This window comes from Ochotona princeps, chromosome 22 (assembly GCF_030435755.1).
Source record: "Ochotona princeps isolate mOchPri1 chromosome 22, mOchPri1.hap1, whole genome shotgun sequence".
Taxonomy (NCBI): domain Eukaryota; kingdom Metazoa; phylum Chordata; class Mammalia; order Lagomorpha; family Ochotonidae; genus Ochotona; species Ochotona princeps.
This window is the reverse complement of record NC_080853.1, coordinates 34,990,915-35,134,417: the sequence shown is the minus strand read 5'-3', so window position 1 is coordinate 35,134,417 and position 143,503 is coordinate 34,990,915. Positions and strand designations below refer to the sequence as shown.

At 49.5% G+C, this 143,503-nt stretch overlaps 2 protein-coding genes across 4 annotated transcripts; one reads left to right on the top strand and one right to left on the bottom strand.

Annotated features, from left to right (window-relative positions):
* Positions 1-68,849: 68,849 nt before the first annotated feature.
* On the bottom strand, positions 68,850-126,125 carry GPCPD1 (glycerophosphocholine phosphodiesterase 1). Of its 3 annotated transcripts, none has more exons than XM_058679292.1 (20): positions 125,958-126,125; positions 121,715-121,791; positions 118,040-118,136; positions 110,230-110,314; positions 104,273-104,348; positions 102,507-102,548; positions 97,948-98,071; positions 93,775-94,006; positions 91,747-91,909; positions 90,850-90,982; positions 88,898-88,952; positions 85,175-85,267; positions 82,694-82,771; positions 82,024-82,063; positions 79,956-80,017; positions 78,827-78,892; positions 75,678-75,814; positions 75,132-75,267; positions 74,482-74,642; positions 68,850-70,209 (listed from the first exon to the last, which is right to left on the bottom strand). In XM_058679292.1, the coding sequence occupies exons 2-20, from the start codon at positions 121,761-121,763 to the stop codon at positions 70,023-70,025; spliced, it is 2,016 nt and encodes a 671-aa protein (XP_058535275.1). In that variant the 5' UTR covers positions 121,764-121,791; positions 125,958-126,125; the 3' UTR covers positions 68,850-70,022. The 3 variants fall into 3 exon arrangements, with proteins under 3 accessions (XP_058535275.1, XP_058535276.1, XP_058535277.1); XM_058679293.1 differs by having other exon boundaries at positions 121,715-121,788; positions 125,959-126,125; XM_058679294.1 differs by lacking the exons at positions 104,273-104,348; positions 118,040-118,136; positions 121,715-121,791; positions 125,958-126,125.
* Positions 99,781-100,122, top strand: LOC131482950 (large ribosomal subunit protein bL34m-like). The gene has a single exon (XM_058679295.1). It carries the CDS (start codon positions 99,805-99,807, stop codon positions 100,066-100,068), a length of 264 nt encoding a protein of 87 aa, XP_058535278.1. The 5' UTR covers positions 99,781-99,804; the 3' UTR covers positions 100,069-100,122.
* Positions 126,126-143,503: the final 17,378 nt, after the last annotated feature.

Here is a 143,503-nt window from a genome sequence, read left to right as displayed (position 1 = left end):
GTTCCGAGCGCTGCCACACACTCAGGAGGTCAGAGACGGCGTAACTGCAGCCCTTTGGTGTGGCAGCCTGGTTTCCTCTGTGGCTTTCTGGGTGGTGAGTTTTCCTCCCTGGAGGACGTATCTGTAATGTGGAAGCTCCTAATACCAAAAGAAGTTATCTGTAACCACACCCTGAAGCTATCTGAGGAAAGAAACTTTGACAACCTGGGTTGAGAACCTGACCTGAGCTAGGCCCAGTGCAATGACTCAATGGTTAAATCCTCACCTTGCAAGCGCTGGGATATCATATGGGCGCCAGTTTGTATCCTCACTACTCTACTTCCCATCCAGCTCCCTGCTTGTGACCTGGGAAAGCAGTTGAGGACAACCCAAAGCCTTGGGACCCTGTACCTGCCTGGGAGACCCGGAAGCGGCTCCTGGCCCTTGGCTTCAGATCGGCTCAGTTCAGTTCACTCCAGCCATTTGGGGAGTGAACCAGTTGGTGGAAGATTGTTCTCTCAGTTAGGGAGAGATTATCATTATATTCTTAGAATTGCATCTATAAACCACATTGCACATGTTAAAAAAAAACTAACTAGAAATCTTTTAAACCCTAAAAACAAACAAAAAAACAGGCTATTCTTAGCATAGAATTCTGGAAATATGACCAGAGATTGAAAAGGTCATTTAAAAATTTCCACAGTGCAATTTCAATTTGTTAGAAAAAAAAAGGGGGGGGTGGATGGGAGGAGGGACAGAAGAAAAAAGAACCAAGTCCCCAAAGCCCCTGGCTTTTACTGTCAAATGCAGAAACCAAAACTGCATGGCGTTAGCCAGGTCTGCACTTCCACTGCAGTCCATGCTCAGCACAAAACAACAATTAAGTACAATTTTCAAGACAGACAAACATCAGCTTGTGCTATTATGTTTCCCTTGGCATTCGGGCTTTCAGGTAGACAGTTGGAAAAAGAAATCAAGTGCATCTTTCTGTCATAGATCTGTGAATCTCAATGAGACAGATATAGCTGTAGATAGAGATATATCCCAAGCATATTCAGACATCAGACAGATGCACCTGTTGCAGACACAGGTCAGAGTCCTGCCATAGTTCCCAGCAGTGGGAGGCCCCGAGGTGGCCCTGCCAGGATGTTTCTTACAGTGACCAGTGACTGCAGTGTCCACCAACATTACATTAGGTGCTAATTTCTTGACATTCTCTCCAGTGTTTGCTTTTTTTTCATAATAGTGGCCATTGCGATTGGGTCTGATTTGCTATTCACTGTGATTTTCATGTTGCATTTCCCTAATGATGCTTTGTGTGCTGGTTGGCCGCTGGAGTATTGTCTTTGGAGAAATGTCTTCAAGTGACTCTGTACTCTTTTGTTTGAAAGTCAGAGTTCCATAAAGAGAGGGAAAGACAGAGAACGAGACAGAGAGCAAGAGAGATCTTCCATCTGTTGGTTCGTTCTCCACATGGCTACAATGGCATGGGCTGGTACAGGCTGAAGTCAGGGGCTTCCTCCAGGTCTCCCAAATAGAGGGTAAGGACCTAAATACTGAGGTCATTCTCAGCTGCTTTTCCAAGACCAGTAGGAGGGAACAGGATTAGAAGTATAGCAGTTGAAACACAAACTGGCATCCCTACAGAATGTTGGCATCACAGGATGGCTTCATCCATTACCCTATCATTCTGGACCCTGTACTCTTTCTTTTTTCTTTGTAGCTATTTATTTATTTATTTGACTTCTTATTTACAAGGCATTGAGACTGAGGGTGCTGGGATAACTTTTACCTGCTGGTTCATTTCCCAAATGGCTGCAATATTCAGAGCTGGGCCAGGCCACAGCTATGAACTGGGAACTCCATCTGGGTCTCGTGCATTGGTGGCAGGAGCACCAGTCTTGGAGCGAGCACTTCTGCTTCCTGTGATGGGAAGCAGAGGAGCTGGGACTTGAACCAGCACTCCCCAAATGGTCGCAACAGTCGGAGCTGAGCTAGTTCAATACGGGGAACCAGGAGCTTCTTCCAGGTCTCTCATGGGTATACACAGGGACCCAAGGACCTGAGCCATCCTTCACTGCCTCCCCAGGTGCATTAGCAGGGAACTGAATGGAAAGTGGGGCAGCTGGGACTCATTCCAGAGCCTATGTGAGATGCTGGCACTGCAGCGGGGGAGCGCAATGCTGACACCTAGAGGCATCCTACACCTGCTGTGCCCACAACTCCTCTCCATCTGTTCCACTGCTGGCCTTGGGGGCTTGGGTCCTTCGGAAGCATTCAGGCCTTGAGCCTGGGCACTCCCCTGGGCCTCAGTTTCGCCACCTGTCCCAGGAAGTGGACTGTGGGAGCACAGAGCCCTGGGAAAGGGAGGACTGGGCTGGTGCAGAGCCTCCCCTGCCACAGGGAATGACAACCAAACCAAACCTGGGGAAGGGCTGGCAGGCTGTCATGGGTATGGGGGTATTCTGGTGATTGAAGCGGTTATTGCATTGTGGGGATGGGGACAGACATCATGTGTCTGTCGGAAGTCCCCCAAGCACACCCCTCAAGTTAGGGAACTTCCTTGTGTACATCATTTATCTCTGACCCGGGACCCTGGGAGGAGAAAGTCCACAGTTTTCTGACCGCAGCCCTGCTCACATACAACTCCCAGTGAAGCCCATACACAATCCCTTGCCCTGGGTGGGCTTATCCCATGACTGTGGACTCCTGGGCACCAACATCGTCAGGGCCCGGCTCAGAGTGAGCATGGCCAACACACACACTGACCCCCAGAGTGGTGCTTCCCCAGCAGGGCAGTGCAGACACCGGGGTCGGTCAGCAGGTCTCTGCCTGGGCTGGGGGCAGGGCAGCCTCTGGCCACTCACCAGGAGCCTAGGGACTCTGCTGCACATGGGCTCTGGGGGAACAAAATGAAAGCAAACACCTTCCAAACAATTTAATTAAGGATTCTTTCAATTTGAATATATTTGCTAATTAAATAAACACAATTTAGTTAAACATCAAGAGTATAAAAAGTCTTTGAAGCTCCATCAAGAGTGTGCAAGGGGGCACAGCCATGTCGCTCCGACTAAGTGCCCTGACATAACTCCCCATTCTGCCCACGGAGAGGCCAGTGGGAGACACCATTCAGTGTGGGGGACAGGAGCCCCCAGGCAAGGCTGCTGCAGCAAGCAGGCCTCCAAACTTAGACAAGGCAGGCTGTGGCCAGTTCTGAGGTGGCCACTGCAGGAGCTTACCCTATGCTCTACGTTGTCAGATGAATGAAGCTGCCCCAGGGAGTGGGCAGCAAGGCGGCCTCCAGCCAGAGAGGGCATGTGGGGCTGTGCTCCCATCATTGCACTGGCTCAGGGAGGCTCTAGCCCATCAATGTCAACATGCCTTGGACGTTGTTGAGCAGAGAAGTCTTCACTCCTGCCCTTGGGATTGGGCCTGCCTGCATGGGCCTTGGGCCCAGGGGCTCCAACAAAGGCAGGGAAGAGGCCTGGGAGCCCGCGTGGGTGCCCAGCTCTGGAGATGGGCAGTCTGCACGTTGGGCAGGCAGCCAGAGACTGGGCAGACCCCACCACTGGAGCAGCCTCCCTTTGCCCCACACGCTCCATGGGGTCTGGGCAGGACTGGTCACACATGGAGACCCCGAAGGCTGCGCTCTGCTGCTTCAAGGCCCAGGGACTCTGTGCGGTCTTCTTTGGCAGGGTTTTCTTCCTCTTCTTCATCTATTCCCCAGACCAGGTGGAAGGTGGCCTGTTCCACGGGGGCAGTCTCAGCGAGTGACACTGAGGGCTCAGGGTGCGGGCACAGTAACCCTGGGGCCTGAGCTGTCTCTGTGAGCTGCGGTGTGGTGGTGGCAGGAACCGGCTGCTCAGGGACATGGACAGGCTGCTGATCCAGGCTGTAGGACTGGCCAGGCATTGATGAAGGAAGCAGACAAGGTGTGCTGCTCCACAGACACCACGTGGCCTGCAGGGGGCAGTGTCTGCGCATGAAGCATGTTCCTGTCTCCTTTGGGTGCATCTGAGACACCCGAGGGAAGGCTGTGTGCAACCTGGGCCAGGGCGGAGTTGGAGACACCTGTGGCTTCTCCTAGACAGCACCACAGGGGCTCGTGGGCCCTGAGTGCCCTGCCTCTCCGTCTCAGTCCTGGGGGACCTGGTGGTCTTCCTATCACCTAAGCCCCATGTTTGTCCTGTGCCGCATCACAGGAATGGCTGAGCTCTGAGTATGGGTTCCTCCTAAATGGCGAGAATGAAATTGAATGCTCAGGTGATGCTGGGAGGAGGGAGTAGAACTGGCCAAGCACAGCCAGTGTGCTGGGGCCACCAACACTGCTCTGTGTCCTAGGGAGGCCAAACGGGGGATGCCAGAGGCCCCTGTGACCTGGCTACTAGTCAGTCATCCTGTGGCTGACCCCAGTTAGCCTTCCATTAGTGGAGCAACAGCATCCAACTGTACCTGGTGGTGGATGCAGAGGCCTTGGGGATCTCCAACTTTCTCCTGGAGAATTCTGGGCTTTGCCAGGCCTTTCTGGATGTGTGTTCATGGGAGCTGTCCCCTACCTAGAGTAAACGCTCTGAAATGCAAGCTCAGCCTGGGCCAACCCGTGTTTTCCTGGGCCTGCGTTGTGGCAGAAGGGTCCCACATGTGTCTGTGAGCTGGGGGAGGTCCACTCTACTTGAGGAAACTGGACAGAAGGGTGGAAGAGCCAGGCACTGTGGTGGGAGCTTCCTTGTGCAGTGGGTTCCTGGGTGGGAGGCAGACAGGGGAGAGGGGTTACTTACCACATCCAGGAAGCACTGGGTGAACCAGTGTGCAGTGCAAGGCTTGAGGCTCATGCCCTGCTCCTAGCAGAAGAGATGAGAGCCGGGAGCAGGCCTGGAGCGCCCCTTGGTCTGAGCCCCTTAGCAGAGCCCCAGGGTGCAGGCAACCCAGCAGCAGGGACTTCTGCACCTCACAGCCACACAGGTGCCTGAGACATTCACTCTCCCTGCTGAGTCTCACAACATCTATGCAAACTCTGGGAACCACCTGCTTGGGATGCAGACCTGCTGTGCGCACTGCTGCTGATCAGAGCACCCCAGGAAAGCCCGAGCAGGAGAGGGCCTCCCAGTCCACCAGGGCCTGCAGACCTCTTTGAGCCACTCCTTCCCTGTGAACAGAGCCCCCGGGAGAGGGAAGGAGGCACTTTACTCACCAGATGTTTTCAGAGAGTGGGCAGTATGCATTGCATGGCACTTGAAGGTAGAGGATTAGCCTGTTGAGACACAGAGCAGCTCCCAAATAGACTTTTCTTAACTTAACATTTCGTTAGCATCTCACCATAGCTGTAAATACCTCTTAACTGTATCATGTTCATGGCTTTATGTGCTTCCTCACTAGACCCTGGGGGGCATTTAAGGTTCTGTCTCAGAAGGCTGACACCAACTCCGGCAAGGATTCGGTGAGGTAAAGCCATGTGGTGCAGGATGGACTAACAGAAGCAATCCTCTAGACGAGCCTTGGAGGTTCCTCCATTATTTCCCTGAGATGGCTAATACTGGGTTAATATTGACAGGTGGACTCCGTTTTGGCCACTTTCTTTGTCAGTTTCTGGACAGCTGAGTACATAAAGTTTAGAAAGAACTGTCTTGTGCCAAGGCTTTCGGGTACAGAGAAGGCAAAAGCAGATCCGTGGTTAGCAACATGACAAGTTAGAGTCAAGTCAGGACCAGGCACGTGCTAGGTGCTGCTGACTACAGACTTTTCAGAAAAGGCCAGCTTCCCAGAGGAAGTCTTCCCTGGAGGAGAAACAGGGAGCAGACGAGGAAAGAACGAGGTGGCTGCTCCAGCAGCTGCCAGAAGAACCTGCAGCCACCTAAGAGGAGCAGGTAGGGATGCTGAGTCCTGTGGAAGCTAAGTGATAGCTTGGCAACCAGGGTGGCATGACTCTGGAATGGCAAAGTTGCAGAGGGACAGCAGACAGACAGATGGAGTGAAGCGTGCTCACTTCCCTTTCCTGCCTCTGTTCTCCAGAAGCTGTGGCCACCTGATGTCCCCGGGTGCAGAACGCAGCTCTGAACGGGTTCCTGCTGGTTCCTTTGGGGAGACTATGTCCTCCCTGCTTGGGTAGAGAGCAGTCACTCCCACCTGGGTCCGACCTGTCAACCTTTCCTGTGTGGAAGAACCGGACAGGATGGCAAGCATTCCAGATGAGAGCGTGAATGGTCCCTGGTGGTGACCCCGATCTGGGGAGTGCTCCCACACAGTGCTCTTTGGGGTCCCATCCAGGTACCATTTTACCGAGGCCAGCATCCTAGGCAGGCAAGGGCTGGAAGAGGATCCATTCACCTTTGAGTTGCAGCGCCCAGTCTCTAAGTCTAGGCACATAGAGACTGGCCTTGAGAGACCAATCAGCAGGACCCGGGCTGTGGGACCACTGGCTGCATGACCCCTCCCAGGGACCCCTTCTGGGCTCTTCTGCCTTTCTCCAAACATTAGGTTTAGACTGACCCTTCTGCCTCAAGCATTTTTGAGCCAGGCACCACCCCTCCGGGTATTTGTGGGGCTCAGACTATACTGGTAAGTCTCAATGTCTTTAAGCCCTCAGGGACACTGCTGTCTTCTTGGGAATCTGCCCTGGACTGGGAGAGGTGGGTGAGATAGCCCCTAAACACCAGCCATCAGAGACTTGGGCAGTTGGGGGTAGGCCATGGCCTTGCAGGTGGGGCTGTTGACCTGGGGGCCAGACCTGCTGTGCTTCTGGGAGTCGTCCTCTCCATGCTGGTTGCTATTGAGAGGGTCTCCTGTCCTGCATGGGGAACTAGTGCTTGGTGCTCCTTGAAGAAGTTCTGCTCCTTGCTCCAAGTCTCAGACTTGGCAATGCAGAGGTGGACTCCAGGTCCACGGGTTTCAGTCTTAGATTCCTGGACAGGGTGCCTGGTGGATGCTGAGCCTTGGCCCTCAGCATCAGGGGGTGAGGGACACATCCTCTGTGCTCCACACCTGTTTCCTACCTTAGGGGAGAGGAGCTCTGAGAAGTCAGACAATGAGGCAGTCATCCATTCTTTCAACACACAATTCTTTAAAAATCATTTCTTTGTTTTTATTTGATTTGGAAGGCAGAGACAGAAAATGGTCTCCCAGCTGTGGTTCACTGCCCCAAATGCAACCACAGCAAGAACTCGACCAGGCTGGAGCCAGAAGGTGGGGACTACCCTCAGGTCCCCCATGCAGGTGCCCGTATCCCAAGCCCTCTAACTTGCTATACTACACCTGGGCCAGGTTGATACGAGGCGCTTCCTCCAGGTCTCCCACATAGGGGGTATGGACCTAAACACCTGGGCCATCCTCAGCTGTTTTCCCAAACCATTAACAGGGAACAGGCTTGGAGTGTAGCAGCTGAGACACAAACTGACACCTCTAAAGAATGCTGACATCACAGACAGGACGGCTTTATACATTATGCTACCATTCTGGCCCCAGCATCGTTTCTTTCTTTTTCTTTCTTTCTTTCTTTCTTCCTTTCTTTCTTTCTTTCTTTCTTTCTTTCTTTCTTTCTTTCTTTCTTTCTTTCTTTCTTTCTTTCTTTCTTATTCTTTTTCTTCTTCTTTCTTTTTCTTTTCTTTCTTTCTTTCTTTACTTACTTACTTACTTACCTTCTTGCTTATAAGGCAGAGAAACTGAGGGTGCTGAAACATCTTTACCTATTGATTCATTTCCCAAATGGCTGCAATATTCAGAGCTGGGAACTCCATCTGGGTCTCGTGCAACGGTGGCAGGAGCACCAGTATTGGAGCGAGCACTTCTACTTCCTGTGATGAGAAGCAGAGGACCTGGGACTTGAACCAGCACTCCCCAAATGGCTGTGTCCTGTTCCTGTCCCTGTCCTTATGGTATGCCCTACCTGTACTGTGAGAGGGATGAGAAGCCCGGGGTGTCAGCAAGAGTCCAGCCCTGCCACAGGGCAGCCCCATGCAGGGAGGTTGGGGAAGCAGAAGCAACCCCCACTCCCACCCCTGCACAGCCCATGGCAGCCTCAGCTGTGTCCTATTTGCATGGGGAGCAGAGAGGTCAAGTTGAAGGGACCTTGGGTGAGGCATCTCCACAAAGCCTGTCCCCAGTCCATGGCAGTGCAGTGGGCAGGGTTGGGCTGGGTCACAGCATCCATTCTGTTGTGTAAGAGATGGGGCTACAGACAGAACTGACTCTGCCAGTGAACGTAAGGCAGATGTGGGTGACAGACTGAACCGGATCACACACTGGCTGGCAGCCACAGCAGTCAGATCTGGGGTCACCTCTGCTGGGGTTCTTTTGTGAACCGCCCCAACTGGACCACTGGATTCATAACTCCAACCACGGAGAAAATCAAAGCATCTGTGTTGTGGCTGTGGAGTGCATGTCCAAACTTGGCCTCCTCCATTGCTGAAGATGGTGCAGTGGATGGTGTGCCCCGATGCTCAGGGGAGACATGATAACCAGCTCACTGAGCTCTGCAGAGGATGTCTAGTACCATGGATAGTGGAACATATTGGACAGCTCTCCCAGTTAGGCTTTGACAGTGAGTGTCCGGGCACACTGAGACTCCCAGGTGGACTAATTTAGCCAATGGGCCTTGGAAGCATTTCCCTAACTTGGAGCAATGAAATCAAGAGCAGCTCAGAACCACTGAAGCCACTTAAGCTGTGCTCTCAGAGCATGCTCATTGGGGACTCTGGGATGACACTGGGTGGCCATCCCGTTCCTGAGTACTAATGTGGTTGGGATGCTGGGAGCAGCCCTCTCCCTTCCCTCCCCACTTTCCCCAGATAAAGCAAGAGAAAAGGAGATTGGAAACAGTTGTCTCATCCACTTTCCCCTATTTCTTGACCCTCTCATTCTAATCAGTGGTTCGCATGGGCATGCATGCTTCTCAAATCTGTAAATATCATCAAAAATTAATTTAAAAAGTAAAAATAAAAGTTATCTTAAAGACAAAGTAAGAAAGCATTCAAAATAAAAGCGGGGCAGAGATGGTATGATGCAATGAATGTATTATGAATAAGCATTTTTTAAAGATTTATTTATTTGATTACAAAGTCAGATATACAGAGAGGAGGAGAGACAGAGAGGAAGATCTTCCGTCCGATGATTCACTCCCCAAGTGAGCACAACGGCCAGTACTGCGCCGATCCGAAGCCAAGAACCAGGAACCTCTTCCGGGTCTCCCACGCGGGTGCAGGGTCCCAAGGCTTTGGGCCGTCCTCTACTGCTTTCCCAGGCCACAAGCAGGGAGCTGGATGGGAAGTGGAGCTGCCGGAATTAGAACCGGCACCTATATGGGATCCTGGTGCGTTCAAGACGAGGACTTAGGCCATTAGGCCATGCTGCCAGGCCCGTGAATAAGCATTTTTAAAAGGATTGATTAATTTGAAAGGCAATGTGCTGACAGAGTATAGAAGATGGAGAAAGGTCTTCCACTTTCCAAGTGGCCATATCAGCAAAGGCCAAGAGCCGGGCATTCTCCTCAGGTATCCTGTGAGGGTGGCAGAGGTCCAAGAACTTGGGCCATCTACTATTGCTGTCCCAAGAGCACTAGCAGGGAGTGCAATGGGAAAAGGAGCACAAGGGGCTTGAAGTGGTGCTCCAATGTGAAATACCAGTGCTGCAGACAGCAGTTTATCCATAGTGCCGCAGCTCCAGCTCCAATCATACATTCTCAATGCGTGGATTGTATAGGTAGTTGAATTTCAATGGAATCACTGCAATTTTTTCAAAAGAAGATGCATAAAATGCAACAAAGACACCCAATGTCTACCATCAGTGTATCCTCTCTTCTGCCTCTGGACCCCAGCTCTATACATTGGGGAAGCAGCAGGTGATCAGGTAACAGGTCATTGGTTGGTCAGCTGGACATGCTGCTCAGCCAATCAGAAGCAGCGGCAGTTGGGTCCAAGCTGACAGAATCCGTTAAACTGACAAAGCCCCCAGCACAGGGTCCCAGGTCTCAGCAGCATAGCAGAGATCCCAGAGCCTGACCAGCAGGTCCCTGATGGGACAGCACCATCTGCCCTTATGGGAAGAAGGGACACTAAAGTGGAGGGCGCAGGCAGGCAGCCTGTGTCCCTGGGCTGGGGACCCCAGAGTGTGAGCTGCAGCCTTGGAGCACATGGGATGGGCTGTGGGGTGGTGGTGAGGGCGGGCTGAGTTGAGGCAGGAGCAGGTGCTGGGCACAGGGGTGGGTAGGTGATGGCCCCGTAAGCTGGAGGTTGGGGATCTTGGCTGGGACCTTGACATTGCTGGGCCCAGATCCCTTCTGGTGGTGCAGGTGATGGTGCCTCAAGGGCCTTGTCCTGCCATCCCCCAGGATAATCCCTGGGCAGAGAGGGCCACCAGGGTGAGGGCACCTGTGGGGGACACCACACTGCCCTGGGGCAGACAACAGGGGCGGCCTGTGCAGGGGAGGACCCTGTGGTTCCTCAGCTGAATTCCCACGATGGCACGTACCAGCTTGGTTCCCCTGGCTACAAGGACAGCCCTACTCTGAGCAGTCCAGCTTTACCCTCCTAATGTGTGGGCAAGCCCTGATGCTCCAACAAGGAATCCTAGGCTCGGCCCTTCAGGCAGCGGCTCCCTGAGCCAAGTCTGTGGGTGAACAGGAGGGTTGGGGTGCTCAGCACAGACAGGCTGCCCTGCAGGAAGCACCTGCAGCCACAGCGAGCACTTGCCAAGGGCCTGCAAGGGACCCCAGCAGGGTTGCAAAGCAGGAAGAAGAAATGGACTTCTTGCAAGAAAGAGACTCCAACACAATACTGCCCCCTGCCCCTCACACTGAGCAAATGTGCACAACAGTTTCTGCATGGTACACCAAGTGTGCCTGGGTCTATCAGAGGTCTGCCTACCCGAAGCGGCTCTGGGATCAGCTATGCAAACAGGGCAGTGGGCTCTGCTGGAGGCTCCAGCTGCAGCTCAGCACACTGGGGGAGGTGCCCTCCCTCCCAGGGTGAAGATTACAGTGCAGGTTGACAGAAGCCTACTTGGGCACAGATGGGAAGTCCTCACAGACGCTGGTCCTCAGCAGGGGCACCTGGTGCCATTGTGCCCCCCAGCTGAAGCCAATCAGACAACAGGACCCTGAGGCCAGCAGACAGGAATGTGAGGGCAGTGGGGAGAGGTGCCCAGAGGCACAGCTGGGGACGGAAGAGACCGGGAGGAAGAGGGCGGGGATACCAGAGTGAACATGGGCCCCACAGCCATCCTAGTAAGATGTTGGAGGTATCCTGGAGCAGAGACGCTGCCAGCATGGAGCCCTGGGCAGAGGTCACAGGCAATCCCTGGTCCTGAGCGTGTGCTTCCCGCACCTAACACCCTGTTCCTCTTTCCCTCCACCATTCGAACTAAAGGAATGGCCTCACCCAAGCTCGGGGATAAGACCTCTTCCTGGGAAGCCACATCTGGTCAGGGGCGCTGGAGGGGCCAACACACCTTCCCACAGCTCTCATTACAGGCAGTGCAGGCACCAGGGCCAGCTGCACACCTGCCCCTGAGGGCTGACACACGATTGAATCCATACACAGCACAGCTGCAATGGGGTGAGAGGCCCCGAGGAGGTGACAGGGCTGGAGGACAGTGGGGGCAACTAGGGAGCCACCCAGCCCATGAGCCTTCTGTTCCTGAAAACACCTGCTGTGGCCATCCCAGGAGACCCGAGGATGGGCAGCTCCCAGCCTAGCCCCCTGGGCTCGGCCACGCAGGGCAGTCACCTGGAATAATGTTGCTGACTCCAGGCACCACAGCCACAATTCTTGTGCTTGCTGTGCTGTGCTGTGCTGACCTGCTGGCCTCATTTGAGGGTTTTGTTTCCTTAAGGCTTTATTTCTTGATTGATGACAGCATATTAAGCAGTCATTTTTTTCTTTTGGCCACAACAGGCAGGGCTGGACCAGGCTGAGCCACGAGTCTTGGCCTCCATCTTGGTCTTCTAGCTTAGCACCTGAGCCTGACAATGGGGCAGGAGCCTTGCCAAATGCACAGCCGGCCAGCCGCGGGGGCAAGGTGGAGCAGCTGGCCTCGAACCAGGGCTCTGATGAGGAGGCTGATTCTCACGTGGCTGTCAAGCCTGTGGCCACAGCACCCCTGTCGTCGTCACAGCATCGCCTTCTGTGTGACTCAGCCTCAGGAAGGCTCCTGGGGACCCTGTGGCCTGGCAGGCCTTGGTCAGTGCTGACCTCGGAGCCAGCTGGCCTGGGGGCTGACTCTGTCCCATGGTGTGCGTGCAGCAGAGCAGCCACCAACAGAAACCCACCAAGTGCTGCGCACCGCCCTGTGCCAGGTGCTGCTGCTGGGACCCCGGGCCTGCAGAGAAGGGAGATGAGGGAGGCTCGGGGCCATGGGGTGGCAGTGGGGGTATTGGGAAGAAGTCCCAGGGCCGGGAATTCCCAGGGAAGGCAGAGCACAAAGCCTCATGTCAAGGCCAGTTGGGCCACACATCTGTTGCGACTCAGGCAAGGTCGCTGGATTCCTGCTTGCCTTGGTGTCTTCTCTACGATGGGGAGTTGAGGAGACACCACTCCACTGTACTTCTTGTTTGCCTAGTGCCTGACAGGTGCACAGGCTGGGATGGGAAGCAAAACCCTTGCCAACCTCACACGCCTATCTTGAGGTCAGGGTGCTGCCACAAAGCTCCCTCCAGGGTCCCTTGGGAACTGCCCGCCATGCAGGCCCCATGGTGGTAACAGCCAAGGACTGACCACCTGCTGGAAGCCCTTGGACTCTCTCTGGGCTGGGTTTTCATTACAGACAGCAAAAATGGTGAGATGATTTGGGGAGACTCTTCCTCAGCCCTGGGGTTGGGTGGGCTTGGCCCATACAGAGGAAATGTTTAGGGGGTATTAATGGGGTGCTGATGGGGTGAGGGTCTCCTGGGAACATCCTTGCCCTTGGGTGGCCAAGCCCACAGCCCATGAATGAAATCCGAGTGTGTGTCCTGTCTGACCCAAAGTACAGGCCTTGCTGGCCTGGGCTCATCCTTCTGCCTCTGCCGGCAGATCCACTGATGTCAGCCCCACTCTAATTCCAGTTGTCTTTGGGCTGCATCTTTGTGCCTTCTCCTCTCCCCAAGTGGCTGTCCCTGTGCATCCCACCTACCTGGACTTCTGCTGCCTCTGTCCTCCTGTCCTTGGTTCTTGTTTACATGAGCCTTTCCAGGCTTGTCTCCCAGGAGACATTGCTAGAATATTCTGACACATTCTAGGGTTGGGGTGAAGCTTGCTTGAACTTGGCTCCATCCATTCTTGACGACATTGATGCTATCCCCAAAACTGAGAAAGAGAAATTGTGTCCCTGGCAGAGCCCTGTGACCTGCCATCTTGCGGACCAGCATCATCCAATCCAACTTGGGCCCATCTTCAAGTTTCTTTCAAGAGCTTAGATGTCTCCCAGGTTCATGGGGAAGCCTCAGCCTGCATTAGGTGCAGTGGGTCCCACCAGCCAAGCTCCCGAGGCCCCGCCGTCAGCTGACTTCTTTCCTCTGGCACAATGGCATGATCAGTCGCTTCCTTCTTGGTGCCCTCTATCACTGAGAAAGAGGGATACTCTCTGGCTCTCGGGGCGACTCAGGCACCAGCTCTGTCCCTGCCCATGGAGGACCTGTCTTGTCAGCATCAGACAGCCACTGCCACCTTGACCCACAGGCCTCTGCCTGCTCCAGGCACCCTCCATGTTAGGCTCAAGCCAGGTGGGAGACAGTCCATGTGGGCAGCAGTCCGGGCCTGGTATTGCCCCTCGGTGCTCAACCCTTTCTTTCTTGGCTCAGGGCTTGGTCACCTGGACTCTGCCATCTCTTGCTGACCACCCATTCTGAAGTGGCCACTGCAGGAGCTTACCCTATGCTCTACGTTGTCAGATGAATGAAGCTGCCCCAGGGAGTGGGCAGCAAGGCCGCCTCCAGCCAGAGAGGGCATGTGGAGCTGTGCTGCCATCATTGCACTGGCTCAGGGAGGCTCTAGTCCATCAATGTCCCCATATTCCAGGAATGTCCCCTGGACGTTGTTGAGCGGAGAAGGCTTCACTCCTGCCCTTGGGATTGGGCCTGCCTGCATGGGCCTTGGGCCCAGGGGCTCCAACAAAGGCAGGGAAGAGACCTGGGAGCCCACATGGGTGCCCAGCTCTGGAGATGGGAAGTCTGCACGTTGGCCAAATCCTACCACTGGAGCAGCCTCCCTTTGCCCCACACGCTCCATGGGGTCTGGGCAGGACTGGTCACACATGGAGACCCCGAAGGCTGCGCTGCTGCTTGAAGGCCCAAGGACTCTGTGCGGTCTTCTTTGGCTGAGTATCTGGGTCTTCCGTCCCGCGGAAGAAATCACCCAACACTGGAGAATGTCTCAGAGGCGCTTTATTAAAACCTTCCATTAAATTTGTTGCCCAGAAGCCCCCCCCTCCTCCCCATTCCCCTGGCACATATATCCAATCAGCTTACACACCCGAGGCATGTGGGAAAGGGCCAATCACAGGGCACTTTCTGAAACCTGTTTCAAGGCTCCAAGAGGAAGTAGGGTTCAGGGGCCATCTTAGGGCAGGGCATTGTCAGTTCCCCAACAACTCCCCCTTCTTGTTTTATTAAGCAAGGGACCGTGCCTGTCTTAGGTGTTCCAAATTCGGACTCCCCTTACCCGTCATGGGCTAACCACGTCGCTAGGAACGTGGCGCCTGTCTTAGGTTGGTGAAGCTGTATCGGATACTTACCCGTCTCTGGCAACCAGTCCAGCATGCCTAGCCAGACTTCTGGTGATTCTCTGTTGTGAAGGGCAAGCACAGCTTGCACTAGCAGCCGCTGTTGCTGCTGCTGACGCCATGCTCGAAGATGAAGCGTCCACAGACCCCAAAGAAAGAAGATAAGGCCCAGGCCTACTATACCGGCCCATTGGCGTGCAAAGGAAAGACCCTTTAGTATCCATTTGTCCATTGCTCTACCATGGCAATCTCTACTTTGGTGCTATTTATGGCTATAATTTGGGATCTTAGTTCCTGAGTCAAATTATCAAATCGTATGGACCAGCTTCCATTAGGGGATAGCACAGCGGATAACTCTCTGGGCAAATTCAATGTTCGGGATCCATTGGTGACAATAGAGGGACTAACACACAATCCAGGTAGACTAAGCACACAGGAGGTCCCCATATAATGAGGCAGTTGTTCTGCTGCCTCCTGCAAAAGATCCACCCTCTGATTAACAAGTAAAATGCCTGTTTTAAAATGTATGATGAATAAGAACCTGAAGATCACTTTCTTTCACCTGAATGGGCATGGGAATAAATTGTGGAATGCGTACCAGCACTGCAGTGCCGGAGCCATTCGAACACTGGGTAAAGGCACACTTAACTACAGAACAATTCAAAAGGGTAACATTAGCACTCATGGAAACAATAAACTTAAATGGAGCTTGTACACATACATAAATAGCATTATAGATAACATCACGACTGCAATTAACTAACATCTTCTTCCCATATTCTAGAACAATTACTACTATAATTACAATTTTTTATCACTACCTTATCAATAAATGCAAAAGCTGATATATCTGAACACCCACCCCTACTAGTGCAAAGTACCCAGGCATTCCAAGGCTGAGCAGGAACAGATTGAACAGGGTTACCATATGTATAGTTATATCCCACAAAGGTGGAATCTGAATAGGTAGGAAATAAATTGGTCACAGCAAGACCAGGTGCTACTCTTCAAGGAGTCACAGTACTTTGACAGCCAGTCCATTCTAGGGGCAAAATAGAGGAGCTATTGGTCACTGGGAGGGGGATTGGCCATGCTTTCACTATCGTCCATAGCTGGAGATTCTGGCTATCTCCTCTTGGTATCTGAATGAACATCAGGCTGGTCAGCATCCACCAGGTACACAGGTTCATCTTGCTCCGGCTTTCTTATCACTCACGTCAAATGTTTTGGCACCCACACCGGTCCATCAGAATACAGCTGACTTCTATCCGAGTCACGACACCAGATATCGGGGTCTCCCGTCCCATGGAAGAAATCACTGGAGAACGACTCAAAGGCGCTTTATTAAAACCTTCCATTAAATCTGTTGCCCAGAAGCCCCCCGCTCCTCCCCAAAGCCCCTGGCACATATATCCAATCAGCTTATATGCCCAAGGCATGTGGGAAAGGGCCAATCACAGGGCACTTTCTGAAACCTGTTTCAAGGCTCCAAGAGGAAGTAGGGTTCAGGGGCCATCTTAGGGCAGGGCATTGTCAGTGCCCCCAAAAACAGAGTTTTCATCCTTCATCTATTCCCCAGACCAGGTGGAAGGTGGCCATTTCCACGGGGTTAGTCTCAGCGAGTGACACTGAGGGCTCAGGGTGTGGGCACAGTCGCCCCGGGGCCTGAGCTGTCTCTGTGAGCTGCGGTGTGGTGTGGGCAGGAACCGGCTGCTCAGGGACATGGACAGGCTACTATTCAAGAGGGGAAAACTAGGTGGCACAGAGGAGGCAGAAGGCCCTGCAGCTGGTTGCCAGGCTTGGGGCCTCTCACTTCTGGCCCCCACCACCACAAGGGAGATTGGGGCTAGAGCCCTGAGTTGGGCTCACCTGGGGCAGGCAGGAGGCACTGTCGTTTGGCCAGCTCACGCTTGGAGGCCTGCAGCTGCTTGACAACGATGTTGTCATCCTGGGCCCAGGCGTGCTTGAGAGTCACCTGCAGGAACTCCCGGATGTGGTCCTGGGACATCTTCAGCAGGCGCTCTAGGCATGAGGGTGGGTGTCAGGCTGAGAGGGGCCGCAGGTGTGGCCCAGCAGCCATGGCTGCTCTGACCTCATCCCAACTCCAACAGGTGCTGGCTGCTGCCCTTTGCGGAGACCTCCGCAAGGGACCCGTGGCGTGCCAGATCTCCTCATCCCTTCTTAAAACCTGTTCACTGTGCCTCAGGATGGGACCTGGCTCCTCTAACCCCCGCAGCCTGGCTTCTTGAGGGCCTGAGCACTTTCATGCAGTTTTAAGGTCACATATGCCATGGTAGTGAGCACGTGTGCCCCTTCCAATATGAAGATGTCCCATATCCTCAATGCCAAGCGGAATGGCACCTCGGAAGAGCAGGTGTGAGAGGACCCCACCCACGCTGGCCCCTGGGGGCTTTGCAGGAGGAGTGAGTGCCTGGCCCAGCACAGCCACAGACCCAGGAGGCTGCCTCACAGGAAGGCGTGGGCTCCTATGTGAGAGACTCATCTCAATGAAAAGGAGAGTGGCAGGTGGGGCCGAGACTATGAGGCACATTGGAACCCATGGAGGAGCCCACAGGCCCAGAGAGGAGGGAGGAGGCCTGGAGACTGCTCTGTGCCCTAGGGAGGCCAAACGGGGGATGCCAGAGGCCTCTGTGACCTGGCTACTAGTCAGTCATCCTGTGGCTGACCCCAGTTAGCCTTCCATTAGTGGAGCAACAGCATCCAACTGGGCCAACCCGTGTTTTCCTGGGCCTGCGTTGTGGCAGAAGGGTCCCACATGTGTCTGTGAGCTGAGGGAGGTCCACTCTACTTGAGGAAACTGGACAGAAGGGTGGAAGAGCCAGGCACTGTGGTGGGAGCTTCCTTGTGCAGTGGGTTCCTGGGTGGGAGGCAGACAGGGGAGAGGGGTTACTTACCACATCCAGGAAGCACTGGGTGAACCAGTGTGCAGTGCAAGGCTTGAGGCTCATGCCCTGCTCCTAGCAGAAGAGATGAGAGCCGGGAGCAGGCCTGGAGCGCCCCTTGGTCTGAGCCCCTTAGCAGAGCCCCAGGGTGCAGGCAACCCAGCAGCAGGGACTTCTGCACCTCACAGCCACACAGGTACCTGAGACATTCACTCTCCCTGGTGAGTCTCACAACATCTATGCAAACTCTGGGAACCACCTGCTTGGGATGCAGACCTGCTGTGTGCACTGCTGCTGATCAGAGCACCCCAGGAAAGCCCGAGCAGGAGAGGGCCTCCCAGTCCACCAGGGCCTGCAGACCTCTTTGAGCCACCCCTTCCCTGTGAACAGAGCCCCCGGGAGAGGGAAGGAGGCACTTTACTCACCAGATGATTTGAGAGAGTGGGCAGTATGCATTGCACGGTATCGCCCAGATGTTCCTGGAGCTTTTCCAGCTGTGGTAATCCAGGTTTGTAGAGACCTGAGCAGGATCAGCCCCCACCCCTTGGATCAGAGCCCCTTCCCAGGAAGGCTGCAGAGCCACAGGCATGGGGCAGAGCTTTCTGGTCACTCCAGCAAGGGGGGAGGGGAGGGAGGTTGGGGAAGACAATAAAGGGGAGGTGGGTGGACAGATGACCAGCAAGCATAAGCTCAGGGTGTGGCTGCCTGAGGCACTGTGTGGGTTCCCCATGTAGGCTGCCCCTAGTGGCTGCTGGGAGCACTGCAGTCAGACCATGTGCAGCATGCCATTCCAACCTCCTGGAGTGAGGGGGCTGGGGAAGGAGCCTCCAGGGCATGCTGCCTTCTGCAGTGCCCTGGTGTGGCTCAGCGGGTGGGAGTCTGGGTAGATGCCAGGAAGTGGAGACAGTGGAGACATGAGTCACTTGGACACAGACAGGACTCACTGACCTGTAAGTTCCCACAAGGTGACAGCCTGGACAAAGCTGCAGGCCTTGATGCTGGAGAGAGGGGCATATGACTCAGTAGAGGAGACCTCTGCCAGCCCTGGCTCCTGCGGAAACTGCAAAGAGAGTGTGTCCTGCGCATGAGGACCCGGTGAGGGAAAAGAAGGCTCAGTCCCATGGCTTCATGGGCATGTGCGTGGGCTTGCATGGAGTGAGCCCACCACTGCTGTCCTCCTATGATACACCGAGCATTTTTCATCCTCCATAAGATGGACTAGAACCCAACATGCATCCTCTTCTCTGAGCCACATGAGTAACAGTGCTGCAATGTGACAGGCCCTGGCCATAGCCCACCTCCTGCAAGGAAACCCAGAACACCGCTGAGTGACCTCTCTGCTTAGGATGATCTCACGTAGGTTAGGTGCCCTCCCTGGGAGGGCTGGGTCACCTGCTGAGGGGAGTAGCAAGATAGAGAAGGGAGTCTGGCTTCAGTTGCCCCTTTAAGAGGTGGGGCATTCACCAGGTTTCCATGTTCCTGGAGAGAGAGCTGTAGGGCCTCAGCTAGGCAGTGTTGGGGAAGACCAGAGGCAAAGACACCTGTGCACCCCCGAGACCTCAGGAAGAGGCAGGCTCCACCTCATGGCCCCCCTTGGAGCTCTGTGCTCTCTATGTGCCCTGGTGGGCACCATGTCAGACAGGAGGAAGAACTAGGAGAGTGAGACCGACCTGGGTCACAACAGAGAATGAACAGTTCATGGTTGTGGACCAGACTGCCTGGAACCTCTCCTTGTTGCACCAATGGGGACGGCCCTGCTGGGGTCCCCTGAGGAGGCCAACAGCTGTGCTCCTCATACAGAGGTCTGAGTGGTTGGGAAGTTTATGGATCTGCGTGGAGTGGAATTCAGGCCAATGGCACCTGCCATGTTTGTGCTGGGTTCAACAGGTTCAGGAGGACCCAGACTTGACTGTGACGACCACAGCATAGTTGCACAGCTTGCCCATCCCCGTGGCACTCAGAGGAGCAAGGCTGGTACTCAGGGGAGCATCGTCCACCCTGTCTGCTCCTGGGATGCAGAGAGCAGCACAGGAGGAAGGCACTGCTTCTGTTGCCAGAGCTTGAAGTTGGGTTCAGGGAGGTCATGGGCCTGGCCTCCATACTTGCTCTCTCAGGTTGGATTGGAGAGCCCAAGAAACCAGCCTTGGCCCTCTGTGACAAGGGACACCCTGAATGGACAGCCTGGGAACAGGACATGGAGAATCTGATCCCCAAATACTCACCGGGTTGTACATGGCATAGGCCGTCAGAACCTCACACAAGCCTCGCTGCCTGGAAGAGAGAGGAGGCGGCGGTGCTTCCATCCCCGCTGAGGCTCTTGGTGCAGCCCTGCCTCCCAGACCTGACCGGCCTCACGGAGGGAAGCTCCAGTCCACTTCTCTGCCACATGGGGAAGGGCCAGGATTAATGCATTAAGCGTGTGTTCATATGTTGACGAGATGAATCATCTGTGCTTTCATGAAGCGTCCCACCTGAGCCTGTGTTTCTGGGGTGTGAGGGGCAGTCCATTGCTCTTGTTATTGGGTTTCAGGGTCATTTCTATATTCTGGAAGGAACACCATGATTAGCTGTGAGTGCAAATGTATTCTCCTTGCTCATGGTTATGTCCATGTCCCTCTCTTCACGGTGACTTTGGACTATGTCTATAATACAAGTAAAGCCCTAGAGATCCATTATTTAGAAAAATCACAAACTCCCTGTGCTTTAAGTCTGTACCCCATCTCTGCCAGGATGCTTGCTCTCACTCCTCTGCACTCTCTGAGGACCTGCAGCCTGGGGTCTCACTTCATTCCAAATCGTGCCTCAAACATCATGTGATTTGAAACGTCCAGCACACCGCAGAATCGATGATGGGATTGATGGGAGCGCAGCTTGGCCTGCTCTTGAAGCTCCTGCCGAGGGGACCACTATGATCAGCATCAGCCAGGGGCTCCAGCAGGCCCATGTGTAACCTACACCCCTGCCTTTGCCTGCCCTCAGTGCTTCCCAGCCATCAGCCCCATTAGCCTCTGATCCTCCTCACTGGGGTCTCAGCCATGTCCTCATCAAGCTGCAATCCTGCCCGCTTCAGGATGACCTGTCTCCATCCAGACCTTGGAAGCTGCTCCTGGCTGGCACTGGACCCAGCACCCAAGGACAGCCCCAGACTCAAGGCTTTGTGGAGGTGCAGTTGGCATCCACAATTGAGCCCTGTTTCCTGATGGCAGCCTGACAGGTTTAATGTCAGCATTTGTTGCCAGCCCTCTGAAGCCCTGGCTCCCACACCTCCCAGAAGCAGCTGAGACCTGAGTGTGACAAGTAGACCAGCTGCCTGAGTGGAGGGCACTGTTGGGTGGTGCAAGGCCAGGAAAATGTGGGCCCAGGTGAGGGCAGCCCAGGATAGCACAGAGCCTGTTCTGCATTGGGGAGCCATGTGTCTATTATGGGCCAATTCACTGCTCAGCACCTGCCCTGTGTCCAGTGCCCAGGGGTGCCCTGCAGCAAGACAAGCCGGGCCCTGGGCAGAAGCATGGATGTCCAGGCCGCGTTGAGCCTGGGAGATATGAAGGACTCCTCAAAGCTGGATGCAGTGGGATTCAGGCGGGATGAGGCAGCAGCCTCAGCCTCAAATGCAGGAACACCCACCCTGGGTGACCCATTCCTCTGCTAAGGTCTGAGTCGGAAGCTTGTTTGTGGGTTGAGCACGCAAAACACACTTCACATTTCCCTGGGTCCTGGGCCTTCTTTCCATCCGCATCCAGGATTTATATCCATACTTTGCCCTGCACCTGGCTGGGGATGCCCTCGAAAAATTGTCAGTGGAACTGCAGGAGAGAGGATGCTCATGCAGGAGCCCATGGCTGCTCAGAGAAAGGAGTGCAGGGAAGGTGTCAGGAGGGGGAGGCCTGGGCTCCGTGTCCTCAGAGGGAGGACCTGCCTAGGCCTGGTGACCAGCATGAGTGGAGGGGCGGGGCTGAGGGCACAGGCTTGCTGTGCACCACCTGCTGCCTGGGAGCTGGAGAAAGCATGTGGACCTGCATCCGGGACTTCCACCTCTGCTGACGTCCGATGCTTTATTAGGACAGTGAACTGTGCCTAAGGACAAGGAGTGCAGATGACCCATGACCCTCGGGGTAGGACAGTGGCCTCGGGCATCTGAGAGACCCGTGGTGACATATCCAGCAAAGGGCACACCACTCATTCCTGCTCTGCTCAATGGAGTCCCCAGGGATGCTCTTCCCACTCATTCCTGCTCACTGCCATGATGTTTGCTGTAGCTTTTCAGCAATTTGACCCACTGGGCCAGTCTCTTGCATTCTGCATGTCTGCTGGAAAAGGAGAGAGGCCAGCATGAGCTCAGGAACCAGCCTCTGAGCGTGGCCCTTAGATGCAGCTCAGGAGCCCAAGAGGCTGCTGACCTGGGTCCCAGAGCTGGTGTCGGGGGAGTGCCAGTGGCCTGGCCTCTGAACACAGCACACCCTATCCTCAAGGCAGAGACCCCTGAGCTGCCCTCAAGCCTGTCACAACCATGCAAACTGGCTGAGGTGGTCCACATTTGAGACCCAATCCATAGTCAGCTTTGGGACAGACAGGTGAGTTCACATCCCCTCATCATTTGCGTGCAAGACCTTGGGGCTCTCACTTCCCACCTCCTGAATCCCTGAGCTCTCTAGCTCTGTTTACCAGAGCAGGGACTCATGGCCAAGGGCTGGCTCTCAGCTTAGTGCCCAAGGCGCTGTCCTTGGGATGGGACTTCTCACTGCAAAGGAAGGGGAGGGACGGAGAGTTGAGAGGCCAGGTCCCAGAACAGGCCCTTCTATGTGCAAAGCAGCCAGGGAAGAACCAGCTGCCTCACCTCAGCCAGGGGATGGAGAAGAGGGGAGATGGCCACCGTGATGGCAGGTGTCAGGCAGGCCTTGGGTGCTGGGAGCACAGAGATGCCAGGGCCTGGCAGAGCCTCTCGCTGTCCATGGGGGTCCAGTGCTGTCCTGAGGCCCATGCTCTGGGTGTGGCCACCCCTCTGCAGCAGCTGTGAGGCAGCTGTCCTGAGAAGGGACTGAGAAGCGGCTACTCAGGGCTGAGGCGGCAGCATGTCCACCTGGGTCAGCCCTAGGAAGGCAGTCTGAAATTGCCCAAGTCTGAGTGGCCTGAGGCTCTCTGCTCAGAGCTGGCTGTGCCATCTGGGGTCAGGGCTCCTGGACCACCTCCACCTTCTCAGGGACTGCCTCCTCCCTCCTCTCCTGTGCACACCCCACCTGAAGTGCTTGCTCCCACCCCAGGCTTCCTCTTAAGCCAAGCTCTCAACCATCTCGTCCCCATTCAAATTGTTCTTTATGCCTGGATACTGTCAGATGCTGCAGCCAGAATCCCCTGCCACATCCCAGTCCTCAGATGGCCTGATAAGACACGCCCAGAAAGAGTCCAGGCTCCACCCCTCCTGGCCACTTGCACCCACCTCTCATGGTCTCTCTTTTCTCCTGCACAGCTTAAAGGCCAGCCTCACAGCCTAGCTTCTGCCTCCCAGCCCTGCTCTCCTCCCATCATAGACCCAGGGCCAGGGCCCTCAGCTGCAAACCGTCCATCCCTGGTCTCTCCATGGAGGTCCCAGGCAATTCTGAGACCTGAGACCTCCCCCCACTCTCCCTCAGGCCTAATTGCAGCAGAATGTTTGAAAGTCAGATCCCTGAACACAGGCACCTTCTGGATAAATGCTCCCCTTGTCAGCTTAGAGGCTGAATCTGTGGACACAGCTCTGGAACTCTGGTGACCAGGCCAAGTCCTCTGGGAACAGGACAGGATCCTCAGTGGGCCCTTGACCTCATGGGACAGTGTCCTGCACCTGCCCCATGTCCAGCTCCATCCTGGTCACGTCCTGAGTCACTCATTGTGTCACTCTGCTCTGGCCAAGTGCTGACCCCTGGGGTGGCAGCATGGGTTCAGGCCAGGATTGGGGGACTGGTGTGCTCCCTCATGGTGGGAGGGCATTCTTTTTCCTTTTTTAAGGATTTCTTTCTTTCTTTGAAAAATGCAGATGCAGAATGGATGAGAGAGAGAGAGAGATCTCTGATCCACTGGTTCATTCTCCAGATAGCCACAAGTGCTGGAGTTCTGCCAGGTCATAGCCAGGAAATGCATCTGGATGGCCCACTCAGGTTCAGGTCCCAAGCACTTGGGCTGTCTTCCTCTGCTTTCCTGGGCCCTCTGTAGTGAACTGAATCCAAATTGGAAGAGCCGGGACACACAGTGGGGCCTCTCTAGCATGCCAGCATTGGTGGTTGTGGCGCACCAGCTACACCACAGTGTCAGTTGTGGGAGTTTCTGAAAGCCATCCTTGCCCAGAGATGAGCTTGGATGTGAAACAACTCGCCATAGGAAGCCAAATCTGTCTGGCAGAAGTTCATTGTATAGTCATTATCTTCATCTCCAACATATGGTCCCTATAGCCAAGAGGGGATCCCAATCAGACCTCAGGGTGTTTAGAGCCCAGCATAGCAGAGCAGCCCCTCTCTCTTTAATGTCCCGGGAATCACAAAGTGTGTGGATCACAGGCACAGCCAATGATCAAGGGACCCCTCCTCCCCCGAGCACCTGGTCTTACCTGTTCATACAGAGAAAAAACTTGCGCACTCTCCTGATCCCTGTGGGTCCTCGGGGCAGCCCCTTTGAATCTGTAAGACACAAACACAAATAAGACCCAGCACAGGTGGGTCGATGGGAACTGAATGGCCCAGGAGTTCTGTGCCCACAGACAGCTTGGGGGCAGCCCGACAGCCAGGCAGCAGGCACCTGCTGGTGAAGACCCGGATATGGAACAGTGGGGTGGCGGTGCAAGGACAGCCACTGTGTGGCCTGCCAGCAGTGCATCCCAACCCAGGGCTTATTTTCCCTCTCTGGCCTCCACATCCCTGGGACTCTCAGAGCCAGACCTGCTGCCTCTGTCCCAGCTTCAAAAAAGCAGAAGAGCTTGTTCTGATCCCATACAGACACACACAGAGACACATATGTGCTACACAGCACAGTATAACAGTGATGCAATTGAATGTGCACCCTGCACACAGGGCCACTCCTGAGGGCTCAGTGGTGTCACCCCTGGATACAGGTGTGGGAGACCAGGTCCACCCACCTGCCAATGGCTCTTCCCACGCCATAGCACAGGCAGCGATCACATCCCACTCACCTCCATCGAAAATCCATTGCTTTTCCAAAAGTGTCTTCTGCATTCATTAGCAGCAACTCTTTGTTTGGCTAATTAGCAGAGGACTGGCTGCCAGTGGCCTCAGCCCCCCAAGAGGCACCTTCAGTGACTGTGACATCACAGACGCTGCCAGCCACTCACAGGTGGCATCCCATGTGGCAGGAGGTGAGGGTCTTGAGCCCCGCCTACCTCCAATACCGCCAGAAGAGGGCGCGTTTGAGCTAGTTTCCCAGTGAATGAATTGAAAGGCCATGGTCTAGCTTGTCATTCATGGTGGTATTATGGGTTTGTGGCCTTGGGCCACCAGGGTTCACTGAACCAGGAGACAAGGGCAGGGGCATCTGAAACTGGGAGGAGGAAGATGGTGGGTGTCACGAAGGAACTTTGCATTTAGGCAATGAGTTGGGTTTGTTAGTTTCTCTTGTAGGAGCAGAGAGTGTGGTCCAGGCAAAGTGAGCAAGAAGACCCCGGTGGGGAGTGAGCATGAAAGCACCTGGCTGCTGCCTGAGTCCCTGCTGAGGCACAGCAAGTCGCTGGGTCGGCAGCGGGAGCCCTTGGGCCATGTGTGGAGGGGAAAGTGGGTGGGGAGGAGGCATCTCTGTCCTTTCCATGGCTGCTCACTGCTCTCCACTGCCAGGGACACACGTAGGTCTTCACGGAGCTCCCGTTCTTGCTGGGAGTTCAGGACTCAAGCCTGACTCAGCTTCCCAGAGCTGCTGGAGTCCCCGTGTTCACAAAGGTGGCCTCAGCACAGCTGAGCTCCTTGTGTCAGTGTCCCTCCACTCATTTGACATAATCTGTGCCTCTTGGGCAGCTGAACTGCCACACAGCAGCTGACTTTGGGAACCTAGAGGCTGCTGACTCTCTCGATAGATGTGCTTCTTCAGCTCCAAATGGGGACCAGTGCCCCAGAAGCTTCTAAGCCCTTGAACCTGAGGCAACCAGCTGCTTCTAAGATATCCCTGGGGTCCAGAACTCTGGGTGAGCTGTGATGAACTGGTGGGCTGAGATGTGCTGTGAAACCTGTCGCTTCTGGGGCACTGCCCAGGCCCATGTCCTGAGTTTCCCTTTAGATGGTTCCCTGGCCTGGCCTGTGACTGCCCATGTCCTCCTGTTCTGTGCTAAGTGTCTATATGTGACAAACAGCCTCCAGGGGCAGGGAGCCCGAGTCGAGCAGCCTAACCCTGAGAGTGGAGGCACCGGAGCCAGTCAGGGATGGGGTGAGAGTATGGGTAGAATTCCATTGTCTCAGCTGCAGGGGAAACACAAGTGTGGCCAGGATTTGGGGAACGTATGCACTCAGTGAGGCCTCCATCCACCCCAGAGTGTCCTGGGACCTACAGAAGGGATGAAAAGTGCTTGTCAGGGATACCTGGAAGCACCCAAAGGAGACAGGAACATAATGCTTCATGCCAGACACCGCCCCCTGCAGGCCACGTGGTGTCTGTGGAGCAGCACACCTCGTATTTTTTGTTTTATCAATGCCTGGCCAGTCCTACAGCCTGGATCAGCAGCCTGTCCATGTCCCTGAGCAGCCGGTTCCTGCCACCACCACACCGCAGCTCACAGAGACAGCTCAGGCCCCGGGGTCACTGTGCCCACACCCTGAGCCCTCAGTGCCACTCGCTGAGACTGCCCCCGTGGAACAGGCCACCTTCCACCTGGTCTGGGGAATAGATGAAGAAGAGGAAGAAAACCCTGCCAAAGAAGACCGCACAGAGTCCCTGGGCCTTGAAGCAACAGCGCAGCCTTCAGGGTCTCCATGTGTGACCAGTCCTGCCCAGACCCCATGGAGCGTGTGGGGCAAAGGGAGGCTGCTCCAGTGGTGGGGTCTGCCCAGTCTCTGGCTGCCTGCCCAACGTGCAGACTGCCCATCTCCAGAGCTGGGCACCCATGCGGGCTCCCAGGCCTCTTCCCTGCCTTTGTTGGAGCCCCTGGGCCCAAGGCCCACGCAGGCAGGCCCAATCCCAAGGGCAGGAGTGAAGACTTCTCCGCTCAACAACGTCCAAGGCATGTTGACATTGATGGACTAGAGCCTCCCTGAGCCAGAGCAATGATGGGAGCACAGCCCCACATGCCCTCTCTGGCTGGAGGCCGCCTTGCTGCCCACTCCCTGGGGCAGCTTCATTCATCTGACAACGTAGAGCATAGGGTAAGCTCCTGCAGTGGCCACCTCAGAACTGGCCACAGCCTGCCTTGTCTAAGTTTGGAGGCCTGCTTGCTGCAGCAGCCTTGCCTGGGGGCTCCTGTCCCCCACACTGAATGGTGTCTCCCACTGGCCTCTCCGTGGGCAGAGTGGGGAGTTATGTCAGGGCACTTAGTTGGAGCGACACAGCTGTGCCCCCTTGCACACTCTTGATGGAGCTTCAAAGACTTTTTATACTCTTGATGTTTAATTAAATTGTGTTTATTTAATTAGCAAATGTATTCAAATTGAAAGAATCCTTAATTAAATTGTTTGGAAGGTGTTTGCTTTCATTTTGTTCCCCCAGAGCCCATGTGCAGCAGAGTCCCTAGGCTCCTGGTGAGTGGCCAGAGGCTGCCCGGCCCCCAGCCCAGGCAGAGACCTGCTGACCGACCCCGGTGTCTGCACTGCCCTGCTGGGGAAGCACCACTCTGGGGGTCAGTGTGTGTGTTGGCCATGCTCACTCTGAGCCGGGCCCTGACGATGTTGGTGCCCAGGAGTCCACAGTCATGGGATAAGCCCACCCAGGGCAAGGGCCTGCCAAGGTCCCTCAGCTCCCAGGCCTGCAAAGCATTCTGTTCATTGAGACAGCACAAGCAGGTAGGATTTGGGGGGCATTTCCTGATGCTTACAGACATTCAGCATTCCAATACATTAGTTCCAAGACAGCAGCTTCTTCATTACAGTAATCCTGTGCTCGGGGAGCTGGGGCATGGCATGTGTCAGAGGGAAGAATCTGAGGCGATCTGAGGGCAGGCCATGATTCAGATGAGAATATGGGGGTGCAGTGGGGGGCACCCCTGGGACATTGTGTCGAACATGAACCATGGATGATGATGTCACCAGGGTCACTCCATTACTTACTCTACTTGTGTAACATTTTAGATTCTCCTTAAGGACAAGGTCCCACCTATTAGACAACTAGGCTCTGCATGTGTCCTCCCTTTGGCGGGTGGTATGGGAGCAGTGGTCATTTCATCATTGCCACCAGACCAGGAAGTGAAATGGAACAGCCGGGATATGAACCAACAGCTATATGGGATCCCAGCCCATGCAAGGCAAGGACTTTAGCACTAGGCTAGAGCACCAGACCCAGGGACTAAAGTTTTGTGTCTTTTTTCCTCTAACCAATTGAAGGCCCATCCGCAAATATCCGCTCCCTTTTCTTCATCATAAGAACTTCTGGCCAGGGTGGCCTGCTGCTGGAACCTCGTTGGCTTCTGGAAGCTCCCAACAGCCTGTGGGACCAAACTACACCCCATCAAGGAAGGAAGAACGCGGGCTTGGCATCTCGGGCTCCTCCCCGGCCCTGTCAGGCCCTTCTGTTGTCTGCACCTCCCAGCATCTTTGCCCTGCATCCTTGCCCAGTCTGTACACAGAGGGATCCTCCTGTCAGCATGTTGCCTTTTTTCCCAGCTTAGTTAAAAAACGTGGATTGCGAAAGCAGAGGAATTTAATCACTCCTGAGTCCTGAACTGAAACCATACAAGAAGTAAGGAAGCCAGTACCCTTTAACATTCCACGCTGCAGGTGGATCTTAGACACGGGGAGGCTCAGCTGGGGTGCGATGGAGAAAGTCCCAAATCCTCAGCTCCCGGGAGGGCTGAGAGCCTGCTTGCAAGAGCTCAGAATGAGACTCCAGGGTCTGGATCTGGGTCGCAGCACGTTAAGCCTCTGTCTGCAGTGCCAGCAGTCCTTGAGGGCAGCAGTTAAGAGGCTTGGCTGTTCCGTTTCCTATTTAGCTCCCTACAAATGTTTCTGGAAAGGCAGCAGAGGATGCTCCCAAGTGTCTGGGGGAGATCCAGAGGAAGCTCCTGGCTTCACACCAGCTCTGGACTTTGTGGCCATTTGGAGAGTGAATCAGCCGAAGAAAGACCTCCCTGTCTCTCCTTGGCTCTCTGTAAATTTGCCTAACAAAAATAAATCTATAAAAAAAAGACTCCATCAGCAAGAACTTTATCAGGAGTATACTGCCACATTGCGAGTTAAACAACTTGCTGGATGAACTTGGACATTTAAAAAATAATTCTTGGAGAAATAACACGTGACAGTCCCTTCCTCAACTGGCCCCTCCCAGCATCTTTCCCACACCTTGCTCGGTTTGCACATTCTAGGCACTGTGTCTACTCACTTTCTGGTTTAGCATTTCAGCTTTCCTTCCAGTTGTCTTGGAAATGCATCTTGTGTGTACACCCCCGTGTGTGTGTGCCAGGGCAGGGGCCTGAACGCGCACAGCTGGAGTCAAGCAGCTGAGTGGATGTGCACGCCCCCTGGGACTCCAGGCTCTGATTTACCCTACGTGTGTGATCCGTGGGGCCGCCCAGCCGTGGGTTTGCGGACACTGATGGTGAAACGAGGGAGGACATTGCATCAATACAATGCACAGGACATGACTGCATGGCGCATTCAAAGGTTCTAGATTTCTTGCCAAGTGTTTGTGGGTCACTTGGTCACAAGGACTATAATCACAAGAGGATTGTATATAACACACACATACAGTGTATATATGCACATATATATGTGTGTATATATATATACATATATATATATGATTTATTTTTATTTGAAAGGCAGACTTCCAGAAAGAACACAGAGAAGGTCTTCAGAACTTCAGCTGACCTCTGGCCTGCCCAGGAGCAGGTGAGTCCTGAGGGCCCTGAGCAACACAGTCACTCCCCTCTGTCTGCCTTGCTGTCTGGTTGGTAAGGGTGTCCATCGCACATCCAAGAGCACTCCAGGTCCAATTCTGGATGAGCTGAAGATGGGTGCTGTGGAGCCTGCGTGAGAAATCACCAGGCCGAGGCGGAAGCTTCCAGAAAGGATGCCTCCTGGATTCGGCTGCGTCTCTAGTGGTTTTGGCACCCCTGGCTGTACTCTTTGCGCTTATCTTTATGGCTGGAATAATACTGTTTATGTGCGGCAAAGGCTCAATGTTCCATTCTAGTTCTATGAAGCTTTCTGGCAGGAGACTGGACAAGGATTGTAAGCAGTATGAGATAAAAACTATCAAGTCACTAGCTTTAATAAACCTACCTGGAACTATTTTTGAGAATCCCTGAAAAGAAGATTATAGTAGAAATCTATAGCTTAAAAAGCCATACAGGAAGAAGAACTAAGAAAAATAGACAAGTTAATATTAGACAAGTTAATATTAAAACCAATGTAAGGCACAAAACACAATGGGAGCTAACGGCTAAAACTGCAGCTGGTGCCAAACTGTGTCCACAAGAAATAGCAACTGCAGTCTGTCACCAGGCTATTAGAGAACAATCTTTTCTCGACAGACCCGCTTACCTCCCTGGAATAATTGTAGAAATGTAACCACATGAATAAACAAAGAAAATGTCCCTTTGCAATAATCTATTGTATATAAGCTGATGCCTTGCTTTTGCAAAATGCACTCAGATACAACTGCCTTGAGTTAGTTGTGGTGTCTGTCACTCACCGAATCCTTGCCCACCGTTCCCGGGGTCCAATTCCCGTCAGACTGATTGCTCCCGACCACGCCGGTCCATCGCAGGGTGCCCTCCAGCGGCAGTCCTTGGGTCCTGATGCTGTACCCCAGCTGGGTCTCTCTCATTCCCCTTATCCTGCCCATGGGGCATTTAGCCACTCCCAATGCCACCCTGTGGCAACCTCATGACATCAGGGAGGCTCCGCCCCCATCTGAAGCTAAGTAGGAGTCCCAGTTTTAGGGACTGGTATGGAAGATGGTTAAGGATGGCAGCTGCAGAAGGACCCTGTAGGATGCACCCCTCCAGCAAGAGGGAGGCAGCTCAAGTTATAAGACCACACCACAGCCATCCTGTGGCGTGCTCCCCTAATTCTGGTGTCACCCAAACAGGGAGAGGAACAACAAGACGAGGCCAGGAGGCTTCAGGGGCATGTTTTGCAGGAAAATGTAGGTTGGAAGGCAGGGGCCAGCTTAGGCCTGTGAACGGGCTTGCAGCCTCTTGCTTCCTTCAGCAGGACCTGCTGCTCCACATGGGGGAGCGTGGGTCCAGTCATTCTACACAACAGTTGGATCTTGTCACCTTAAATGTGGGTCTCTCCTTTGAGTTGCTGGAAATGCTCGTGCCGTTTGCACAGTGCAAAGAGCAGTTCTGTCTGCCACGATTTGATTCATCTCGTTAACGAAAGAAGCAGCTCGGTGCAGAATCAACTGAATGGGGAGGTGAGAATGAGTGTTTGTATGATCTGTGGAAACTTTGACACTGATCTATTGCCCTGAGACCCTTGGTGTTATCTCATATGGCACATAGTTTAAAAAAATCCACACACCTAGCCAGATTTCTACAAGGTAACCCTCAACGTGCTCATAATTGGTGCGTTCCGTAATTCACTGCAAACTGTACCCACAAATTTCCATTTCATGTGGGTGACATGACATTCAGCTTCATTTGGCAAATGGTTGGGAGGTGGGATGGCCCACAACATATTTTGTTGGAATGAAGTAGGGAGTTAGGTACACCGAGCAGTAGGAAATGAGTTTGAGTACCATTCTTGTCCTCCCACCCCACCCCTCCTTGCCCCGGGATCCTTGCTTGGCTTCTGTCCCGACATGAGTTTGTGGCACAAGATGCAAAGTCATGGAGCTAAGTACCAGGGAGGAGCTGGGAGAGGTTTCTAAAGGGGCAAAACAGGCTCAGCCGTCGCCTGGTGTGGAGCAGTCCCTGCCAGCGCGCCTGCCTTGCAGCGCCATCACCACCCTGCCCAGGCCCACTCCCGTGTCCACACGCTGCTGTGGCAGAGGCTGCAGCCTTCCTTCTGCCTGTGTTGTGTAGCTGCAGGAGTGGGGAGGGATCCTGCTCCAGCAGCCAGCTCAGAGCAGGCCTTGGCATTGGGCCCTGGCCATCTCCCAGCCCCACTAAGATCTCTTGCTGCTGAAAGGAAGTAGCATGGCTGCTACATGTTTCCTGCTTTTCTCTGATGGTCTGGGTCCAAGCCTGCCTTGAGTCACCACCCCAACAGAGGACCCAGACTGCCTCATGCCCTGTGAGACAATGGCCAAACATCGTCACCACCCCAACAGAGGACCCAGACTGCCTCATGCCCTGTGAGACAACGGCCAAACATCTCAAGGAATGTGTGAGGGAAAAGGTCTCAGAGCATACTCTCAGGGTCAATGCAGCAGGCTCCAGGCCTCACACATGGCTCTTGGCCATGCCCCCCCAGTGGCCTGCCTCTTGCTTTGTGGATCCACAGTGACCAGGCAGAATGGCTTGGCTTAGCTGTTTTATACCCATGGAGTCCTAAAGCAAACTGACATTGCCTCTGGGCTACATGGAAGGGGAAGTAACGGCTGCTGGCCATTGGGTTCAGGGTGGCCAATAGCTGGGATTATGGGCACAAACTTTCAGGGGCTGGTGTTTTGACACAGGGATTAAGCTGCTCTGTCGTGATTAATGGCATCCCATAGAAGCACTGGTTTGAGTTTTACCAGTTCCATTCCTTTGCTAATGTACAAGGAAAAGCACAGGAAGATGGCTCAAGTACTTGGGGGCCCCAGCAGTGCCCATGTCAGAGACCGCCCAGCCCTAGCCCCAGCCCCAGCTATTGTGTTCATTTGGGAATGGAATATCTCACACTCCCTCTCCCTCCTTTTCTCTGCATTTTAAACAAATGAGCAAATCATTTCTTAAACTGGCTTTTAAAAAGCACCATTAGAAACTTTATTATTCTTAGAATGTTTAAACTCTACACAAATTGTTGACTTGAACATTTTGAGTGATGATGCTAGTTACAGAATCTGATAATTCTTTACAAATACTTATTCAAGATAGCATGGTTTTCCTTAGCAAAAATCTGGGAATCCTCAAATGCTTATTGAGAGCGGGAAAACAAAGAAGATAACCCTTACAATAAAACACCTTACCTCAGAAAAAATTAGTAAGCCATCAAAACAGAGTCCAACCAGGAACGATTTCACAGCGCACTTTTGTGACCATTGCCTTTCGCTCCATCCTGTGACTTGCTTTGGCCACCGCAATTAAGGCACACAACATACTATGCAAAACTCACGTCCACATTGGTTCTTGCTGCCTTGAGCTTCTGAGATGTCTCCGGGAGGCACAATCCAGGCAGCTGATTGGGACTCAGCCTGCATCCTGGCTCCAAATCCAGCTCGGCCCCAACAGCTCCAATCCCACTCACTACGGTGTCTCAATCCCAAAATGGCTTGCTGTGGACACTGGGCAACAATGGCTCCATTTCTTTATGTAACATTCAAAGTCAGGGGAGGCTCACGGCTGGTGGACACACATCAAGGAATGGGGTAAAGCGATGAAAAAAAGCAGGTTTCCAGAAAGCACAAAGTCCAGGGTAGTGGTTATCCTAAATAGAAGGAACAGGTGTTTGGGGACACACACCGGCCCTCAAGAAGGCTGGCATGCTGGGATGAGACACCCTGTTCTTTGTTTCAGAGTATTCTTTAGAGCAGACCGATGTATTCCCAAATCCTCATCAATATTACACATGTCATTTTCTTTCAGATGGGTAGCAATAGCCACGCCCACATGCTTGGCATACAATAAAGGATATGAAGTCCCTGGGGCACAGCCCCCACAAAAGCTGAATCTAGATCAGCTGCCTTCCTGGAATCAGAGCCATTAGGAAACAGCTTGTGATCTACTCAGCAAGAGACAGGCAAAGGAAAAATAGAACCAAATGATGAGAACACATTAAAATTCTACCACTAGAAAGTCACTGAAAATCACTAAATGTTTATAATCACCTTTTACAAAACCTCTAGATTTCACCTGGTAAATGCAGGGGACATAGTGAGAGATGCAATTGACTAGGGAATAAATATCTGGAATCAAAAAAACTGCATAGAGCCAAGGGAGCCAAGGAAATTCTCCATCCACCCACATTGCTGCTGAGGGTGGACAAGGCGGGGACAATTAAAACCCATGCTTGGGGCCTTGCAGATCAAGTAACATGAAAACCAAGGTGAACGAACCCTGTTTAACAGAGCCCAGAAACCACCTGAGGACAGTCAACCCAAGCTCAGAGAGCCCAGCAGCAGAGTAGAGCACATGTTCAACAGCTCCAGGGCCTCAGAGAGTCGGCAAGCATCCGGTGTCTCTGCCTGGTTCTCACACAAGCAGCCCCGTCTCATCCCCCCTGCCTCCCGAGGTCCCAGCTCTCTGGGGGGAGGCACACGGAGTGCATACTTTCCCCAAATCCTGGCCACACCTGTGTTTCCCCTGCAGCTGAGACAATGGAATTCTACCCATACTCTCACCCCATCCCTGACTGGCTCCGGTGCCTCCACTCTCAGGGTTAGGCTGCTCGACTCGGGCTCCCTGCCCCTGGAGGCTGTTTGTCACATATAGACACTTAGCACAGAACAGGAGGACATGGGCAGTCACAGGCCAGGCCAGGGAACCATCTAAAGGGAAACTCAGGACATGGGCCTGGGCAGTGCCCCAGAAGCGACAGGTTCCACAGCTCATCTCAGCCCACCAGTTCATCACAGCTCACCCAGAGTTCTGGACCCCAGGGATATCTTAGAAGCAGCTGGTTGCCCAACCCCAGGTTTGGGGATTATCACACTAGAGGGACATCAGTCAATCCCCTGGTCCCCATTTGGAGCAGCAGAAGAACATCTATCGAAGGAAAGTCAGCAGGCAGGCAGGCACTGCACAGAGCAGGGCAGGTTCACGATGAGTTAGTGTGGGTGGGGCAAGGGCTGAGGGTGCAGCAGTGGCTTCCAGCAGGGCAGGAGAGCTGCTAGTTGGGTGGTCAGCAAGAGATGGCAGAGTCCAGGTCACCAAGCCCTGAGCCAAGAAAGAAAGGGTTGAGCACCGAGGGGCAGTACCAGGCCCGGGCTGCTGCCCACATGAGCTGTCTCCCACCTGGCTTATGCCTAACATGGAAGGTGCCTGGAGCAGGCAGAGGCCTGTGGGTCAAGGCGGCAGTGGCTGTCTGATGCTGACAAGACAGGTCCTCCATGGGCAGGGACAGAGCTGGTGCCTGAGTCACCCCGTGAGCCAGAGAGTACCCCTCTTTCTCAGTGATGGAGGGCACCAAGAAGGAAGCGACTGATCATGCCATTGTGCCAGAGGAAAGAAGTCAGCTGACGGCGGGGCCTCGGGAGCTTGGCTGGTGGGACCCACTGCACCTAATGCAGGCTGAGGCTTCCCCATGAACCTGGGAGACATCTAAGCTCTTGAAAGAAACTTGAAGATGGGCCCAAGTTGGATTGGATGATGCTGGTCCGCAAGATGGCAGGTCACAGGGCTCTGCCAGGGACACAATTTCTCTTTCTCAGTTTTGGGGATAGCATCAATGTCGTCAAGAATGGATGGAGCCAAGTTCAAGCAAGCTTCACCCCAACCCTAGAATGTGTCAGAATATTCTAGCCACGTCTCCTGGGAGACAAGCCTGGAAAGGCTCATGTAGAGAAGAACCAAGGACAGAAGGACAGAGGCAGCAGAAGTCCAGGTAGGTGGGATGCACAGGGACAGCCACTCGGGGAGAGGACAAGGCACAAAGATGCAGTCCCAAAGGACAACTGGAATTAGAGTGGGGCTGACATCAGTGGATCTGCCGGCAGAAGCAGAGGATGAGCCCAGGCCGGCAAGGCCTGTACCTTGGGTCAGACAGGACACACACTCGGATTTCATTCATGGGCTGTGGGCTTGGCCACCCAAGGGCAAGGATGTTCCCAGGAGACCCTCACCCCATCAGCACCCCATTAGTACCCCCTAAACATTTCCTCTGTATGGGCCAAGCCCACCCAACCCCAGGGCTGAGGAAGAGTCTCCCCAAATCATCTCACCATTTTTGCTGTCTGTAATGAAAACCCAGTCCAGAGAGAGTCCAAGGGCTTCCAGCAGGTGGTCAGTCCTTGGCTGTTACCACCATGGGACCTGCATGGCGGGCAGTTCCCAAGGAACCCTGGAGGGAGCTATGTGGCAGCACCCTGACCTCAAGATAGGCGTGTGAGGTTGGCAAGGGTTTTGCTTCCCATCCCAGCCTGTGCACCTGTCAGGCACTAGGCAAACAAGAAGTACAGTGGAGTGGTGTCTCCTCAACTCCCCATCGTAGAGTGGACACCAAGGCAAGCAGGAATCCAGCGACCTTGCCTGAGTCGCAAGAGCTGTGTGGCCCAACTGGCCTTGACATGAGGCTTTGTGCTCCACCTTCCCTGGGGATTCCCGGCCCTGGGACTTCTTCCCAATACCCCCACTGCCACCCCATGGCCCCGAGCCTCCCTCATCTCCCTTCTCTGCAGGCCCGGGGTCCCAGCAGCAGCACCTGGCACAGGGCGGTGCGCAGCACTTGGTGGGTTTCTGTTGGTGGCTGCTCTGCTGCATGCACACCATGGGACAGAGTCAGCCCCCAGGCCAGCTGGCTCCGAGGTCAGCACTGACCAAGGCCTGCCAGGCCACAGGGTCCCCAGGAGCCTTCCTGAGGCTGAGTCACACAGAAGGCGATGCTGTGACGACGACAGGGTTGCTGTGGCCACAGGCTTGACAGCCACGTGAGAATCAGCCTCCTCATCAGAGCCCTGGTTCGAGGCCAGCTGCTCCACCTTGCCCCCGCGGCTGGCTGGCTGTGCATTTGGCAAGGCTCCTGCCCCATTGTCAGGCTCAGGTGCTAAGCTAGAAGACCAAGATGGAGGCCAAGACTTGTGGCTCAGCCTGGTCCAGCCCTGCCTGTTGTGGCCAAAAGAAAAAAATGACTGCTTAATATGCTGTCATCAATCGAGCAATAAAGCCTTAAGGAAACAAAACCCTCAAATGAGGCCAGCAGGTCAGCACAGCACAGCAAGCACAAGGATTGTGGCTGTGGTGCCTGGAGACAGAGTCAGCAACATTATTCCAGGTGACTGCCCTGCGTGGCTGGGAGCTGCCCATCCTCGGGTCTCCTGGGATGGCCACAGCAGGTGTTTTCAGGAACAGAAGGCTCATGCGCTGGGTGGCTCCCTAGTTGCCCCCACTGTCCTCCAGCCCTGTCACCTCCTCGGGGCCTCTCACCCCATTGCAGCTGTGCTGTGTATGGATTCAATCGTGTGTCAGCCCTCAGGGGCAGGTGTGCAGCTGGCCCTGGTGCCTGCACTGCCTGTAATGAGAGCTGTGGGAAGGTGTGTTGGCCCCTCCAGCTCCCCTGACCAGATGTGGCTTCCCCGGGAAGAGGTCTCAACTCTGAACAAGAGGAAGAGGAGGAGGAAGAAACATCCAAGGAATTGCCCTTGACGCTGGTTCAGGGTGCGTCAGAGCCTTCATTCGTCCCCACGAGAAAATTGTGACACTGGAGTAAGTGATCCTATCTGACTGTCTCATCCATCCATCCATCCATCCGTGTGTTAATAAAGGTCAATGTTTGAGTGTGAACCTGAAAAAAAAAGCCCATTAATTCCTCCTGCTTTGCAACCCTGCTCAGGCCCCTTTGCAGGCCCTTGGCATTGCTCGCTCTGCCTGTGGCTGCTCCATGCAGGGCAGCTGGTCTGTTTGGGCGCCCAAGCCCTGCTCTTCACACACAGACTTGGCTCAGGGAGCCCCTGCTAGAAGGGCCGAGCCCAGGAACCTGTTGGAGCATCAGGGCTTGCCCACTCCTCACGGCCGCCTGTTACAGGGGTGAAATGGGGCTGCTCAGAGCAGGGCTGCCAGGTGAGCACCACTGGTGCAGGGCTCCTTGTGGGTTCAGCTAACGTCCAGAGGGTCCTCCCCTGCACAGGCCGTCTCTGTTGTCTTCCTGCAGAAATTAATGCTAGCATGTGCCCCGTGTGGTTCCAACTGTAGTACAGTACAGACTGGATCACCCATGTGTAGTAGTATTAACAGTGATAAGACGGATAATAACAATCTCAGTGAGTGGCTGAGGGCAGATTCAAAGCTTCCAGATGGTTTCCCTCTTGGAATGTCTCCTCCCTATGTGGCCCTGGCCACCACAACAGGAAAAAGTAAGAGGGCTGTGAAGTTCCAAGTCAACTTTCTTGTGATTGTCACACCAAGCAGTACCAGAGGGTCCATGAGGAGGGCCCAACATGAAGGGGCAGGTGTTTCAATTTGCCTAACAACCCCTAATCTCACACACATTCACATTCATTCACATGCACATATCTACACAACTGTAAATGCTGTGTGTGTGTGTGTGTGTGTGTGTGTGTGAACAGGTGATGGCCACTTGCTGTGGTCACACAGCAAAGTGGGGCAGAATTACAGTTCAGGTGGACCAGGTGGACCAGAGTCCTAAGTCCCATCCAGTTCCTGCCTTTGAGGGAGACCTCAAGGCTGATGGCTTCCATCTTGTGGGGAGGACTAGGGCAGTGGACCAGAACACAGGTTGACATGATAGCCCCTCCTCTCTGGAGCTGGAGACCACCTTCTGGTGGACAGGGAGGACAACATGGAAAGGTAGATTGAACCTGCCCTGTGTAGCATGCAAAGCCCTCCTCCATCTGATCTGACACTCCCTCCTCCCTGTGACATGACTGACTCATCTGCCTCTTTCTGTGGCACCTGTCATGCCCAGCTGGGGCTTCGTCCCTCAGCAGTATTCGGGAATTCCTGGCTGTCATTCCCACCTCTGGATGCCTCCCTTGCTATGTCCTTCTAAATGCACCCCATCACCCTCACTCCCAAGGTCTTCGCACAATGGGACACCTGCACAATGATACACCACTCAACTCTTTTGCGGGTTCCCATTCACCAACCAAGGACAGAGGACAGGCACCGTGAGGAAACCACTCACCACTCACCATGAGGACGGGCACTCACTCAGCACACGGCGGTGGAAGACAGGATCAAATGAACCCCCTCAGAAGAAAACTTGGCCTTCTCTTGTTCCCTGCCTGGGCTTCCCTGCTTTCTCTCCATTACTCAGAGCACTTCTCCAGGGCTACCTGGGCCATGCAGACTGTGAAGAAGGCTTTTTCCTCTGGGTGCTGTGGCATTCCTCGCCTCCTCCGCAAAGACAGCAAAAATTGAGAGCTCCGATCACTGCATGAGGCCCAAACCTCAGACTCACAGCACAAGACACGAGCAACAATGCAGGCTAAGCCCACCATGAGGCTGTTGTCCTGTGGCTGCTCCTCAAACCATGGGAGCTGACTGCCTTGTAGTAGGAGAACCCAATGCTTGCCAGTCTTGAGCTTTGGGCCAGCCTTGTGCCCCCAGTGTCACTCAGCTCTACCTGCTGTGCACTGAGCCCATGCAATTGCCTTCAATCCCAATGGATACTGCAGTACTGGGGCCATGAAGCCTCTAGGTTCCCAAAGTCAGCTGCTGTGTGGCAGTTCAGCTGCCCAAGAGGCACAGATTATGTCAAATGAGTGGAGGGACACTGACACAAGGAGCTCAGCTGTGCTGAGGCTACCTTTGAGAACACGGGGGACTCCAGCAGCTCTGGGAAGCTGAGTCAGGCTTGAGTCCTGAACTCCCAGCAAGAACGGGAGCTCCGTGAAGACCTACGTGTGTCCCTGGCAGTGGAGAGCAGTGGGCAGCCATGGAAAGGACAGAGATGCCTCCTCCCCACCCACTTTCCCCTCCACACATGGCCCAAGGGCTTCTGCTGCCGTCCCAGCGACTTGCTGTGCCTCAGCAGGGACTCAGGCAGCAGCCAGGTGCTTTCATGCTCACTCCCCACCGGGGTCTTCTTGCTCACTTTGCCTGGACCACACTTTCTGCTCCTACAAGAGAAACTAACAAACCCAACTCATTGCCTAAATGCAAAGTTCCTTCGTGACACCCACCATCTCCCTCCTCCCAGTTTCAGATGCCCCTGCCCTTGTCTCCTGGTTCAGTGAACCCTGGTGGCCCAAGGCCACAAACCCATAATACCACCATACGAATGACAAGCTGGACCTTGGCCTTTCAATTCAGTCACTGGGAAACTAGCTCAAACGCACCCTCTTCTGGTGGCATTTGAGGTAGGCGGGGCTCAAGACCCTCACCTCCTGCCACATGGGATGCCACCTGTGAGTGGCTGGCAGCGTCTGTGATGTCACAGTCACTGAAGGTGCCTCTTGGGGGGCTGAGGCCACTGGTAGCCAGTCCTCTGCTGACTTGCAAAACGAAGAGTTGCTGCTAGCGAACGCAGAAGACACTTTTGGAAAAGCAATGGATTTTCGATGGAGGTGAGTGGGATGTGATCTCTGCCTGTGCTGTGGCGAGGGACAGCCACTGGCAGGTGGGTGGACCTGGTCTCCCACACTTGTATCCAGGGGTGACACCACTGAGCCCTCAGGAGTGGCCCTGTGTGCAGGGTGCACATACAACTCATCACTGTTATACTGTGCTGCGTGGTAGGGGTGAGTGCATCTCTGTGTGTGCCTGTATGGGATCAGAACAAGCTCTTCTGCTTTTTTGAAGCTGGGACAGAGGCAGCAGGTCTGGCTCTGAGAGTCCCAGGGATGTGGGAGGCCAGAGAGGGAAAGTAAGCCCTGGGTTGGGATGCACTGCTGGCAGGCCACACAGTGGCTGTCCTTGCACTGCCACCCCACTGTTCCATATCCGGGTCTTCACCAGCAGGTGCCTGCTGCCTGGCTGTCGGGCTGCCCCCAAGCTGTCTGTGGGCACAGAACTCCTGGGCCATTCAGTTCCCATCGACCCACCTGTGCTGGGTCTTATTTGTGTTTGTGTTTTACAGATTCAGAGGGGCTGCCCTGAGGACCCACAAGGATCAGGAGAGTGCGCAAGTTTTTTCTCTGTATGAACAGGTAAGACCAGGTGCTCGGGGGAGGAGGGGTCCCTTGATCATTGGCTGTGCCTGTGATCCACACACTTTGTGATTCCTGGGACATTAAAGAGAGAGGGGCTGCTCTGCTATGCTGGGCTCTAAACACCCTGAGGTCTGATTGGGATCCCCTCTTGGCTATAGGGACCATATGTTGGAGATGAAGATAATGACTATACAATGAACTTCTGCCAGACAGATTTGGCTTCCTATGGCGAGTTGTTTCACATCCAAGCTCATCTCTGGGCAAGGATGGCTTTCAGAAACTCCCACAACTGACACTGTGGTGTAGCTGGTGCGCCACAACCGCCAATGCTGGCATGCTAGAGAGGCCCCACTGTGTGTCCCGGCTCTTCCAATTTGGATTCAGTTCACTACAGAGGGCCCAGGAAAGCAGAGGAAGACAGCCCAAGTGCTTGGGACCTGAACCTGAGTGGGCCATCCAGATGCATTTCCTGGCTATGACCTGGCAGAACTCCAGCACTTGTGGCTATCTGGAGAATGAACCAGTGGATCAGAGATCTCTCTCTCTCTCTCATCCATTCTGCATCTGCATTTTTCAAAGAAAGAAAAAAATCCTTAAAAAGAGAAAAAGAATGCCCTCCCACCATGAGGCAGCACACCAGTCCCCCAATCCTGGCCTGAACCCATGCTGCCACCCCAGGGGTCAGCACTTGGCCAGAGCAGAGTGACACAATGAGTGACTCAGGACGTGACCAGGATGGAGCTGGACATGGGGCAGGTGCAGGACACTGTCCCATGAGGTCAAGGGCCCACTGAGGATCCTGTCCTGTTCCCAGAGGACTTGGCCTGGTCACCAGCATTCCAGAGCTGTGTCCACAGATTCAGCCTCTAAGCTGACAAGGGGAGCATTGTCCAGAAGGTGCCTGTGTTCAGGGATCTGACTTTCAAACATTCTGCTGCAATTAGGCCTGAGGGAGAGTGGGGGGAGGTCTCAGGTCTCAGAAGTGCCTGGGACCTCCATGGAGAGACCAGGGATGGACGGTTTGCAGCTGAGGGCCCTGGCCCTGGGTCTATGATGGGAGGAGAGCAGGGCTGGGAGGCAGAAGCTAGGCTGTGAGGCTGGCCTTTAAGCTGTGCAGGAGAAAAGAGAGACCATGAGAGGTGGGTGCAAGTGGCCAGGAGGGGTGGAGCCTGGACTCTTTCTGGGCGTGTCTTATCAGGCCATCTGAGGACTGGGATGTGGCAGGGGATTCTGGCTGCAGCATCTGACAGTATCCAGGCATAAAGAACAATTTGAATGGGGACGAGATGGTTGAGAGCTTGGCTTAAGAGGAAGCCTGGGGTGGGAGCAAGCACTTCAGGTGGGGTGTGCACAGGAGAGGAGGGAGGAGGCAGTCCCTGGGAAGGTGGAGGTGGTCCCAGGGGCCCTGACCCCAGATGGCACAGCCAGCTCTGAGCAGAGTGCCTCAGGCCTCTCAGACTTGGGCAATTTCAGGCTGCCTTTCTAGGGCTGACCCAGGTGGACATGCTGCCGCCTCAGCCCTGAGTAGCCGCTTCTCAGACCCTTCTCAGGACAGCTGCCTCACAGCTGCTGCAGAGGGGTGGCCACACCCAGAGCATGGGCCTCAGGACAGCACTGGACCCCCATGGACAGCGAGAGGCTCTGCCAGGCCCTGGCATCTCTGTGCTCCCAGCACCCAAGGCCTGCCTGACACCTGCCATCACGGTGGCCATCTCCCCTCTTCTCCATCCCCTGGCTGAGGTGAGGCAGCTGGTTCTTCCCTGGCTGCTTTGCACATAGAAGGGCCTGTTCTGGGACCTGGCCTCTCAACTCTCCGTCCCTCCCCTTCCTTTGCAGTGAGAAGTCCCATCCCAAGGACAGCGCCTTGGGCACTAAGCTGAGAGCCAGCCCTTGGCCATGAGCCCCTGCTCTGGTAAACAGAGCTAGAGAGCTCAGGGATTCAGGAGGTGGGAAGTGAGAGCCCCAAGGTCTTGCACGCAAATGATGAGGGGATGTGAACTCACCTGTCTGTCCCAAAGCTGACTATGGATTGGGTCTCAAATGTGGACCACCTCAGCCAGTTTGCATGGTTGTGACAGGCTTGAGGGCAGCTCAGGGGTCTCTGCCTTGAGGATAGGGTGTGCTGTGTTCAGAGGCCAGGCCACTGGCACTCCCCTGACACCAGCTCTGGGGCCCAGGTCAGCAGCCTCTTGGGCTCCTGAGCTGCATCTAAGGGCCACACTCAGAGGCTGGTTCCTGAGCTCATGCTGGCCTCTCTCCTTTTCCAGCAGACATGCAAAATGCAAGAGACTGGCCCAGTGGGTCAAATTGCTGAAAAGCTACAGCAAACATCATGGCAGTGAGCAGGAATGAGTGGGAAGAGCATCCCTGGGGACTCCATTGAGCAGAGCAGGAATGAGTGGTGCCCTTTGCTGGATATGTCACCACGGGTCTGTCAGATGCCCGAGGCCACTGTCCTACCCCGACGGCCATGGGTCATCTGCACCCCTTGTCCTTAGGCACAGTTCACTGTCCTAATAAAGCATCAGACGTCAGCACAGGTGGAAGTCCCGGATGCAGGTCCACATGCTTTCTCCAGCTCCCAGGCAGCAGGTGGTGCACAGCAAGCATGTGCCCTCAGCCCCGCCCCTCCACTCATGCTGGTCACCAGGCCTAGGCAGGTCCTCCCTCTGAGGACACGGAGCCCAGGCCTCCCCCTCCTGACACCTTCCCTGCACTCCTTTCTCTGAGCAGCCATGGGCTCCTGCATGAGCATCCTCTCTCCTGCAGTTCCACTGACAACTTTTCAAGGGCATCCCCAGCCAGGTGCGGGGCAAAGTATGGATATGAATCCTGGATGCGGATGGAAAGAAGGCCCAGGACCCAGGGAAATGTGAAGTATGTTTTGCATGCTCAACCCACAAACAAGCTTCCGACTCAGGCCTTAGCAGAGGAATGGGTCACCCAGGGTGGGTGTTCCTGCATTTGAGGCCGAGGCTGCTGCCTCATCCCGCCTGAATCCCACTGCATCCAGCTTTGAGGAGTCCTTCATATCTCCCAGGCTCAACGCGGCCTGGACATCCATGCTTCTGCCCAGGGCCCGGCTTGTCTTGCTGCAGGGCACCCCTGGGCACTGGACACAGGGCAGGTGCTGAGCAGTGAATTGGCCCATAATAGACACATGGCTCCCCAATGCAGAACAGGCTCTGTGCTATCCTGGGCTGCCCTCACCTGGGCCCACATTTTCCTGGCCTTGCACCACCCAACAGTGCCCTCCACTCAGGCAGCTGGTCTACTTGTCACACTCAGGTCTCAGCTGCTTCTGGGAGGTGTGGGAGCCAGGGCTTCAGAGGGCTGGCAACAAATGCTGACATTAAACCTGTCAGGCTGCCATCAGGAAACAGGGCTCAACTGTGGATGCCAACTGCACCTCCACAAAGCCTTGAGTCTGGGGCTGTCCTTGGGTGCTGGGTCCAGTGCCAGTCAGGAGCAGCTTCCAAGGTCTGGATGGAGACAGGTCATCCTGAAGCGGGCAGGATTGCAGCTTGATGAGGACATGGCTGAGACCCCAGTGAGGAGGATCAGAGGCTGATGGGGCTGATGGCTGGGAAGCACTGAGGGCAGGCAAAGGCAGGGGTGTAGGTTACACATGGGCCTGCTGGAGCCCCTGGCTGATGCTGATCATAGTGGTCCCCTCGGCAGGAGCTTCAAGAGCAGGCCAAGCTGCGCTCCCATCAATCCCATCATCGATTCTGCGGTGTGCTGGACGTTTCAAATCACATGATGTTTGAGGCACGATTTGGAATGAAGTGAGACCCCAGGCTGCGGTCCTCAGAGAGTGCAGAGGACTGAGAGCAAGCATCCTGGCAGAGATGGGGTACAGACTTAAAGCACAGGGAGTTTGTGGTTTTTCTAAATAATGGATCTCTAGGGCTTTACTTGTATTATAGACATAGTCCAAAGTCACCGTGAAGAGAGGGACATGGACATAACCATGAGCAAGGAGAATACATTTGCCCTCACAGCTAATCATGGTGTTCCTTCCAGAATATAGAAATGACCCTGAAACCCAATAACAAGAGCAATGGACTGCCCCTCACACCCCAGAAACACAGGCTCAGGTGGGACGCTTCATGAAAGCACAGACGATTCATCTCGTCAACATATGAACACACGCTTAATGCATTAATCCTGGCCCTTCCCCACGTGGCAGAGAAGTGGACTGGAGCCTCCCTCCGTGAGGCCGGTCAGGTCTGGGAGGCAGGGCTGCACCAAGAGCCTCAGCGGGGATGGAAGCACCGCCGCCTCCTCTCTCTTCCAGGCAGCGAGGCTTGTGTGAGGTTCTGACGGCCTATGCCATGTACAACCCGGTGAGTATTTGGGGATCAGATTCTCCATGTCCTGTTCCCAGGCTGTCCATTCAGGGTGTCCCTTGTCACAGAGGGCCAAGGCTGATTTCTTGGGCTCTCCAAGCCAACCTGAGAGAGCAAGTATGGAGGCCAGGCCTGTGACCTCCCTGAACCCAACTTCAAGCTCTGGCAACAGAAGCAGTGCCTTCCTCCTGTGCTGCTCTCTGCATCCCAGGAGCAGACAGGGTGGACGATGCTCCCCTGAGTACCAGCCTTGCTCCTCTGAGTGCCACAGGGATGGGCAAGCTGTGCAACTATGCTGTGGTCGTCACAGTCAAGTCTGGGTCCTCCTGAACCTGTTGAACCCAGCACAAACATGGCAGGTGCCATTGGCCTGAATTCCACTCCACGCAGATCCATAAACTTCCCAACCACTCAGACCTCTCCATGAGGAGCACAGCTGTTGGCCTCCTCAGGGGACCCCAGCAGGGCCGTCCCCATTGGTGCAACAAGGAGAGGTTCCAGGCAGTCTGGTCCACAACCATGAACTGTTCATTCTCTGTTGTGACCCAGGTCGGTCTCACCCTCCTAGTTCTTCCTCCTGTCTGACATGGTGCCCGCCAGGGCACATAGAGAGCACAGAGCTCCAAGGGGGGCCATGAGGTGGAGCCTGCCTCTTCCTGAGGTCTCGGGGGTGCACAGGTGTCTTTGCCTCTAGTCTTCCCCAACACTGCCTAGCTGAGGCCCTACAGCTCTCTCTCCAGGAACATGGAAACCTGGTGAATGCCCCACCTCTTAAAGGGGCAACTGAAGCCAGACTCCCTTCTCTATCTTGCTACTCCCCTCAGCAGGTGACCCAGCCCTCCCAGGGAGGTCACCTAACCTACGTGAGATCATCCTAAGCAGAGAGGTCACTCAGCGGTGTTCTGGGTTTCCTTGCAGGAGGTGGGCTATGGCCAGGGCCTGTCACATTGCAGCACTGTTACTCATGTGGCTCAGAGAAGAGGATGCATGTTGGGTTCTAGTCCATCTTATGGAGGATGAAAAATGCTCGGTGTATCATAGGAGGACAGCAGTGGTGGGCTCACTCCATGCAAGCCCACGCACATGCCCATGAAGCCATGGGACTGAGCCTTCTTTTCCCTCACCGGGTCCTCATGCACAGGACACACTCTCTTTGCAGTTTCCGCAGGAGCCAGGGCTGGCAGAGGTCTCCTCTACTGAGTCATATGCCCCTCTCTCCAGCATCAAGGCCTGCAGCTTTGTCCAGGCTGTCACCTTGTGGGAACTTACAGGTCAGTGAGTCCTGTCTGTGTCCAAGTGACTCATGTCTCCACTGTCTCCACTTCCTGGCATCTACCCAGACTCCCACCCGCTGAGCCACACCAGGGCACTGCAGAAGGCAGCATGCCCTGGAGGCTCCTTCCCCAGCCCCCTCACTCCAGGAGGTTGGAATGGCATGCTGCACATGGTCTGACTGCAGTGCTCCCAGCAGCCACTAGGGGCAGCCTACATGGGGAACCCACACAGTGCCTCAGGCAGCCACACCCTGAGCTTATGCTTGCTGGTCATCTGTCCACCCACCTCCCCTTTATTGTCTTCCCCAACCTCCCTCCCCTCCCCCTTGCTGGGGTGACCAGAAAGCTCTGCCCCATGCCTGTGGCTCTGCAGCCTTCCTGGGAAGGGGCTCTGATCCAAGGGGTGGGGGCTGATCCTGCTCAGGTCTCTACAAACCTGGATTACCACAGCTGGAAAAGCTCCAGGAACATCTGGGCGATACCATGCAATGCATACTGCCCACTCTCAAATCATCTGGTGAATAAAGTGCCTCCTTCCCTCTCCCCGGGGCTCTGTTCACAGGGAAGGGGTGGCTCAAAGAGGTCTGCAGGCCCTGGTGGACTGGGAGGCCCTCTCCTGCTCGGGCTTTCCTGGGGTGCTCTGATCAGCAGCAGTGCACACAGCAGGTCTGCATCCCAAGCAGGTGGTTCCCAGAGTTTGCATAGATGTTGTGAGACTCACCAGGGAGAGTGAATGTCTCAGGCACCTGTGTGGCTGTGAGGTGCAGAAGTCCCTGCTGCTGGGTTGCCTGCACCCTGGGGCTCTGCTAAGGGGCTCAGACCAAGGGGCACTCCAGGCCTGCTCCCGGCTCTCATCTCTTCTGCTAGGAGCAGGGCATGAGCCTCAAGCCTTGCACTGCACACTGGTTCACCCAGTGCTTCCTGGATGTGGTAAGTAACCCCTCTCCCCTGTCTGCCTCCCACCCAGGAACCCACTGCACAAGGAAGCTCCCACCACAGTGCCTGGCTCTTCCACCCTTCTGTCCAGTTTCCTCAAGTAGAGTGGACCTCCCTCAGCTCACAGACACATGTGGGACCCTTCTGCCACAACGCAGGCCCAGGAAAACACCGGTTGGCCCAGGCTGAGCTTGCATTTCAGAGCGTTTACTCTAGGTAGGGGACAGGTCCCATGAACACACATCCAGAAAGGCCTGGCAAAGCCCAGAATTCTCCAGGAGAAAAGTTGGAGATCCCCAAGGCCTCTGCATCCACCACCAGGTACAGTTGGATGCTGTTGCTCCACTAATGGAAGGCTAACTGGGGTCAGCCACAGGATGACTGACCAGTAGCCAGGTCACAGAGGCCTCTGGCATCCCCCGTTTGGCCTCCCTAGGGCACAGAGCAGTCTCCAGGCCTCCTCCCTCCTCTCTGGGCCTGTGGGCTCCTCCATGGGTTCCAATGTGCCTCATAGTCTCGGCCCCACCTGCCACTCTCCTTTTCATTGAGATGAGTCTCTCACATAGGAGCCCATGCCTTCCTGTGAGGCAGCCTCCTGGGTCTGTGGCTGTGCTGGGCCAGGCACTCACTCCTCCTGCAAAGCCCCCAGGGGCCAACGTGGGTGAGGTCCTCTCACACCTGCTCTTCCGAGGTGCCATTCCGCTTGGCATTGAGGATATGGGACATCTTCATATTGGAAGGAGCACACCTGCTCACTACCATGGCATATGTGACCTTAAAACTGCATGAAAGTGCTCAGGCCCTCAAGAAGCCAGGCTGCGGGAGTTAGAGGAGCCAGGTCCCATCCTGAGGCACAGTGAACAGGTTTTAAGAAGGGATGAGGAGATCTGGCACACCACGGGTCCCTTGCGGAGGTCTCCGCAAAGGGCAGCAGCCAGCACCTGTTGGAGTTGGGATGAGGTCAGAGCAGCCATGGCTGCTGGGCCACACCTGCGGCCCCTCTCAGCCTGACACCCACCCTCATGCCTAGAGCGCCTGCTGAAGATGTCCCAGGACCACATCCGGGAGTTCCTGCAGGTGACTCTCAAGCACGCCTGGGCCCAGGATGACAACATCGTTGTCAAGCAGCTGCAGGCCTCCAAGCGTGAGCTGGCCAAATGACAATGCCTCCTGCCTGCCCCAGGTGAGCCCAACTCAGGGCTCTAGCCCCAATCTCCCTTGTGGTGGTGGGGGCCAGAAGTGAGAGGCCCCAAGCCTGGCAACCAGCTGCAGGGCCTTCTGCCTCCTCTGTGCCACCTAGTTCTCCCCTGCTCCTCAGTTCTGCTAGAGAAGTCTGACCCCAGGCCTGCCTGGGTCTCGGGAAGCTGCCAGCTCTGCTCATTTGCGGGGTACAGGTGATGGCTCTCCCACCTCCTCAGAGACACCTCCCAGTGCACTCCTGCAGGCTGGGCTGTGGGGCTGTCTTACAGGCAGCTGTGGGCCTGGAGGCTCTGCTGACGTCACTCTTTGTGTGGAGGCTGCCTTGAGCTTCCCAGCCCAGGTAGAGCAGCAGGTCTTGGCTCCCTGCACCCAGGAGACCAGAGCACTCCCACAGCCCCCACTCTCCACCCAGGTGAGCAATGTCCTTGTTCTCCCTGGGGCAGCTTTTCCTGATGGGTCCCAACACGGCACCCACAGAGAAGCAGACTTCTCTGTACCCAGGAACCCCACAGGATAGGTCTGTAGGTGGGGCTTTCACCTGCATGAGAGCAGGCCAGAGGGAGGTGTAGCTATGGCCGTCCTGTTCCGGAAGGGCCAAAGTCAGCTGGGCATCTGATTCCCTCCAGCCACCCGAGGCCACCAGCAAAGCCCTGGTAACCTTTTTTGTGGCATCTAATCCCACACACATGAGCAGAGCTGGGACAGAGGCAAGGCATTTGGATCCCAGGCAGAACGCAGAGTGTAGCTGAGTGTGGAGGGTGCAGGTGCAGCCTGGTGCAAGGTCTGAGGGCACCCAGAGCATCCCCCAGCCCCACGTGGGCTGTGTTGGAGAGGACCCCTGTGCTGCCCCACGGTAGCTGAGGCCCTAGGGGACCAGAGATCCTGCGTCAGCCACACAGAACAGAGATGGGTCTGTGTCAGTTCTAGAGTCTCCAAAGACGATCCCAGGAGCAGGCCTGTGCAGGAACCTCAGAGGCCCAGCTATGCCTCCAAGCTGGTGCCTTCCCTTCCCTGTGTCCTCGTGGGGCAGGTGATGATGGCCGAGTCTTCTCTCAGAAGGGGCCCATGTAGTGTCCTCAGGTGGCAGAGGCCCAAAAACAGAGGGCACAACTGCTGCCCTGCCATGACTGCTGGGCAGGGCATCCCGTGTCCCTGAGGGCCCTGCCTGGGACCACATCTCTGTCCCACAGTCCTGCCTCCTCCCAGCATCACCTGAGCATTCAATTTCATTCTTGCCATTTAGGAGGAACCTATACTCAGAGCTCAGCCATTCCTGTGATGCGACACAGGACAAACATGGGGCTTAGGTGATAGGAAGACCACCAGGTCCCCCAGGACTGAGACGGGGAGGCAGGGCACTGAGGGCCCAGAAGCCCCTGTGAGGCTGTCCAGGAGAAGCCACAGGTGTCCCCAACTCCACCCTGGCCCAGGTTGCACACAGCCTTCCCTCCGGTGTCTCAGATGCACCAAAGGAGACAGGAACATGCTTCATGCGCAGACACTGCCCCCTGCAGGCCACGTGGTGTCTGTGGAGCAGCACACCTTGTCTGCCTTCTTCAGCAATGCCTGGCCAGTCCTACAGCCTGGATCAGCAGCCTGTCCATGTCCCTGAGCAGCTGGTTCCTGCCCACACCGCACCAAGCTCACAGAGACAGCTCAGGCCCCGGGGTCACTGTGCCCACACCCTGAGCCCTCAGTGTCACTCGCTGAGACTGCCCCCGTGGAACAGGCCACCTTCCACCTGGTCTGGGGAATAGATGAAGAAGAGGAAGAAAACCCTGCCAAAGAAGACTGCACAGAGTCCCTGGGCCTTGAAGAAACAGCGCAGCCTTCGGGGTCTCCATGTGTGACCAGTCCTGCCCAGACCCCATGGAGCGTGTGGGGCAAAGGGAGGCTGCTCCAGTGGTGGGGTCTGCCCAGTCTCTGGCTGCCTGCCCAACGTGCAGACTGCCCATCTCCAGAGCTGGGCACCCATGTGGGCTCCCAGGCCTCTTCCCTGCCTTTGTTGGAGCCCCTGGACCCAAGGCCCACGCAGGCAGGCCCAATCCCAGGGGCAGGAGTGAAGCCTTCTCCGCTCAACAACGTCCAGGGGACATTCCTGGAATATGTTGACATTGATGGACTAGGGCCTCCCTGAGCCAGTGCAATGATGGGAGCACAGCCCCACATGCCCTCTCTGGCTGGAGGCGGCCTTGCTGCCCACTCCCTGGGGCAGCTTCATTCATCTGACAACGTAAAGCATAGGGTAAGCTTCTGCAGTGGCCACTTCAGAATGGGTGGTCAGCAAGAGATGGCAGAGTCCAGGTCACCAAGCCCTGAGCCAAGAAAGAAAGGGTTGAGCACCGAGGGGCAGTACCAGGCCCGGGCTGCTGCCCACATGGACTGTCTCCTACCTGGCTTGTGCCTAACATGGAGGGTGCCTGGAGCAGGCAGAGGCCTGTGGGTCAAGGCGGCAGTGGCTGTCTGATGCTGACAGGACAGGTCCTCCATGGGCAGGGACAGAGCTGGTGCCTGAGTCACCCCGAGAGCCAGAGAATATCACTCTTTCTCAGTGATGGAGGGCACCAAGTAGGAAGCGACTGATCATGCCATTGTGCCAGAGGAAAGAAGTCAGCTGACGGCGGGGCCTCGGGAGCTTGGCTGGTGGGACCCACTGCACCTAATGCAGGCTGAGGCTTCCCCATGAACCTGGGAGACATCTAAGCTCTTGAAAGAAACTTGAAGATGGGCCCAAGTTGGATTGGATGATGGTGGTCCGCAAGATGGCAGGTCACAGGGCTCTGCCAGGGACACAATTTCTCTTTCTCAGTTTTGGGGATAGCATCAATGTCGTCAAGAATGGATGGAGCCAAGTTCAAGCAAGCTTCACCCCAACCCTAGAATGTGTCAGAATATTCTAGCCACGTCTCCTGGGAGACAAGCCTGGAAAGGCTCATGTAGAGAAGAACCAAGGACAGGAGGACAGAGGCAGCAGAAGTCCAGGCAGGTGGGATGCACAGGGACAGCCACTTGGGGAGAGGACAAGGCACAAAGATGCAGCCCAAAGACAACTGGAATTAGAGTGGGGCTGACATCAGCGGATCTGCCGGCAGAGGCAGAAGGATGAGCCCAGGCCAGCAAGGCCTGTACTTTGGGTCAGACAGGACACACACTCGGATTTCATTCATGGGCTGTGGGCTTGGCCACCCAAGGGCAAGGATGTTCCCAGGAGACCCTCACCCCATCAGCACCCCATTAATACCCCCTAAACATTTCCTCTGTATGGGCCAAGCCCACCCAACCCCAGGGCTGAGGAAGAGTCTCCCCAAATCATCTCACCATTTTTGCTGTCTGTAATGAAAACCCAGCCCAGAGAGAGTCCAAGGGCTTCCAGCAGGTGGTCAGTCCTTGGCTGTTACCACCATGGGGCCTGCATGGCGGGCAGTTCCCAAGGGACCCTGGAGGGAGCTATGTGGCAGCACCCTGACCTCAAGACAGGCGTGTGAGGTTGGCAAGGGTTTTGCTTCCCATCCCAGCCTGTGCACCTGTCAGGCACTAGGCAAACAAGAAGTACAGTGGAGTGGTGTCTCCTCAACTCCCCATCGTAGAGAAGACACCAAGGCAAGCAGGAATCCAGCGACCTTGCCTGAGTCGCAACAGATGTGTGGCCCAACTGGCCTTGACATGAGGCTTTGTGCTCCACCTTCCCTGGGGATTCCCGGCCCTGGGACTTCTTCCCAATACCCCCACTGCCACCCCATGGCCCCGAGCCTCCCTCATCTCCCTTCTCTGCAGGCCCGGGGTCCCAGCAACAGCACCTGGCACAGGGCGGTGCGCACCACTTGGTGGGTTTCTGTTGGTGGCTGCTCTGCTGCATGCACACCATGGGACAGAGTCAGCCCCCAGGCCAGCTGGCTCCGAGGTCAGCACTGACCAAGGCCTGCCAGGCCACAGGGTCCCCAGGAGCCTTCCTGAGGCTGAGTCACACAGAAGGCGATGCTGTGACGACGACAGGGGTTGCTGTGGCCACAGGCTTGACAGCCACGCGAGAATCAGCCTCCTCATCAGAGCCCTGGTTCGAGGCCAGCTGCTCCACCTTGCCCCCGCGGCTGGCCGGCTGTGCATTTGGCAAGGCTCCTGCCCCATTGTCAGGCTCAGGTGCTGAGCTAGAAGACCAAGATGGAGGCCAAGACTCGTGGCTCAGCCTGGTCCAGCCCTGCCTGTTGTGGCCAAAAGAAAAAATGACTGCTTAATATGCTGTCATCAATCAAGAAATAAAGCCTTAAGGAAACAAAAACCCTCAAATGAGGCCAGCAGGTCACAGCACAGCAAGCACAAGGATTGTGGCTGTGGTGCCTGGAGACAAGAGTCAGCAACATTATTCCAGGTGACTGCCCTGCGTCGCCGAGCCCAGGGGGCTAGGCTGGGAGCTGCCCATCCTCGGGTCTCCTGGGATGGCCACAGCAGGTGTTTTCAGGAACAGAAGGCTCATGCGCTGGGTGGCTCCCTAGTTGCCCCCACTGTCCTCCAGCCCTGTCACCTCCTCGGGGCCTCTCATCCCACTGCAGTTGTGCTGTGTATGGATTCAATCGTGTGTCAGCCCTCAGGGGCAGGTGTGCAGCTAGCCCTGGTGCCTGCACTGCCTGTAATGAGAGCTGTGGGAACGTGTGTTGGTCCCTCCAGCGCCCCTGACCAGATGTGGCTTCCCAGGAAGAGGTCTTATCCCCGAGCTTGGGCCAGTTGAGTCCTTTAGTTCGAATGGTGGAGGGAAAGAGGAACAGGGTGTTAGGTGCGGGAAGCACACGCTCAGGACCAGGGATTGCCTGTGGCCTCTGCCCAGGGCTCCATGCTGGCAGCGTCTCTGCTCCAGGATACCTCCAACATCTTACCAGGATGGCTGTGGGGCCCATGTTCACTCTGGTATCCCTGCCCTCCTCCTCCTGGGTCTCTCCCGTCCCCAGCTGTGCCTCTGGGCACCTCTCCCCACTGCCCTCACATTCCTGTCTGTTGGCCTCAGGGTCCTGTTGTCTGATTGGCTTCAGCTGGGGGGCACAATGGCACCAGGTGCCCCTGCTGAGGACCAGCGTCTGTGAGGACTTCCCATCTGTGCCCAAGTAGGCTTCTGTCAACCTGCACTGTAATCTTCACCCTGGGAGGGAGGGCACCTCCCCCAGTGTGCTGAGCTGCAGCTGGAGCCTCCAGCAGAGCCCACTGCCCTGTTTGCATAGCTGATCCCAGAGCTGCTTCGGGTAGGCAGACCTCTGATAGACCCAGGCACACTTGGTGTACCATGCAGAAACTGTTGTGCACATTTGCTCAGTGTGAGGGGCAGGGGGCAGTATTGTGTTGGAGTCTCTTTCTTGCAAGGAGAAGTCCATTTCTTCTTCCTGCTTTGCAACCCTGCTCGGGTCCCTTTGCAGGCCCTTGGCAAGTGCTCGCTGTGGCTGCAGGTGCTCCCTGCAGGGCAGCCTGTCTGTGCTGAGCACCCCAGCCCTCCTGTTCACCCACAGACTTGGCTCAGGGAGCCGCTGCCTGAAGGGCCGAGCCCAGGATTCCTTGTTGGAGCATCAGGGCTTGCCCACACATTAGGAGGGTGAAGCTGGACTGCTCAGAGTAGGGCTGTCCTTGTAGCCAGGGGAACCAAGCTGGTACGTGCCATCGTGGGAATTCAGCTGAGGAACCACAGGGTCCTCCCCTGCACAGGCCGCCCCTGTTGTCTGCCCCAGGGCAGTGTGGTGTCCCCCACAGGTGCCCTCACCCTGGTGGCCCTCTCTGCCCAGGGATTATCCTGGGGGATGGCAGGACAAGGCCCTTGAGGCACCATCACCTGCACCACCAGAAGGGATCTGGGCCCAGCAATGTCAAGGTCCCAGCCAAGATCCCCAACCTCCAGCTTACGGGGCCATCACCTACCCACCCCTGTGCCCAGCACCTGCTCCTGCCTCAACTCAGCCCGCTCTCACCACCACCCCACAGCCCATCCCATGTGCTCCAAGGCTGCAGCTCACACTCTGGGGTCCCCAGCCCAGGGACACAGGCTGCCTGCCTGCGCCCTCCACTTTAGTGTCCCTTCTTCCCATAAGGGCAGATGGTGCTGTCCCATCAGGGACCTGCTGGTCAGGCTCTGGGATCTCTGCTACGCTGCTGAGACCTGGGACCCTGTGCTGGGGGCTTTGTCAGTTTAACGGATTCTGTCAGCTTGGACCCAACTGCCGCTGCTTCTGATTGGCTGAGCAGCATGTCCAGCTGACCAACCGATGACCTGTTAGCTGGTCACCTGCTGCCTCCCCAATGGACAGAGTGTGCCATCCACATCTGCCTATACATACACTGGTGGTGGCAGTTGTTGGGTCAGTTCTGTCTCCTGCCCCATCTCTTATACAACGCAATGGATGCTGTGACCCAGCCCAACCCTGCCCACTACACTCTCAACCCTCATGTACACTAGTGGGAATTGCAGCCTAGTTGGAGCTATTCCCCAATAACTCCCACCAGGCCTGCCCCCAGCCCTGGTTCCTCCGCATGATGGTGTGTGCAGCAAACTGTTCTGGTCTATTCCACATCCCATTCAGCTCTCGTACACATCAATGTGTGTCGGAACCTAGATTAGCGTGACCACACCACTCTCCAGCCCACACTCATGCCGGCGTGGGCCATGCTTATCCAGCCATGCCTGCCTCCTGCCCTAATTCTCATGTTCACCAGTGTAAGCTGCAGCCCCTTAGAAAGGTGCCCCAGTTTCCCCACCAGGCCCACTCCCAGCCCAGGATCTTGCACTTTCCAGGTGGTTTTGCAGTCTAGCCTGCCAGGACTTGCCCCCATTTCCAGCACCCGCTAGCCAATGCTACAGCAAAGCCAACCCGCCTGTGCTTCTTCTGGCTCATGTGTGCACCATGGATGTGTTTGCTTAGCCCAGCCTGGCTCTCCTCCTAACCCAGCTCACATGCAGGCCAATGGGTTTTTGTAGCCTTGCCTAGTCTGGTGTGTCTCTAGTCCCAGCTCTCACACTCACCAGCAGGAACAGTGACCCAGGAGGGGAGTCCTCACTGCTCCCTACTTGGCATGCCTCCACGTGTTATATGTGTTAGTGGGTGCTGTGACCCAGTCTGGCATGGCCCACCCACTTCAGTATTTGCTGGTGAGGACTGTACCCTGGCTCAGCCCAGTAGCCCCCGGTCCCAACTCTTGCTTGTAGGTGCTATAGCCTAGCCCAACTCATCCAGCTCTCAGTCCCGGCCCAAATGTGAGCTGGCTGGTTTTTTCAGCCCAACCAGATTTGTCCTGCACCAGGTTCTCATATTTGTTAGGGGGTGCTATGAACTGGTTCAGGGTGACATTCCCCCAGCCCTGACCCATACATACACTGGCAAGTACTGTAACTTGGCCTGGTCTGGGCTGCTCCCAGTCTTGATTCTCTTGGTTTTTTTTTGTTGTTGTTGTTGTTGTGAAAGATTTATTATATTTTTTATTGGAAAGTCAGATATACAGAGAGGAGGAGAGACAGAGAGGAAGATCCTCTGTCTAATGATTCACTCCTCAAATGGCCATCAGCTGTTACAACTGGAGCTGAGCCAATTCAAAGCCAGGAACCCGGAACCTTCTCTGGGTCCTCACTGGGGAACAGGGTCCGAAGGCTTTGGGCCATCCTTGATTGCTTTTCCAGGTCACAAGCAGGGAGCTGGAGAGGCTAGTGGAACTGCTGGGATTTGAACCAATGCCCTTATGCGATCCTGGTGCATAAATGGCAAGGACGTTAGCCACTAGATGACTATGTTGGGCACTCCAGTCTTGTTTCTTGAGCTCACCTGCAGGGTATCCATCCTGATAGAGGGGTTCCCCAAGCTCCTCTACCAGGTCACTTCACAATTGCAGATCTCACACAGACCATGGGTTCTTGGCCCAGCCTGACTTGGCCTACCTCCTGTCCTAGCAGGTATAGAAGCCTTGCCCAACTGGCCCACACCCATTTTGGCTCTTACTGTTGGGTGCTACAGCTCACCCCTTCCTGGTCCACCCCTAAACCCAGCTATCACATGGTTCAGCAGGTGCTGAGACCTAGTCCAGCCTGTCCTACACCCACTCTGGCTCTTGTGAGCACCAACGTTGTTGGAGTCTAGCCTAGTCTAGTGCACAGAGTTCTAGTCTAGCCTAGAATCAGTCCACATCGATGCCAAGGGATGCTGCAGCCATGTCCAGCCCAGTTTGCCACCCCCACTTCAGTTCTCTTACTCACTAATGGGAACCACACCCCAACTGCTGTGTCCCCTTAGCTCCCCTCCCTTGGTTCCCAGGCACAGATCTGGGGCATAACTCATCACCCAGCTGGTCTGCCATTGATGCTGCAGCCTGACCTGACCTCACCCACCCCCAGTCCCAACTCTCACTGGAGGGTGTTGCGGCTTAGCCTTACCCAGCCTGTCCCCATTCCTGGCTTTCAAACAAGCCAGTAGCTGCACACCACCCTGGCTTCTTTGCATACCAGTGTGCTATGGTTTAGCCTAGCCCTGCCCAGTCCACCATCCTGCCTCCTGTACCGCAGAGCCAACCCACACACTTGCCAACAAATGAAGTAACTGCCCAGCCTAACCAACTCCCAGTCTACTCACATGCTTACCAGTGGTCCCCAAGTTTCCCCTCCAGGCCCACTCCCAGACCCAGATCTCATGCACGCCAGCGAGTGTTAGGCCCTTACCCAGCACAGCCTGTCTCTAAGTGTCAGCCTTGGTTGGTGCTGGTGGATGTTGCAGTCCGGCCCACGACACACCCAATTCTTGGATGTGCTTGCGGGTGGACCAGCCTGGACCAGCCTGGCCCATTCCCAACCCCAGCACCCATGAGTGTTGGTCAGTTTATGGTCATGCCTACTTCAGCCATCCCATCTCCACTCCCAGCCCTCGAACAAACCAACAGATATTGCAGTCCCACAGGGGTGAGCCCACAAATCCCCCACGGAATCTGCTCCCAGACCCAGCTCTCTCACATGCTGGCTAGTGTCACGGCCCAGCCTGACAAGGTTCACCCCCTTCCCTGACACTTACTGGTGGGTACTGTGGTTGGGCCCTGCCAAGCCATGGCTTTTTTTGTGTTCCAGTAGATGGTGGTTGATACCAACAAGCCCAGCTCAGGACTTCCATGTGGCAGGTGTATTGGTCTGCTCTGAATTGTTTTCCCGTTTCCCTGCTCAAAACCACCTGGCCTCTGCCCCCTCATTTACCTGCAGGTACAGTATCCTGGTTGGTGGAACTCTCCCAGAAGTCACTCCTCACCTGTCATGTTCTCCCTCAGCATCCTCCCTCCCACACTTCCCTAAGCATCCACAGCCTCCACGCCCATGAGCAGGCAGATCCCCAAGCCCAGTCCTCTGGCAGTGTGTCATGCCACCCTGGGGCCTTGCCTGCCTGCCTGGGTCCCACACATGCTCGGGTGTGGGTCCCTTGACCCTTTCTGCCAGCATGCTGGAGTCTGCCCTTCACATATCTTAAAAAAAAAGAAGAGGCAACTATGCTGGCACACTGGTGTAATTAACACTAATGCAGGCTTTCTGCCAGCTATTAGCTGCTTTTCTCCCAGTAGTGTAACCCCTGCCTAGGCACAATGCCACCTATGCAGTGGCCTACAGCTGGGCGACTTGCCTTTGTCTAATGATGGTGATGTCAAACATGCTGTATACATACGACCACTTGTTTTATCATCTTTGGAGAAATATTTGGACAATCCTCTGCTCAGTGTTTAAGGAAGATTGTTTACTTTTGTATTGAGTTGTGACAATATTTTTTTAAAATTTATTTATTTTTATTACAAAGTCAGATATACAGAGAGGAAAGAGAGATAGAGAGGAAGATCTTCCATCCGATGATTCACTCCCCAAGTGAACGCAACAGCCGGTGCTGTGCCAATCCAGAGCCAGGAGCCAGGAGCCAGGAGCCAGGAGCCTCTTCCAGGTCTCCCACACGGGTCGGCCGGTGCTGTGCTGATCCAAAGCCAGGAGCCAGGAACCTCTTCCAGGTCTCCCATGCGGGTGCAGGGTCCCAAGGCTTTGGGCCATCCTCGACTGCTTTCCCAGGCCACATGCAGGGAGCTGGATAGAAAGTGGAGCTGCCGGGATTAGAACCGGCACCCATATGGGATCCCGGGGCACGTTCAAGGCTAAACCACTAGGCCATGCCGCCAGGCCTCGTAACAATATTTGTTACACTCAAGATACTAGTCTGTTTTTTGATAAATACTTTGCAATTTTTTTCTATCTCATGGGATTACTTTGTCGGTAGTGTCCTTTGAAGTTAAAACTTTTATTTTTCAAATTATTAAAGATTAGTTTATTAAAAGGAAGAGTTTCAAGCAGAAAAAAAAAGGAGTGGCAGTAAGAGAGAGAGAGAGAGAGAGAGAGAGAGAGAGAGAGAGAGAGATCTTCCATCTACGGGTTCACTCCCCAAATGGACACAACAGCTGGGGCTTGGGCTGGGTCAAAGCCAGAAGCTGGAAACATCACCCAGTTCTTCTTGGTGGGTGGTGGGAACTCAGGAACGTGGCCCAGCCTTCCTTGCTTTCCCAGGCATACGAGCAGGGAGCTGGATAGAAAGTGGAGCTGCCTCAGTCAGGCAGCGTCACGGCTGGCCAGGGCCACAAGCCTTTCCTTCTTTGTGGGGAATGACTTGTCATCTCCCGTACTGTGGCAACTTGTGGCCCATGGAAAGGACACCATCTTTAGTTGTTGCGTTCTGGGTACCAGTGCAATGTGGATGTAACCTTGCTCGAAAAGGACTGAGCCATCCAGAGCATGTCAGATGCGTGCTCACAAGGTGCCACCTGGGAGTTGTGCATGCCCCAAATCCTTACCCACTACCCGTTGCATGACTGCTAACATTAAATTATGCCCGGCAGCTAAAGTCCTCACTTTGAACATACCAGGATCCCATAGGGGCGCCGGTTCTAATCCCGGCAGCTCCACTTCCCATCCAGCTCCCTGCTTGTGGCCTGGGAAAGCAGTCGAGGACAGCCCAAAGCCTTGGGACCCTGCACCCGTGTGGGAGACCTGGAAGAGGTTCCTGGCTCCTGGCTTCGGATCGGCACAGCACAGCACAGCTGTTGCGGTCACTTGGGGAGTGATTCATTGGACAGAAGATCTTCCTCTGTCTCTCCTCCTCTCTGTATATCTGACTTTGTAATAAAAATAAATAAATCTTTAAAAAAAAAAAAAAAAAGCTTTGTTTAGCGCAGGGGACCTGCCTGAGCCTCTCCTAATTTCCACCACTCCTTTAGTGAAGAGTTTGGCTGCCGTGGAGCACACGATTAATGCCTTCCACGCATGACCTTGCCGAGCTATATTGCAGCCATCCTGTGAAGAGATTATTACCGCCCTCTCACAGGTAAGGAAAGACTACCCTGGAACTCAGCCAGTCAGGCAGGTGCACTCCTTGGGGCTGCCTTCCAGCACTCCTTCAGTTCACCAGAACTCCACTAGAGGTCGCCCCTGTCTACCTTTTTGACTACCACACACATGCAAGGCCCAAGTCCCACATTCTCACCAGGAGACTCCCGTTCATCAAGAACATTTTGTCACTAAGAGGATCATTTGCACGTTCATTCTAGCACCAACGGGAATAGCCCTTATCTTGGAATTGGTGGTGACAGTAATCAGCATCTTGCTTCCAAAGCAAAAGACTTCTCTAAGATGTGGACAATCCCTCACCCCCACCTGCCCCCACCCTCCTTGCCCTTCAAGTGTAGAATTAGAATTACATGAGGATGTGGTGACACAGGCTCATTCGAGTCCCGGCTGCTCCATTTTCCATCCAGTTCCCTCTTTGTGGCCTTGGAGAGCAGCAGAGACTGGATTAAGACCTCGGGCCCTGCACCTGACTGGCCCAGCTGCGGCTGTTGCAGCCGTTTGGGGAGCGAAGCAGCAGATGGGAAAGCCCCTTTCTTTCTGTAACTCTTCCTTGCACATGCATCAATCCTCATAAGCATACATTATGTACATATATATGGGAGAGTGGGATGATCATAGCCAACACCTGGCTCCTGGCACTCTCCAGGTCTGCTGACTCTAAGTGCACAGATTCAAACCTGCGGAGAGATGGGATGACAAGGGGCAGGCTAAGGTGGGCAAAGCAGGCATGAGAGCAGGGGAGATGCTTGGCCAGAGTTAAGAGGGGGATAAGCCCCAGGATGACCTCGCTCAGGAGGGGGCCAAGCCTGGGCTACGGCTCCAGCAAGAGTCTGGCATCATAAGGTACAGGAGGATGTGACAGAACGCGACAGCCACACAGGAATTGAGTGCAACCTTCCACGCCCAGGTATGAGTGGACCTCTGAAACCCCAGGGGTGGTGGGAAAAACAATTTTTCAGGGAAACTGGGAGGCTATTCCAGAGGCCTGAGCTTTGGAGCCATGGATGAACAGGAAAGAAAACAGATGCACCAGGCAGGCAGCGGGGAAATGAAGGTGCTGCCCACCGGCAGCCGGGCATGTGTCTGCCAAGTGGCCCGAGCTACCGAGAAACATGCTTCAACTGGATTGCATTCAAAAGTAAACATTACACAGTGAAGCAGTGTAAAATGTATTTTTCTGTAAACTCTATTTTAAAGTATAGTTCAGTAAAAAGCTTATTTGAAAGGCAAAGAGAACAAAGATCTTCCATCCTCTGGCTCACTCCCCGCTGGACCTGGATCAGCCCCAAGTCAGGAGCTTCAGCTTTGTCTCCCACATGGGTATAGAGTCATCAACACTTGTGCTGTCCTGCATTGCCTCCCCAGGCCGTAAGAGGGCGCTGCGTGAGGAGCGGAGCAGCACCCAGATGGGAGGCCAGCGCTGCAGGTAGCAGCTCAGCCCACTGTGCTTTAACATCAAACCCTAGTTTTTGATCCTGACTCTGGGCAGCTGTGTGAGAGCCTCTATCTCTCCTAACTTGGGAAGTTGCTTCTCTTATTTGAAGCAACTTTTAGAGACACGGGGGCAGATCAACTAGCCTAGTTGGCTCACTCCTCAAATGCTTGCAACCACCAGCGTGAAAGCCAGGAACCGGGGGACTCTGTCCAGGTGTCCACATGGGGGACAGGGACCCAAAGGCTTGCGCCATCGCCAGCTGCCTTGGAGGGTGCACATCATTAGCAAGTTGGTGTGGGGAGAGCCAGACTGGAGCCCAGAAACTGGCAGCATTTTTAAATGCTTTCCTAGGTGAGTCCAAGATGGGAATACATTGTGGTTAGGTCTAGGTCGGGGGCACATGGTGGGTGGGTTCAGGATGGGAGCACGTTGTAGGTGGGTCCAGGAAGGGGACACACTGTGGGTTGGTTCAGGAAGGGGGCACGTTGTGGATTGTGTCAGAGATGTGGGGGCTCCAGTGATAAGTGGAATGCAGAACTCACCCAACATTCAACAATGCCAATGAGGGCCTGCGCAATAACATAGCAGTTAAAATCCTCGCCCCGGGATCCCATATGGGCGCCGGTTCTAATCCCGGCGGCCCCACTTGCCACCCAGCTCCCTGCGTGTGGCCTGGGAAAGCAGTCGAGGACGCCCAAAACCTTGGGACCCTGTACCCACATGGGGGACCTGGAAGAGGCTCCTGGCTCCTGGCTTCAGGATTGGCTCAGCTCCAGCCATTGCAGCCGCTTGAGGAGTGAACCATCAGAGGATCTTCCTCTGTCTCTCGTCCTCTCTCTGTGTATCTGCCTTTCTAATAAAAATAAATAAATCTTTAAAAATGTTTACACTGCTGGTTTACTCCCCAAGTGCCCACAGTAGCCAGGGTTGGACCAGACCCAAGCCAGCAGCTAATATTCCATGCAAGTTTCTCCTACGGGTGGCAGGGCCCTAAGCACGCGAGTTCTCACCTGCTGGGAGCAGGGTGTGTGCTGGCAGGCAGCTGCAGAGGAAGCAGAGGGGCTGACTCCAAGTGGGCACTCTGGGAAGCGGCTGCTTCCTAGCCATGGAGGCAGGAACACAGAGGACCCGGAAGAGCAGGACGTTTGGGACGTTCTAGTCCACTCTTGGAAGAACCCAGTCTTAACTCAGGCCATCCATTGCTAGAGTCCAGCTCCAGCCGAGTGCAGAACTCACGCAGGGTGCGTGCATGTGGTGCAAAGAGAAAAAAAAGTGGACCACTACAACTTCATGATCATAATGGACAATGCGGGAAAGCTCTCTGCATTATTTATACAGAAACCTTCAAACTCTGGCTCAGACTTTTTACGTCATGGTCAAGTGGGTGTTTCCAAGGATAATTCTGCCATTTGTTTCACCTAAAAACTCTAGAAGTTCCTGCTACAATTCTTATTCTACAACTTAATCTTGTATCACAAAGAAAAGGAGAACCTAAAGATTGAGGAAAGAATGAAACCCTAAATACAGGTCCCTTGATTAGCATAAGGCCAAGACAGTGCAAATAATAGAAGGCCCTTTTGCAAGACATTATTATTGACATTAACCTCCAAGCTCACATTGAGTGAAAGAGCCAGCCTCACAGTAGCAAACAATGCCTGAATGGATTAGAATTCTTCAGCAAGGCGGTCCGGTGTCCCTGCAAAGGGAGGTGGAGCTGCATTCAGGTGGCTGTAGAGACATCCGCCGGGTCCTGCCTCAGCGGGAAGTTCCCTGCAGCCCTGCCTGCAATGGAACAATACTCTCCACGCCTTCGTGTCCCCCACATCCGCTGCACGGACCCCAGCAGTCCATGGCCTAGAGGAAATTGCTCAGCCAAGGAAGGTTCTGGAATGGGCATTTTGACATCTCCCATCTGACAGCCAAAGAGCCAAACGCGCACCTCCCTCATCTGCCTCCGGAGAGGAGGTGCAGAGGAAGTGAGGCTGAGGGCCCAGGAGAGAGGTCAGGAGAGGGAGGGAAGGAAGGAGAGGCCCAGAGCCGGTGTGGGGCAGGAGGAGGGGCCCTTGAGGGGTGTGCAAGAGCCGGCCGAGGCGTGTGGAGGGGCAGGCGGGCTGGGAGGGACGCGGAGGGCAAGGTGAAGCAGCCTGCTGGCCATGGACCAGCGCCAAGCTCCACTGAGCAAGAGGAAGGCCTCCCAACTTTGTTTACTTAGTACAGGGAAGTGATTGCTCAACCATCTTGTGCGAGACGGCTTAGGGCCCCAACAACATCTTCTGTTGCTTGCATACCCAGACACCTTCAAACATCATCAGACATCAGACGTGTGCCACGGCCACCCACAGGCTGCAGGCTGCTCACTGCCATAGGGCCTCAAGCTTGGTCTGAGCAGAAGGGGAGTTTGGGGTCATGGAGGCAGTAGAGCTGAGGTGCCCCCCCAGTGGTGACTCAGCACTGGGTGAATCACTGGGGAGCCCCACGGTGGGGGCATAGCTGCCAGCAGCTACCTGGAAAGCAACTGACCCCAACTGGTCAGTTCTTTTCTCACCTCCTGCGGACTTTGCAGGGAAGCCTGGGAGGTATGATGTCATTGGTGAGCTTGGCAAGATTGTGGGACAAGACACTAGGCTTGCTGCCACCCGTGAAGTTTTTGTTGGTGAGGTTACTGTCACCGGTGGGTGTGGGCTGATTCTGACTCTCAGAGCTGGAGAAGTGAACGCATCTGAGTCTACCTGGTCCAGCCTTGGCATTATGCATTTGGAGAGTAAATCAGCAAATGGAAGCTCACTCTGCCGTGAAATTAAATAACCATATTTTAAATTCCATTTGTTTTTATTAGAAAAGCAGGGTTACAGAAAGACGAAGAGACAGACACAGAGAGATCATCCATCTGCTGGTTCATTCCCCAAATGACCCCAATGACCAGAGCTGAGCCAATCCAGAGCCAGGAGCCAGGAGCTTCTTCCAGGTCTCCCACGCGGGTGCAGGGTGCCAAGGCTTCAGGCCATCCTTGACTGCTTTCCCAGGCCACAAGCAGGGAGCTGGATGGGAAGTGGGGCTGCCGGGATTAGAACCGGTGCCCATATAATAATAAAATGTAAAACAACAAAAACAAACAACAAACAAACAAACAAAACCCACCCATGCCCATATTGGATCCCAGTGCATTCAAGGTGAGGACTTGAACCACTACGGTATTGCACCGGGCCCGAAAAGTCCAGCCTGAATGATTTCAAGGATTATCAAGCATTAACAGATATGTGAAGTGACCACATGCATTTGGTAAAATCACGCTAATAGATTTCCTCTACACAGGGCTGCCACAAACCTTCAGTTGGTAAGAAACATAGTATCTGCCAAGAGAAATAACACAATGAGGAAGGTATGCCTGGGAGTAGAATTTTTTCCACTAGAAGATCTTTTACATCAAATTATATTTCAGGACCAAAATTATAACATTAAGATGCATAAAATAAATCAAACTTCAAAGTTTTGAAAAAATAATAGTATGGTCAGGCAGTAAAAACATTGTTTAATAACAGTAATACCTAGGTCAGTGAAAAGGTCCATGAGTGTAGTTCAAAAAGTTATGACAAATGGAATTAAATGTTTAAGGGTGGTGGTGGGGGAGAGGGGTCCTGTTGCGATGGTTCCATGGCTAAATCCTCACCTTGCAAGCACTGGGATCCCATATAGACATTGGTTTATGTCCTGCCTGCTCCACTTTCCATCCAGCTCCCTGCTTGTCCAGGAAAAGCAGCAGAGGAGGATGGCACAGTCTTGGGCCTCTGCACCCACATGGGAGACCTGGAAGAAGCTTCTGGCTGCTGATTGGCTCAGCTTTGGCACTGCAGCTGTTAGGGGATGAAAGATCTTTCTCTTGTCTCCTCTCTGTTAATCTGATCTGCATTTCCAGTAAAAATAAGTCCTTTTTTAAAAAAAGTTTAAGGTTGAGGTTTTTTTAAAGATGATTATTTTTATTTTTGATGATTTTTATGTAGTTGATTAGGGTGCAAGGGGTGAGGCCACACCCAGCCCCCCCGACCACTCAAGGAGGCCTGATGTGGGGTATGCTCTGAAGCTCCTGCTCAAGAGGTTTCGATAGTCCAGTAGTTCTGAGTAGCTGTTGATCTCGCCACTCCAATCATGACGAAATCTCCAGAATCCACTGGCTCACACAGTCCACCTTACAGTCTCCATTTGCCCAGATATTCACTTGGCTTGATTAATTTGTTTTCTGTCCTCCATCCTGTTATGGTACCAGGTGTCCTCTGCAGGCTCCAGTGGACTGCCATGTCCTCCACGTGCACCTGGATATGCTGTCCACTGCTCCGTCCAAGCCACCAAGGAGGCCCAGCTCTGACACAGGCACTCCATGGTCAGACCACGGAACCTGCAATTCTCTCCATGGTTGGAGTCCTGAGTCCAGTGATTCAGTTTGAGGGGGTGGGGGATCTCCAAAGAATCATCATCTGAGATGATCCCAGAACTGATTCTTACGTATGCCAGCCAGTACAGGGTCCAGTACAGTCCGTTGCTCTAGTCCTATGCACATGCAATTGCTGGGTCAGTTTTGGCTCCAACCCTGTCTTCTACACAAACCAATGGGTTTTGCAGCCCAGCCCAATCCTGTCTACCACACACTCAGTCTTCATGTATACCAGTGGGAGCTGCAGCCTAGTTGGAGTGACCCACAATAAACCCCACTGGGTAAGGGAAATCTCAGAGCCTATGGAATTGCATCATAAAATGATAATAATAATTAAAAAAAATCCCCACCAGGTCTGCCCACTGCTCTGGTTCCCATGCTTGCCAGTATGTACAGCTTACTGGTCCAGTCTGTTACATATTCCATTCAGCTCTCATACATGTCGATGGGCACTGAAGCCTCATTCAACCCAACCAGCTCCACTCTCCAGTCTACACTGGTGCTAAAAGGTGCCACTGTCTGTCTAGCAGTGCCTGCCTCTAGTCCTGGTTCTCTGGCTCACCAGCCGGAGTGGCAACCCACAAGTGAGGTGACCACCTTTCCCCTAATGGGCCCACTTCCACTCCCAGATCTTGCACTCTCCAGGTTGTTCTTCAATTTAGCTTGACAGAATTTGCCCCACCCCCATGCTGCGGCAAAGTCCAACCAATCCACACTCACTCTGACTTACGCATACACCAGTAGGAATAGCCAGCCCAGCCTGGCTTTCCCCTATCTAGCTCACCTGAGTCCAACAGGTGTTGTAACCCTGCCCAGCCTGGTCAGCCCCATTCTAGCTCCCACACTCACCAGTGAGAGTGGTGGTCTAGCAGGGTGGCTTCCTGCAGCCTCCCTACTGGATTCACACCCTCCCTCTCTGGGTGTCACAGGTGCTGATTGGGTGTTGCGTCCCAGTCTGGCATGGCCCACCTGACCTCAGCATTTGCCAGCAGATGCTATAGCCTAGCCAGGCCAGGCCCACTCCCAATTCCAACTCATGCTGGTGGGGGCTACAGCCTAGCCCAGCCCAGCTGGTCTTATCCTGGGAGCTCACGTGATCCTGAATGCCAGAGATAATACATCACTTCTACAAAACACTGCACTATTTCTAATGAGAATGCTTTGCTTTCATCCCCAAATATATATAATACAACCTTAAAGTATGAAGGAGTCAGTCAATTCTTTCCAAATGTAACTGAACAGGACTCTCTTCATCATCAACTTGGCACTAATGTGAGAGAAGACATAATGACAGCTGTGAAGTGCAGGGCCGAGGCCAGGTGGCCATGACTGCGCACTCCCCAGTGACTTGCGGGCACCAGCGCACCACTGCAGGCCTTAGGGCAACTGCGAGAAATCACCATTCGGCTCAGTCACTGGGATAACCAGCCCTTTTCTCACACTTGTCAGCATTCCATGTGGGGCAGAATTTATGGTGACTCATCAGATACTGCAGCAGTTAACTGCAGGTTAACACGCCAGCCCCCACACCGCACACACACGTGTGAGCACTCCAGATGGCCAGGCACGCTGTACAGAACTATTGTGTTTATCTGGAAACAGAGTGAGGAAACTAGCATTGTTGTCATTGCTATTTATTTCTCTAGTTCATGAGCAAGGAGATAGCATGACAGTGGTGCTAAAAATGCAAAGTTGTCCTTGCCCTTAAGGGGCTCACAATCTTATTAGGGAAACACAACAGGCACAGGAGTGGGCTCCAAGGATGCTGATGCTAACTTACGCCGACTTGAGAAGGCAGCAGGGTTCCAGAACAGAGATAGGCAGTCACGAAACCCAGATTCCCAACTACAACCCAACAGTTCAGAGAACCTGTAGGCTTTGTAGCCCGGCTGCACACTGCACCAGGGCTCTCTGAGGGCTGATATCGGGGTTCAGAGCAAAGCTGAGGTGACGGTTGTGGAAGCAGCATGCGCAGGACGCAGCAATGGCAGGAGGCAGAGAGAGGCAGGAGGCAGCACTGAGGCAGGCAGCAGAGAGGGGCTCGGGGCTGGAGGGAGTGGAGTGCCACAGGTACATGAGGGATGTGGGGAGCAGGAAGCATGCTGCAGTCACCCCCACGTACCCGCGGGCCCAGGAGGGCACTGAGCACCTCCTCCCTGCCATGCCCAGTCAGTCACAGGGCGCCATCCCAGAGTGAAGGAAATGGCAGAGGACAGGGGCAGCAGTCGAGCAAACACTCCCATGATTTCTAGAAAGTAAAAAATAACTTAACATTAGACTTCTACATTGCACAACTGGCATTACATGGTTAACATGTACACTAACTCCAAGTTAACGTCTTTAGGAAACATAACTAAATGTCATAATCTAAGAGGACATGATGCGAATTATATTATGCCCCTAATCCCAACACTGATTTTCTACCGTGTTCCACAAACTGTGGAAATACAAATGGTGAAGACAAGGGCCACTGCAGAGCCCAAAGCCTGGTGGGTGAGCCACACTGTGCTTACCTGGAACAGGCTGTGATGGAAGCTTGGGCCGGGAGGTATGGGCAGGGTGGAGGGCTAAAGCAGGAGAGGCAGCAGCAGGAGGTGTTAAGACACTTCGTTCTCTTCTGAAGGTGTTTCAGTCTGGGCTCAGAGGTGCATGGCTTCAGGAGAAACAGCGTGGCAGGAAACTACTCGGGGGAAGAGCTGGGAGGCTGCCAGGGCCCAGCCGCGGCAGCCTCTACCAGAGACCAAAGGGCAACAGCTGCGGACAGATCTGTTGCCTAACACTGGCTTCTAAGGTCGGAAGAGTTGTTCCGTGCTCTTTTCCACAAACCAAACTGCTCCCAAGCACAGCCCCCTACCGCCTGATGTCCTCCTCCTTTCTCTCCCCCTCAACCATTGCCCGAGTCTTCCAAACCAGACCTGAACTGAAAAGGCACAGGGAAAAAGCAAAGAAAAGGTACTAAAATTGTACATACACGGCTAAGAAAGTCATCCTAAATAATTTGTACAAAGGTCTGCAGATGAAAAAAGCACACTTTCTGGAGTTTTCTAAAAATTCCTAATTAACAAAACAAAAAAGAAGCCAAAAGATACATGTGAATTCAAGTCTTAGGTTCTTAGCTACCACCCAAATACGTCCACACATGATTACACAGCCTGGGGAGACAAGCAGGGGCCTGAAGAACATAAACAGGGTGGATACTACATTCCAATTTCTGATAATATTATAAAACCATTATGCAAAAAAGTAACTCCTTCTTGAAATCCCATTTCATAATGAAGAAAATAAATGTCATTTTATTTAACATTCATTTTTAAAGTTACAGTTACGCTAACATTATCTATTTCTAATGAAAGAAACCTTAGTACAATCCTAAAAACATGCATAAGCATTCAGTAAAGTTTCTACATTTCTAAATAAATTACATGCATGATATGCATTTACTAATAAAGAAAACCAATATGAGAATTCAGGACATTTATTTTTCTGCATGGAGATTTAAAGTACTATATAACACACACACACACACACACACAAATCCGCAAGCAATGGTGTGTAAAAGGTAGTGAGAAACTTAAAATCAGCACATTTAATATGCCCACAAACAGGCTGTTGTTTCGGGCGTCCTTGGCATCTTCTTACGCTCGCCTAGCACCACAGATGCAGGACTCGACGGTAAACGCGTACAATCCCGGGCTGGAACCCTAAAGCACGCACCCAGCGGACTCTGTACACTGCGATCTACTCTACCAGCCATGCAGTACATAATCTAACTATTCTACACATTAAGTTACCCTGCAGCATTTTGGAATTTCGACATTTTTGCAAAACAACTTCTGAAAGACTTAGGAAACAAACGCCAAGGTTCACCTCCAGGCGGTTTGGTTAAGTGGAAAAACGGCAGCAGCCCCAAGGTTCATCCTGAATGAAAATGATGTGTGCATGCCAACCCATGTAAAAAAAGGCCTATGTACACAGATGGCACAGGGGCTCGGGAGGTGGGAATCACCAGTGCAAATGCATGCATCTGAGGTACTTCTTTTTCTCATGGTCAGGTATAACTATGCATAGTCATTTTCCTCAAGTGCTAGATTTAAGACCTGATGGAATGAGAAGTTGTCAGCAGGTAAATATGAGCTATCGCTATTGCTATAGCTAATGTCAAAGTGCTACGCTTTTAAGGATATTTATTTAGCATCATAGGTTTACATGTTTAGTTCAAAACATTTACTAACCAATAAATTTTCTCATTGTAAAGAGACTGACTGGTAATTATACCTGGCCAAGTGATTCAATAGTATACTTGAAATTCTTGCAAGAACTGTAGTGAAAGAATAAAATACTTCATTATTGCTTCATTGGACTGAGAAACCGGCAGGCATAGCTAAGCAATGCTTGGCGATGGAGGGCCAGTACCCAAATGGGTCCGCAATGAGCTATGCGTTCTCCATGCTTTCAATGCCGTTGGCATCCACGTGGATCTCAGGCTCCCCGCAGAGAGAAGGGACAAAGCGGTTAGCAGTGGGGCACAGACAGCTCTTCAGTTCAGGCAGTTCCTGCTTCAGCCGTTCTAACTGCTCCACTTGAAATATATTGGGCTGCTCAGGCATCCAATCATATATCCTATGATGAAACAAAGACAAAATACACAAAACAGTATGATTTTATGGTTTATTCATGAGTCAGATTTAGTATTTTCGTGGGAATCTGTGTCCACAATGCCTAGAATACCCACACCACAGTTTCACAGACTTCTCTTTTCCAGGATGGTGTGTAGCACACAGAGCAGGATAAGCTGCCACACTGGAATGCTGGACACAGTGCTGGCTACACTGCTTCCCACCCAGCTTCCTAATGCACTCGAGGAGACAGGGCTGGCACCTGTGGGAGAGCAGGGCTGGCACTCGGGCTGGCACCCTGTGGGAGAGCAGGCTTCTAGCAGCGAGGCCATCTGATGAGCAATCCAGCAGATGGAAGATACCTCTCTCTCTCTGGGTCATTTCCCTTTCAAATTAATAAACAAGTCTTTTAAAAAAATTCCCTGTTGCCCAGTTTAATAATGCAGAATAGCAGCCTACCTCTTCTATAATCCCAACCTATTAAAGCATTCCAATCAGTGATATTTGTAGCTTACTAGTGCTTCCTGAAGTACCTGTTCTCCATGTTAATCTCCCCGCAGAGCCCTGGGTTACAGGTGGGAAGATACCAAGAGGCTTCTGCAGAGCCCTGGGTTACAAGTGGGAAGATACCAAGAGGCTTCTGACTTCCAAGTCACTCAGAACCACCTGAGAGCCTCTCGCCAGTGTAAGAAGTGGCGTGAGGCCTTGCAGTGCAGGCAGATCAACTCGGGCTTGCGTGCCCAGAGGGCATACTGGCACTGCCTGCCAACAGAGCGGGGTCGCTCCAACTGAGACATGAACACCAGGCGACTGCAGAGACCTTTCCAAGAACACCTAATGGCATCACACTAGAGAAGTAGTTCTGAAACAAGACACAAATCTATACTAGCTCTACAACAATAAAGCCTTCTGTTACAGCCATGGCTAACACAAGGGAAAGTGACTTCAGGATCGGGGCATCAGAAGAGAGCATCCAACATCACTCTTGCCCTACATTCCCTTAAATACAAGTAGGGCCCAGCACGATAGCCTGATAGCTCAAGTCCTCGCCTTGCATGCGCCGGGATCCCATATGGGCACTGGTTTATGTCTCGGCTGCTCCACTTCCCATCTGGCTCCTTGTTTGTGGCCTGGAAAAGCGGCTGAGGACGGCCCAAAGCCTTGGGACACTACACCCGCTTGGGAGACCCGGAGGAAGCTCCTGGCTCCTGGTTTCAGCTCAGCTCAGCTCAGCCTGTTGCAACTACTTGGGGAGTAAACCAGCAGATGGAAGACCTTTCTGTCTCTTCTCTCTGTAAATCTACCTTCCCAATAAAAATAAGTCTTTAAAACACACACACACACACACACACACACACACACACAAGAAAATGGGGTAGGTGTCAAGGCGTAGCCAGGTAAGCCAATGTCTGCGATGTCAGCATCCAAATGCGAGCTGCTTTAATCATGGGAGTTCCTTGTGTGATCTAGATCCCTGTGGGTGCTCCCCGGAAGCCAGTGGAGGAGGGCCCAAGTGCCTGGCCCTTACACCCATGTGCAACATCCAGTGAAGTTCCGACCTGCAGCCATGTAGGGGTGAACGATCAGGCGGAAGAGCCCTGTCTTCACCTGCAACTCTGCCTTTAAGATAAATCAATCAGAGGCTCCTTCGGGTCGGCTCAGCTCCAGCCACTGCAGCCACCTGGGAGTGAGCCAGCAGATGGAAGATTTTCCTCTGTCTCTCCTCTCTGTAAATCTGCCTTTCCAATAAAAGTATGTAAATATTTAAAAAAATTTTTTAAACAGTACAAAATTCCTCTTGAACTCCAAGTGAACAGGAAGAAGTTAAAACAGGGAAGACTGGTTTTGGCACTAAGCCTCAGCATGCAGTACCAGCATCCCATACAAGTACCAGTTCATATCTCAGCTGCTCCATTTCCCACACAGCACCCTGCTTACAGCCTTAAGAAAGCAGTGGAGGATCACTCAAGTCCTTAGACTTCTTGCACCCATGTGGGAGATCCAGCAGCTCCTGGCTTTAGATCAGCCCAGCTCTGGTCATTGTGGCCATCCGGGAAGAGAATCTACAGATGGAGAATCTGTGCCTCTCCTCTCTTAACCCTGTCTTTCAAATGAAAATAAATCTTTATTAAAACTAAAAAACGAAAAACGGGGAGGATGAGGTGAAGGTTTGCGCGGTAGTATCTTTCTTCTCCCTGATGTAAAACTGGCAGCCGACCTGGATCCAGCGGGTAGGTATGGAGAGAGTGGCTTTCACCATGCATGACAGTTCTAATCTCCTGACCCAGGAGGCCACTGGGATTACACACAATGAAGCCCAACTCAGCAAGGAGGGAGAGGGTCCTGCTGCAACAGATGAAGGGGCTGCCTGGATGACTCCTCTTCCCACACTGCTGGGGCCTTGCCACCCACATGGCGGACTCAGAGGGAGTTCCATGCTGCTGCTTCAGGCCAGCTCAGCACTGGAGGTGGCTGGGCTATGACAGTGGATGGAAGACTGATCTTACCTTCTCCTTTCCTCTGTCATTTCTCTTTCAAATAAGTAAATGAATTTTAACTTAAAAATAATGCTTTAATGAGGCCTGGTATTACAGCTCAACGACTAAATCCTTACTTTGCAAGCATCAGGATCCCAAATGAGCACTGGTTCGTGTCCTGGCTGCTCAGCTCCTTGCTTATGGCCTGGGAAAGCAGCAGAGAACAGCCCAAACCTTTGGGACCCTAGGCCCGATTTGGGGACCTAGAGGAGACTCCTGGCTCTGGATGGACCCAGCTCTGCACATTGCGGCCATTTGGGGAGTTAGTCAGAATTGGAAGATCTTTCTGTCTCTCCTTTCTCCATAAATATACCTGCCTTTTCAATAAAAATAAATAAATCTCGTTTGTAAAAGTAGGTTTATTTTGAAGCAACAACGTTTGGCATGCAATGCATAATTTTTTCATAATAAGCATTTTTCACTAACTTAATGAAGACCTAATATATTGATGTCAGTGGATGGAAGATCTTTCTGTCTCTCCTCCTTTCTACAGGTTTGTTTTTCCAACAAAAGTATTTTTTAAAATGCATTTGCATGAAAAAAGAAAAGTATAATCCCTTCACACACTCAATTTCCAACAAGCTTTTTAGATACAATTCCTTGTCCTAGGAGGCAGTCAAGGACTCTCCAACTCTCCTACACTGAAGACTGTGACGAAAACTCCAAAAAGCAGGGAACAAGAAGCCTGAATGGTTTCAGAGAAATACAGGAGATCTTCAAAAAACTCGTAAAATGTAATTAAAAGACATTTGGGTGCAAAATATTTTAAAATCTTTGCAGAGTGGCTTAATCCACTGCACCATACTGTCCACTCAAGCTGTTTTTAAAAATACACATCTGTTCAAGGAACAGCTGAGCTCCTGCTGTGCATTATCTATCAGCCTAACTTCTGAAGATAGAGCAGTGAACACACATAAACAGCCTTACCCTCATGGAGCTTAGGGGGAGGAGTAAGGCAGATGGGGAAAGCCAGGAAGAAAAACAAAGTATACGCAGTGTGGCAGGCGAGATGAGATGGTGAGAGATGAGATGGAAGAAATTCAGGAAGTACACTGGGAACAGAGGTTGTTTAGAACTGGCTGTTCAAGGAAAGCCTCAGTGGGTAGCATTTCAGTCTTCACACAGTCTGTGGGAGAAAAGGCCAGAGAGGGAAAGAGGATTGGGAGGCAGGAGGGATGTGGAGGGTGGAAGGGGCTGGCACAAGTACATGTCGGGTCACACAACATCTTCGGCCTTTCCTTTCTGTGATATGGAATACTGTGGGGAAGTCACACTGGCTGCTGTGCTGAGCAGTGCGGAAGCGGTTCTCATGGCACTACTTCAGTGGGCCACACGAGACAGGGGAGGAAATATGGCAAGCAGACAGACTGCAGCCACAGCTTGAAGATGGTGTAAATGAGGCTTTGTCTGACAGGATTTGGGGCAAGAGATAAAGGGCCAAGGCATGGAAAACTTCTAGCAGCCTAGTTTTGATCATTTCCTAGGCCCGTGAATGGTATTAGAAATACCCACAAGGACCTTGGCAGAAAAGGTTCCCCAGCCCAGAGAGAATGTCTGAATGGCGGAGAAGGGGATGAGAGTGTGGCAAGTCCTGGGGAAGACAGCCATCCTCCACAGACAAAGCTCAAGGCAAACCCCAGGCCACACTCCGAACTCTAACCGTAGGGAAAGTCTGACTTAATTTGTAAGATGAATGCTACGCTTTGCCAAATATGGAATTTTTCAGTAAAGACAGATACCTATCATAAACAAGACCATTGACGCCAAATTCCTTCAATTTCCTTCTGTTTTCCGGGTCGTTGGTATCATCACCCCAGCAGAACACAACCAGCCCCTTGGCTCGCGCCTCCTGCACGTAGGACGGGTTCCTCAGCAGGTCTTCAGTGTGTGCGTTGATCCCCTGAGGACAAAGCAAGGCATTACCCGCAACGTCATTACAGTAAAATGTGCATGGAAAGAAAACGTTACACAGAGTTCCTACCAATTTTAAACGAGTATTTCATTTTGACATTTATTTAGAATAAACACCTATCAGTAAGATTTATAATACTCATGCAACTTACAAACATGCAGGCAGTCAATGTGTAACTAAAAAAATTTAATGGAATGTACTATCAAAACAAGATTATTATTTTACATGATTCAAAGGCTATCATTTTAGATAATTCAGAAAATCCACTAAAAATTAAACCAAAACTCAATGCAGGCCTATAAGAAAACTTACTCTGTTCAATGTAACTGCTTTCATTCTGAAATCTAATATATTCATTTTTAAGTACAGTTAACTGCTTACTATGTATCACTTAAACCTTCTACCATTAACTGTGTAGTGTAACATGAAACTTATTGACTACTGCTCTAAAGCATCAAACAACAGAAATTCACTCACTAGAAGATTTTCAAACTGTGCAAAGCTCATTGCAATGGGAGTTGTTCGAGACCTGAGGTCCATGAGTTCTGGGTAAATGTCAGACTTTCCTTGAGTCAAAAATAATATGGGATATTTGTTCTGCTTTTGTCGAACCCTAAAAAAGGTAACAGAAGGAATTACTTGGGGAAATTGCTATAATATTGTTTTCAAGTACCAGGAAACACTAAAAATTAAAGGAAACAAAAATGCATAATACCATTACTTAGACATAACACTATTAACCTGTGCTTAGTCACAGAAGCAACTTAAAAGACTTTTTTTTTGCAAAAAGAACCACAACAGAAATGGGCAGTGAGAGAGCCCGGGAGGGACTTCACGTGGAGCACGGTGAGGCTCTGGGGCCCAGCAGGTCCGAGTAGGGCACCCCAAGAAGCTGGCATTTGGGACATGACAGTAGGAAAAAGCTTGCACTGAGGCTAACTCTCCCCCTTCTAGTTCCCACTGGCACCTGAAGTGCAGACTACATTCTAAGAGCGTAAGAGAATGAAAACAAACATTACTCACATTGTGCAAATATCTGCATCGAAAGAAGAAAACACTATTCTCCTCTTGCCAGAGTTTTCTAAGACAGTTTTTAAAATTATATCCAAAAACAGATTCATGTCAAAATATGTTGATAAGTTACCATCCCACATTCCATCCTGTGTGGAGGGGAAAATGAAACACATTACATGCTGCAAAACACAGAATTGGAAAAGAATCTTATTTACTTTTCAAACGTTAAAAGCTTATTTTAATGTGTATATTCAAAGATGTTACAGGATATAGTAAAAGATACTAAGATGAAGCAAAGTAACATAACCACCATCCATCATTACCCTTTTCTGTTTCTGGCAAGGGTAGCTAAGGGACTAGTGTAAAACCACTGCCCGTGATGCTGGCATCCCACTTGGGCACAGATTTGAGTCCTGATGACTTTATTTCTAATCTAGCTCCTTGCTAATAATGTGGGAGAAGCGGCAGCAGCTGGCATAAGGGCTGGGAGCTAGACACGCAAGGAACCAGAGGAAGCTGCTGGCTTCAGCCTGACTGCCCTGCGGGCTGTGACCACGCGGGGAGTGAACCAACAGATGGAATCTAAAAGAGGAACTAAACCCTCCTTCCTGAATCCCCCACACAGTACAATTTCAACACTTATAGTCTTCATGTCACATTTTAGATCTCTAGGCTTGTTCATTTTACTTATCTACTTTTAAAAAAAGATTTATTTATTTTTACTGGAAAGGCAGATTTACAAAGAGAAGGAGACACAGAAAGATGTTCTGTCTGCTGGTTCACTCACTCCCCAAGCGGTTGCAATGGCCAGAGCTGAGGCTAGATGGGAACTGGAGCAGCCAGGACATGTACCAGCACACATATGGGATCCCAGTGCATGCAAGGTCAGGAGTTAGCCACTAGGCTATCGTCCCAGACCCACTGCTAGCTTTGTATTCTTTCACCCGCATCTCCCCATTATCCAAAAATCACTGCCCTGTCATTCCACAAGTGAGATCACGTAGTACTTTTCCTGCTGTGTCTGGCTTATCTGGCTTAGCATAATGTCCTCCAGGGTCATCTGTTGTGGCAGCTGACAAAATGTGGTTCTTTGTGTTTTTCATTAGGACTGAATGATATTCCATTGTATACATATGACAGTTTCTGATCCACTTCTCTGTTCATATACTCTTTGGTTTGTCTTCCTATCTTGCTACTGTGAATATCATTGCAATCAACATGGAGTGCAGATATTTTATTTTGGGTCCATATTCAGAAGGACTGCTGTGTTACACCATTGCTCTAACTTTGTTTCTCTTCCATGTAAAACGCCCAACAACAGCATATGAGAATTCCCTTTTCCACACACCCTCACCAACATTTATCTTTTAACCTTTTTGATGACAGTCATACTAACAAATGTGAATTGGTACTCAGTTGTTTTATCAACTACTATTTATACACAAAGAAGCCAAAGAAAGGCCTCAAAAGATTGAGTGATTACCCAAGACCACACAGTTTCTTAGTGATGGCACAGCAAAAAGAATGTGGGTGCAGAGAGCTGAAGTCTATTATGATTTTAACATATTTCTATATAACCTCCATAAACGATAAGGCACTTCACTAGCTAAGACCCTATTAATTATTAACTACCAGCTACTACAGAAACCCAAATAATCCTATTAATTATAAAAGGGCTATTTTCTGTGAAGCACCAGTCAAATATCTCATTATTTGGGTCTTACACCTAGCAAGCACAGTAAAAAATAAAAAAAAAAAAAATTAAAACTATGGAGCTATGATACAAAAAGCCTTAACATTCAAATATTAAATGTCTTAAATATTAACTACAAAAATAGCTCCATAAGCTCAGAACGAATTCATTAAGACAATCTCGGCTGAGCCTATACTGTGTTAGCCAGAATCAGATTGCCATCAACAGAATGACATCACTACAATGAAATCAATCTCAGGATATTGGTCCAAATGCCGGATCAGAATTCCTGAGGTTCCAGTTACTCTACTTCTGATCTACTTTCCTGTTAATGTGTCTGAGAATATAATTAAAAGATGGCATGAGCACTTGGGATCCTATCACCCAGTTGGAAAACCAGGATGGAGTTTCTGGCTTCAGACTTCAACCTGGCACAGACCTGGCTGGTCTAGCCATCTGGAGAGTGAACTAGCAGATGCAATATCCCTTTTCCTTGTTATCTGGCCTTTCACATAAATAAAAACATACACATATGTATGTCTATATATATTTAAATTTTTATTACTATCTGAGAGGCAGATTAACAGAGAGAGAAGGAGACAGAGAAAGAGAGATCTTCCATCTGCTGAGTCACCTCTCTAAATGGCCACAATGGCCACAGTTGAGCTGATCTGAAGCCAGGAGCCAGGAGCATCTTCCTGGTCTCCCAAGTGGGTGCAGGGCCAAAGGACTTGAGCCATCTTCCGCTGCTTTTCCAAGCCCTAGCAAGCAAACAGAAGTGGAAGAGCTGGCACTTGAACCAGCATCCGTATGGGATACTAGTGCTGCAGTTGGAGGCATAGCCGGCTAAAGCAACCACACTGGCACCTATATTTTTAGAGTGAACTGCTCTATTTTTACAGTTAATAGTTACTTACAGAGTTAATATATAGAGTATATTTTAGAGTTAATTAATTTTAGAGTTAACTAGCTCCAGGAAGGAAAGGCCTTATTCTGTCTTGTTCAGTACTTCTTCCAAGCACTCAGAAAAAAATCTAGTCAACAGCCACTTTTTGACAAGTATTTGTTGAACAAGAAAAGATCAAATCCAGGAGTGATTTAAAATACATTTTCAGAAATTTCTTTTCCTGGGAAACTATTACTACTCAATAGAAAACTACTCATGAAACTATCTAAAAAATATATATTTATAGGATAAATAGAAAAAAAAAATCAGAGAATGTTCACTTTTTAAGTATTCCTGGAAGCCATCTGTATTAATTTCCACAATACTTTTCAAGTACTGACTTATCAATGTAAATGTACAAAACGATTAACGATAAAGGTCAAAACACTGTGTCACTGAATGGGCCACAAGGAGATTTCAGTTTCGCCTTTTCTATTAAAACAGACAAGAATCAAGGAATTTTTTTAAAACTGGGAGTAGAGAAGAATGAAAACACCTGTTGTACACAGAACTACTCACCCTTTGTTGACAGATCCATTTTATTTCAATGTTAAACCCTACATCTTCCGGCAAAGAATCTAAAACCTGGAGTTTTATTGGTTGGTGGTGAATTGTTTTTATTGGTCAGACAGACGATAGGAAAAATAAAACAGAATTATTAGAAAAGGCAATCAATAAACATATATCATTAGTAAGTATAAAATGCTTTGTTTCCAGCATAAATCTTTTCTCATACTTGAGCTAAGCTGGACGGATTTCTTTTACAGTGAATGAGGCAACATCGAAGACCAGCAATCACCACCCACCTGAATCTAAAATCCTTTGCTCCTCACTCCTGAACACTGAACGTCAGGGACTGAAGGCTTGGACCGTGTTCACTCAACTGTTTTCAGCCTACCCAACACTCTAGGACTACGCGAGTCATCAATACTTACTCTAATTTACATTAACCACTCTTTAATGATTCCCATCATCTTATAAAATCCTTCTCAGGTAATACAAACCTAAATACTTCAAAATCTCAGAGATCTGTTATCACTTCTTTCTAAATCATATGTGCATATAAGCTACCAAACAGTACACAAGATAAAATTCATTACTAAACAAGCCCCATTTTTAAAGCATGCACTTCCGTATCATGATAAATCAGTATTTGTGTCTAGGAAACTGACCGGTATCAGACCCACAGTGAGGGAAGGCCAAGCAGGCCAACAGTCGATGGGTGCCCACACAGGCCAGGCACTCGCTGACCTGGACTTGCTAGCGCCCCCTGGCAGCTCTGCAGGAATGGCGCCTACCGACTTCCAGCGCTTCCTGGCTCACCTAGGCTTCCTGGTGAATTCCTGAAACTTACCTATCATTTTAAGTATTCAGGACACTTACTTTCTCTGATTGGACAATCTCCAAAAGCTATGGAAAGCTACTAAACCTGGCAAAATGCCATCTCCCACCCCCTTCCTGAGCCCTCTCCTTCCTGTTCAGACACAGAAACTAACCTGCTGTGATGAAAATGCTTTTTCATTTAAGCAGACATAACTCAATGGTGCTAAGATTTATTCTAAAGCTGCCCTGGGCGGAGCCTTTGCGGTGCCCATTTAAGATGATAACAAACTGCTGACACTCACCCTGCTTTCCTCAAGGAACTTACCATCTTAAGAGAAGGAAACGGCTGATTTTCCAAAAAGGAACTTTGCTCCTCAACCACAGATTCTAGAACATTAAAGTACAGAAATTCATAACTAAAATGCTGCTTTATCACTAAGATTCTTAGCATGGGGCTAAAGTAATCATTGGAGCCTTTCCTATCAATGCTTTGGATGGCCGTTACACTTACTACTTTCAACCACTAAATATCTCATTTTCTGAAGTATCCGCCTAGATTAGTTTGTAGCACTAAAATTAGGCTGTAAAAAATGGCTATTTCCTTATAAACACTCTTATTCACATCTTCAAAAACATGTAAAATGGATGTTGGGAAAAACCACGTGGGTGGCTTCTTCTTTTTTTTTTTTTTTTAAACAGATTTATTTATTTTGGGCCTGGTGTGATAGCGTAGTGGTTAAAGTCCTCGTGTTGAACGTGCCGGGATCCCATATGGTCACTGGTTCTAATCCCAGCTGCTCCACTTCCCATCCAGCTCTCTGCCTGTGGCCTGGAAAAGCAGTCAAGGACAGCCCAAAGCCTTGGGACCCTGCACGCGCATGGGAGACCTGGAAGAGGCTCCAGGCTCCTGGCTTTGGATTGGTTCAGTTCCAGCCATTGCGGCCACTTGGGGAGTGAATCAGCGGATGGAAGATCTTCCTCTCTGTCTCTCCTCCTCTCTATATATCTGACTTTGTAATAAAAATAAATCTTTTAAAAAATTTTAAAGCAAACTTATGGATGAGTTTCAAAACTTTTATATCAAAACAAAACTTCTAATTTCACTTTTTTCTTCTTTAGAAAATGTGCTACCTAGTTGAAAGAATTATAGCAGAGAGGGAGGGAGAGAGGGAAGGAGGGAAAAAGAGAGAGACACGGAGACAAAAAGAGACATCTTCCATCCATTGTTTCACTCCCTGGATGGTTGCAACAGCCTGAGCTGGACCAGTGTGAAGCCAGAAGCAAGGAGCCTGCAGCTTCATCTGGGTTTCCTGTGTGGGTGCATGGGCCCAACCACCTGGCCGTCCTCCACTGCTTTCCAAGGCCACAAGGAGGGAGCTGGATGGGAAGTGGAGCAGCCAGGAGGTGGACCAGTGCCCCCATGGATTGTTGGCATCACAGGCATCGGCTTTACTTGCTATGACACAATGCCAGCCTCTACTTTCTTTTCTCTACAAGCCTCATAAAGTCTTTCAAAAGTAATCACAAGCAATAATTGTTATTTCTCAATGAAACTGAGTTTTTGTCCTTTTTTTAAAAGACTTTTATTTGAAATAACAAAAATCAAATCAGAAACTAGAGATTAGGAGGATCTATAGTTACTAGTGTGCTTTTGTTATTCTTATTTGTTACAAAATAATTGATATTTTAAGACACAAAATAACTCAAAAGGCAGAAACCTTAAATATCAAGTTTTCTTTTTCAGAAAATAAGGACCTCACCATTTGTGGCACAGCATGTTAAGCCACTGCTTACAATGCCAGCATCCCTTATTATGGAGTGCTGGTTTGAGACTAATTTAGATTACTGGTGGTGTGCCTAGGAAGGCAGTACAGGACAACCCAAGTATTGGGTTCTTGTCACCCACATGTGAGACAAGGGTGGGCTACCTGGCTTCTGGTTTGGACCTGGACCAGTAACAGCTGTTATAACCATGGAGAGCAGTATAAAAATCTCTGGAAACACAAAAATGCCTCCCTACCTCTATGGGAGGAGAAGGTAAAATCAGGATGTTGTAGGACACACTGGGGAAACCCCGACACAAAGGGGTAAAACAAAGTAACTTGCTCACAGCTCACAATGATGGACTCTACTTGCAATGACTAAGAATGCTTAGCAAGGTTAAAATTGTGAAGAATTCTGATCATCAAGTTAAGAAAACGAAGTGGTTACTATACACACAACATTTATTAAGCTAAAAGTCAACACACGTAAGGCCTTCACATTTATAAAATTACATTCAGATGATTCAGTATCATATTCCTTAAGATGCCTGGCAATCTGTCACAACAGGGAAGGGACCATCCTATGAGCACCCATCACCAAACAACCACCGCTCAGATATTGCTTCATACCTTTGCGATCCTTTGACTTCAGTGCAGTCACATGAGAGAGCTAGAACACAAATGCATACAATGTAATCAGAAAAGTCACAGTGATGAAGAAATGGCTAATAAAGTTATAAGAGCATTAAACGTAGACTTATTAATTCACTCAGCATAAGGCAGGTATTTAACTTGCATGTATGTATTATGATCAAATACCCGGGAAGAGAATACGAAAAAGAAGTTATGAAACTAGGTATCTAAGGGGAAATGGGAAGAGAAACCATGTAAAGTTATATACACAACAAAATACACAAAAATCTTAGGAATCAGCACATGTCTAAAAACCAGCTATCACATAAAAGGCTTACTGTAAACAGAGTTCTCATAGAAACAGAATCCTAGGGAAAACTACTGAACAGAAGATGTAACCAAGGTTGTGCAGCAGGAGGGCTAGCTCCACAGCCCAGATACTGCTGGCCAGCTTCCCTCCAAAATGCAAAAATCAGCGTGGTTTGCCAGAGAAGACAGAAGGTGTAGCACAAACCTAATCTCCCACACTGTAACGGCAAAGTGAGGTATATTCTCAACCAAGGCATAACGAGCGCACAACATCCCTGTGCGCAGGCAATGTTACTGAATACCAGCAAGCACCAGCAGTCTCAGGGCTGAAGAATACATTTTATTCTACTGTTAATACCTTTAACAACTGGAGTTGGTCAAATGTTAATTCCTTTACTGGGATTTCAAACAATTCAACTGGATCATCCTCAAATTTCTACAAAAACAAAAACAGAAAAATGGGCCCCAAATTACCGAGTGTTTATACGAGACAAGCCTAGCCACTTAGCACACAATGAAAATCACTATTAGATAGCCAGTGTGACTCCACGCAAGAAAACCTCCTTACCTGACACTACTTCTCAGCTCTTGCTGTTTACAATAAGCAAGCAGGGAGGGTGGGGAGAACCTGAAAAGAAAACCTGCAGGGAGGAAGTTGCCGCCTGCAGACACCCAGCTGAAGACAGGCAGGAGGCAGGTGTCATTTCCTCATTTCCTGTCAGGCTGTCTGACGTCTAATAAACAGCCATGCCCCCCCACCCCCACCAGGATGTTCAGATCAAGTACCATACGGTCTGTCTGAGCCTCATCCACAAGCATGTCTGTTTGTTATAGTCTAGTGTCACATCAAGTGACAAAATGTCACTCCTTTGAATAGATCACTATCTTGCTCATGAGTTAAGGTATCGTCAATAAAACAACACAACAGATGTACTAAGCCTCTGTCTGCAATGCTGAATGCCACTCTGAGTTCTTTGACGCCGGGAAGGCAGCAGAGGATGGCCCTTGCAAGCAGGCAGGAGACCTGCAAGAGGCCACTGTGGCTACCTGGGGAGTGAACCAGTGCATGGAAGATTCTCTCTAGCCCTCCTCCTGTCTCTATAACTCTACCTTTACAACAAATAAAAATTCTTTTTTTTTTTAATAAGACCAAGGAAAAATAAAAAGGAAAATTCATTTTTCATCCCATCATCTTCTGAAATGCTTACATTTGTTTCTAATGAGTATGAATTTTTTGGTAAGAAAAAGGCCCCTTAGAAGTTACAACTCAGCCTAAAATACATGCAATTCACTAATTTTGTTACCCAACAATCAACTCATTCATGTTAAGCTTTAGTGTGTAAAAGCCTAGCAAAAATTGGGATAAAGAATAATTTTCATTTTTCAGAAATTTACTTCAATCTCGGCTGTAAAGATCCTTTTCTACTCCAGCCCTACTCACTTCATTTGGCATTAACGTTCCCCTACAGTGATGCAACCAGTTCCATTTCCGCTCTTGACTGCACTTGGGTCAAGCAAACAGACGCCTCCCTTCTCCCTGTTCACAGCACGCCACAGCAACCCACCTCCAGGACTGTGATTTAAATCATAAATCAGTGCTCCCTTCGGCAGCACACACACTAAAATTGGAACGAAAATCTGCTATCAGGAGCCTGTCAAGCCCTTTTTTTTTCCCCGAGTTTTATTTTATTTTTATTGGAAAGGCAGGTTTACAGAGGAGACACACAGGGACATCTTCCATTTGCTGTTTCACTCCCCAAAATGCCCACGACGGCTGGAGCGGAGTGGATCTGCAGCCAGAAGCTGGGAGCTTTTCTAGGTCTCCCAGGGCACCTGAGCCATCCCTGCTGCATTCTCAGCTCACAAGCAGGGAGCTGGATGGAGATGCTGCGGCCGGACATACACTGGGGCGCACAGGGCGTGTGGCATCACCGGCTGGGGTGCAGGCCCTGCCTGCCCACTCTGACACAACACGCAGTGCCCGGGAGAGTGTTCTACATGTCAGCAAACTGATGTTAAGACAATTTCGTTGAAAATGACACTTGGAATTTTTAAAGAAAATACTAAATGAAATCTAAGTTGCTGAGAAGTCACTTGGTTAGATCTGTACACTCAAAATTGAGACATGTAATTATTACATTATGTTTATACAACATTAATCACACTTTTTAAACAATGCATGTATTTCCAAATCTGATTTTAGACTTTCCCTGCATAGAGCCCTGCTCCCCGAGGCTAGTTAATGCAGTCCTGGGCAAGAAGGCCAGGACTCTGCTGCCTCCGGGCTGGGAAGCTGGCCTCTCCCTGCAGTCACTGAGAGGCCGGCCTGGAAGCCGAGCTAGGAGCACTTCTCTTCTCAGCTGGAAAATTCTTCTTGCCCCCAGGCCTTAAGTTTATACCACTTTCCTGAGGCTATTCTGGCTCCAAAACACTTTTCTGATTTTTTAAGGTAGCTCTTCCTCCTGCTTTAACCAAATCCTGTCAGTCTAATTTAAAGAGAAAAAGCACAAAACAATCAGGGAAACCTAAGAAACCAACATAATATTCCCGGTTTCCTGCCTCAATTCAGTGACAATGGCTGACTGAGAGAACCCACCTGCAATGTCCCTTGCTTAGCAACACAAGGAACAAATTCAGCAGTCAGAGAGCACACTGCGGGAAATCAGTGTTTCCACGTCCTCACTCTCGGGCACTAAGGGCCGCAGGAGGAAAGCATTGGCAGTAACTGCCGAGAAACTGAACTGGCCGACTCGGTTAGCAAGTAACCAAGACTACAAAGTTCTAGTGTGTAAGCGCTAGAACCTAACACAGGAAATAAAATGAAGGAATTTCAACCTACCTTCTTCATAGTCAAGCAACAGGTGAGATCATGATATACCACAGGCACAAAGTCCTTTGAAAGGTGAACATCAAATTCTACAAAGGCTGCACCCTGATGGACAGAAGTATGGTAGGTATTTTAAAAACATTACTTGGTGCATAATATATCTAAAAGTAACAAGGCATATAAGAAACTTTTTGTAAAATTATAGGCTTGTACATAAAAACATGAAACTCCATGCTGATTTCTTGTGTCGTCTTCTGTAAGAATACAGTAACCTTTACATGACAAAACAAATAATTGGGCACTGATCCACTGAAAACATCCACACAGGTGTCAGTTCTGCTACTCTATGAGCAGCAGTGGGATGTGACAGAAGGGGCAGGGGTCCCTTGCCATCCCTGAAACTTCAGCTGGGCAGGGAATCACAAAGCTGACCCCTTTGGAATCTGAGCAATCAACTTAACCAGCTTTCTTAGCAAGATGCCAGACAGGAACTAAAGAGGAAGCTAGAACTGCTGAACACAGGAAACAAATACACAACAAGAATGATGACCATGCCCAACTTCCTGATGGAAGGAAGCTGAAATGAGGTGGGTAACAATTACAGTTAGGAAACATATTTTGTTCCAATTGTAGTATATGTCCTGCTGAAGCAAGCAGAGTCAGGGAATATATTTTTAAAAGTCAGATTCATTCTGTTACAAATAAAAGGTGCAGGGCCTAGCACTGTGGCCTAGTGGCTAAAATCCTCGCCTTGAATGTGCCAGGATCCCATATGGACTCTGGTTCTAATCCTGGCAGTCCCACTTCCCATCCAGCTCCCTGCTTGTGGCCTGGAGAAGCAGTCAAGGACAGCCCAAAGCTTTGGGATCCTGCACCTGAGTGGGAGACCTGGAGAAAGTTCCTGGCTCCTGGCTTCGGATTGGCGCAGCACCGGCTATTGCGGTCACTCTGGGAGTGAATCAGCGGATGGAAGATCTTCCTCTCTGTCTCTCCTCCTCTCTGTATATCTGACTTTCTAATAAAAATAAATAAATCTTAACAAAAAAAAACAAATAAAGGGTGCAAACACAAAGACATTCAAGTGTGCAAATTTACTGAAGATAAGCCACTGGGCCCAGAAAAGCAAGATCTGACAGAAAGCCTGTATGTACTGACTGCTGGGCAGCAGAGTAGGGCTGCTGGTGAGGGACAGAAGGATAAATGGATGGACGGATGGATGGAGGGAGGGACTGAAGGATGGAGGGGTGGACGGATGGATGGACGGAGGGGTGGATGGATGGATGGATGGATGGATGGAGGGATTGAAGGATGGAGGGGTGGACGGATGGATGGACGGATGGAGGAATGGAGGTAGGACAGATGGATGGAGGGAGGGAGGGAGGATGGAGGGATAAATGGATGAATGGATGGATGGATGAAGGGATGGATGGCTGGATGGACGGACGACGGACGGATGTCTCTCTAACATTCCAGTGAGGCCAAATCACAGCAGGAGTGCTCCTCAGGAAGACATACAAATCCCAGACACAGGCTCAAGCTGCATCTAGGAAGCCTACTGCCTTACCAATGTGCCAAAAATGTAACTCCATTATTCCAAACCAAATATCAAAGATAACAAAGCCTACCATCCCTAAAGAGTTCTAAACATATTAGCTTTCTAGTTTAAATGTTTAATTTTATAAAATCATGACCTTTGGGGATAATCTGCTAAGAGAGAAACGCTAATCTCAAAATCCATGTGAGACCAAAACATATACATATATATATATATATATATATTTTAAAGCATCTTCAAAGATGTTACCATTAAATAAGTCAAAAAGCAGTAAGATCTTAAAACTCAATCCTCTGAGCTCTGAAGGACTTCATCAAAATATAGAAGCAACTTAACAAAATCCTATTTCAAAAAGCATAGCTAACAAAATGTTTTTAAGACTTAGCTACAGTGAACTAAAACTGATCCCAAAAGTTGAACCAGTATTTTGGTTAGATTAGCGCCATCCTTTCAATGGAAAGACAAAACTGATTAATATTTTAGAACGCTAAAATGATTCCAACCCTCACAACGTCATGAATTACAACATACACTATTCTATAGACCTCTAAGGGGAGGGAATGTTGTTAATTAAACCATGACACAAAGCTAAGGAGTAGGGAAAGGTGTTTGGCCCACAAGGGAAGAGCCAGCCGATCCCTCAGCCCCCGGGGGGGAGTGCCCACGGCCAAGCTCTGGCCTGGCTCCCCGTTCCAGCTTCCTGCTCCTGCGCACCTGGGGAGCCCCCCTGGTCTGCCCGTCACACAGGGGACTCAGCAGGCACCGGAGCCCGCGGAGGGAAACGGCACACGGGAGCACTCCTGTCATCTCCCGAATAAATGACGTAGAAATAAATACTAACATGTAAAACCCTTTCCAATTCAGAAAGGTTAAAATATGAAAAAGCATTGAAATAGATGGTAATTCATCTAAATGATAATACCTTATAATCAAATTTACTTGCTGAACTATTTTTAAAATGGCAAAATTTTATTTTTTTTTTATTTTTAAGATGGCAAAATTTAAAACATACGGACACTGTGGAAAAACGAAATGTTCCTCTACATTTGTGCTAGCTTCTGAATCTCAAGTTTTCTGGTCAGGTATAGAAAAAACGGGGTTAAAAAAATGCAAGTTTTTTTTCTTCAAGACTTTTTTTTTTGGAAAGGCAGATATGCAGAGAGGAGGAGAGACAGAGAGGAAGATCTTCTGTCTGATGATTCACTCCCCAAGTGACCGCAACGACTGGAACTGAGCCAAACTGAAGCCAGGAGCCTGGAGCTCTTCCGGGTCTCCCACGTGGGTGCAGGATCCCAAGGCTTTGGGCCATCCTTGACTGCTTTTCCCAGGCCACAAACAGGGAGCTGGATGGGAAGCAGGGCCACCGGGATTAGACCCGGCGCCCATATGGGATCCTGGCGCGTGCAAGGCGAGGACTTTAACCACTACACTATCGCACCGGGTCCACAAGGTTTTTTAATTAAAACTGTTCAGATGCAGCTGCTTAAAATACTAAAAGTTGAAGCCTGTGCTGTGGTGTAACAGGTTGAGCCACCACCTGTAATGCCAGCATCCCATCTGTGCACCAGTTCAAGTTCCGTAAGCTCCACTTCCAGTTTAGCTCCCTGTCAGGTACTTGGGAAAGCAGTGGAGGACAAAGTGGGCCAAAGCTTGGGCCCTTGCACCCATGTGGCAGACCAGTCTCTTTGGCCTGACCCATACCTCCCCCATGGCCATCTGGGAGTGAACCAGCGGATGAAAAGACCTCTAACTATGCCTTGGGAATATATATTTTTTTAAAATTTTAAAAGTTTTTTTTTAAAGTCCTTTATGATTGGATAAAAAAAAAAAGGTAATGAGAAATTTAACAGTCAATTGGTATGCAGAGTGAGACCTGATTAAAAAGTTTCACACAAAATCACCATCAAGTGCTTCTAAAATCATTACTTCCGGTATGTGCAAGTGAGGATTTAGCCAGTAGGCTACCACACTGGGCCCATGATTCTGTCTTCATCACAATCTTCACCATGGATCTAAATACCAACACCAAGAGACAATTCATATTCTCTTAGAATCATGTTCAAAACAGAAGCATTAATTTTTATAATTAACCCTTTTTAAGCTTTCGGCGTAGGCTGCAGGGGGCTACCCTGAGCTCTATCCTACCTCGACAGTCCAGTTATTTACAAAATGCTACTTACGTGGCTTGCAGCATTTCTTAAGGAAGCAATAGTATTTTCTTGAACTTTAGCCAGCCTGAAATAGAGAAATAGAGCTAACTATAGAAGAGATAAAACAAATATAAAAAGTTAACTGTATTTCAACAGTGGAAATAGTACTTGTTTTCACCATCCTAAATGACTGTGACCGTCACTTGGCTGGTATGTGCATTTATTTTATAGTTTCAACCTCAAGCAGAATATCGAATATTCAAGCAGAACATAAACATTCTGTAATATAGGAGAACCGATTGGATCTATAGGCTTAGTTTATAAAACAAAGATACTTCCAGGCAGGGTGATGGGATCTGTAGCATATGGGAATTCCCATAATGTCAAGTCAACTCCCCCTTGTTGGTATGTGAATTCCTCAAACCCTCCAACCTTATCCTATGTGACCCTCACTCTGTAAAATCCTGATGCTGCTAATAAACATCTACTGACCATCAATCAGTAGTCCATGTGTATGATTATCGGCTCCATGCACCAAGTCCATCGCTGCCGGACTGTACCACACGGTGCAATGGAGAAGTAACCAACTGGGAAGCAAGCCTTTCCAACAGCATGAGGAAACACACAGAGAACCTGGTATGTGCAAGGAAGCTTTCAGGGCACCTAACCCCGGTAGACTGTAGGAGGATGGGAAAAGATAACTGACAGCTTAGAAGTATCAAAACCACAATAACGGGCCCGGCGCCGTGGCCTAGCGGCTAAAGTCTTTGCCTAAAACATGCCAGGATCCCATAGGGGCACCGGTTCTAATCCCAACAGCCCCACTTCCCATCCAGCTCCCTGCTTGTGGCCTGGGAAAGCAGTCAAGGACAGCCCAAAGCCTTGGGATCCTGCACCCGCATGGGAGACCCAGAAGAGAATCTGGGCTCCTAGCTTCGGATTGGCACAGCACCAGCCATTGTGCTCACCTGGGGAGTGACTCATCGGACATGATATTTCTCTGTCTCTCCTCCTCCCTGTATATATCTGACTTTGCAATAAAAACAAACACCTCTTAAAAAAATTTTAAAAACCAAAATAACAAGGATGAAGGGGCCAGCATGGTGGTACAGCATGCTAATCTCCACCTGCAGCACGAGCATCCCATATGGGTGCCACTGGTTCATGTCCCAGGAACTCTTCTTCCTTTCCAGCTCCCTGCTTATAGCCTGGGAAAGCAAAAGAGGATGGCCCAAATCACTGGGCCCTTTCACCAAAGTGGGAGACCTGGAAGAAGCTCCTGGCTTCAGATCAGCTCAGGTCTGGCCATTGAGGCCATTTGGGGAATGAACCAGAGGATGGAGGACCTGTCTTACTGTAAAATTTGTCTTTCAAACTGAAATAACTCTTTAAAAAGAGAAAAAGAACAAGCACAGAAAGGAACAAAGTTAATTTGGCAAGATGGAGTCTGAGGGTGCTCTTTTAAACTGTAATTTGACTTACAGACTTAAAATATTCTAATGATAACCACAAATCTAAAAGCTACCACAGCATCACTTTAAAAGCATGTGAGACTAAAAATTTCAGTAGAAAACCTGTGCCCATGCCTACAGCACTGGCAATCACATCACTTTACAAAACGGGAGGGGAGGCAGGTATTCTTCTCTGAGCTCTGGGCAGGGCTAGTCAGGGATGCTTGGAGCACAGTAACACTATGGATCACCTCCCCCAAGCCCAGCACCACACACACTGAGCTCACCAAAGCTTTCTGCCCCACGCTCTGCTTCGTGGCTTTCCACTTTTAATGGCTCCCTCATCACCAACTCACGTACAATACTAAGAGGACAGACCACAATCTTCAGTGAGAGTAATCTCTTATTTGAAATTACATTTAATTCCCAGGGTATTAGTAGCAGCAGCAACTGACCCATAGTGGTCAAACCAACAAATCATTCATCAAACATGAGCTACTGAATGCCAAATGCCTCAAACATTCAACCTACTGGGCAGTTGTTGTAGAGTTGCCTGCACCTCGATGTCCAACATCTAATGGTATTCTCGGCTTCCAGTACTTGGAAAATGATGACCTCATATCACAATTGTATCCTGGTATTGGCTTAATAATTATAAAGTCAACTTTCATGGAAGAGAGAAGAGGGAGGAACAAAGAGAAAAATGACTGAAAAGGCCATCATGAGCCCAATTCCATATAAGTTGCACTTAAATCAGTTTAATCCCTCACAAATAGAAAAAAATTAAAAACCAGGGCCAGCACTGGTAAAGCAGGTTAAGGCAGAGGGTTAAGCCACTGACTGCAATGGACCCGGTTCAAGTTCCACTTCCCAGCTAATCTGGGGATGCAGCGGAGGGGACATGGAAGACCCGAAGAAGCTCCTGGCTCCTGGCTTTCCATCAGCCTAACTCCAGCCACTGCAGCCACTTGAGGAATGAACCAGCAGATGGAAGATATCTCTCTTTGCAACTCTGCCTTTCAAATAAATCTTCTAAAAAGTCAGTAAATCTTTAAATAATTTTTTTTAAAAATCAAGCCAAGATGGATCAAAGTCAAGCTTCTAGAAAATTTATGCTCTTTAAATTGTTGTACCAGAAATCTAAAAATTTAATCCCCACCACCTTCTAATACTCAATGTAAAACTGAATTAAGCCCCAATAAAACTGCTAACTCTACCCTGACAACAAAGTGCTAGACTCTACCAGTGCGTATACCTCCAGTGTCAAGACACATGCAAAGGGCAGAACGCTGGGTATAGGCTACAGCTTAAGGATTATACTACTGTACCTATAAAACCATACAACAAAAAATTTCGGAAAAAAACTAAGTAAAACCCCTGCCTAACCACAATTTATTTGTATGGGTTCCTCTGCCACTCCAAACTTACCCCTCACTTTGCCAATTGTTTTCCTGGAGTTCCTGCTCATGATGGGTAGGGTGAGGATGCCAGCGCTCTTCCCGCTCTCAGCAATGGTGGACGACAAGAGGCACGCTGTACCCACATGTCCAGGCAGGGCATCTCCCTGAACTATGTGCTCACTGAGATCCTCCTAGAAAGGGAGGAGCAGAGAAATCTCAAGACCCAAGGAATAAGAAACATGATCAACTTCTAATTAGGTCATGTCGATGGCTTTATAATAAATGCTAGATTTTAAAACACAACATACTGATCCATCATAATCCTACTGTTCCAACATTGCTTTTAATCTTCTAACCCCAACTAGATGAATCCCAATCCCTGCCTGAAATTCCTAAGCACATTTAGAAATTCAAGATGTATTTATAAAGAATTTTAAGCATATATATTTTCAAAAATCTGTTCACATGGGTGCATTACAGGGATGGTAAGTGTTTAGGAAACCAAACACTCAAAATTACACTGGGTATTTTATCAGCCTAGTTTGGAAATGAAAATATTTCCAAAACTGGTAACCTAGTGAAACAGAAGTTAGGACACTGGTGGTCAAGGTTTGATCCCTTCACCACAAAGATTTATGCTTTATTCTAGAAATGGGAGTAGCGGTGACAGGCAAGGTGTGACAAAGGAAAGCAGTGCTTGCAGCTACTGCCCTGGGCACACGATGAAAGCAGCTGAGAGAGCACCAAATATTATTCACAGGAAGTCTCCGAACAGCTGGGGAGCTACTGAGCTCACTGCGAGTGAGCAGCTCAGGTCCAAACAGCTGAGCACAAACCTTACAACTCTTGGCTATTACACACGTGTAACACCAAGTAAAGCTGCAGAGTACAGTCCACTGTCACAGTAAATCCCCATAATCAAATGCCTTAAAACACCCCAGTAAATGACCGACTTGTGTCAGGAGAAGACTTAACCATGCTGCCGACATCACACTGCCTGCCCCTCTATTGATCCTGGAACACTCCCCCGCATACAGCTCATTTATATTTAAATTTCTTAATAGGCACAGACATCAAGACGTGAGTCTTGATTTAAAACATCGTTCTCCTACAGTTCTTTTAATTATATTCCTAACAGTACTTGAGACTGTTAAGCTCATTGAGCTAAAATGCATACAGCAGCAAACATCTGAAGTATTGCATGAATCACAGCTTTATACAAATAAGATTAAAATCAAACCACATGAAAAATTAAGTTGCTGGGCCAGTGCCATGGCATAGCAGGCTAACTGTCCACCTGTAGCACCTGAACCCCCATCTTGAGTGCTGGTTTTAGGCCCGGCTACTCCATATCTGATCCAGCTCCCTGCTAACGGCCTGGGACACAGCAGAGAATGGCCAAGGCCTTGAGCTCCTGCACCCATGTGGGTGACCTAGAAGAAGCTCCTGGCTCCTAGCTTTAGATTGGCTCAGCTGTGGCCACTGTGCCAATCCGGGAGGGAACCAGTGGATGGAAGATCTGTTTTTCCCTTTCTTTCTAAAACACTTTCAAGTAAAATAAATAAATCTTTTAAAAAGCTCCAGCCTGCACTTTTTTCTTTTTAAAGATTTTGTTTTATTAAAAAGGCAGATTTACAGAAAGGATAGACACAGGGAAAGTTCTACGAGCTGCGTTTTTTTTTTTTTTTTGAAGATTTATTTTATTTTTATTGCAAAGTGAGATAGAGAGAGAGGAGGAGAGACAGAGAGGAAGATCTTCCTTCCGATGATTCACTCCCCAAGTGAGCGCAACGGCCAGTGCTGCGCCCATCTGAAGCCGGGAGCCAGGAACATTCTTCCATGTCTCCCATGCAGGTACAGGGTCCCAAGGCTTTGGGCTGTCCTCCACTGCTTTCCCAGGCCACAAGCAGGGAGCTGGATGGGAAGTGGAGCTGCTGGGATTAGAACCGGCACCCCTATGGGATCTGGGCGCATTCAATGTGAGGACTTTAGCCACTAAGCCACGGCACTGGGCCCCGAGCTGCATTCTTAATCCTCACTCTGAATAACTACTCACCTCAAAAAAATCGAAGATCAGTTCCAGGTTATCTGGTTCCATTGTCTGGATGCTGTACTCGGTCCAGCGGTCAGGCTGTAAGCCATAGCCACACTCGGGCTGGGAGTGCCTGCACTTGAACTCATGATCACTTATTAACGAGATCTCCAGGGTATTGGACATCTTATGAAGGACAGTGGGGGAAATCCTATCGTCATCATCTTCCTCTGGGCCCTCCAGTGTCAACTTCACCCTAGAGGATGGGAAAAAACAATGAAATGCAAACAAGTGGTACAGGAAGAAAACTCACACAAATGTGACCGAAAACTAAATTCAAAGGGAAGGACAAAGGGAAGAAGGAAAGGAAGGAGCGAGTGAGCAGACACTGGCCTAGTGGTTAAGACTGCCATCCACGCGCCACGCTGAAGGGCCTGCGTTCTATGTTTAGCTCCAGCTCCTGACCCATTTCCTGCCAGTGTAAATCCTAAGAAGTGACAGTGATGGTTCAGTCATCAGGCCCAACTGCAGCTCCAGCCCCTGCAAGCATCTGAAGAATGAACCAGCAGCGTCTGGGAGATCTCTCTTACTCTGTGTCTCTACTTCTCAAATAAGTAATTGCAAGTGTTTCTGAATATATTAAATCTGCAAAGAGAACACTTTATGTATATCATACAAATATAAACACTATACAAATACCATCAAGTTAAAATACTAAGTATGTTTTATTGCCTACAAAATTATATTCATTCTTTTCGGTGTTTTCTTTAATGAATCTTAAAAGGTATTTACTTGTGTCTCTTTTATAACAAGTTATCTTAATTTCTTTTCTTTTAAAGATTTATTTTATTTTCATTACAAAGTCAGATATACAGCGAGGAGGAGAGACAGACAGGAAGACCTTCTGTCTTATGATTCACTCCCCAAGTGAGCACAACGGCCGGTGCTGCGCCAATCCGAAGCCAGGAGCCAGGAACTTCTTCCAGGTCTCCCACATGGGTGCAGGATCCCAAGGCTTTGGACCATCCTCGACTGCTTTCCCAGGCCACAAGCAGGGAGCTGGATGGGAAGTGGAGCTGCTGGGATTAGAACTGGCGCCCATATGGAATCGCGGAGTGTTCAAGGCAAGGACTTTAGCCACTAGGCCACGGCGCCAGGCCCACAAGTTACCTTAATTTCTTAGCCTTCAATTAGCATTAAGAGTTCCTCTTGAAAGATTTCAAAGATGTGCACAACACGGAACCATGTTAATATACATGTTAAAAGATGACTAGAATTAAAGATCTATATTCCTCCTTCCTCAGCTTTACTTCAGTGAAAGTTAAGGTACTCTGGGAAAAGTACATTACTGAAGAAAAATAGTGATATTAAATACATAAGTATTCTTATGGAAGTATGAATGCTTTGATGTGTATGTACATACTTTTTAATGAAACAGAATCTAAATTTAATAGCTTCACAGTAACGAAAACAAAGGCGAGTTACCCCAGCCGCAGGACCACAAAGAATAGCCTATATTCCCAATGAGAGAGTACTGTGACTGCAAAAAGTAAACTCAATTTTATACTATTTCTTACAGCAGTTGAAATGCACATAGAAAAAAATCATCTTAACAGTTAATATAGGGAGCAAAGTTACTGCAGACACTGGCAACAGATATAAGAAAAATGTGACTTCCAGATTTAAACGAGACTTGCTTTCTAACACAAACGGAGGGTCTATGCAAGTGTGGCTTGCTCTCTGCGGACCTTCTGCTCCAGCCACTGCTGAGGCTTAGAGTCATGATCCTCTCAGGCCTCCTTCATGGGACACTAGGAGGAGCACATTAGTAACACTGTGCTATAATCCACCATGGCAGAACAAAAATGATTCTCTTCTCAGAATCCACAGGCTTACAAATGCATCTGGATAACTGACTAATGGCCAACCTGAAGAGAAACACATTCCCCAAATGCATGAAGAGAGAACACAAATACACAGGCAAGAAAAGCACGGGAGAGTAAATAAACAAGTTTAAAGAGGGATCTATGAGGAACTCTGTTCACTTCCATTTATTTCACAGGTTTTCTTGAGATAGTTCTCTAAATGTCTCTAGGCCACCACCAACAGACAGGGATAGGTGAGCATGTGGCATAGAGGCGAGGATGCCGCTTGGCGTGCCCATTCACCATACTGCAGTGTCTAGTTCTACATTAGCATCCCACTAATGTGCAACCAAGAGAAAGCAAGCAATGGTTCCCGGAGGTGTGTCCCTGCCAACACGTGGGAGAGCCACACTGAGTTTTGGGTTCCTTGTACTGACATGGTCCATCCCTGGCTGTTGTGGGTGTTTGGGACATAAACTTTAGGAAAGAAAATCAATCTTTCTCTGCCGATCAAATAGGTTTTTTCCCCTGCACTGCCTTCAACTTACAGGTAGAATAAGTCAAGAGAACAGCATTTTTTAAAACTCAGTGCTAACAACACACACACACACAAAGATACAAACAAAACCCTCAGTGCTAATGAGAGGCCTGTCCACTGTTTTTGCTTACATGCTAAGCCAAGTTTTTAAATTCTATTATCCTTGCAGATCAATTTATTTCCTACCCTATGAAAGCCTAATCCATCATTAATATGAACTTGTGAGAAAAATGATGGTTAGAACAAACATCAACTTCTAGTTGTATGTAATCATTTCAATAGGAATCAAGTCATTCATCCTACAGAACTAAATTAAGTAGTTATACGAAAAAATACTTGAAACTATGGAACTCAACATATAAAACCCTAACAGTGATTTCTATGTCAGCATGAATGACAGGGCATTCAGTCTTCACCTGCATTCACCAGATGCCCAATCATGAATTACCTATTCATTTCCTAACAGCAGTCACCTGGGTCAACCAACCAACCAGGTTTTATTTTCTAAAGATCTTATTCTAAACTAACTTCAGTGTTTCAGAAGCAAAGCAGAAAGCTAGAAAAGCCAAGGCAAGGTGCTACAGCCTGACTCTGCCCTTTCTCCAGAGAGTTGGTGGAGGATTCTACTCCCTACCGCAAAGACCTGTGAAGTGCCACCAACCCTTTCCTTTATCTGTGCCTGTAATCTGCAAGTACTGAGTATTCAACCACTTGTGACAAAACATGTACGGCTTTACAACTTACATTATCATTGTGAATTTTACTATAGTGGTATTAAGTGTTATATTATCCATACCTTTGCTAGAAATGGCCCTTCAATCCAGATATGACATTGTGTCACAAAGGGTCGCATGACACATCAAAACACAGAGCCCTAAGTATCAAAATCACAAAAACTCCAATGGCACGGCAGTCTGTGTCTTCAACAAGCTGGCTCACTTCAAGCTGTGTTACAGGAGGAGTCGGGGAGAAGCAGGTGGTAATAAGCCACTTACACAAAAGCTTGATGTCACTATCTCTTCAAGTTACTACAGGCTCAAAAACACTCATCTGAAAACATGATGAGACCTGCTAGCTTTCACCACAAAAAAATTCTTTTTAACATTTATTTTTTTATTGGAAAGTCAGACATACAGAGAGGAGGAGAGACAGAGAGGAAGATACTTCGTCCATGGATTCACTCCCCAAGTGTCTGCAATGATCCGAACTGCACCGATCCGAAGCCAGGAGCTTCTTCTGGGTCTCCCACACTGGTGCAGGATCCCATAGCTTTGGGTGGTCCTCGACTGCCTGCCCCCTCCCATGCCACAAGCAGGGAGCTGGATGGGAAGCAGGGCTGCGGGGACCAGAACTGGCGCCCATATGGAATTCTGCATGTATGAGGCAAGGACTTTAGCCACTGGGCTGCCTAGCCAGGCCCTCATCACAGAAAAAATATCATTTTCAAGCCACAGTAAAGTTTACAATTCCAAAGAATTTTTACACCAATAATTTTTCCTGTATGTGCCATTTTCTCCTCCCACAGCACATCTTTCATGACATCAATTTTAAGAAAAACTTTTGTTATACTAGCAATAAAATGTCCAATGGTAGAAAGCACAAAAATTACATAAGCTTAAAACTAAACTAATAGCAATCTGAAAGTTCACTACCCCAAAACTCTAGTTGCCAGAAAATGTGACATAAACTGTTCAGTGTTTAGTTTACACATTCAAAGGCTAAAACCAAATGGGTGGAAAACGTGTAACATTAGAAAAAATAAATGGCCCAAGCAACAAAAACACATGTGCATACCTGAATCTAGATTTTTTCAATTTTTTCTTGGTTATTGAGACGGGAGGCTTTTCAGAATAATGCAAACGTAATCTTATTTCTGTCTGACATGTCAGCCATCCAGAATCCAGAGTTTCAACACCATCTGGCAGAGTAAACATACGAATAAGAGCAATCATTAGTTTTCTAAAGCAACACAATTATAACACACATGATTCTAGTCCTCACATTTTAATACACTAAAGTTGTATAACATAACACTGATCTGGGTCCGCACAGTGTCCCCCGGGGATCCCTGTCAGACCTCCGTGCTTCACAGCAGATTGAGCTCAACTAGTGACACCCTGGAGTTTTAGAGTGTAAAACATAAGAAGACAGGGATAAAACTACAAGTCAACTCCGCACCTCCCTATTTCTTCATCTCTCCATAAACTGCAGTAGAATGGTGTTAGTATTGTGTAACATGGAACTATCCCTAAGCTTTTTCATTAACATGGTTTTTAAAAAGACATTTCTCTCCACAAGTACAATTGTTTATTAATTGTCAGTTTTTAACCAGTGCATGTCGAAATAAATCAAATGGCTTTCATTTTGAAAGCTAAATAAAGCTGAATTTAGGAGAATGGTAACAACAAAGAAATGCTGTGTATAACCCTCGATCGTAAGTCACACGTAATGCAGGGACACAATACCAGACATTACCAATGAGATGAGCACAGTCCAAATACATAACATAAAAACATCAGATCAGTGAAAGAGGACAAGATTCTGCAACAACAAACACTAATGTTGTTCAAGCATATCATACTGCTGCAACACCCACGATGTCAGACCAACTCCGAGCAGTTAAAACCCCCATCCAAACACTGCCATGGCAGGCACCATCCCGTGAGGAGACGCAGAGCAACACTACAATCAAGCCGCTCAGGCCCTATTTCACTTGGTGCTTGATAGGAAACTGGTGATTGGCAATTTACCTCTAGGCCAAGGTCAGCACGAACACACATTCTGCCACCTCCCTTTCTATCGTTTGTCTCCCTAGTACAGTAGCTTAAATCTGAATGAAATTTAGCAAGGTAACCCTAGAAACATTATGACAATTCCAGTCATTAAAGACATTTTGAGTGGCCAGTGAATGGCACGCATACCAAGCTAATCCTCTGCCTGCAGCACCTGGTTCCCATCCTGGTGCGGTTCAGTCCCGGCTGCCGCACCTGTGGCCCAGCTCCCTGCTATGGCCTCGTAAAGTGGAAGATCCTGCCTCAGGTCCTTAGACCTGACACCCATGTGGGAGACCAAAAGGAAGTTCCTGGCTCCAGGCTTCAGATCAGCTAAGCTCTGGTCAAGTGGCTATTTGGTTATCTTTCTGTCTCTCTCTTGCTGTAAATCTGCCTCTCAAAAATAAACAATCTTCATAAAAAAAAAGGAATCTTGAATCATCAGGGTAAAAGCAGAAAATTATGGTAATGTACAATATTCAACATATTTTCAAGTTCAGGAAAAATTTTTACTAAACTGAGAAATGATTTTTTTTTAAAGACTTAGCTCTTTTTATTGAAAAAGCAGATTTACAGAGAGAAGGAGAGACAGATCTTCCATCCACTGGTTCACTACTCAAATGGCCACAATGGCTGGAGCTGAGCCGACCTGGAGCCAGGAGCCAGGAGTCAGGAGCCAGGAGCTTCTTCCAGATCTCCCATACGGCTGCAGGGTCCCAAGGCCTTGGTGTCCCAAGGCTTTGGGCTGTCCTCCACTGTTTTCCCAGGCCACAAACGAAGCTGGAAGGCAAGGACTTTAACACTAGGCTACTCAACTGGGCCCTGAGAAACGATTTTAAAGATACAGCCGGTTCCGTAATGGCGGTGTGAGCGGCTGGACATGGCTCTCTGGGTGGGCGCTCTCCTCGGCCGCGGCGCCGGGTCGGCCGCCCTGCTGGCTGGCAGGTGCCTCCTGCAGCCTGGGCCGAGCGGCGGCCTCCTGGGCGCGCTGTCCACCCGCGGCAAGGCCCGCGGCAACGAGTACCAGCCCAGCAACCTGAAACGCAAGCACAAGCACGGCTGGGTCCGGCGCCTGAGCACACCGGCCGGGGTGCAGGTGCTGCTGCGCCGTATGCTCAAGGGCCGCAAGTCGCTGAGCCACTGAGGGCCAGACTGCGCGGGGACCCCCGAGCCCGCCCTGCAGCCCACAGGGACCCCCGAGCCCGCCCTGCAGCCCGTGGGACCCCCGAGCCCGCCCTGCAGCCCACAGGGACCCCCGAGTCCGCCCTGCAGCCCACAGGGACCTCCAAGCCCGCCCTGCAGCCTGCGGGGAGCCCTGGAGCCCGCCCTGCAGCCTGTGGGACCCCCTAGCCTGCCCTGCAGCCCACAGGGACCTCCAAGCCCGCCCTGCAGCCTGCGGGGAGCCCTGGAGCCCGCCCTGCAGCCTGTGGGACCCCCTAGCCTGCCCTGCAGCCCACAGGGACCTCCTAGCCCGCCCTGCAGCCTGTGGGACCCCCGAGCCCGCCCTGCAGCCTGTGGGACCCCCTAGCCCGCCCTGCAGCCCACAGGGACCTCCTAGCCCGCCCTGCAGCCCGTGGGACCCCCGAGCCCGCCCTGCAGCCTGTGGGACCCCCTAGCCCGCCCTGCAGCCCACAGGGACCTCCAAGCCCGCCCTGCAGCCTGCGGGGAGCCCTGGAGCCCGCCCTGCAGCCTGTGGGACCCCCTAGCCTGCCCTGCAGCCCACAGGGACCTCCTAGCCCGCCCTGCAGCCCACAGGGACCTCCTAGCCCGCCCTGCAGCCCACAGGGACCCCCGAGTCCGCCCTGCAGCCTGCGGGGACCCCTGGAGCCCGCCCTGCAGCCTGTGGGACCCCCTAGCCCGCCCTGCAGCCTGCGGGGACCCCTGGAGCCCGCCCTGCAGCCTGTGGGACCCCCTAGCCCGCCCTGCAGCCCACAGGGACCTCCAAGCCCGCCCTGCAGCCTGCGGGGACCCCTGGAGCCCGCCCTGCATCCTGCGAGGAACCCGGAACTCACCCTGCAGCCCACGGGGACCCCAGTACCAGCCTGAGCACCGACCACAGCCCCAGGACTGGCCTGACCACTGACCGCCCTGTGGGGGTCAGCGTGGTCCACCTCGGACGTCTGTAAATAGGGAGTTGGCATGGGAAGGGGGACTGGAAGTCAAATAATCTCCCAACTCTAACCTCAGGCCCCCAGGACCGACCCTGACCACTGGCCACAACCTGTTCTGTTGGAGCTGAATGTTGGGGTCCCAGCCCGGGCCCACCCAAGGACTGGCGTTGCCCGCCCCAACCCCCAACTTGGAAACCTCATTAAATATCTGCCACTGTCCGTAAAAAAAAAAAAAAAAAAAAAAAAAGATACAGCCATAGCAGGCATTGTGAACACAGTGCATCAAGCCAGCCCTTGAGGTATTCACATCCCCTGCCAGAGTGCTGCTTTAAACCCTGGCTGCTCTGCTTCCAAGTCACCTTTCAACTAACACACCTGGAAAGGCAAAAGATGACAGCCCAACTACTTGGGTCTTGCCATCAAAGGACCAAGACGCAGATGTGGCCACAGACTTTTAATTCCTTTTTTTTTTTTTTAAGATTTATTTATTTTCACTGGAAAGTCAGATCCACAGAGAGAAGGAAAAACAGAGAGAAAGATCTACTATCTGCTGGCTCACTCTCCAAGTGCCCTCAACAGCTGGAGCTGAGCCGATTCGAAGCCAGGAGCTTCCTCCAGGTCTCCCACGGGGGTGTAGGATCCTAAGGCTTGGGTTGAGCCTCCAGCGCTCTCCCAGGTCACAGGCAGGGAGCTGGATGCGAAGTTTATGGGAACAGCCGGGACATGAACTGGCGCCCACATGGGATCCTAGTGAGGATTTAGCCACTAGGCTACCGTGCCAGGTTCACTCCTGGCTTTTGACCAACCCAGCCCAAGCAGCTGCTGCAGGCACTTGGAGAGTGAACCAGCAGATAGTAGATCTTTCTCTTTCCCTTTCTGTCACTTGCCTTTTCAAATAAACAGGCAAATGTGATACACACACACACACACACACACACACGATCAGCCAGAATTCCTAGCATCTTCTGGCCAGTCTGGATTTTAACATTCAGTGCATACACAGAGGCTGGTTTTGTGGCACACCGAGCTCTTCTTCTGAGCACCCCACTTCTGATCCACCTCCAGCAAATGTCCTGGGAAAAGCAGAAGATGGTCCAAGAGTTTGGGCTCCTGCCACCCACTGGGAGACCCAGAAGCCTATGGCTCCTGGCTTCAGCTTGACCCACTGCTGGGCACTGAGAACACCCAGGGAGTAAACAAGAAACAGGTCTCTCGCTGCAGTTCCTCCTCTCTCGCTAACTCCGACTTTCAAACCCAAGGTTCAAAAAATACACAACATGTACGAAGTAATTATATAAACTCATATACCTAAAATTAGTCAAAAACCAAAGAGTGAAATTTTAAACTGCTTTTGGATCACTTCTCTATTTTCAACATCATACCATATATGTATGCCCTATTTCCCTATGCTGTTTGTTTCCAATGAAATGTAAGGCAGTAAACAGTAAACATTTTAAAAACTCAGTCTTACTGTGAATTCCAAACTGTCCATCGTCGATAGTAATTTCACTTTCTAGAATTCAAGGAAAATAGAAAACCTAGTTAAAATTCATGACACACATATTATGAAATGAGAAATTACCCACTTTGACTATTCAAAATATTTAACCTACAACTTCAAAAGCTGCCTAAAGTGAATAAGCATATTTATTGTAGCCCTCAGTAAGGAGCCCCTTTGTAAGGAGCATGCTTAGCCAATAGGATTGTTCTTGGAAGCTTGGATTGTTTCTCATCAAACAATAAGGAAGAGAAAGAACGTTCCCTGGCAGGTGCTGTGCAGGCACGAGGACGCCCTCCGCACCCACCAAGCTGCTGGACAACAGTAAGTACTAATTTTTTCAAACCCAGGGTCTTGGTACAATTAAAATGCTTATTCTTACTTGGTGCACATTCTGAACTCATGTAAAATGCCATTCTCCTCAAATCTCAAGGATTCTCCACAGCCAGCTAAAAGCTTCACAAACAGCCAACTTACCTGTGCGTCCACAGCCGTGAGGAACTAGCAGAACCACAGCACTGCTAGCTTCCTCTACCAGGCCCACAGCCGCAGAAACTGCGGAGCCCCCTGCCAGAAAGCACTCGCCTTCCTGCCTCACTTCTAAGTCTGAAAGGCTAAACCAATCCTAGCTCCTTACAAAGATTCTCACACAGAACACTTTACGTCATTACTCTACTTTTCATAATAGATATTTAATTGCAACATGCTTCAAAATGCATTTTGAATGCTGAATCCCCAATAAATTCTAATCTCAGTATGAAGCTACTATAATTCTAAATATTCTATCACAAAATGTTTAAATATACTATGAAAAATGTACTAAAGTATATCCCAAACATCTGAGAGGACGGATGAGATGCTTGTGTAAAGACGGTGTGTCCTCGCTACAGCACAAGCACAACCTGTCACTGTTTGCTACACAGGCAAAAAAACCAGCCAGCCAGACACCTTACATTCTAACTCTACCTGGAAACTGAAAGATACGGATCTCAGCACTGAATCACTTTAGAGATGAATACAAGTAGGTAATTTAACATATGTGAAATGAACTTCAAATTCTATTACAGTATGGAAGAGGAAATTAAAAAACACTGTCGGAAGAGAAATGCCATTTGATAGGCTCCAGAAAACAGAAGTGTTTTACCAACAAAAACACTGAATTTTAATTCTAGCACCACCAGCAGTGAATTTAAACCAATTATCAGGAACATGTTTACTACAGCAAAGAAATCTGAATTCATGCAAGTTAACTCGAGTACATACTAGCTTTAAAAAAAAAGGCAACAGAAGAATAACTTACTCTTTAAAGTTAAAATTTTAAGAGTCTTTGTTTTGGGTTCTTTAGCCCTATGCAGTAACCCAATTAAACCATGATGCTAACTCAAGATGACAGCTTAATGTTCTTTAGGCCTAGGCAGTAACCAAATAAAGCCAACATGACTATTATCTTACAAACCTTAACTACCCCAAATAAAACTAAGTATTTTAAAATCAATTAGCTAAACCCTAGAAAACAAAAACTAGGCAAGCATTTCTAATAAAGGTTATAGAGAAAGGCAATTAAGAACTATTTAATTTTGAAAGTAAGATCCATGAAATCCTAGGTGCAATTGGTAGTACTGATAATGCATTGACTTTAAATCTTCAGAATCAATCTTCCTTAAATCCCACTATGTCACTGAGCAGCACACTAGTAACTTTATGCATATGCCTCAAACAGATGCAGCGAATGCCCATACCTAAAGGGGTTATTGATCGTGGTTGTAGATGAGTCTCCCACTTGTGAACTATGACTTGACATGGACCACCGATAGTCTGCAATTTAAAAGTTACACGTCTGCAATAATTTCTTATATCTTATTTTCTACCCATGACTCCATTAGATGTTTGTGGTCTTAGTCTTACACTAAATATGAGACCAAGAGATTCATCTTGTTAATTATCAGTGTTATATGCCCCAAAGCAGGAATGTACCAGGTCACAAAACATGATGAAAATGCTGGAAGAAAAGGAGAGTGAAGCAGTAAACAAAGAAAAATGAGATGAACTAGCACATAAAACTGTCTTAAAACCCATTCTTATATCTGCCTTCAATACCCAATTTTCTCCAAAGAAAAAAAATTAATTTTTAACAGATACTGTGTCTTCAAAGTCAGCACTCAATAAATTTTGTTCAGTATGTCAACAATTAGGTGTTACTAATAAAGTATCCTTCTCTAAGTCTTCCCGCCTAAGCAAGTCTCCCACAGTGGAACTGCAGGAGCAAAGAAGTCAATCAACGACCAGAGAACTCTTAACGAAGTCAAGGGCATAGTGAGAGTCTTTCTTCAGTTAAGTATGCAAGGACATTTGGCCGAAGAGAACATCAAAGTTCGTACATCAAAGAAAGGATACATGGAGAGGTAAATTTGAAGAACAAGTGTGATTAAAGGGGAACTGACAGTTTTATCCCCTCAATTTTTGATTTCAAAATGTAACAATTCCTAATACTGTCTTTGCTATCAATCACTAAAAACAAAAGCTGTTACTGATAACACAAACCATTTTAGATCAACAACGAACCACCAAGATTCTGAATGTTCCTAGAAGAACAAAGCTTAAGTGTCCTAATTTGCCTTTAATTCTGAAGAAAAATCAGCTAATTAAATTATGTGCCAAAGTAAAGCCCTATAAACACACAGATCTTGAAATTTTCAAATAACCTTACATATTTTAATTTTTCCATAACATGTTCTTTGAGCCTTTTTCTAGACATATATTATACACTAAAAAGTCCAGAACACATTTTTCTTCACATATTGTACTTCTTCAAATGGCACTAAAAAGTGTTTTTTTTATATATATCTTACGAAATTTCAGTGTTGACTATCTCTAGTAAGTGCCAAATGATACTAAGCATCTAATAAATTTGGCACATTGAGTTTTTGCTCTTATTTATTTCTTTATTTTTAAATAGTTTTAACTGGAAAGACAGATTTACAGAAAGCAGGAGAGACAGAGAGATCTTCCATCTGCTGGTTCACTTCCCAAGTGGTCACAACAGTCAGAGCTGAGATAATCCAAAGCCAGGAACCAGGAGCTTCTCCCAGGTCTCCCACGCAGGTGCAGGGTCCCAAGGCTTTGGGCCGTCCTTGACTGCCTTCCCAGGCCACAAGCAGGGAGCTGGATGGGAAGTGGAGCTTCTGGGATTAGAACTGGCGCCCCTATGGGATCCCAGCACACGCAAGGTGAGGATTTAGCTGCTAGGCTATTGCGCCGGGCCTGGCACATTAAATATTTAAACAAAGGTAATTCTGTCACCTAAACAGGCTAAATTTTCTTGTTTTTGCAAACTTAAAAAAGTTTAAAATCTGAAATAGACTGGATATTTAAATAGTTAATATGGAAAAATGCTCTTTTTCCTTAGCTGTGTACCTGGTTGACAGTTTACTTATGGATTGGGCAAATTGTTGAAAGAATGTATTCTGGGGGTCATCACAATGGCTCAACCTGCTAATACTCTGCCTGCAAGCACTGGGATTCCATTTAGCCGCTGGTTCGTGCCCTGTCTGCTTCACTTCCCATCCATAAGCTCCCTGCTTGTGGCCTGGGGAAGCAGTGCAGGCTGACCCAAAGCCTTGGGACCTGTACCCATGTGGGAGATGCAGAAGAAACTCCTGGCTCCTGGCTTGGGATCAGCTCAGCTCCACCCGCTGAGGCCATTTGAGTGAACTAATGGATGGAAGATCTTTGTCTTTCACTCTCTGTAAAATCTGCCATTCCAGTAAAAATTTAAAAATGCTAAAAAAATAAATAAAAGAATGTATTTTGAAATAACTTATTCCAAACGTGCTTCATTTATCTCCATTATACCAAAAAAAAGGAGATATATTTAATGCTATACCTGCCAAGTGACACTACTTTCTTACCTGTTAAAAAACAAACAAAAACCACAAAAAACAAAAGCAAAAGCTCTCTAGACTTGGAAGGATGGACAACTCCACGTTAACAGTACAGGTATACTGCTGAGCAGGAGACGACGCCGTGCTTTCCATCCACCTCCCCTCACGCCACCTACTCAAAAATCCCTTCTCTGTAAGGTGGTATGGACTTAAAATTTTACATCAACTAACATCAAAGGTAAGTTTAGAATGGGAAACTTACTATGTTGACTGGAATTAAAAAGTGGGTGGAAAAAATGAGAGGGAATATTTTGTTTTGTCTTAACTCAGAGGTACCTTACAAAGCATTCAATAATGTTTCTAGAATTAATGTTGTAAAAATAGTCCTGTGGACTAAGTATTTGATAAGGAATCTATTTTAGCAACAGTTTTAACTCCACTCATACCATATCATAAGCTTATCCAGACCTAACAGAGATTTGAGGAAAAGTGTGAAGGGCTGGTTTAGCAGGTTACTTACAATTCTGTTAGCATTTAGACTTCAAATCCTTGCTACAAAGTATATGAACTGCCGAAATACTGAGTAAAAAAAACTTTGTTCTAAAAACAGTTTCCTTCTAAAATTGCTATGATTACATTCGAAGTTCTTTTAAAAAATTTAGAAAGTATTGAACATTCAAAAACTTTAAAACTCAGTGATCACTTTACAGCATGCAATCCTTTCTAACACCTTCAGGTTTCAGAAAAAAGTACAAGGTGGATCTTTGGGAAAAAATAACAAACAGCATCAGTCCAAATCAATATTCCATTAATGGCACTAGTGGAGTTATCTTACTTCTGCAGATATAAAAACCAGATGCCTACAAAAATGTTTACAAACATATATAAACAAAAACAAAAAAAGAGTTTAAGGGGAAAAAAGCCTTGCTGACTGCCTCCCTCAATAGTTCCTGACTTCACTCAGCGATATCCAGCACTGAGAAAGAAAAACACCATCAACATGTAGCCTGGAGGGTTATTTTTGATTTCTAATAAATCGCCAAAAATTAGCTAGTCAAGTAATACCACTGTGTATAGATGTTAAATTGTTATCTCCACAACAGCTAAAGTAACCTGTATGTCAAGGGTGGGAACAAGAAATGTTTACTGATGACATCACACAGAGGCCAAACTCAACATTATTTAATAGTCTCTATTTCGTAAGAGAAGAAAAATTGTCATCTAGGCTTGAGTAAAGCCAAGTAAGCTGGGAATGGCTAAATGCTTCTGAGAAGGTTCAAAACTCAGCATTTCAGAGCACTTAGCATCCAGAAGAATGTTACTACATTAAAAAACCACTTGCTATCCTGAAAAATGAACTGTTACTTGTCTATCATAGATGACCGTTTTGTAAAAACTTTTAAACAAAAATCAGGAAGAGTCAGACAATTACTTCATGAGTGAATGTTAGCATCTATTATAGCTGGAAATCTAGTTATGCTACTAAAAGCAAAGGCCTATTTTAATAAAAAAAAAAAAACTTTTCAAAAGTTGAAATAAGAACTGGCTAACAGTTCCCTATAAAACACTTCTAATTACAGCCTCCTGCAAAGAATGAGCTATGAATCATGAGAGAATAGTTAGATTGCCTGTTGATGTAAAGCGTACATTTGGGGAAGATGTGACATCCTGAAGTGCCTGCCTGCACAAGCATCCAATGTGTTCATTCCAGAGACTGCCCGTGTTTGCTCTGTCTGTTAGTTTACCTATCACTTACACAATTATTTAAAAATTCAATACTGTATTCTAATTTCACAAAGAAAATAGAGCTATGAAAAACAAATATTTTGAAACTTGCAACTTTTAAACTGAAAGGAATGTCAGAAAAAGCAAAGTATGGAAGAGAAAACATGAATGATAAAATTTTATTTGCTCACAATAAAACTTGAGTAATGAAAGGACCTAAGAAACCTGCAGTTCAAGCCTGTCATTTTATGGGTGAAGAAGTTTAAGTCCAAAAGATGAGTGGCTTGTTCAAAACCACAAAACTTTACTGGGTAGTTACCTCCTAAAATTCTTGACCCAGTAAAATCAATCTTCTCTCGCAGTTCAGCTTTTTCATGTTGTCAACATTACTCTAGTTCTACCACTCTCTACGTTCGTTGAATACATAGGCCTTTAGTTCACAACATTTCAGGTTAAGATCCCTTGCAATCAATTCCATCATTGAACAATGCACAACTGAAACAAGGTTTAATAAATCTAATAAAAATGTTTCATTTAAAAGGTGCCACCAACTTTTAAAAGAAATAAATGTCACTATAAGTTGGCATATGGGAGGGAAAAAACCTCTAGCCATATGCATGGAATTTTATGTAGCTATTGACTCTATTCCATGAAAAACATACTTACCATGGCGGCCCCTGCATCACACGGTACATGTGTACGCGATACAGAGCACCTACTTAAAGAAACACACTCACCAACACATACTGTAAACTTTTGCAAGTATTACAAGGGAAAAACTTGTTTTTTTACTGTTATGCAGACTTCTTGCCAATTTTTCCAAAGGGTAGCTGGAGTGATTTTGTTCCTTTTGGTTACATTTTCAATGAAAAGGAAAATGACTATGGGTTGGCTTGATTTAACATATGTTAACAACAGTCTTACTTTAGAAATCACTGTTTTTCTATATCCAAGTTCCTTTAAGCAAAATTTGATTGATTTCACATGTTGCAAAGCTAACTTTCATATCCCGCATTCTCAAATATGTTTTCAATGTTGTGAGTGCTATGGCCTACATTTCTAATTGATTGATACTGATAATTATGCCATGCTGCATAACACCAATGCCAAGCAGTAGATGCTCTTTTCTTAAGTCACTGAAGTAAGACTGTTGTCAAGATAAGCCAACACAATCATCAACCATAATGTAATTTAAGTTCAATTACTGAGTACTTATAAAAAATAGTCTTATAATAAAAACGTAATAGGTGCAAAAGACAGCTGAAGCGGGTTTGTCAGTCCTCTTTCTTTTTTATAATGGTGGCTAGAGCACAAACAGTGGCTGCCTGTACAAGTGTTCAGCATCCCCCAACGGAGATCTATTCTTCAGAACGCTCTAGTGAGGGCTAGTTCCTACACACCTGCCTGAGGCTTTGTACACATGCAGCCCAAGTGTGTGCAAAGGTAAAAATTCAGTGAATAACTATCCGTAAAGGTTAAAGAATCAACATTTTTTTCTTTACTAAATATGAAAACAACCCCCAAATAATAAACTTGTGGTAAGCAGGCAGGTTGAGAACACATATTTCAGAGGCCTTCAGAAAACATCCTGGCCTAGCAATAGTCTTTGAAAAAACATCCAAAGCGGAATCACTTCAATTTCCACAGAAATGTAAAACAATACAGCCATCAAAAAATGGCTGCAGCTAAATAATTTTATAAAATAATACACACTTAAGCCTGGCTATGTCCTCCTCTAAATTAATACCACAAAATAATTTAAAACAAAATAAAAAGGAAAATCTTTGCAACTGGTTACTAGTTAGTTCAAAGTACCAGAAGATGCACACCTCCAAAGAACACTTAGCCTGGCCAACGTTGACTTTGTGATTTCAGAGCATACTTACTATTGTTAGTCTTTAGAACTTGCTGGCAGAAAAGGTCTGCCTCTGAAGTGGCTACCTCCTTGCATTTTTGAAACCTACATGTTATCTAAGAATTCTGTTCCTTATCTGACCCAAACAAGCTTATTTTGCTTTTAAATTGTGTTCAAATTAGTTGCTTTGGAAAGAAGTACTGAAGACAATGGAATGTGGATAAAGAAAACATACCTTTGGTTCTAAAAAGCACCCTTTGAAGTAGCGATACTGAATTGATGTTCCTCTATTGAGTACAACGGTTACTTTCCATGACATGCTGTTAGGAGAGAAAGAAAGAAGCGCCATCAGGACCAAACTCCACTGAGGGAAGGCTGCAAACTCACAGAGCCAGAGCCCAGCACCACCTCCACTCCTACCCAGACGTCTCCTTCAGCCCTGTGCAGCAGGCACGCAAACCGTGACACGTTACACAAAAAGAACTCCATTTTCAAGGATGTGTTTTTCTGTGTGGGGGACTATTCAACAACACAGAAAGATTCTGGAGAAGCTTTCGAGGTGGCCGTGGGAAGAAGGAATTTCAAAGCCGAGACCTAACTGTGAAGGACCCAACCATACAAAGCCTCAGCTGTGCTCTGGACCAGACTGCCACATGAGGCCTGGGCTGTCACCCAGCTGCTTGGCAGGTCTGGGACTCAGGCCTCCACAAGTGAGGTGTGAACACCAAGGGCCCTTGATCTGAAGCTCTGGCCCAAGCTCTGGCTATCCCACCAACCAGGAAAAGCAGGACATCTTGTTGCAGTTCAATATCTTCCTTGGACTTAGGCTATTCTAACAGCAACTGCAGCTCAGATGTAACATTTTGACTTAAAAAAATTCCCTACAGTTCATGATTGCAATTGATTCTGAGCTTCAAGTCATACTTTGTGTCCAAAATATGGTCTATGATCTTTAATCTTTAGGATCAGACAGGACACTGTCAAAAATGCAGATTCACACCCTGCTCCCAGACCTATTCAATCTAGTCTCCGGGGCTAGGTCCTCCAACAACCTGGATATAAGATTTTCACAATGGTGCCCAAGAGAACAAAGCAACAGTTGCCGTGTTAAGGTGAGAGCCAGCAGGAGAACATGACCCAAACCTTACTTCAGCCTCAGGATAGCTCAGTGAACACAGAGCAGCTCCAGTTTCCTTCTGGAAGGCCAGATGGCAGACACAGCTGCCACTGTGGCTGTACCAAGCCATTCCATTTTCTGATCCAATCCTGGCTCCTAACAAAAGATCCATAAGGGGGTTGTCCCAGGGCTCTGAGAAGCGGATCTGGACCTCCTCAGCGCGCCATGCGGCTGGAGTGGGGGAGGAGCTCCTGCGCGGTTTCCAGATTGCCGGAATCCTGGTTTGATGGCCCTCTTTTGGGAGTGGGAGGGTTGTCCCAGGGCTCTGAGAAGCGGATCTGGACCTCCTCAGCGCACCATGCGGCTGGAGTGGGGGAGGAGCTAGGAGGAGCCGGGCAGAGGCCTGAGCGTCTCGGGTGCCCTGCCACGAGTCCAGCCTAGCACAGCCAGGCTTACCACCACGTACGTAAGTACGTGGGGTGAGCCGTTCGCGGGCGGCCAGTGCGCCATTTGGCGCCAGGCTGTGGATGCTGGCCGCCCGGCCAGGAAATTCTGGAATTTGATTCCTTTGATATGCTACAGGAGTCACTCCATGCTGAACCCACAGTTCTCTGAGAATGTGTATTAGTCCTTAAGAGTCTCAATGGCAGTAAATCTTCCTCTGAAGAACCTATAGTCACTTTATAGTGCAGATTACCAACACTAGTCCCTTCAAAAGCAAAATTCTGGGCTTGTCCAGCAGGATACCCCACCACCTGATAGGAGGAGGGATCAGCAGAGTGGTCCCAGAAGGCAAGACTATGACATTGTCTGGCATTTGAGAACCATACTCGGGGCTAGAATGTGTCAGGTATGGGTGGACCAATCCCTGTGCAAACTCTGATCCCACTGGATGGTTTAGGAGGGCCGGAGGAGTCTATGCGGGAGGCATGACAGTCTATGGGGCACGCTGGGCTGACCCAGAGCAACCTCTGGAATACTTAACACTGGCTGGGAACAGGCCTGGTTGGGGAACTTGGGGGAGGCCTTGGCTGGGTGGAGGTTACCAGTAAGGGGCGCAGGAACTGGAAGGGGGCTGAGTTCTGGTCGGGTCACAGTTGTACTCCCTTGGCACAAACATGTATTTGGACTTGACGCACCATGCTGGGTTAGACCGCAACACAGTTTGGTGCTCTGGAGGATCAGGGTAGATGTGGGACGGACTCGGCTAGGTTTCAACCCCAACTGAGCCATAGATGAGCTATATGTGGGTATGGACGAGCCGTGGCTGGGCTGAAACTCTCAACAGCAGGAACCAGAATGGGTTGAAGAGCGGTGCTGGCCAAAGGACCTGCTGGTATGCGTGAAACCTGACACCAGGAAGGGGTCTGATGGAGGAATCTGAACAGTTCCTGACAGGGCACTGACCCTAGAAATAAACGCAGGAAGTACGGAGGTAAACAACCCAGAAGAGGCTTTGGAAAGTGACCCACTGGCATACATTGGGCTCAGGTTGGGGGCAGACCAGGCTGAGTCGGTTCACATCATCCACTGGCAAATCCGAGTGCTGGAACTGTGAGGGGGCCTGGCCAGGTTTGGTTGAGATAACAACAGTACAAAACACCAAATGCCAAGGTGAAATGGCCTGTGCCAATAGGGAATGCAGCACCCAACCAGCATACCCCCCACTGATTTAGGTGAGGGACGAGTGTGTGATGGGCAGAGCCAGGAAGAGCTGCAATACTCAACGGATCCAATGGAGGTCGGGGCTCAGAATAGAACCAACCCAGGGATTACAACCACCAGCTGATCGGAGTGATGGACTGTGGCGGGCACTGTGCTTACTAGTAGTGTATTTAGGAGCCTGGACTGGGAACACCTCAAAGTTTCTTTGGGGATTCCCCTCAACAAAATGGAGGAATCAAAACATTAACCAAGAAAAGATAGAGGATGGAGTAGATCAATCAACCACCTCAGATATATGCTTGCAGCGGAAAACTGGACAAGGGGAAACTCTAAGATGGACTATGTCAATCAGTGGACTCTGCACCAGTCTCATCGTACCTGGATTGTTGCTGATCTAATTGATCGAGGTGACGCTCTGCTGGCTCTGCCCTCAAACCTGAGGGGGCCTCCCTAAGAGGCCGTTGAACTTGACTGGACAAGTGGGATGCTGGACTCTGTATGGTGTGAGCTTTAATTAGGGAGTCTCGGTGGAACTTGGGCTGTGGTTATGCATCAAGGTGGGGAGACTCACCATGGGGGAGGGGTTTGGGGTGAAGGGGGGAGAATCCCAGTACCTATGAAATTGTGTCATGTAATACACTGTAATTAATGAATAAATGAATATAAAAAATATATATATAAAAAAAAACAAAAGATCCACAACCAGTTGTCACCCTTGAGACCCTGCGCCCAGAAAATCCGGGTGGGAGATCCGGAAGAAGCTCCTGGCTCCTGGCTTTGGATTGGCTCAACTCTAGCTGTTGTGGCCATCTGGGAAGCGAACCAGCAGATGGAAGATCTTCCTCTCTGTCCTTCCTCCTCTGTAAATCTGCCTTTCCAATAAAAAAACAAAAACAAAAACCAAACCAGAAAACCAAACCCTCCCTAAGCAATCTAATGTACAGCACTGGTTGAGAACCACAAAACAGAAACGACAACAAAACCTGAGCCTTTTGGAGAGCATGAAAAATAGAAAAGAAAAAAAAAAAAAAAAAAAAAAGAACCACAAAATGGGAAGATGGCAACACACAGCAGGAGTCTTTTACTCCACTTCTCCAAGGTAAAACAGCAAAGGTCCCTGTGCTCAGCTGGCTAATCCTCCATCTGCAAGTACTGGGAACCCAAGTACTGATGCCCCAGCTGCTCTACTTCCCATCCAGCTCCCTGCTTATGGCCTGAGAAAGCAGCAGAAGATGGCTCAAATCCTTGGGACCTTGCACCCATATGGGAGATCCGGAGTAAGCTACTGGCTTCAGCTCAGCTCAGCTTTGGTCATTGTGGCCATTTGGGGAATGAACCAGCAGCTGAAATATTCTGTCTTCTCTCTGTAAATCTGCCTTTCCTATAAAAGCAAATAAATCTTTTAAAAGGAAAAAAAAACAGTAAAATTAAGAATAAACCATGGGACCAGTGTTGTACCATAACGTGTCAATGGACTAAGCTGCCATATATTATATGGGTGCCATTTGGGTACCAATTCTTGCCCCAGCTATTGCACTGACAATCCAGCTTCCTGCCAGTGCACCTGGAAAAGCAGTGCATGACAGCTCAAGTTCCTGGGCCTCTGCCACTCATACTGAGACCCAGGAGATCCCGGCTATTGCCTTTACGTTGGCCTAGCCCCAACAGTTGTAGCCATCTGGGAAGTGAATCCGTGGATGGAAGATCTCTTTTCCTGTCTTTCCCTTTAACCTCTCTTAACTCTTTCAATATAAACAAATCTTTTAAAAATACGTAAAGAGGGCCCGGCGGCGTGGCCTAGCGGCTGAAGTCCTCGCCTTGAAAGCCCCGGGATCCCATATGGGCACCAGTTCTAGTCCCGGCAGCTCCACTTCCCATCCAGCTCCCTGCTTGTGGCCTGGGAAAACAGTTGAGGACGGCCCAATGCATTGGGACACTGCACCCGCGTGGGAGACCCGGAAGAGGTTCCAGGTTCCTGGCTTCTGATCGACACGCATCGGCCCGTTGCAGCTCACTTGGGGAGTGAATCATCGGACGGAAGATCTTCCTCTCTGTCTCTCCTCCTCTCTGTATATCTGGCTGTAATAAAATGAATAAATCTTTAAAAAAAAAATACTAAAAGAATACGTTAGAACTGTTCAGTGATTTAAGAATGACCCTCATCTGGGCCCGGCGGTGTGGCCTAGCAGCTAAAAGTCCTCGCCTTGAAAGCCCCGGGATCCCACATGGGCTCCAGTTCTAATCCCGGCAGCTCCACTTCCCATCCAGCTCCCTGCTTGTGGCCTGGGAAAGCAGGAGAGGACGGCCCAAAGCTTTGGGACCCTGCACCCGCGTGGGAGACCTGGAAGGGGTTCTTGGTCCCGGCATCGGATTGGCGCGCACCGGCCCGTTGCGGCTCACTTGGGGAGTGAATCATCGGATTGAAGATCTTCCTCTCTGTCTCTCCTCTTCTCTGTATATCCGGCTTTCCAATAATAATAAAATCTTTAAAAAAAAAAAAAAAAAAAGAATGACCTTCATCTGACAAACTTCAAGAGGAAGCAGGCAGCGAGGTAGCTCCGCACAGCACCTGGCTGTGAACTGCGCTCACACGCTCCCTCAGGAGAGGCTGTAAGTAGACAGCTATTCCAGCAGAGCTCCAGCTGCTGCCAGCCAGGGCTCTGGAAGGCTGTAGGGGCGGGGTGGGCCAGGTGGCAGCGGGGCTAAACTGCAGCTCAGGATCCCAGCTTCCAACCACAGATGGAGCCTCTAGTAACGCACACCCTGGGAGGATCTGCTGGAGACCTGGATGGTGTTCTGGCCCATAGCCATGGGTCTTGGCCTGCTGCAGGCCTGTGATGAATGACCCAACAGATGACAGCCTGATCACTACCGCTCTTCACATGGCCAGACTGAGTGCTAGTGAGGGGAGGCTGACTCTGAGAAAGGCACAGAGAACTCACAGGATGTTGGCTGAAGGCAAACAGATGACCCTGGGCCATCTCCTTCTCTGCTCCCTGTGAAGCAATCTATCTGCGAGGTACGAATCAATTCCTCCTCAGTGTACATTAGTGAATAAATAGCTGGTCCCTTAAAGTGAAGTACAGCTATCTCACTCTGCTCCCATCACATTACCAGGCTGGGGGAAATCAACTCAAGACAGCAGAGGTATGTTTTATTGACAAGTTCAGGAGTGGCTGATCAGAAAATCAAGGAAAAACAGCCACTTGAAGGGAATAAACCATGTGTCACTCTGTGAAAGACTGCAGTAAAGGACACATCAGTATCATTTCTCAAAATTCTACCTACAAAAACAGGTTAGTTCTGTGGTGCAGTGAGTAAGCCACCATCCCGGCTGGGTGGCAGGTCCAAGCCCCAGATGCCTCACTCTGATCCAGCTCCCTGTTCGAGGCCTGGGAAAGCAGCAGAGGATGGCCCAAGCCCTTGGGCCCTGGTCTCACATGACAGACCTGGAAAAAGCTCCTTGCTCCTGCCTTCAGACTGCTCCAGTTACTTGTGGAGTGAACCAGCAGGAAGATTCTGTTTCTCTGATTTTCAAAACAATAAATAAACCTAAAAAGCAAAATATCCCTGTGAAAACAGCTGAGAAAAGTGTCATTCCACTGGAAAGATGTTCTAACATGTTTTTGGTTTTTCTTCTTCCACAGCTCACATTATGGAACTGCTCTACTTGCCTTTGTTTTATTATCATCCTCTTCCAACTACCTGCCGTGAACAATCAGCTTTTGTTTTCTCATATCTCTCCCCAATCTGGACACCACTCCTCCATGATCCACCTATCCAGTTCAGTGAAGCAAGGCCGAGTTCATGTGACATACGTCGACCTCCTGTCAATGTCAGACTGCCATAAAGGCTTCTAAATGTCTTTCAGTTGCTGTACTTTTTTTTTTTTTTTAAGATCTATTTGCTTTTATTTGGAAATTCAGATATACAGAGAGAAGAGACAGAGAGGAAGATCTTCCATCTGATTGTTCATTCCCCAGGCGACTGCAATGGCTGGAGCTGAGCCAATCCGAAGCCAGGAGCCAGGAGCTTCTTCCAGGTCTTCCATGCAGGTGCAGGGTCCCAAGGTTTTGGGTTGTCCTCAACTGCTTTCCCGGGCCACAAGCAGGGATATGATGGGAAGCAGGTTGGCCGGGATTAGAACTGGTGCCCATATGGGATCCAGGCGCGTTCAAGGCGAGGACTTAAACCGCTATGCTATAGCACCGGGCCCCAATCTCAGTATTCTTACCTCATAAGCTGATAAAGACTTTTGACCAGTGCTGATCTAAGGGACATATTTTCAGTGAGCTGCTGTACAGGAAAACAGACTTTAAGTCTCGAGCGCCTTAACAATCCCCTGTGCCGCTAATTCCCTACAGGGGCCACTGGATGCAGCTATGCCACTTACAACCTATAACAAAAGTGTGGAAGGTGTCACCACCTTACCTGCAGGTGCCTGAGACCCACACATAGCTCTGGCTCAGGCCATAGCTGGCTGCCTGTAGGCAGTCGGCGCTACTGTATCTGTGGCAAGGCTAATGCACGACTGAACGTTACGAGCCAAGGAATCTCTTTACGTTACCTAAGACAAAATTCAAGCGTGTTCCACTTTGTGCTTCATTTAGTTAATATCATGTGCTTTAACAAGATAATTACATAGATAAAATTACATAGATAATTACATAGAAAAAAATAATTGGGTCTTTAATCTAGAATATGTACCAAGAATCCAAGTTAATGCATTACAAGGCAATATAATGGGGGGCATCATGGCTCAACAGACTAATCCTCCAAGCTGTGGCACCAGCATCCCATATGGGCACCAGTTCACGTCCCAGCTGCTTCACTTTCGATCCAGCTCCCTGCTTATGGCCTGGAAAGCAGCGGAGGAGAGCTCAGGTCCTTGGACCTTGCACCCGTGTGGGAGACCCAGAAGATCTAGAAGGTCCAGAAGAAGCCCCTGGTTCCCAAATTCAGATCAGCTCAGTTCTGGCCTTTGAAGCCATCGGGGAATGAGCAAGCAAATGGAAGACCTCTCTAGCACTCCTCTCTGTAAATCTGCCTTTCAAATAATAGATACATAAATCTTAAAAAAAAAAAGGCAATATAATATTTGGAAGCATGGTTTTACACATCAAAAGAACTAGTCAAGAGTTTTAAGTACATGTGAAAGAAGGCATAGTCAAAATTGAAACCCCAACAAAACCATCTCTCCAAAGTCCCCTGGTCCCACGACCCAAGTCCCCAACGTCCCGTAACCTGACACGCATGTGCTTACCTTTCGCCTGTCTCATTCCCTGGAAGAAGAGTGACAGCACTTTGAGGGTTCCAGTTGCCCAACGCATCACAGCTTCCACATATTGCAAAAACTTCTCCTGAAAGAACAGAACCATCAGTTACAATGTTAAGGCTCAGCAGGTAAGTTTCACATTTTAGTTCTAAGAAAGAAAAGCAGGCAGTGGCATTAGCTCAGCCAGATGTAGACTCCCATTAGCAGAGAGCAAGGAGCCTCGGTGGAGACTGCATCAGGTTGAGGGCTCACCCGGAATCAGACTCACCCATCCAAATCCCCCAACGCCAGAGAAAGAGACAAGCACGGGGATAACATGCTACAGATCAACATTACAACTGGGACAGCAGCAATGTGATTTTAAAATCCTAAAAATGAGTCGGCAGTGTTTCAGTGAGTAAATCTGCCACACTGGCATCCCATAGGGGTGTTGGTTGAAGACCCGGCTGCTCCACTTCCAATCGAGCTCTCTGCTAACCCAGAAAAGCAGCAGAGGATGGTCCAAGTGCTTGAGCCCCTGAAGCCACGAGGGAGAACTCGGGAAGCTCCTGGCTGTGGCTGGTTCCGACCCTGGCAGCTGCGGCATTTGGGGAGTAAGTCAGTGGGGTTGAAATCCTCTCCCCTTCTCTGGAACTCTTTTAAAAATATTTTTTAGGGCCCGGCGGCGTGGCCTAGCGGCTGAAGTCCTCGCCTTGAATGCCCCGGGATCACATATGGGCACCGGTTCTAATCCCGGCAGCTCCACTTCCCATCCAGCTCCCTGCTTGTGGCCTGGGAAAGCAGTTGAGGACGGCCCAATGCATTGGGACCCTGCACCCACGTGGGAGACCCGGAAGAGGTTCCTGGCTCCTGGCTTCGGATTGGCTCAGCTCCAGCCATTGCAATCGCCTGGGGAGTGAACAATCAGATGGAAGATCTTCCTCTCTGTCTCTCCTCCTCTCTGTATATCTGGCTGTAATAAAATGAATAAATCTTTATTAAAAAAAAAAAATTTAAAAATCTTCAAAAAAAAAAAAACTTTCAAGGTGGGACTTTCAAGCAATGTAATATTAAAATTACTAAAGACTCAGTGAAAAAAATCTAAAACTATAGGTAGCTCTAAGCAGCTGTGTTAGCACTTCATAAGCTTAGACTGTCTAAAACTGCTTGAAACTCAAGCGTGGCAGTTAACACATTCAAGTCCTGAGTACTGTCTGGGGGGGATCACATGTCCAATAGAAACCTTATTGAAGTAACCAGATTTATGTCCCAATTATGTTCAGATTATGTTCACCACTACTTCGGGATTTTTTTTTTAAAAAGGCAAATAATAGCGCTGACTCTGAAGCCCAAGTGCCCATCTCAAGACCCTTAGGCTGCATTGTAATGTGTGGAGCACTGAGGCTCCAGGTTCCCAAGGGTCAGATGACTGCGGAGCCACTGTTCTGACGGCTGCATATCCCTCACAAACTCATGCAAACTTTCACAGAGTAAGCTTTTATTCACACGCAAAGTAGCAGGCTACTATGCCACTGCACAAAGAACAGAATCCCCAAATGGAAAGAGTGAAACTTGGGGAAGCAGTAGTTCAGCTTCCTCCGAGGGTGAGGGCTGCTTTGCCACTTTGTCTTTCTCTGCTTCCCTGGGAATAATGTCTCTGAACACTTTTTTTTTTATTTATTTATCTCAAAAGCAGAGTTAACGACAGAAAGAAAAATCTTCATCTGTTGATTCACTCCTCAAATGGCTGTGAAGGGAAAGCGACTGGCCAGGCTAAAGCCAGAAGCTTCATCCAGATCTCCCACACGGGTACAAGAGCCCAAGTCACCACCACCTCCCTTCCCCATGTCAAGCTAATTCTTCTGCAGCTAATGCTGTCATCACTCTATGCACCTGACACTGCCAGCTTCCAACTTACAGGGCCCTCTGACAACTCGCTCAAAGGGACATGTGGTTCTGTGACCTTCTTTTCAAGAGGAGGCCGCACATTGGACCAGGGCGGACAGCCTGACTCAAGGGGAAATGAGCTCTCAGATGACCAGTATTCTCCAATCTGCACAATTCTGTTCAGAGGCGGAGCTGTACCAGATTAGCCTGGCTAATAGTTTGAACTCAGACACACAGCTTGCCAACTGCTGTGACAGTTGCTGAAATGAACATGTTAGATATAACACGAGTCATTTATTTATTCTTTGAATGCATGCTTACTCCACTCCTGTTCTATTTAAGCCAGACACTATGCTAGGTGCAGGAATGAGGCACACACAAGCCCAACACACACTTTCACAGTGCTTACAACAAATATACGGAAACAATTGTAAAACCTAAGAGAAGAGGCCAGTGTTAGGTGCAGCCGACTGAGCCACCACAAAGCTGTGTATCCTAGATGGGTTCGAGTTTCAGTTGCCTCACTTCTAATCTAGTTATCTCCCAATGCGCCTCGGAAGGCACTAGAAGACGGCCCAAGTGCTGGAGTCCTGGCACCCACAGGGGAAACTAGACTGAGTTTCATCCAAGCTCCTGCCATTGTGGCCGTTTGGTGAGTGAACCAGTGGGTGGAAAACCTGTCTGCCTCTCCCTAACTTTGTCTTTCAAATAAATCAAGTAAATCTTTACCAAAAAAAAAAAAAAAAAGAAAGAAAAAAATCAAGTGATAGAATAAACTCATGTCAGACACTGAGAAAACGTCACCAAGGCTATAACACAGGGAAGAGTCAGGAATAGGGAAGAGTCAGGAATAGGGAAGGGCACAGATACAAATTTGAGAATATCCCCCACGACCACCACCAAAAAAAGGGGAGAAAGGGGAAAGAAATGCAGCAGATCTGGAGAACTGAAAAAGGCCACCAGGACCAATGCAGTAACAGGGTGGCAGGCAACCCAGGTAGAACGCAGTTTCAACAAGCCATTTTACACTAAAATCACTGCACAATGCTTCAACAGAAAAAAAAAAAAAAAAAAATATATATATATATATATATATATATATATATAGCGATGCCAAAAAAAGTACATTCCTAGGTAGAAAACAAAACTATATCCAGGCCAAATATTTTACCAAACTTCTATACTAGCAAGTTCCTTCATTTTCATGCTACTTTAAAATACACACACACATAACCATCTTTGTTCTGTGCAAAAAATATATTCGGTTTACTTGGAAAGCTTGAGAATAAGACACTATGAGAATATTTTCTCCTGCATTTAGTAGGCTGAGTATTATCAGAAAAGGCCTACAGCCCACTGGCATTTTCATATAAAAATCAGGCAGATTCTAAGAACTAGGTATTTAAGATAACTTAGATTAAGTAAAAGGCTTGAGGCGATGAGGTGTTGTAATAAGTTAAGCCATGGCCTGCAGTCCTGGCATCCATATGAGTGCCAATTCGAGCCCCAGCTGTTCTGCTTCCGGCCCAGCTTCCTGCAGTGAAGGACAGCCCAAGCATTTGGGCCCTGGCATTCATGTAAACAACTCGAAAGAAGCCCCTGGCTCCTGGCTTCAGCCTGGCCCAGTCCCAGCAATTTTGCCATTTGGGGGCTGAACCAGCAGATCGAAGATCCACCTCTCTCTGTCTCTCTCTTAATCTATAACTACATTTCAAATACATAAAATAAATCTTAAAAAAAAAGAAAAAAGAATGCTTACATAATTTTAAAAATTAATTTGGTCAAGCTTTCCAATACCTGGTAAAAGAGTTCCTCTTATTTCAAAGGTGACCCGACACGGCGTCATTCTGATGGAGTTACTTCAGGATGTCCAGCTAGGAGAAAAAAGAAGTCATTGGTTATAGTACAAGAAATTATTAGCTATAGATACTACAACATGAGACAAATTAAATCAACACCTATGCTTGCATTTTAAAAATATTTAGTAGCTTTGCAACTTCATGCTTCATTTGTTTTAAAAGAGAAAAACTGATGAGTTAAACGAAAAAAAAAAAACAAAAAATAAAAATGAATCAACCATGAGCAATTAACCAAACTACTATTTAGTCTCTAGCAAGTTTTAAGGCTTTATGTTACAAACCTATTTGGTTAGAATGCAAAAAACAGAAAAAGTGCAAAGCAAATGTCCAAACTTTTTAAGGAGTCAAGATTCTCAGAAGCCACAAACTTGCTTCTGATAAGCACCTGCTCAAAATTCAACCTATCTTTCCTGACCAGGCTCAGGTTAGGGTGGAAAGAGAAAACAAAACAACAAACATCTGCAACCAAATTATATGGAGGGAAAAACACAGAAGACACTGTTACTACTTCAGTAAGTTACCAGGTTCATTCCAGGAAAACCACCACAGGATTTGAGCACCACCACTGAAACAAACTAGCTGTCTCCAAGAAATTTGGGAATCTGCTTTTAACATGACAATGTAACTAATTTTAAAAATATATAAAACTTTTTTCCCTACAAAAACCTCACATTTTTTTCCTTAGTCACAGAAACGTCATTATTCATGTTTTACAGGCTCAAACTGAGAGTCCCAATTCTACCATCAATGACCGAGTCCTGTTTATTCTAATTGCTCTTACACCCAACACTTAGTTTCTAAAGTGACCAACTTCATTTGAAACTGTCAAAGGCCCGAATCTATACTTGTGCTTGGATTTCTAAATCTCTCTCAATAATACAGGCTGTCAACTGAGACCTTTCTCACATCTCTCCCTTGGAATCGCATCCCTCAAGTGTCTCTCACAGCTGGTCACTCCTCAATTTCTCTTTTGCTCCCCACCCAACCCCTCGCCCCCACACATAACCGCGGTGATCCTGTCATGAATAACAGTCACCCACACTTCTCATCATCAGCTTTCTATCAGTAGTTGTCACTGGAAGCAATTTTGCTGTCCAGGATTTATCTGGTCAGCGGGTACCTTTGTTCCCACAGTCGGGGAGTGATGTGCCTAGTGTCTGGGAGGGCTGCAGGCTCCGGTCCGTGCACCAACAGCCTCTGCAACTACCTGTCCAGCTCCCAGCATCGACAGGGCTTAGGCTGAGAAGCCTGACTCCTAGCCTCATTAAGGTCTTTCGGGGGTGGAGGCGTGAAGAGGCCCAGCTCAGAGCGACTTATAGGCCGTGTGTCTTCTTATCCATGGCACCTATACAATGAGGCTCTGAATATTATATAGGCATAATGTTGAACAAGTAAACAGAACAAGAGCAGCAGCCAGCTGGTGGTATGTTAGACTTGGAGTAGAAGCCTTCGTTTGGCAACTCCACAATTTCAGCTGCCCAACCCAAGCCTCTGCACTGCAGAGAACCTGTCCTTGAGCAGAATGACTTCAAGAGCCCTGCTCTACCTTCTGTGTAAACACAATCTACTTAAAGGCATCCACCCAGTTCTAGCACTAAAAGCAAGGGAACCTCCAGTCACTCTTTCACTGGCCTGCTGTGCACAGACCCTCTCAGTTCTCTTTTCATGTGGCATTTGACATGAATTTGTGTCCAACCCTAACAGTGTTTCCCCTCCTAATAAGAGAGTTCTTCAAAACATCACAATCTTACATTTAATTCTGCATATCTTTAGCAGATCTAAGCTCAGCTTTTATATTACTGAACCAAGTTTGAGAGGTAGAAAAAGCCTCAACATCCAGCAAAATGACTGGAAAACCAACCTTAATCTAGTACTTTGACCTGGTGCTCAAACTAAGCAGCATCACCAGCACACGATTACCCAGTTGGCACTCAGTTATCTGTTAACCTATTCTAAATTAGTATTTGAGCCAATTTCAAGGAAACCAGATGTTAAGTATTCTAATGCATTAAAATCAACTGCTGGTACAAAGTTATCTCTTGATTTCTAGTGCATTAAGATCAATAGGAAATATACATAATTTTAAAAAATCATAAAAGGGTTACTAAAATCGAGTCTTATATTCTTAAAGCTGTTTATGAAGTGGCTACCCTAGCTTACCCATGCACAGATGAGGTAACTGTACTACACAGAGCACACAGCACAAAATGACTCCCCAGACACAACCCCCAAGGCAATAAAGCATCAGATTCCACTTGTGCATGGCCAAAGTCAAGAAAGCCAGTTCGGTCTCTACCCATCAAAAGGCACTACCACAGCAAAGAAGGGCGGAGGACTGCTCCCCTGCCTGCTGTGAGATCATGGACGGAGGCCCAGGGACACCCAGCTACCACTCAAACAGTGACAGAGGAAAACAGCTGCTTCACCCATACTTCCTCTTCCCACCAACAAAATCAACCCAACTCTGAGGGAGGGAGTCTCCCAGAAGACACACAAAACCAGAAGGTAAAAGACAATGCTGACCCTCGCAGGCATGTGAACTGACCTAGACAGGCGGCCGGGCCAGGTCACCGACCACCTTGGGTACGAGCTGTACTTCTGATTCAGGCTTTTGTTTGAAATATAACCTCCACGTTGTGTTTTTTTGTGATTGTGTCTAATTTTTAGCATCTGGACATTTTGTAAAGACTCAAGCAGGTAGCAAAATATAACTCAAACTGGCAACAAGATACATTCTAGAGTTAACACTACCTACAAAATCATCACATTTTTTAAACAATAAATGTTGCCAACCAGCGTGTGACCTGTATCACTTGCCAGCTTCTAGAGCAAAAGGACTTAGGGAACCCAAGGTGCAGGACCATTTACTTGAGAGCTGAATTGCAGTCAGATATTTTTAGCCAAACTGTATTTCTGGCCAAAAAAAAAAAAAAAGAACATCTCTGTTTTCTTTCAATTTTTTTTTTCAAGGAGAAAGCTGTGTGCAATGCCTGCTCTTTCCTCGGTCCCAGCAGTTCTGCCGCTGTTCTAACTATGTGCCCCCAGGAGAGGCCCGCATCGTTCCTCCCGGTTTGGTGCGGCGTCAGCGCCGCCCCGCACTGCAAGCCAGTGTCAGAGGTGTGTGCGCGCGCCAGGGGCTTCATCAACGCAGGCGTCTGCGGAAACAGATGCCAGTCAGCCAAGTTAAGTCCTAAACAATGTGATAACAGTGTTCCATTTCATTTATTCTGATGACCGTGGACTTCCCATGCTGGCTACACACACAGGTACATGGCACCTCATGGGAGAATCTCACCCTGTCCCTGGGAAACGTCCTTCCGCGGCTGCCGCTGCGGCACACTCCGCGCTCTGCCAGGAGGCTGCTGCCCCGAGTCCTTCGGCCAGCAAGGGACTGGGCCACGGGCAGTTTTAACTCAACTGGCCTTGGGATCTCCAGCACGCCACGAATCGGGGGGAGGGGGGGGCCAAAATTCATTTCTGAGTTATGTAAAAAAAAAAAAAATACTGACAGCCTGGTAGCAAGAGAAGTAGCAACAACAGGGCAGAAACGGGGAACGGGACAGACGACCTGCCACCTTTGAGCAGTTCCTGCACGCTGACGCGCAGCGGGCTCAACAGCTGCTAAGGTTTGTTATGGGGTAGGAGCACGCTCCAGAACCCGAGCCCGATCCCTTTCCACCTTGGCCCGCGGAGGCCGGGCTGGGCTGGGGGAGCTCCGGGAGCCTCCGACTGAGGGAGGCTTGCCCCTCGCCGAGCTCCTCACCTCGGCGAGGACACTCCTGACCCGCGCCTGGGACAGGACCACTATAGGCGGGAGGGACCGCATCCTAGCGCCCTTCGCTCCCCGCCTGGCCACACACACCACAGACCTGTCCGTCCCCGCTGGGGCAGCGTCGGCGGAGCAGCAGTGAGTACAACACAGGGCGGTGGCATGGGGGGCCGGGGGACCCCTCTCCCAGCCCCGGGGGACCCGGGCTGCGCGTTCCCCAGCCTTTTGTTCCCGAACGCAGGGGGCTCCGGGGCTGCGCCCGCGGCCCAACGGAATGGCAGCAGCCAACAATGAGGAGAGTCCGAGCCGCAGCCCGGCCCCGGCCCGCCCCGTCCAGACCCGGAGACCCCCCGTGCCCCGCCGCGGCCGCCCTGACACCTCGGCCTGCCACGTGAGCGGCCGCCCGCCTCACCTGCGGGCTCCGCGTGTCCGGCCGAGGGCGAGGGCCGCGGGCCGAGGTGCCGGGCGTCCGCCGTCCGCGCCTCGCCAGCGCTCCTCCAGGCGGCCCGCGGCGGTGCCGAGCGGTGCGAAGCGCCTCCGCTCAAACCGGTTTCAGCTGCTCCAGACCAAACTGCCAGGCCACCCCGCGGGGCGGGGCCGGAGGCCGCCGGGGCGGGGCCTGACGTCACGCCCGGCACGGCCTCGGCCAATCGGAGAGGGCGCGCTGGGGGCGGGCTCGCGCGTTCCTGGAAAGGGCTGGCGACGGCGGCCGACGTGGCCGGGTATCCCCAGGTTCCTCGCCCTCCGGCTCCGCCTGGGACCCCGGGGCCGCTGGGTGGGGGCGCGCACGACGCGTGGCCTGAGATTGCAGAGGAAGCCGGCAGTTCTCCTGAGTTCAAGTGGTGGAAGGAAGCAGAAGAAAATGACGACAACTAGCAGGCCTGGTATTTCCAGGAAACTCTAGCCAAACAGTCACGGTTGGATCCGATGATTACAGTCGGCCACGAGGGAGTATAACCTGAAGGTGGTTGAATTTATGTCTTTGCTAGGCAAAATATGATTTGCATCACCTGGGAGCGGTCAGGGCCATCTCATTCTTCCTAATTAAATCTGCCCTTGGGGGGACCGATTTTGTGGCATATCCGCCAATCTACCTTCCAAATGAGTAAAATTAATCTATATTTTTTTTAAATCTGCAGTCGGCAGTCCGTCCCCAAGGATGTTCATCTGCCAACATAAGACTGAATGAAAAAATTTTTAAAGATTTATTTATTTGAAAGAGAGAGCAGGAGAGGGACTCTTCCATCCCCTGGTTCGGTCCCCAGAGAGCTGCCACAGGCTAAAGCCAGGAGCCAGGAGCTTCTTCCCATGTCCCCATGCGGTGCACTTGGGCCATCCTCTGCTGTTTTCCCAGGCACATTTGCAGGGAGCTGGACGGAAAGTGGAGCAGCCGTGACACGAACCAGAGCCCGTGTGACATGCCAGCCTTGCAGCAGCCTTGCCGACCACTTCAGAACAAAACACAGCTTCCAGTGTTATAAATAGAATGGTTCACGGCCACACTTGAACTTGGATTTCATCCCAGGTTATTTCTGACATTATTCATTCAGCAAGTGCCTGACACAGGATGCAATGATTTTTTGTTTTTTCTGTTTATTTCACTCGAAAGTCACAGTTAGAAAGAGAGGGAAAGTTGGAGAGATCTTCCATCTGCTGCTTCACTTGCTAGATGGCCACACTGGCAGGGCTGAACAGGTGGAAGCCAAGGGCTGGGAACTCCTGTGTGTGTGACAAGGGCCCAAGTACTTGGACTACTGTCCACTGCCCTCCCAGGTGCATTAGTGAGCAGCTGGACAGGAAGTGGAAGAGCTGGCACCCAAGACAGAACTCTGAGATGGGATGCCAATGTCACAGGTGCCATCTTAACCTGCTCCCCTTTGGCCTGTGTTTTATAGTTCAGTTAGATAGACCTAGTCCTTGGCCTTTCCCAAAACCTTCTTGAAGTGACAGGAAAATTACTCAGCTCTCTGTGTCCATGGATTGAAAATTTATGTGTTTAACCAAGAAGGAGTAGGAAAATGGTTGAAGGAAAAATTGCAGGGGCATGAATATATGTACAGCCATCATTCCCTTAATGATACAGTAAAACTACTATTTACATAGCGTTACATTGTACTGCCATGTGGAAACGGCAAGTAACAAAGGAATCAACTTCCACTCTGGTCTCACATGAAAGAATTTCCATTCAGACCAATCAGGGAGCAAAGCAAGATTTATTCAAGACAGATGCCTCCTGGCACAGCAGTGCAGAGGCAGACTCCAAGAGGAGGACTCCAAGAAAAAGACTCAGCACAGCTTGAACTGAGAGCTGCCAACCATCAGGGGGTGAAGACAGAACTCTTCAGAAGGTCAGATTCGTAACTGTCGGGCCTGCGCATGACAAGACGCCATCCGAAGGGTGTGATTGGTGCTTCTTCCTGCACTCAGAAGGATAGAATTATGGCTCCTTGCATTTCCCAGGAAAACTAGAAACTCAGGATGGAGGTGTGGGAAGGCTCTTTGGTCTTCCAAAAGGTGGCTTCCAGACAGAAGCGAGTGTCTTGTCTCTTCTAAAGAGACTCTCTCTCTTCTCATTCCCACAGGGACCTGACCCTAACTACCTGTTAGCCCATCTGACTGTCACAGTAATAAACATGACAGGGAATCTGGAAATGAACTATTCAGGAGGATGTGTGTTATTGATATGCAAAGACCGTACTGTTGTATATCAAAGACTGGAGTATTTGGTTGGTCTCAGGAGTTCTTGGAACCAGTCCCCCACAGACACGGAGGGACGTGTTTATACACATTTGAAGGATGCCATCAATGGCTAGAGAGTGACTAAGGTCTAGGTGATGGGAAAGAGTCCAGGGTTCTTGGATGATGTCAGAGAAGTCTGGATCAACCCAACGGAAGACAGTTTCCCAGAAATGCCATTTCAAACAGAAAGTCTGATAATATAACCTATGATTACGTCACATTAACTTTATTCAGTGTTGTGATGGGAGTACTGGCATTATCCATTGATAGCACACTCCTCCTACCCCGCCTGTGTAAAAGATTAATTTAGGGACTGACATTGTGGTATAACAGGTTAAGCCTCTGCCTGCAGCGCCAGTATCTGGGTGCCAATTCAAGTCCCAGCTGCTTCAATTTCAATCCACCCTCCCATATTAGTATGCCTGGGAAAGCATTAGAGGATGGCTCAAGTTCTTGGGTCCCTACACTCAAGTGGGAGACCCAGAGAACTACTGGCTCCTGGCATCAGAGTAGCCCAGGCCTGGCCATTATGGCCTTCTGGGTAGAGAACGAGAGGATGGAAGAGTCTCTTCCTGTCTCTCCTCCTCTGTCTATAACTATACCTTTCAAATAAATTAAGTCTTTAAAAAAAAATCATTACGGTGTAGTTAGGTTTCACCTCTACTTGCGGCACCAGTAATCCCACATAGCCACCAGTTCTAGTTCCAGCTGCTCCATTTCCAATCCTGCTCCCTGCTGTGACCTGGGAAAGCAGCAGAGGATGGCCCAAGTCCTTGAGCCCCTGCATTCACATGGCAGACCCAGCAGAACCTCCTGGCTCCTATCTCTGGCTCCCACCATTGTGTCTCCATCTTTCTGTAATTCAGCTTTCCAAGTAAAGATAAAATTAATCAGAAGAAGAGGAGGAGGAGAAAGAAAACAGAAAGAAGAAAAAGAAGGCCAAAGTTAGAAGAAAGAGATCTTACATTTCCTGGTTCACTCCCCAATGACTGCAATGTACTGGGTTGGGCCAAATTGAAGCCAGCAGCGTCTTCCAGGGCCCAAAGACTTGGCCATCTTCTGTTGTTTTCCCAGGCACATTAACAGAGAGCTGGATGGAAAGTATTGGAACTTGGACTTAAGCCAGCGTCCACATTATGGGGTTCTGGCACTAGAGATGTCAGTTTAACCCACTATACAGTAGTGCTGGCCTTGAATCATGAGATTTTTATTTCTGAAAGAAATTTTTGTTAGTCTACTTTTTTTAAAGCTTTATTTTTATAGGAAAGGCAGATTTACAGAGAGAATGAGAGACAGAAAGATTTGCCATCTACTGGTTCACTCCCTAAAAGGCTACAATGGCCAGAGCTGAGACTATCAGAAACCAGGAGCCAGGAGCCCTGCAGGTGCAGGGTCCCCAGACTTCGGGCCATTCTCCATTGCCTTCACAGGCTGTAAGCAGGAACCTTACGGATCAGAAGTGGAACAGTCAGGACATGAACAGTTACCCATATGGGATCCCAGTGCTTGCAAGGAGAGTATTAGTCAATTGAGCCATTGTGTCAGACCCTATTGCCCCTACTTAAATTTCATTAATTTTTCTAGGAGGTACAGTACAGTAAAACCCTTACTAATCTGTTCCCTTTTCATTTCACTTACATTATTTTCACTATTATTTTATATATATATACTTTTGTTTCATTCAGGTTTTTTTTTTGTTTGTTTCACATGACACCACAAAATATTGGTTTAGACTGATATCAATTATTTTTGAAGCTGCTGTAATTTCCAACATTGTGAATTTTCTTTTATGGCCACTGTTTTATCCAACTAATTTTTCAACCTACATTTTACCAATTTGTCATTTTTTAAAAGATTTATTTGTTTTTATTGGGAAGGCAGATATACAGAGAGGAGGAGAGACAGACAGGAAGATCTTCCATCCGATGGTGTTCTTCCCAAGCAGCCGCAACGGCTGGAGCTGAGCCAAACTGAAGCCAGGAGTCTCTTCCAGGGCTCCCACGTGGGTGCAGGGTCCCAAAGCCTTGGGCCGTCCTCGACTGCTTTCCCAGGCCACAGGCAGGGAGCTGGATGGAAAGTGGAGCTTCTGGGATTAGAACCGGCGCCCATGTGGGATCCCGGGGGCGTTCAAGGCAAGGACTTAAGCTGCTAGGCCACTCCGACGTGCCCAATTTGCCTAATTTTTATAATTCAAATAAACAGACCTAATCATGCTCCTTTCTTAATTAAACCCTCCTGAAGTGTCAGAAGAGTTTGTAGGAGATAAAATGATCTTAAAAATGATAAATTGGGGCCCGGTGTGATAGCATAGTGATTTAAGTCCTCGCCTTGAATGTGCCAGAATCCCATATGGGTACCGGTTCTAATCCCGGCAGCTCCACTTCCCATCCAGCTCCCTCCTTGTGGCCTGGGAAATCAGTCAAGGACGGCCCAAAGCCTTGGGACCCTGCACCCGCGTGGGAGACCTGGAAGAGGTTCCAGGTTCCCAGCTTCGGATCGGCGCGCACTGGCTGTTGCGGCTCATTTGAGAAGTGAATCATCGAACGGAAGATCTTCCTCTCTGTCTCTACTCCTCTCTGTATATCTGACTTTGCAATAAAAAAAAAATCTTAAAAAAAAATTAGGCAAATAGTAGCTTACCTAAATGATGACTCCCTGGAAAATATAGACATTCTGTAAACATTTAAAGCAGTGTGTAGAGAATGGCAGTTTCAGTTGCTGTCAGCTTTGTGCTGTGTTGGGACTTTGCCCAAAATTGGTTATTATGACTTGGAAGAACAACTGATCACTTATACTTCTCTCTTACACTTCCAATCGGAAAATATGAGAACAACTGGATGGGTGCCATTTGTGCGACTGATTGGATGTCATTTGTACGAGAACAGCTGAGTGAGAGCATGTGAATGAGAACACTTGGGATATACAAAACAATAGAGTTCCAAACAAGAGTATAGATGATGGGTTCCACTGATGAGCTCAATACCTCCTCCCTTATCCCATACGACCCTTGGTCTATGAAGTCTGAGGCCACTGATAAACTTCGGCTATTGACCATCAGTCAGAGTCCACATGTGTTATAGGCTCCGTGCACCAAGTCCATCACTGCAGCACAACGATGTATTCTTCTTGTTTTCTCCCCAGTTGCCTGACTGCCAAATTGAAATTTAGCAGAATCAAATGCTAAGTGCACCTGCCATTCGAAGGGCATTCCCAGGGGATTCCATGAGGTTAAAGACTCTGTGTCTTCGCTTCTTTGTGCCTGGGTCTAGGGACAGCTTTCCAAATTATAGGAGGCACTATTCATGACTTGTACAGCTAACAAATTATTTGAGTTTTCTGTTGATTGTTCACTCACATAAAGAAACAAAGGAAACTGCTGATACCTGATACAATCTAGGTGTCTCTAATATGGGCCTTGAAACCAATTTTAACTTGGCTATCATGCTTTTGCTGTGATGCTTCCTGAGTTCTGGAATGCATTTTTGAATCAAAGTGTCTGAAACAAGGAAGGTGCAAATAGTAACATCAAAATGTCTTCCTTGATTTATCTCTTCACCAGGGAAATGAGAATGGAAACCCCCTGGGGTATTTCCAAGGGAGTTTGTAAAGATACCCAGTGCCTTGGCGCAGAGGCTGCTACAGCATCTAACTGCCTCAGGCCTCCTTGGAACCGCGCTCCTATGAAGGAATTTGAGTAGCTTTATGAAACTGATTGGAAGGCAATACTAAGGCTCAAAAACATCCCGTCCTCCCAACTGAGACGCGATGCTTTCTTCCAATTTTAGTGTATGTGCCGTCAAAGCAAACACAGCATGCTTTCTTAGAATTTTTAGATGTACTTACTGTTACCAGAAAAGCTCGGTGGGTTCTTTCCTAAGCTTAATGTAGAAATAAAAAAAAACAGGAACCAGTTGCAGACAGAAAGTTTATTTGCGAAGGGACCAAGTGAGCGGGGGGCGGGGGGGGGAGGTTGTGGAGCTTTCTTCCAAAAGAAAGCCAGGAGTTGAGGTGTACTTCGAAAGGAAAGAGGGAGAGACACCACCAAAGGTTTGAGGAAGGGTCTTGGGCTTTTAAGCCTTCCCTGACCCCTCCTCGTTGGGCAGGAGCCTACATGTAAAAGATTCCCCATTGGTGGTCTCTTAACCAGTTAGGAAACGGGTGGGCAGCGCTTGTGCCACCCACTTTAAGGTGTGGCCAAGATTTCAGCAGGGTTGGACTGTCTCATTTTACTGAATGTGTTCTTTTAGATATAAATTGTATCATTTTTTGTGTAACTGTAAAAAAATATATATAAGTGAAATGAAGTGAGTAGGAATTCCTCAGACTTCACATCTGTAATTCAACCCTGAATGACGGCGGTATCCTGATTCTCTAGTGTCATAAGGTAGCATGGGTGATGCAACGTTGTGAATTCTAGATGTGTAAGTTCTTCCATCTTTAAGATGATCTAGGGGTTTTCTCTAAATTACTAGTACTGTTGGGTGAGTTTGGGTACCACTGATGTTTTTGTTCCTAAGACAGCGTGTCAGCAAGAGGAAAGCAGCCAGGAGTCCTACATTATTCTCAAAAAGTTCCTGCAGCAGACACCTGGGCCGGCAGCTATGACCAGGGGATGGGTAACTGGGGCCATGGCTGATCATGAAGGATTGGTAGACAGGCCTGTCAGGTGTGGTGCTATGAGGTCACAGTGGATTGCTGGGAACAGGGTTATGAAGATACAGTAGATTGGTGGAGAACAACATTCGAACCTAAAGGGAAGCAGTTCTTTAAAATGGCACCGAGTCCATAATGGCGGCGCTCTTATTAATCTTCAGGACTGATGTTTAAGTCACTCTTCACAAAGACTATAAAACCAGGAAGCAAGAGTCACGCCAGAAAGTACTGACCGAGCCACTGTATTCACAGCATGTTGCATTTACTGTGCCTGTCCTGCCTATGTGCTTCTACTACAGAGGATTCCCAAGGAAATTCCCCTTCCTACCCAAATGGTGCAACAATTGACTGGCTATCTTTCGCCTATTTTAGTTAAAAAATAGTGATGTGAGGATATGCCGTTTGGGGGGCATCCTTACTGAGCACAGAAGAATTCTAATACTGCTGTTAGCACACACTTGGCTCAGAAAGTTCTGCCGGCCCACTCCTGGCTGGCAGCTGGCCAAAATGAGTCAGGCCCAGGGTCAGGCAGCCAGGGGGTGTTGGCAGCAGTGGTGCGTTAACCATATGCATGATGTTGGTGGGGAGATGAGAGGCCTGGTTCTGGGCTCGGTTTTCCTCCTGACCTGCAGGCTCACACCACTCTGTATTATGTTACCCGCAGAAGTGAATCGAGAGTGAGAACTAGCACTTCGTTGCCATTATCTGTCAAGTCTCTAGTTGTACCTCCTAGAGTTAGGCTTTCCAGGGCAAGGACTTCTGTCTTTCTGGTCTTCAGATCTCATCACAGTGCCTAGCTCTTCATAGGGCACCTGTGTAGCCTCAGACCATTCTGCAACCCCAGGTTGAATGGCAGTAAGCTCAGGAGCTGGGGCAGCCCATTCACCCTGACATTCCTCCTTGACCACAGCTTTTTCAGCAGTGGCCTGTACTTCCTTTCCTATCTCTTCAGGTTCTCGGTAGATGGAGAGATGGGGCCTGGCCTCCCCTTTGTGTTCTTGGGAGCCGGTGCTGTGCAGGCACAGAACTACCCAGGCCAGCAAGCCACCACATCAGACCCACTGAGTGGGATCCCTCACTGCATGGGATGGCAAGGTCCCCGTGGTGTGGAGAGTCTGTTACACAGAGCACTGGCAGGCAGGTACACATAAGACGCCTCTACGAGAAGTGGATGGTCAGCCCTGGGATTGGTCAGCACCAGTAAGCCACCAGAAGACACAGCTTCAGGAAGGCTGCCTGGATCTGCTTGGTCAAAGTTCCAGATGCGAACTGGCCAGTCATTGGAGTGGCTCCAAGGGCAGCAACAAACTTCAGCAGAGCCCTCTGGCCTCTGTCCCCAGAGAACGTGACCCTGACCTCAGCAGGGTCCTCAGTGGCAACAGGGGCACGAGCCACCCACAGAAGCTTCCCCTAGGTCCTCTGCAGACTGATGCTGTTGATGTCATCACTTCTCCATTTCATTTTTAAATTTCATTTTTATTTGAAAATTGGAGTTACAGAGAGGAGACACAGAGAAAGACAAAGAGAGATCTTCCATCTGTTGGTTCACTCCCCAAATGGCTGCAACAGCCAGAACTGGACTGGTCTAGAGCCATGGAACCAGGAACATTTTCCAGATCTCTCCATGGGTGCAGGGTCCCTAAGACTTGGACCCGTATAGACTGCTGGTGTCACTACAGCACGGCCCAAGTATTCTCTAGTGTTCTGTCACGAACATTTGTGGAATTAAGAATGTCTGCATATGAGGCAAGATGTTATCCAACTTTACACTTGTTATTCTATTAAATCGCCCAGCCCTCTTTGAGATACTATTACTAATCCATTTTAGAGAAAACGAAACACAAGTTACAGAGGTCAAATAACGTGCTAGTTCTGCTTGACTGCTAGTTTATGTACAAACTGCTAATTCTCCCGGGCTTGAAGTTTTATGGGCTATAAAACTGAGATTAGATCTGCTTCCTTAGAACAGAGAATGCCAGCTGTGAAGGAGGTCTTGTGTAGAAACACATGGTGCAGAGAAAACAGGTATTTTTTTTTTAGAAGATTCTTTGCAGGTGGCAAATAAACTCCTGACCTATGAGATGCAGAAGTCAGCTCAAATCCCTCTCCAGCTTCCCACTCCCAAACTTGAAATTGGCCATTGCAGTGTCTGGCACAGGTGAATGCCACACATCAGGTCTTTTATCCACAGAGAGACGATGAGGGCGACTTTACTCCCACGCCACATCTCCAGGATTGAAAGATTACACTGAGTGCTGGTTAGCTGGAGATCTGGTTGCTCTGTTTCTGATGCAGCTCCCTGCTAATGTGCCTAGGAAGGCAGTGGGAGATGGCTCAGGTGCGTGGGCCCACACGGGAGACCTGGAGTGCATTCTAGCTGCTGGCTTCTGCCTGGTCCAGCCCTAGTCCTTGTGGGCATTTGAGGGTGAACCAATGGGTACACGACCTCTGTCTCTCTCTTTCACACACACACACACTCTCATTTTCTCTCTGCCTCTGTCACTTTGCTATTTGTCTATTTAATGAAATAAATCTTTTAAAAAAATGACTATGGGACCTGCACCATATTGCAGTGGGCTCAGTCTTTGCCTGTAGAGCCACATCCCACATGGGCACTGGTTTGTGTTTTAGTGCTCCACTTCCCATCCAGCTCCCTGCTTATGGCCTGCGAAAATAGCAGAAAATGGTCCAAGTCCTTGGGTCCCTGCACCCACATGGGAGACCATGAAGAAGCTCCAGGCTTTGGACCGGCCAAGCTCTGGCCTTTGTGGCCGTTTGGGGAGTGAACCTACAGATGACAGAGACTTCCTCTCTCTCTCTCTCAATCTCTCTCTCTCTCTGTGTTTCTTTGCCTCTCCTTTTCTCTGTAACTCTGCCTTTCTACCTTTCAAATAAAAAAAAAAAAATGGATGTTAAAAAAAAAGATACATCTCTCTTTATCTCCCTCTTTCTCTAACTCTTTCAAATAAACAAATCTTTAAATTAAAACAACAAAAAAAGATAATGGATTTACTGACGAGGTTCAAATTCAGGTGAAATGATTTGGAACTTGGCTTTGCACATGATGAGGCCTGTTTTCTCTGCTGCACTACGAATGGATTCTAAGAATGGCCAAAAAAATTTTAAAAGTCCAGAAAGGGCCCAGCGCCGTGGCCTAGTGGCTAAAGTCCTCGCCTTGAAAGCCCCCGGGATCCCATATGGGCGTCGGTTCTAATCCCGGCAGCTCCACTTTCCATCCAGCTCCCTGCTTGTGGCCCGGGAAAGCAGTTGAGGACGGCCCAAGGCTTTGGGACCCTGCACCCGCGTGGGAGACCCGGAAGAGGTTCCAGGTTCCCGGCTTCGGATCGGCGCACACTGGCCCATTGCGGCTCACTTGGGGAGTGAATCATCGGATGGAAGATCTTCCTGTCTGTCTCTCCTCCTCTGTATATATCTGGCTGTAATAAAATGAATAAATCTTTAAAAAAAAAAAGTCCAGAAAAAGATTTTTTCCATTTCAGCTATTTCAATCAGATTAGGGAAAACAATGAGCTACATACAACAGCTCTTAGCGGTACTGTATTTTTTTTTTTAATCTCAGTGCTGCCTGCTGCTACCAAAAATTTCCCAGATTAATAATTTTTATGAATAGCCCATTTAGCTCTGCCTAACTATGTCTTAGAGTAGCTATGTCATTAACCAGTTTTTTCCTGTTATGGGGCTGCATCTTGTAAGAATACTTGGCATAGAGAAATTAAGAATTTTTTTTTTGTCAAAATAAGGCCATGTTGGGTCAACTTGATTTCAGTGGTTGGAGTTCAGCACTGGAAGATTTTGTTTTGCTTCACAATAAACTATCACCAAGCCCCTCATTTGGCAATAATAATAATGATAAATAATTGGGAAAATTGGTAGTTCATTGTGCCTTCCTGAAATTCAAGCATTAATCCAAGGAGCAACTGCAAGTTAAAGTCCTGCTTCCCCTTGCTCGATGGCCTTGGTCCACTGGCTCCTCTTAGCTTTCCCTCTGAAGGCCACCCTAACCCGGCCGTTCCCAGAGTAGGGTGCAGAGCTAGCCTGTTCTTGCTTGGGCCTCCAGTTAGTCACATGACCAAATTGGAGCCAATCAGCTTTTCTCAGTGATTTCGGTGCAGGTCCCCCTGTCAGCTTCCTAGGACACCTTGAACAAACTATAGTAACTCAGTGAGTTTAAAACCAGAAAAATACATTCTGTTGCCACTCTGGAATCCAGAAACCCAAAATCAAGATAGCAGCAGAGCCATGCTGTCTCAGAAGGCTCTAGGTGCGTGTGTGTGGGTGTCTCTTACCTCCTGCTGTAGCCATCAGAGCTGGGTATTCCTTGACATTCATATTCGTCTCCTTCACCTTTGCCTTCCCCCTTCTCGCCCACATGCACCGTCTTCCTTCTGTGTGAATCTGAGCTTCCCCTTCCCTTGCTGAGGGCAGCGGTCATACGGGGAGAAGGCACACCCTAATGACCTCACTTGTACTTGCTTCCAACTACAAAGACTCTAATTCCAAATAAGTTCACATTCACAGGTGTGGGGGTTAAGACTTGAATACGTTTTGTTGAGGCACACAAAGTAACCCCTAGCAAATACCAGGAAGGAAGACCCCCTGCAAAAGATATATATTGGGGGCAGTAGTTTGTAAATAGTCATGTTAAGTCTAAGATGAATAGAGAGAGACAGACAGCAAAAGAGATGTGCAGAGGGAGACAGAGAGAGCATTCTCCCAGAGGTGGAGAGGGTAGGCTTCATGATATCCCTCCCAGTAATTCACCCATTCCTCTCCTTATCTCTCTTCACCTGAGTGATCCAAGGGGGTAGGCATGTGGCACAGTGGTGAGGGACCACCTGGGATGCCTGCATGCCCTGTTGGAGTACTTGGGTTGAGAGCTGGCTCCTCCACTTCCAATGCAGCGTTTGGCCATCACAGCCTGGAAGGCAGTGTATGTTGGCTCCAGGACTGGGGTCCCACCAACTCATGCAGAAGACCTACATTCTGAGTGCTGAAATCCCAGAATATTCCAATATATTAATGGTAAGGGAAATCAATTGTTTGTTACTTATAACCCAAAAAACTAGTAATACCCTCATACCACACCCCCAAAGCCCCTCCCAGAAGCTACTGCCCAGCCAGGCCTTGAGTAGCCATGGCTGCTTCGAGTCTGACATGCTCCCAAATCCTCATGCTGTCTGAGAGCTGACCACTTTCATTAAGGCACAAAGCATGTTGTTCCCATCTGAATGAGGACAGATTTAACCTTCAGAACAAGGAATGTTGGGGCTGATGATCTTAAAAAAATTTTTTTTTATGATTATCGTGAGAGGGGCTGGCACCGTGGCTCAGCAAATTCTCCGCATGCAAGCCCCGGCATCCCATATGTGTGCTGATTCAAGTTTCAGCTGCTCTGCTTCTGATCCAGCTCTCTAGAGAGCTCATGGCCTGGGAAAGCAGCAGAGGATGGTCCAAGTGCTTGGTACCCTACGCCCAGGTAGCAGACGCACAAGAAGCTCCTGGCTCCCAGCGTCAGTTGGGCTCAGCTCTGACTGTTGCGGCCACTTGAGGAGTGAACCAGCAGATGGAAGATCTTTCTCTCTGTGTCTCTCCTTCTCTATGTAGATCTGCCTTTCAAATAAAATTAAAATTGAATCTTAAAAAATTACCATGAGAATAGCAAGGAAGTAGGATCATCCTTATGAATTTTTAGGTTATCATGAGACTAGAAAAGAAGCTACTAATCAGAGCCTCTGATGGCTTTTTGTTTTGAGCCCTTTGAAGAGTTCTGTTCTCACCCTGTACTGATTATTAGCTGTTATCCTATTTTTTCCCCCAAACTTGTGGTCATAAAAGGCTCCACTTTGGGCAGGTTTTTGGGGCTTCCTCTCTGGAGTTCCTGCCGCTGATTGCTGTGGCAGGAGGCTGCTGATTTCATTACTCTCGTTTTGCTTACTGCATTTTTGGAACACAAATTATTTCATGTGAGGAAGAACCGAACAGGTCTTCCTTCGTGCGGTTTCCCTAGCAGGTGGCAAGGGACGACACTCCCTGAGCTCAGTCTCTGGGTGGATTCATGGGGCTTGGGTAAGGAGCCACCACTGATTCATCATGATTGGCCATCGGTGACTGCCTCCACCTCCGTTCCTTCGCCTGCTTGTAGATGGAGGGTGAGGCCATGAGTTCCAAAGCTGTGCGCACAGCCTCCCGCACTGCGCTCCTCTGGGAACTTTCCCCCAAACACCTCATTGACATGAATGCACACACAGTACAGAGACTTGCTATGAATAATTATAACACACGTGTATATTTATCGTTAGAAATTAATGCAGATTTATTATTATTACAAAATACCTTTTTAGCAACTAAAATTACAATTGGAAGGACATTTTCCCCAAATGATCCAGTTGTATCCAACATAAAAACTCAAATGAAAAACCTGCAAATGAAAACAGCACAATATTATTTAGTTCACTTCATAACCACCTGACATGGGTAATCTGTAGAATTTATCTCTGTATTTGGAACTGATGAATTTACTTTTCAGAAGCTTTTCTCGCTTCTGGACGCAGATCATCCAACCTATTCTCACAGCATCCTCACTGGCTAACTGTAGACATATTGTAAACATCAGGTGAGTTATCTAGGGTATCTACCAATGGGATCTGGGAAAAGGTAACCGACCCTGGAACCAAAGATGCCAATCACAGGCTACTCGCTTGATATTCACCTCTGTGCAAATAGCTCCCAGCCGCTGGTTTGCCTTCTTGCTTCATTGTGTGAAAGTAACTGCACAGCACCAGGGCATGGCTTCTTACAGAGACAACTTAAACCCAGGGTTGAGGGGCCCAGTCCTCACCTTGCACTCACCAGGATCCCATATAGGCACTGGTTCTAATTCTGGCAGCCTCACTTTCCATCCAGCTCCCTGCCTGTGGCCTGGGAAAGCAGTTAAGGATGGCCCAAAGCCTTGGAACTCTGCACCTGCGCAGGAGACCTGGAAGAGGCTCCAGGCTCCTGGCTTTGGATCGGCTAAGCTCTGGCTGTTGCGGCCGCTTGGAGAGTCAATCAGCAGACAGAAAATCTTCCTCTCTATCTATCCTCCTCTCTGTATATCTGACTTTACAACAACAACAACAACAAACCAGAATTGTGGCACCAGGTCATCTGAGGGGCAACTCAATGATTCTAGATGTCACTGTAATTCATGATAACTAACATCACTTGACATTCAGTCACTGTTCCACCACTGCAAGCTCTTCAAAGTAGATGGTCTAACTCAAGCGCATTTGATGACACATGGATGAGAAGGACTGAAACTAACCCTCTGTATGGGCACCTTTGATGTAAATTATAGATACTCCAGGCCCTGGTCTCCCCCAATCTGCAAATCAACCTCTTACTAACATCAACACACTGAATTCGGGGAGTGGTGTGGCCAGCTGCACGCAGCCGCAAGCTGCAGGATTTATAGCATCATTTATCTCCTCTCTACATCATAACTTATCATTTGAACTTGTCTTGAGGTTTTTCCAGGAAGCCAGGCCTCAAACCAAAAGTAATTACCATCTGCTTGTAGCTACTGGAGCCCTCCTAATCATCAGCAAAATTCCCAAAAGAACATGATGCCACCAACCAACGAATGAATGGTCTCGGGCACTGCAGGCAGCATGGCTCTCGCCCAGCCTGAGGCTCTGTCATTCCTTTCCGTTAACCCCATAGAGCCCGGGGATTAAGCTCCAGCTGCCCGACTCACTGCTCTGCGCTGTGCAGATGAATACCTGCTTTCTTCCACCACTGCCATGCAGGCATTGTCTCACTGGCATCATCAGGCAGGTCCACCCAGACATGCGGGATCTACAGCAGTGTCAAAGGCTTAAAGAGGATGTGTTCCTTAAGCCTGCTGCCCATTTAAAATGATGTTTCGATTTATCTGAAAAGCAGTGTGACAGAGAGAAAGGGATTTCCCCAATCGCTGCTTCACTCCACAAATGTTTGCACAGCTAGAACTGAGCTGAGTCAGAGCCAGGAGCCAGGAGGAGTCCTTTCTGAAGATAGTACTCCAATGACCATTTTTTCATTATTAGACACACAGTGTACATTCTTGGCTTGACTGTGCTGTGTCCTGCTGTGACCTTGTGCCTTTGCTTCTTCTAAGCCACACTGCTGAGTTTCAGAAGGTTCATTATAAAAAATATTTTGATAGGATCAAGACTAAGAACTCAGTATAAAAATTGAGGAGTGTCGGGACTGGTGCTGTGGTGTAGCCAGCTAAACCTTTGCCCGCAGTTCCAATGTCCTATATAGGCACCGTGCAGTATCAGGGATTCCATTTCCAATCCAGCTCCCTGCTAATGGCCTGGGAGTTCTTGGGCCCCTGCACCCATGTGGGAGATCTGGAAGAAGCTCCTGGCTTCCGGCTCTGGATTGGCTCAGCTCTGGCCATTGCAGCCATTTGGAGAGTGAACCAGTAGATGAAAGATCTCTCTTCATCTCTCCTCCTCTTCTCTCTCTCACCCCCATGGTTAGGCCTTTCATCTAAAATAAATAAATATTTGAAAAAATGGGCTTTAAAAACAAATCTTTAAAATGAGTAAATATTTTTAAAATCTTTAAAAAAGATATTTAAAATTTTAAATGGTTTAAAAAATAAATCTTAAAAACATATAAATATTTCGTATTTTTATATAAAATAAGTAAATCTTTTTAAAACATCACAAACACTTTTGTCTTGCTAATAGCAGCTGCTGGGTGGAAGCAAGCATCTTGCACACTTTTTTTTTTAAAGATTTATTTATTTTTATTGGAAAGGCAGATATACAGAGAGGAGGAGAGACAGAGAGGAAGATCTTCCGTCCCATGGTTCATTCCCCAAGCGGCTGCAATGTCTGGAGCTGAGCCATCCAAAGCCAGGAGCTTCTTCTGGGTCTCCCACGTGGATGCAGGGTCCCAAAGCCTTGGGCCATCCTCTACTGCTTTCCCAGGCCACAAGCAAGGAGTTGGATGGGAAGCAGTGTCGCTGGTATGAGAACCGACACCCATATGGGATCCTGGGCGTGCAAGGTGAGGACTTTAGCCACTAGGCTATCGTGCTGGGCCCTATCTTTAAAGAGATGCCTCCTCTTCTCATTCCAATGGGACATGGCTGACCTTGAGTGCGTCTCACTGTTATTTCCTCCCTCCTCGGTGAGTAGGCGTAGCTCTCCTGGTGGCACATCTTGGCTCCTGTGCTTGGGACCTTCCAGATCTTGCCCCTTGCCCCTCTTCTCCTAGGGCTATTCATTTCCATCCTTGGGAAAATATCCTAGTGCATATGGCTCCCTGAATTCTGTGAGCCACTCTGGCAAATGGATAGCACTCAAGAAGGGGGTCATGGGATTCTTGCTTTTATCTAGTTGGACCAAAATACAGGTGAAACAGTGTGAGGCTTGCAGCTGGTATGGGAGTGGCGATATTCCGGAGGGACTGGGCTCCCAGCCTGTGCAGTCTGGCTGTCTGCTGCAGTGTTAGAACTGAACAAGAAGACAGCCAGCTGCTGTCTGTTGCATATTTACTTGCTTGCTTGGTGTCTATGGAAAACACCTACACATCTGGGGTCCAAATGAGAGAATAGTAGCAGAAGAAGTTTTTTTCTCATATGTATTTGCATGTAGATGTGCTTGATTATGATTCAGAATTTAAACATTTAAAATGTGGTGTATTAAAATTGGTTATCAAGAGGCTGGTATTGTGGTATAGCAACTTGAGATGTCTCCTACAGCAGCAGTATTCCACATGGGTGCTGGTTCAAGACCTGGCTGTTCCACTTCCAATCCAACTCCCTGCTAACACACCTGGGAAAGCAGTGGAGGATGGCCCAGGTATTTGCTACCTTGCACCTGCATGGGCGACCAGCAAGAAGCTCCTGGCTCCTGGCTTCAGCTTGGACCAGTCCTGGCCATTGTGACCAGTTGGAGAGCAAACCAGCAAATAGAAGACATCTTTCAGGCTCAATGTGATGGCTAAATGGCTAAATCCTCACCCTGCAAGCACTGGAATCCCATACGAGCACTGATTCAAGTCTCAGCTGCTCCACTTCCCATCCAGCTCCCTGCTTATGTACTGGGAAAGCAGTGGAAGATGACCCTCTGTGTCTCCATCCTTCCATTAATTTCATCTGCCTTTCCAAAAAATAAATAAATCTTTAAAAAAGAGACCCCTTTCTTTCTCTGTTTCTCCCTTTCTATCTCTGTAACTTTGCTTTTCAACTAAATAAATCTCGTATCTTAAAAAATTATCAGATACCTTCTTCTGCAGCAACGCCTATGCCCCTTGCTTCTGCTGTGGCAGCCTCAGGTGCCTGGGGACTCAGGCTGGGGGTTGGCGGAGCAGAGCCAAGTGGGCCTGGGAGCTCTCATGCATGCTTGGGTCTCAGGTGGGCCGGTGGGGAGGGTGGTGCTAGGACCCCAGGCTGGCATGCTGGCGTGGTGTGCTGGTGGACTGGGTTTATAGACTCACTAATATGCTTGAGTTCCGGCTGGGCAGAGGTGAGTGATCCCAGGCCAGTACATGTGCTGGAGGACTAGC

Excerpts from the sequence above, each read along its gene's own strand:
- LOC131482950 (XM_058679295.1), top strand. The coding sequence starts at position 99,805 with ATGGCTCTCTGGGTGGGCGCTCTCCTCGGCCGCGGCGCCGGGTCGGCC.
- GPCPD1 (XM_058679292.1), bottom strand. The coding sequence starts at position 121,763 with ATGACGCCGTGTCGGGTCACCTTTGAAATAAGAGGAACTCTTTTACCA. Across the intron at positions 104,349-110,229 it reads GGTGCTTTTTAGAACCAAAG|ACTATCGGTGGTCCATGTCA; the intron begins GTATGTTTTCTT and ends TTTAAATTGCAG. Across the intron at positions 80,018-82,023 it reads GAAGTCAAAGGATCGCAAAG|AATCTGTGGTTGAGGAGCAA; the intron begins GTATGAAGCAAT and ends TTAATGTTCTAG.